This window comes from Haliotis asinina, chromosome 2, assembly GCF_037392515.1.
Source record: "Haliotis asinina isolate JCU_RB_2024 chromosome 2, JCU_Hal_asi_v2, whole genome shotgun sequence".
Classification (NCBI taxonomy): domain Eukaryota; kingdom Metazoa; phylum Mollusca; class Gastropoda; order Lepetellida; family Haliotidae; genus Haliotis; species Haliotis asinina.
In genome coordinates, this window is record NC_090281.1 from 44,047,173 (window position 1) to 44,191,351 (window position 144,179).

Below are 144,179 nucleotides of genomic sequence, written 5' to 3' on the forward strand. Positions count from 1 at the left end.
AGTAAGAAATCGACTTTACGTGGAAATGTTGATTTTTGATGAGATTTCGTAACACCACCGCAACGCTTCTGAAATGAGCTTCCAGTTGAAAATGTGCAGCAAAGTGTAAGCACTGTACATGTCTGGCTAAAAAACAATGCTGATTACTTTCGGAAATCGGCATTCGTTTTGAGAGGTCTCAAGGTCAAAACACCTCTTGACGGTGCGACACCGAATATCGCCATTGAAAGAAAGCACGCTCGAGATCACTAATGTTCTGTTGTCAGGCCTAGGCCTTTGAATGTTAGTCTGAGCACGATGTCACGGCTTGCGGTTCATTACAACCAAACAGACATAACAAATGACAGTCCCGGTACAGGCAGACCTCGACTTGCCACTGTCCCCAGAAGACCAAGATCGCTACATCCGGTACATCCGGGTACTACATTTGCGTGATCGTACTGCCACGAGCGAGAGCACAGCAGCCAGACTTCCGAAGATAACCTGCCAAACGGTATGGTTCAGGTTGAGAGGGGTTGGACTGAGAGACAGGAGACGGATGCTACGTCGTCACCATGACGCTCTACGTTTCTGTTAGCTAAAGTTACCCACTTGGTTGAAGACAGTTAGACAGTATATTCTGTACTTCATGTACTAAAGCCCGTTTGTGGACGAGTCATACATGTTTGGAAATACAACATTTTCGCAGCATCGCAACAGATGTTTCTTTCTTCCTTTTTTTCCTTTTTTAAAGCATGTTATGGACATTTGCGATAGATTTGGTTGTATGAACACCCCTAACCCCACCCGAAATTTATAGGGCCATAGTATTTATAGCATTCCAAACTTCAATACGTTGAGCTCGTATATCCTATGCATTTTTAAGATGGATAAGATAATTGAACAATAAATTTCTAATCTAAAAAGAATACATGTTTCTAAGTTCTGACAGTTTATTTCAAGTAACCTTGAGCATAAAACAACTTTGCGAAAAACAACTTTGACCGTTTTGGTGCGTTTTTAAAATAACGCTTACAACTTGTAGCCCGACTTGGTTACTTTATGATCTGGAGTACTTTAAATCCTCGACCTTTGTCCACAAATAACTTGTGTTGTTTTCATCTTGTCAGGATAAATTCTTCGAACCGGAAAACTCATATAATGGACCGTGGTTTGCATAACTACACGAAAGTAACGTTCCCTGCAGTCGAACATACATGTGCTATCATTTGCGAACTGTTCTAAAGGTATTCTTTATCATCCATTCTATTCCTTTGGTATAATTGTAATTCCATATACAGTGAAAGCTGTCTAAACCGGCAAGTCTAAATGTACAAGTCACGAATGGGACTGAGATTTTATGCCGGTGTCGACAACTTGCCGGTTTGGTGAAATGCCGGTTATTACAGCTTCCACTGTGTGCTTGCAATTTTTCAGCAAAGCATGAACAGTTGACGAGAACCTCTCTAAATACATTTTAGGAAAGACGTTCGACCCAAACTCATTTTCTAGCAAACAAGATTCAGTTCCACTGTAAAAGCTTCTTACCTTTTTGCGACCAATTATTCCAAAGTTAAAATATGCAGTGCCTTATCAACATATTCCTGTCGACGGTTTCAGTTACATTTTTGAAGTCGGTATGAATCATCACACCTGGTATCAAGTAGCTCTCTGTGTATTCAATCATCGTCATAAATATGTCATTTCGCTGGTATATTATCCCAGAATGTAGTCTTTTCATCATCATTCCAGAATAAGGAACGAACGAACGAAAGAAGGAACAGACGATAAACAAACGGACTGACAGCTAGGTGTGTGTGCGCACGAGCGTTTTTCAGCCAACAATTCAAGAGGCGATGGAGGATGATAAAAATCGATATTGTTCAGATGACGTACTGTTATCGATCGGTGCTGGTTTATTTCTATCGACCCATTGCCCAAAGATTCTGATGACACAGCCCATATTCTTCATTTGACAATCTGTATGGAACCATTCGATCTCATATGCTGTAGTTGGGATTCTTCACGATATAAACTTAAGAAGTGTCACAACTACTTTTAAAAGTAACATTAGGGTACCGTATATAATCAAGCTACAAAACGGCTTTAGTCTTTTGTCTTTAGTTTATCAACATGCAATGTTCACATATTCATTCATCCAGTCGCCACAAGAGTCACATGGCATGTACACTCACGGGGCGTGTAATATAAGTCTTGTCACCACAGCCATACTTGCTGCTTCCTTGTCTCCCATTTGCAACATGAACGACTTCCCTAACATGCCAGTAGGCAGGAGTGATGGAGAGATCGAATGTCATTTTATGCCACAACTTTCCAGCAGGCCTTGAGGTCCCTATCCATCAACGTTTATCAAGCATATGGATCCACATCATACTAATAGCAAGATATATAGTTGTACTGGTAGTATATCCTTGAATGACGTTAAAATACACAAAATGTATGTTCACAATATTAAGAGAAACTTAATACAAGGGGTGACTATTGAGGGGAAAAAACTATTGCGATAGACATAGTGTATTGCAGCTGGTTGTTGCGACTAACCATTGCAATGATATTGCAATAGACCATTGCAATGATATTGCGATAGACATAGGGTATTGCAACTGGCTCTTGCGACTAACCATTGCAATGCTATTGCAATAGACCATTGCAATGATATTGCGATAGACATAGTGTATTGCAGCTGGCTCTTGCGACTAACCATTGCAATGCTATTGCATTAGACAATTGCAACGCTATTCGTAAGACATAGTGTTTTGCAGCTGGTTCTTGCGACTATCCATTGCAATGCTATTGCAATAGTTTTTATCTCCTTCAATAGCCTCATTTGAAGTCATTTCCCAAATGAATGTATTGTTATATGAATTAAAAACAAGCTACCTTTAAGTGGTTCAGTCGCTCTAAATAACTGGCAAGAAACATGAAACCCAGCTGCATTTCTGGGCGCAAAACTCCCATTTTTGCGCTGCGTATTTATCAACGCAAGTCAATTACTGAATTCTGTCGATAGTCACACATACTATCCATGCATCGATAGTTTTTCGTTTTTAATATCGATTCATATGCTATCTGTGACTCAACGATTGCATTCCCTCGATAGTTCGATGCATCTTTACAGTCCTGCTTAATACCTTCTGCTTTTACAATCCGTGTTCTTTTGAAATTGAGATTCACAAGTGACCTACACATCGGAGAAGGCATTTTGCCCTAATTTCATATTTAATGGAAAAAATGCCCGAGGTATTCCTCAAGCAATGAATCAAGATGATAAGTCCTCATTGAATACAGAAAATGGATCATTGACTTGGCAATAGTCTGTCGAATAGTGTCTAGTCCAAACAATTATTTGAACCAATGTAGACGTTTTAATCCGAACATAGGTGTCTGTCTTTGGGGATGAAGTTCCACTGCCGCATTACCCCTCTAAACACTGTTCAAGATACCAAACATATTTTATGAAACGCGCTGTATTTCTATGTAAGTATATTGTAAATCTTCCTTAAGAAATGGTCTTGGTGGATCTGGAACCCGTGAAGATACAGGTTAGAAATGGTATTCAGCAACACATGCATGTCGTAAGAGACGACTAACGGGATCAAGTGGTCAGGTTTATTGCCTTGGTTGACACATAACTGTACCCCAGTTGATGCTCAAAATGTAAATCACTGACTTGTCGAGACCCTTCATATAGTTGAAATACTGCTGAGTATGGCCTTAAACAATGAACGTCATGTTGCGCAGATTGATGCTCATGATGTCAGTCATTAGATTATCTAGTCAAAACTGTATCTACTGATTTCAATTTGTCGGAATATTTTTAGTGATGGTGATTGATTGAGTTTGGTTTTACGCCGCTTTGCTCGAGACACCGATGACAATGGTACGGCTATCGGAAAAAAAACAGCACCCATGTGTGTATGGTAGACAAGCGTTCAAACAGGCTGAAACCAAGTCGTCCCGGCAATATAAGCCATACAGCTGTCGTTCCCATGAGATGAGATGTCAGAGGACCAGACTTGTACCATCAGAACTGCCCAGAAGAAACCTAAAATCGTATGTGACCAGTTTACGGTCTCAGTCGTGTCTGCTATTCTGTAGTCTTGACTGACAACTCAAGCAGGTATAACGAAATGTGTTTTTTTCAACTCCGTAGATTTATATCCCTCTGTCCCACCTTTACTGCATAGGCTCCCGAGCACAACGTTTAATAGTAGGTTTGACGTCACTTCTCGTGACTAGCAGTGAAGATAACGGTTTACCTGGAGCTGTTTAGCTGCAACATCAATGTCTTTACGAACATGTACTGAAATGATTTGATTTCAGAATATAACATATTTATCTATATAAGAAGCATTTGTTTGTTTTGGCTGAAGATTGAACGAGCGCTTCAATAATTCAATAAATGTTAATGCAATGTTAAGTTCTGCTCATCGAGTAATAATAAATGTTTTTTTTAATTAACGCGTGTAAATCTACTACTTACGTCACAGATTCCATTCAACTGCACCAGAATTTGGTTATTTTGGGGAAAAAATAATAAATTGAGCATTAACCTTGTACAGTTCCCCATACTCAAACCGTTGTGAAATGGCCGAAGGATATTTTCCATCAGGCTTCAAGATAACGACATCGGGATACACCTATGAGAAGATGTTTTCGTCTGGGGAAAGGGCAATGAAATAAACTTACATACGTTAATGGAAGCTTGCCAGATTGTAAGTCATGGAAGACAGTTTAATTGTTCGATATTTCATGCTTATATTTACACGGGTACGTTTGTTGGCTTCAATTAAGTCTGTTTACAAAAGTGTATCAAAAAATGGACAGACGTTTGACACAGGAACCATTCATTCTTGAAGATGGTTGTTTTCGAGTCTGTTCAAAGAGTATTATAAAGCTAGGTAGTATTCGGGACACCGCATTGCAGTTAGCATCAAGTATACACATGTTTATACAATTAGAATTCCAGTGCCTTGATTGTTAACAAACGGAGCTTGGAGCTGATAAATACCAGATTGGTCAGTGCCAAAATGCGGAAAACAAGATTAACAGTGAACAAAACCTAATTGCATGACTGCCTCGCTTCGGTGTCTATGTAGTTGTTAACTTGGTAACCTGCTCTGTCAGTGTTTTGGTACGGTTGTTTTTTAACGCCGCACCCATTAATATTCCCACTTTTGGCAGTCAGTTTTCAACCTGGTTGACGAGCTACAACAGTTGTCCAGTTTGGGCAGTTTATGACTCACACCAATCACCTCCTTGACACCTCGTTAATGAGTATTCATTGGTTTAAGCAACTCCTATGTAGACTGAAGAAGAGAAAAGAAATACAAAGAATTGTACAGGTGATGATTATTTTATTCACAATGCATTCTTCCTCTCCTCCTCGTATATCAATGACACTTCTTCCCGGGCTCACTTCCTCATGTTACTGGCAAAGTGTGCACCAACAGCACTGTGGTCAGGAGCGTGGGTGTGTTCCTTCCCTCGGCGGATGACTGTGCCATCAGTAGTTGTTGTCACTGTCCAAGACATTTCTCCTTTACAGCCTGGCACCTCCATGGAATTGTGCCATTTTTGTTCACTCTGGGATAGCGATAAGCGCCCCAAAACATGCTGTTACGAGAGTGTATTTTCTGTGATTTGTGTTGTTATGATAGTTACCATTGGGTCACAATGTTTAGAGTTTTCACAATGTTTAAAGTTTTCACAATGTTTAGAGTTTTCACAATGTTTAGAGTTTTCACAATGTTTAGAGTTTTCACAATGTTTAAAGTTTTCACAATGTTTAGAGTTTTCACAATGTTTAGAGTTTTGAGTGTATTATTGGCCACATTTCGTATCATAAATGTTCAAAAGGCTGCTATTTTTCGCTGCAGGTCTGATTGATAGCGCCCAGTTTACCTGCCCTTGGCAATCTATTGTCTACTTCCTGTACGCGAAAGTTCTGAGTGACTGACGATATGGTCACGGTTTGCTGGAATATTCTCGACTGTGTGTTGTATATATAAGGCTGGTTGTTGTATTACGGAAGATCACACACACACAGACTTACACTCGGAATTATTTTGGAATTCTACCTCTCTGACTTTATCTATTGTCTAATAAAACATCCTTTAGTTCTAGTATGTGAGATAAACTTCCCTCTTTCAACTATTCCAGAAATGAATCATCTAAATAAAACATCCTCCTTTTTGTAGCCTCTTTACTGTTACAAACATCCTACTTAATCCTAATTGTCCCAGTAGCAAAATAGTAACAACCTTACTGACGAGACCTATAGCTGAGCTTAATCGGCGCTACTCTAACCTACTAGCCTACTCTACAAACATCCTCAGTGCCTAATTGACCCTAATTAGAATCCAGTAGCAATTTAGTTACCACCTTACTGACGAGGCCTAATTGATCGTAACTGGTCACACCAGCAGTCCCAGTTTGGGCAATGAGGTACAACACCTGCATGGTCTAGTGAACAACGGACTGCCAAAAATGGGAAGTTACCGTATGGTGGGGGTCTGTATATAACTGAGTTTTGATCACCCAATCCACAAAATGACTAATGACCTATTGTGACCTACGAATGAAAGTGGTGTGAGTGAGTGAATTTAGTTTTACGTCGTACTCAGCAATATTCCAGCTATATGGCGGCGGTCTGTAAATAATCGAGTCTGGACCAGACAATCCAGTGATCATCAGCATGAGCATCGATCTACGCAACTGCGGTACGATGACATGTGTCAACAAAGTCAACGAGCTTATGCCGTTAATCACCTCTTACGACAATTTAAGCATGGGTTGCTGAAAAACAATTATACCCTGATCTTCACGGGTATTCTGTCAATGTGAATTAGTTGGTTATTTAAACAACGTGTGACTAGGTCCTAACTGGATCATAATGAGAATAAACTGTTTGTTTCGGTTTCTTGAATTCTTTAGTCATTAATTTCAGATGCGTTTTAAGGAATTTATGAAAATATTATGAAACTTGGGTTTAATTCATATTTACCACCAGTGATAATAATACTATCATAGGCGGATCCAAAGGCCTTTTGTCATGAAAGTTCATAATATGATCCATGAAAACGGGTAAAAGTGAAGTGTGACCCCTTTTCGCAAGTGTGTGCACCGCTATCGTCGAAAACACATACAAAATACCCGGATGGGGCAAGCGGCTACAGTGTCGCTGATGCGATTTTATCAACGCTATTTTTGTAGGAAACACATGATGTTTTTGTGTGAAATGGATGAATATATCTTTACCTCTCAAGGTTAGCAAATCAAACTTTAAATGATATTAAACATAAAAATAACGTTTTTGTCTTACATCGTCGAAAACCCCTAACACCGGGATACAGAATGTGATGAGAATACCGGTATGTGGTCTCTGACCGAGCGTACAGCAGTACGTATGTAAGAAGAAGTTTCTCAAATAATCACACGGATCATCTCCTACGGGTTTCACTTTTATGTTCAGGTCACTAAGCCTAATACAAAATGCTTTAAATTAAGAAATTAAGAATACTGACACCAAAGTCCAGCTATTTATTTCTGTTTCCCAAATATACGGTTCGCTTACTAAGTCAAAATCTCACAGTTCTTCTTAGGTGGTCAAAGAATTTGGCGGGAAAGTTGCCTGAATAAAATATGGAAACTATATTTTGCATTCTTTGAAGCTAGTCTAAGGGAAACAACTGTCATAGGGAACTCCCAATTAAGTTTACATATTCGTCTCACATAGTCCTCTGCGTAATCATACATTCCAAGGGAGGTAACCGCTGCAGGCGATTCTCAGCAGTGGTTGTTTAAAAAGTTGCTGTCTTCTTGGACAGCAAATGTATTGATTTGACATCAATTTTGGATAACAGGAAATACGTTTATATGCAATGTGCGGTAGAACCGCTTGGTAAGGAACCGCACGTGACTGTCACGTTTAGACAAGCGATTACCAATCAAATGCTACGGTATTAATATCAGTTCATATTGTTCAGCGTCGCCTAATTTCGTAACAAAACGTTACAATGTCTCGTGCACAGCGTATTACACTGTGAAATAAAAGTTGCATATGATTCTGGTACTCGCACAATGTTTAATTAATATTTAATAATGACGAGAGGGATTATAGAACACGGTCGTATTATGAAGCGGATTCTGTCCAAACCGGCATCTCACGACTTGTCTATCTGTTAATAAGCATGCCGTGATGATCATGCACGTTCCGCGAGTACCGCGAACATTTAAACCGGCATGTGCGTCCACGGCTAGACTAACGCTTAGTCTCTGACAAAATCTAATTATGACAGTGACAATCAAACACATTTAAACTGAAAAGTAGCCCCACAGAGACCAGAGATCCTGAACCAGTGGAAATCAAGACTTGCTTCTAATAGGGCTTTACCACAGAGGGGCTAAACAGTAGGAAAAAAGAGACTGTGAGACAGACTAGTCCTCAACATCTCATTATTTGCACAGTATTGTGAATGCTTTTTCAGCATTTGTCCATGTGAGTCAGCACTGTTTGCTGATTGAGCAGTTTTTGTTTCTATGACTGTGATACTGAACAAACGTCATGGATAACATCTTCTTTTATGTGATGTTTCGCTGCAGATTCTTGTAGTGTTGTACAAGCGCTACTAGAATACCAGCTTAACAGCAGTACCAGAATCTGTTTTGAACTGTTGCGTACACGAAATATAAGTAGTTTTCCATAAAATCTGTTCAGTACTGTACTTTCCATCTTCTGATGTGCCACTCAGTGAAGATATCCTTCACTATGGTTGTACATTTTTTCAGCAATATTCCAGTAAAATATTTCATGTATTGTATACATAGGAATGAAAGGTTTGAACTGTTTTATTATTCCACCATGTCTGAATGAGTATAGCTGAGAAACCTTGTTCTTCTTGATGTAAGACTGATACATTTCTGCACTGAAAATTTTCCCCGAACTATTTCATGTGTGATACCAGTTAAGGCAAAGTTGACTCTCTGAAGGTAAGTAAAAATGATTCAGATGTTTACAAATGAAAACATGTGAGTTTCTGTTTTCAGTGCTCTTGCGCCAGATGACATTGTGAGTAGATGCACCTATCGGCACCGGTCTTCAGGGCAGCGAGAGAAGCCAGTCTGGCGTGACCCCCCAGGAGGCCAGAAGTACTATCCCTCACACAACATCGCCCCAGCCTCACACACGTAAAGGCCCTTTCAGTTATTCACATCAACATTTACTGATGGTTGGAATTTCTGAGGCTTTCATGATACTTATTATCATGGGATAAATTGTTGACTACTTTATTGTATGACACCTTTGACAAATGTGATCTTGGTTGTATTAAGCTGATGTGTGAGAGAACAGCAACTCATTCATTCACTCACTAGACTTCATGGCCCAGTAGCATTGCATCAACAACAACACTAGCTTTCAAATTCACGGGGTATTTCAAGTAATTTGAGCATCAAATACATAGGTTTCTGCATCAAATATGCAGGTTTACTGCGTCATGGCAAATACAATATGGTGCAAACAATGTGGGAGGTATGGCAACAAGCTTGTTCAAGGGGTGCTTGGCATATGCTTCCAAAAGTGCTTGCAACAACTACCTTTCCTATCTTGTCCTATGTCGTGGTGACATCACCTTAAACCTGACAGCTTGTACATCACCTCTTGCTGTAGAGAGTTAAAGGAAACAAGCTTTCTTTTCAACAGTAAGTGCTGCTATATTTCAGACCAGTCTTGCTGTCCAGTAGACACTATGGGAAAGAGCTGGAGGGTGTGTCCGAGCGTGTGATCCAGCCAATGAAATGGGGACTGACTCCATCTTGGCATAAAGGGGATCCTTACAAAGTTGAGTATGAGACAAACAACTGTCGGGCTGAAGGCATGCTGACCAAACGGACGTATAAAGTACCACTGGAGAAGGGCCGCAGATGTGTCATTCTGGCTGAAGGGTAGGTGATGGGAGTACTCTGTCAGAAGGGTGGGTTGCACCTGTTATGCTTATCTGAAATGAATACCCAGATTTGAAAAAAACTGTCACTACCCACATGAAATTGGAAATGCCCACTTTCTTTCAAAAGTATTGGTATCATACCCACATGGCCAAAGGTTTTTCTGGACCTCTGGTGGGAGATGTGTTATTCTGCCACAAAGAAGGGATATGTGTTTTTGTGTCAGAGTGAGTGAGTTAATATTTAATGTCACATCAGCAATATCTCCGTCATATCGTGACAAGTGTCAGAAGGGTGGAAGATGTGTTATTGTGTCAGAAAGATAGGTGTGTTATTGTGGCAGAAGTATGGGAGATGTGTTATTGTGTCAGAAGGGTGGGAGATGTGTAATTGTGGCAGAAAGATGGGAGATGTGTTACAGTGTCAGACGGATGGAAGATGTGTTATTATGTCAGAAGGATGGGAGATGTGTTATTGTGTCAGACAGATGGGAGATCTGTTACTGTGTCAGAAGGGTGGGAGATATGTTCTTGTGTCAGACGGATGGTAGATGGATTATTGTGTCAGAAGGATGGGAGATGTGTTATTGTGTCAGAAGGATGATAGATGGATTATTGTGTCAGAAGGATGGTAGATGTGTTCTTGTGTCAGACGGGTGGGAGATGTGTTATTGTGTCAGAAGGGTGGGAGATGGGCTATTGTGTCAGGAGGGTGGGAGATGTGTTATTGTGTCAGAAAGATGGGAGATGTGTTATTGTGGAAGTTTTGTATTATGTTTACAGAAATGTGTTGTTCAATAAAACAGAAATTAATTTTCAGATTTTTTGAGTGGAAAAGAAGTGAAAAGGTGAAGCAGCCATATTACATCTACTTTCCTAGGTCTGGTGGTGAAGGAGAGGTGAAAGGTCAGATATTGCTTGAACCATGAAGTGTTTCGATTAAAAATATCCATAATTTAAATAGTAATTGGCACATGCTCAAACTTATAGACTTGGTCAATTGTGTGTCAACATACCCTGAATGTAGGGGTTGTGCTCATGATATTAACCGCTGCTTTGATGGATGGCTATGTGAAACAGCTGGAGCATTGCAGACAAAGGCCCATCCAACTAACTAACCATTTCCTATTGTCGTAATGATGACATGACTATTCAACACTTTCAGATGTGTTTTCTTCTGCAGAGGAGAAGCCAGATATCAAATCTGAAGTAAAATTGGAATCTGTATTGGTGAAGACTGAGGTGAAGTCAGAACCAGGAGAGACAAAACTGTTGGAACAGATCAAACAAGAAGATGGTGTTACACAGGTGAAAACAGAGGTGAAGTCCGAGGTGAAGGTTGAGAAAGACTTGAAGACAGACCCGGAGGAGGGCAATTTCAAGTCGGTGGTGAACTCTGAGAGCAATAACAATGGAGGTAAACCTTGCCACAGTCTACTGTTTCATAGTAGACTTAACACTTGGAAAATGTTTCAACCATCTACACTTAAAATTCCCAATGCTCATAGTAATTGTGCTCATAGTAATTCCAAATCATATTTTGAGTGACTTTAGCCTTTTGTAGCTGGCAATTTTTGTCCAGACAACAGTTAGTAAATCACTTATACCATAACAGGGTTGTGTAGTGGTTAAAACATTCACTTGTTACACTGAAGACTTGAGTTCAGTTCTTTATATGGGTACAATGTGGGAAGCCCATTTCTGGTGTCCTCTTCCAGGATATTGCTGGAATATTGCGAAAAGCAGTGTAAATCTCAGCTCACTCAGTAATACACCCGTGAAGGTCTACCCGGGGTAGAATAGGCCTTCAGCAACCCATGCTTGCCATAAAAGATGACTATGCTTGTCGTAAGAGGTGACTTAACAAAATCGGGTGGTCAGGCTTGCTGACTTAGTTGACACATGTCATCAGTTCCCAGTTGTTTAGATCGATGCATATGCTGTTGATGAGTGGATTGCCTGGTCCAGACTGGACTATTTACTGATCGTGTGATATAGCTGGAGAGTGGCATAAAACTCAACTCACTCACTCACTCGCTCACTCAGTAATGCCTTAATGATAGTGGGCATTGTCATCTCAGATCACTTACATTGCCACAAGTCAGCATACACGCAGGAAGATACTTTCATGCCTATTTGAGCATCATTATGAGTGTAAATGAAAGAGTTTAACGTAATTCCTTACCCTCTAGTAGTAGCAAGTACTAAGACCATGCAGTCTTCAAACCATGTACAGAAATCCAGTTTAGTCCTGGCCAATAAATTTGTTTTCCAGAATCAAGGGAAGACAAATTGCTGACGATGGCTGGGGTGTTCGATGTGTGGAAACCCCCAGATGTAAGTATCTGTTGGAGAGTTAACAAACAACCTAGTGGCAGTGAAGAATAGGGGGTTTGTCTTTTTGAGGTTTGTAAATGTTTTCTCAATTCCAAGTTAAAAGGCATTAGCTAATTCACTTGAACTGTGATTTCATACACAGTAAGAGAAGCCATTGTTAATTATTTGAGAAAATATCTTGACATGATGACATGTCTACCGTGTGAGCTTTTAAACAATTGACTGAATAGGTCATAACTGATATCACTGGTGACCTGGTCAGTGATCAAACGCAGAATGCAGTCTTTCATTGTGATCATTTGACTGTTTGTGTGATACGTCTTCACTATTAGTAAAAAAGGCAGTGTTTGACTGTTTCCACTTACAGTCAGCGTTTGACTGTGGCATACATTCAGTTATTGTTCGACTGTTCCAGAGACAGTGAATGTTTGACTGTTCCCACATACAGTCAGTGTTTGACATTTGCCACATTCTGTCAGTGTTTGACTGTTCCACATACAGTCAGTTACCACATACTGTCAGTGTTTGACTGTTCCCACATACTGGCATTGTTTGACTGTTTCTTTATAGTTAGCGTTTGACTGTTCCACATAAGGTCAGTATTTTACTGTTCCTACATACTGTCAGTGTTTGACTGTTCCCACATAGTGTGAATGTTTGACTGTTTCAGGGAGGGGAGCCACTCTACTCCTACAGTGTCATCACAGTGGATGCGTCGCCCGCTATGGCCTGGATTCATCACCGCATGCCAGTAGGTTGTGTATCTATGTTGGGATGTGTCCGAGAAGGTTGAGATTTCTTTAACAATTATTATCTTCATCATTATAAAATGTGTGAAAATTGAATTTCTTGAAACATTACGAAACCCAAACTCTGAAATGGCATTGGGTAATCATGTTTTTTGTCGGGCAATTTCATGTAATTATTTATTGTTCAACATTATGGTTCTTAATGCTCAGTCTTCTGTCTGTTTTTTTTTTTTAAGCTGTTACCGGTGACATGCTAGTCACCAAGATCATTTAAGATGAGTTTTGTTCCTCATCACAAGTTTATTTATGAACTGGGATTATCTTGTGGAAAAAGCCCCTGATCGTGCTCACAATGACCATGGCACTATTCCTGATTTTTTGTGACACATACAGGCTATTCTACAGACAGATGAAGACATTGAAGCATGGCTGGATTCTGACAACGTCCCACTGCATAAAGTGAGTCTCACTTTGTGAGTGACTGAATGTTGGTTTAAGGTTTATGGTTTACCACATGCAGTGGAAGCCTTCAAATCCGGCGTCCCACCAATCTAACATGCTTTCACGATTTGCACTAGAATCTGGTCTTTGCAGAAGCTAGTTAATTTATGATCATTTAGATGTTCTCTAATCTGACATAAGCCTACTCTGTACTTCGGCGCAATAGTGAGTGAATGAGTGAGTGAATTTAGTTTTGCGCCACACTTAGCAGTATTCCAGCCATATGGCGCCGGTCTGTAAATAATTGAGTCTGGACCAGACAATCCAGTGACCAACAACATGAGCATTGATCTGCGCAATTGGGAACCGATGACATGTGCCAACCAAGTAAGCTTGCCTTTTATGGCAACCATGGGCTGCTGAAGGCTTATTCTACACCAGGAACTTCAGGGGTCCTTGCACAATAACGACAGCCCTGTTACAGAAGTTAACGCTCACGGATAACCATCAGCTATATTGGCTCTGCTGTTGATTGGCTGAATATATATTAACTACACAGTGGATTACAGTTAAGTATGGTGGTAAAGCATAAGTAGGTGTGGTAAATTGGTGAGCGACACATGTCTCTTGGCAAACTAAATTAATTGGTGTCTTCCAATTTGTCAGTCACTCTCTGTGTCACGATGGCTTTGAAGTTTAGGGGAACATGTATTAACAACACAGTGGATTACGGTTAAATACGGTGGAGTGTGGTTAAGGATGATACCTGAGTGGGTGAGGTAAATTTTGCTAAAAAGAAGCTAAACCGGCATGGGCACTATAATTTGCCTGTCCCAGTGCCGGTTTAGAGGGCTTCCACCGTAATGAGTGCTTTACTTTTCCCACATACTCTTTTCATCCTCTCACCATTCGTTTGCTAATTGATTGATTGATTGATTCATTTTTCCTTGTCCTGACTCATGCTTAATTGCTTATCTCCACTTCCCTGGTGAAGGTAGTGGAATACCTGAAATCCCTTGAAGTTCCCTTCTGAAAGAACTGGATGTAAAATACACTCACCCACCAGAAGCCTCCCTTTTCCTGGCAAAACGGTTAAATGACTCATCATGCTTGTCACTCTCTCTCCTCATCACCCGATGAGGTCGGCTGGAGGCACCAGGGGTCCTGGATACTGCGATAAGTTTTGAATTATTTTGGTCCTTTAACTAAATTTATGTTGTATGCGGTATCTGGCTTATGTATAGTATTCCCAGAAATTATTGAGAATCATGTTGCGTCATGTAACTCATTACGTTTATTAACTTCTGGCGTTTTACTTACATAAACATGTTGAAACATCATCCTTTTACAGTCTCGGTCTTGTTTTAGTATTTTGTTGGACCTCCTCGCTCAGCAATGCATGCCTGAATACGCCCAGGCACACTACCCATCAAAGTTTGTAGGTAATCGTGTGACAGGGTATCCCAATATTGGACCACCTCTGCCTTCATATCTTCAGTATTTCTCAGTCCCTTTTGGTTTATTCTGTCCTTCATGACTCTCCACACATTCTCAATTGGGTTTAGGTCTGGGCTGTAACTGGGCCAGTCTAAAACTTGAACATTTTCGCCCGACAACCACTGTTTTGTGTAGCGCGCAGTGTGTTTTGGGTCATTATCATGCTGGAAAATCCAATCATCTTCATACAATGTTTGTGCTGTCGGAAGAAGGTGACCATTTAGAATGTCAACGTATCTTTCTTTTGTCAAGTTTCCCGTGAAAACACACAATGGCGTCACTCCGCGAGCCGATATGCCACCCCACTTGTGAAACTTCAGGCTATGTTTTGGTCGCTGGTAGATAGGTTTGACAGTATCTTTGGTCCAAATTTTCACACAATTAGGGAAAAGCCAAACAGAACTTTCATCCGAAAAGAAAACATTATCCAATCTTGATTTTCATGAGCCCGACACCAGTTTAAACGTTTTTCCTTTTGTGCATCTTTCATCAACAGCGAGGGAATTCCACGTTTTTTAACCCAATTAAGTCTCTGTAATTCCTGCCTAACTGTTTCATTGCATACCTGAGGGCTTCCTCTGCTAATCATTTCATTCTGATGTTCTCAACACTTTTCAATTTGCCCCTACTCACAATCTGCCCAAGTCTTCGGCGATCCACAACACTGAATTTCCTAGGCCGACCTGCCCCTGCTTTGTGCTCTATCCCGGTTCCTGTTTGAATATTCTTCAAAGTTCTGTATACTGTAGACAGAGGAATACCATGTCTACAAGCTAACACTTTAGCATCAGCCTAACCCCTTTCAAAGTCATCTAGAATGAGCTTTCTTTTCTCTTTTGCTGTAAATTTTGCCATGTCAACACAGGAAGCCGTCTACTCAGACAAGGGAGATAACTCTTGATGTGATGAGCTGCCTTCTAAGCCTTCAAGAGTTGTCTCCCTTATTTAGTACGCTTAGTGCATAGTGAAAGCCCTTTTTCCAATCTTATCATCATTAGAAAAAAAACAAAGATTTTCTCAATAATTTCTGGGAACACTGTATATGCATCATCATTTGTTAAATTTGTGATACTTTTGTGTTTATACAGCATGTAATTTCGTCAACTGAGACTTGCAGTGTAGATTACGGTTGTCAGCGGTTGACCTGCTCTTAGTTTGACCAGCTTTTGGGCCCATCTGTTCTTCCACTATTTGATTCAGAGTTTATTTTTTATATTCATTCTGTTCACAGACGTGTGAGGGACAGGCAATGTCTGCTTTCATTAGCCATGTCTAAATTGGATGATTTAGCCTCGGGTAAACTTTTATCATAAACTGCTGAAATTCATCATTCTAGTGACAAGTTAGGCATGTCGCTGGGGCTATGTCTTGGTTCCAGCGAATCGTCCCCTAGACCACAGAAGAGAACTTCCACAGAGATGGGATCGTCGCAGCCTAAGAAGTCTAGATCATTGTCATGAAAGACGAAGTCGTCTTCAATGAAGTCGTCACAGAATCAACATACTTGGACGAAGAATTCCTTTGGCGACGAGATCGTCCCTCTGCAGGAACAACGTATCAACAATGAGCCGCCGCTGATTCTACACAACGAGCAGAATGTCAGCCAGCAAAGACAACTTTCGTCTTCATCTAGATCAACCCTGACTACATCGTCACTGTCACCCTTACGAGGGTTCAGAAGATTGTAGTCTTTGTTCCTCTTCAAAAAGATGCTCCATCAAGCTCATGTGCATGGTGAACTGTTGCATGAAGACACCTGCGTCGAACGGCGTAGTTGTGTGCAGTGAAGGCTGACTTGTGGAGTTGTCTGATGCGATGCCCGAGGCTGCTGACAAAGTCTGTATAGTCTGATGACTCTCACCCCTGTAAGATCATCAGTAGTGCCCGCAACAGATCTTATAAGATAGACGACAAGCGTCATGCTCAGCTGGACACCACTACGAGATGCACCTTCTTTGGATTAGCTCTATCTAGGGCCATCAACGAGACTCTCATCTCCAAGTTCAGCAACCCTGCCAATGAGGAAGAGAGAATGGTCCTGTTACACAGAAGAAGGATCAGCAATTTATGTCTGAACACCTCACCTCAACTACTGCGGGTTTGAATCTACTACATCATCAAGGTCTTCTGTCCGCCTCTTCATGGAGTGAGAATTTTACAAGGCCCTTATATCAAGCCTCTTGGTCAGCGCCTACAATTTTTGATGGGAAAATTGAAGAATTAGCAAGGTCTTGACATTGGTGCTCAAGCAGACAAATCAACGCTACACTAACAAGTCCACAGAGCAAGAGATAAGAAGTTTACTACTTGCGGAGACAAATCTTCTTTTCGTCACCCCTATGAAGGAAATAGGTGCTCTCAGACATCAGGCCGTTCGTTCAAGGACGGAAGAGGAGGTAAACACTGACGATCAGGTTCGGAACAACTAGAGTCTTCCACCCTCAGACGTTCCCATACAACCATCTCAACTGGGTGGATGTCTTGAACTCTGCTGGAAGAATTGAGGAATTCTCAATGACGATTACGTATGAAGGTTCTTCGAGACGGCTGCAAGAGTACCAGCTCCCATTGCTTATGCAAAGGATCATCTAGACAAGCTGACCGATGCCCTAACACTGCTGTTACACAAGGGAGCAGTAGAAGTAATACAGCCAGAGAGTCTAATGCGCGGCTTTTACTCCCCAATTTGTTCTGCTCCCAAAGAAGAGTTCCAAAGAAAAATTTCAGCTCATATACATGAAGAAATTCAACAAGAAGTTTCTACGGAAACCAGAGCACTTCAAAATGATACATCTTCCACAACTAAGGCTCCTCGTCTGACCAGTGGATTATCTCACCAGCATTGATCTACAGGATGCATATCTACACATCCCGATACATTGAGAATCCAGGAAATATCTGCGCTTCCTTTTCAACAGTCAGCACTACCAATGGACTGTTCTACCATTTGGAATATCTTTGGCCCCATGGCTGTTTACTCAGGTAACCAAACCCATCATCAATTATCTACACTTGAGAGGGCTACGCAGCGCTTTTTACGGCATACAAGCTCGTCAAGAGAAAAGTCAACTTTGACTGCAGTTAGACTTCACCATCAGGCTACTAACACAACTGGGATGGCTAGTGAATCACCAGAAGTGGGAATTTGAACCTCAACAAGATCTAAAGTTCCTCGGGGTTCGTTTCATCACCACATTGAATCAGATTGTCGTCCCGGAGGACCGGTGGGTCAAGATTCAAGACAAGATAAAACAAGCACTACTCTCTCCATTGACACTACGTCAGTGGCAGTGTCTCCAAGGTCTTCTTACGTGAGCTCAGGACATGACCAGAAGAGGAAGACTGCATCTACGCCTGCTACAAATCTTCTTGAATCTTCATCTCAACAACAGAGGTCAGATTCCGCTCCCAGACAATCTGAAGCCATTTCTACTCCTAGGACCTCATGATACTAAAGAGCAATCATTATGTCCAGTCAGAGTGTTGAAGATATATCTCACACATACCATGTCTAGAAGACAAAGTTTCAAGTGCCTATTTATCCCTATATCTACTGAGACACCTACTTAAGTATCCCGCGACACTGTCTTACTGTGGATCAGAGCTGTTATACTGAGGGCCTATAAAGCAGCAGGACTGGAACCTCCGCGAGCCTGCAACCCACATGAAGTCAGAGCCTTGGCCTGTACACTAGCGCTACATGGGCATTGCTCGCTATCAACTGTAATGGAGGGCTGCTTTTGGAAATCAAACACAGTGTTTGCCAATCCTTATCTACGAGACATAACCACGGAGGACGTCACTGGCATTCATCAGTTTGGGCCTCCTGTTGTTGCACAGCAACTAACGGTTCCTCAAAGGCACTGAGTTTACACACCCATTTATCACGTGACTTGTGGAGACCAGACGCTCTGTGGAGTATGCAGTTGAGAGTCCATGTGCACGCCTTGAACAGGCTAGCATGAGTGATTAGGACCATGTACTCGTAATGAAGATACTTGTACATGAAGAAAGGTCACAACTAGTCTTGATTTTAGCATCTTGACAATTACTTGCATTAGCTTCTAGCAGGACGCTAGTGAATCTAGATATCATCATGTTCCAGTCAACAAAGCCAGGAAATCACAGATGATTATTGGAAGAGCAGGACTGAATAATCTCCGTTACAAGTTCCCGTTATGGAGAGAAATATTGGACATAATTGGACGACAGTCAGCAGAATCCAATGTGGCCTGAACCACTGCTGTTTTTGTCGGATTCTGTAAGCAATTAAGCATGAGTCAGGAGAACGAAAAATATGTAATTTTCTGAATAAAATTGATTTTGTATACTTATCCTGACTCATGATGAAAGCCCTCCAGCCACTTCAGGCAAGCTGAATTCCAAAATTCTCGTATGGCATGGCAAGTCATGTGACCGTTTTGGCAGGAAAAGGGAGGCTTCTTTCAGAAGGAACATCAAGGGATTTTAGGTGTTCCACTACCTTCGCTGGGAGATAAGCAATCAAGCAGGAATCAGGATGAGTGTAAAATACCAATTTTATTCAGAAAATGACATTTTGAATTTTGTGGGACAGGAACCTAATTCAACATGGCCACCACTTTTGCAGACATGTTGGTCACCTCGTTATGGGCTTGTATAGTTTTCAAGATGCCTGTGTCAGTGTTGTGATGAAAAATGTTCCATGTTTGCAGGCAATGGAGATGATTCATCCGATTGAGGGTGTTACCATGCATGCAGTGTCACCAGTGGTGAACAACTCACGGAACAAAACCCCTGACTGTGTCAAACCTTACGATCCAAAGTAAGTCAGTCGTGTTCTGTACACATGACTTCTTCTAACATGATGTTAGCCAGTCAGTGAGAGATCATGGTGTATTCTCCATCATTTGAGGTCCTGAGAAACTAAACTCCGAAAGCATTTAGTTGATTGTGTGTTGTATTGAGGTAGCATGGGACATTACCCAGAGCAGTCACTGGTTATTTTGGTCCAAACTGGAATATTTATTGGTAACTCAGGGCTTTTTTTCTAGACCAGTTTAGTTTGGACCTAGTGTGGAGCAAATGTCAGCAAATATTGAATTTCACTGTTAACATGGTAAAAAAAAATGGAAGGTTAAAAAATGGAACAATGATTGTGAATTAAAACAACAAGCAAACAAACACTAATGTAACCTTAAGACATTATGTTGATTCCAATAATGCTGGTTCAAGTAATGCTGGTTCCAGTAATTCTGTTGTTTGACATTTCAGAAAACCAAAGATTACGGCTGCCAGCAGTTTCATGATGAACTGGCTGGGAAAGTCTAAACGGTCAGACTCGGACACAGATAAGACATCGCCTGCAAAGAAACTGAAGCAAGAGGCTTAATCATAAGTCATTTGCCAGACAGACCATTTACTGGCTGTTTTTACCAAAATAATGGCCCAAATCTTTTGTGGGAGTAGTAAATAAAGTCAAAAGAATTTCAACCTCCAAATTGATGAAGGAAACAAAATAATTGCTCTCGATGGGAACTGTTCATAGAGCTGTGAGTTGATGGCCTGTTGTTTCCAGATAAACTATATGTCTGCTGGCTTTGGAGGCCAGCTGATAAACCCATTCCAAGCTGATTGGAGTCCATCTCACATATCATGAACTGTTAGTGAACTTAAACCAGTTATTGATGCCAGTCCTACATTTACTGGGTGGTTTAGGCTTGGCCCTGTGATGCTAGTGCCACGTAGAGTTGTGTCCCTTATCTGTCTTGGTCTTCCATTGTTGGAGGCCTGGGTGCTGATTGGGTGCTGAAAGAGAGCTCCTCTGACAAGTGTTAAATGTTTTGACATGTTTTGTTCACCTCTCTGACCAGTTTATACAAAATACATGATCTAGACTACCAGTAGTCAGACTTCAGTTGTCATTGAAGCCACAGTAGTTGAGTGCTGAGACTCTGTGCTGGCAATTCAGTGCCTGTCTGACTCTGACAGTGTATTAGAGAATGCATTGTCCCATATCCCATACGTTGTTACATTTGTCCGCTTTCTTGATTGCATAGTGTGTTCAAAGGTGCCGCTTGCAGACAAGCGATAATAGTGGCATTACGGTTCAACACTCTTTCATTGCCTTTTGAGAGTTCGTAGTCCAGTATTTTAATGTGTTAACTTAGATGTAAAGATCAGGGCCTAGATTTTCGAGGCTCTCTTAGTGGTACAATAGTCAGAAGTTTGTGTAAATGTGTTGCACTAATGACTGCTTTAGTGCTGAGAGAGCTTCGAAAATGTTGGCCCTGAGTTACACTATTTTGTTCCCTCTGTTAGTTGATTTTGTGAGATGTGTTACATTACAGCTTGAGACGGACAAGAGGAGGACCTCACCTCAATGATCTATAACTGTTACAAACACCTTACTTCAGTTACTAGGATTCTGCATATATTCTTCATGTGTTGCCACAAGTGTTCCTTTATGTATTACTTCCAGTTGCATGCATTTATTGTCTTGCCATTTTATTGGGGCTTGTGTATCAATGTGAACAATTTACATACAGTTTGTATGTATCAATATGTCTTCCAAAGGGTTGACATTTTATATGTAGCATTTGTCAAGCATTTATTTTTAATTTGCCATCAAGATGATGTGTAATTATCAAGAATGTTGTTGAAGAGTCTGAAGTAAAGAGTTTATCAAGAAGACTGTTACTTGTGTTCTGTTTGATGGTATTGTCAGACCTTTGTTCTGGACATGGTCCTATTGTAATATTGATACAAGTTCTGATGATATGTTGTGTGGAAGATATGATGCATACTGTCCTGTCTTCGCTTTCTGTAGATACCAGTGAAGATACGCTTACCCAGATCAGTATCCCATGGTTGTCAAAAGAGATGACTAACAGGATCGGATTGCTGACATGACACTGTATCCCAATTGTGTACATTGATGCTCATGCAGTTGATCACTGGATTGTCTAGTTCAAACTCACTTGTTAACATACTGATGCCATATAGAAGGAGTATTGCTGTCTGCAGTGCAAAACTATATTCATTTAACTCACTTTTCATGGAAGAGGCATGCTATATGCTAAAGGGAATATTGAACATAATATCTCTAATTGTTCAAGACCTTAGAATATGAAAGAAATAGAATTGCGAAAATCTTTAGGAACATTCTCCAACGCAAAAGGTCTAGTTTAAAGTGTGGAGTGAAATGTGGACAGTTGTATTTCAGCTAATTGATATTAGCTTGGATTATACAATCTAGTGACTGATATTGTGAGCAGATATACTGACAGCACCCTGAAAGGATCAGTGAGGAGAGAAAGAGAAAAGGATTCAGATTTATTCATGTCAAGAAAGTAATTAAATGATAATCATCTTTGTGGACATCAGTGCTTGGTCAGTTTGACATTCAGGACTCGATTTAGTGCTTTGTTACTTGTACAGATAAAACCCAATATTACAAAGTGCTACCTAGTTATTAGTCTAACTTGCACCAGGTACATGTCAGTGTGTGAGTGGGTATACTTCTGAATAATACGTCTAAACAAATGCATCTACATATTACAATAAGAGCAGTGCAACTGGAATGTGACTGGTGCAGCTAGGTTTTTCATCTTTGCAATAAAGTCAATATCGTTTAAATCCAGCCCTGCCATCTAAGATCCTCATTAAAGGAGATATTTACAGGAATGATTGCCACTTAGATCAGTGTATGAAATAGCATCTGCTTGGTGGTCTGCTGCTTGCTTGTTACATGGCAGGCTTACAACTTTATTTCATAGCCAGCCTTGCCCTAATACATTTTCCAAGGGTATGTGTTTGACCATGTCATTGACTATGGGAAATATGTCGATAATAATTTACAACTGTGGTAACTAGATGATGTCGGTATAGTTCATGATCAATCAAACTTCCACAGATCAACCCACACACTTATCTAACATTAAATGTGACTGGTCTAGAGAATGTTTTCAGCCAATAAATAAAGTTCTTTTCTGCCTTTCTAATTCAGATGGCAGTGACAATGAATCAATATTGACCACCATGTTATGGTTTTATTAAATTTGCTTTTGTTCATGTTTCGCTTTATCTCACTACAAGTAATATGGAAATTGAGATATGGTGTTAAAAGAAAGTAATTAGTGAATTACTTCTAGTGAGGTAAACCGAAACATGAACAAAAGCAAATTTAGTAAAACCATGATACAGGGCTGGTTACATGTTAACAGGGCAGACAACATTTTTTAGTTATCAGCCCTGTGGGTTTCCTGTCTGTAGGAGTTTTATACACTGCTGTGATGGTCTATGTTATAGCATGTGAGTTATGATTGTCAGAGCAACATGATTGCTTTGTAAAATGGGGCCCAACTTAAATGTGTACTACAACATTGTGGTCGATATAATGAGTTGCTGACAGTGGCATAAAACTAAACTAAAATGATATCATGAGCAACACATGCTGTTGGGTGTGATATGCGCAACACATTATGCTGTTGGGTGTGATATGAGCAACACATTATGCTGTTGGGTGTGATATGAGCAACACATGCTGTTGGGTGTGATATCATGCAGTCAACCAGGCTGATCCATGAAACTGCTGGGCCTATTTTTATGCAGAATCTTAGTTTTGTGATCAGGCATCTACTTGAAAGATACAAATATGGAGACAAACTGACATAAAATTTATTTCTTAATGTGCGGTTGATATCATCTTTTCTGTTTGAGGATGAGATCTTTCAGAGATTCAAACATTCCTTCTGATAAACACTGTCTGATTGTCTTGAAAAACTGGAAGTAGTGATGAAAGTTGTGTCTGAAAGGAAAAACCATAACACAAATATGAAATGGTTGGAACGAAACTAAATCGAACTGAAACTAAATTACTGTCAGACCCCTGCAAATCCATCATTATATGCTGGGTCAAGTTTGAGTTTACCATTCAGATTACCATTCTGTTTTTGCAAAGTTGAAATGGAACAAAAATCTTGATGTCTACAGGTGAAATGGCTCTAACGAAAACAGTTCTGCTATGACAGAAATTGATGAAATTCTCTGATGGGCGAAAAAATTAATGAAAGTGTTGAGTATGATGGCTTGTAACACTCACATCATGAGCAACACTCCAGCCAGAAGCTCTGAGGTGTTGAGCAGATGGTTGATGTAGGATCTGGTGAACTTTTGGCAAGTGTAGCACGGACAGCCCTTTAGTAGCGGGGAGAAGTCGTCACGATAACTAAAACAATGCATATACACCATTCTGAGTTGTTCTTTAAAATAATTTCTGTTAAATTTAGCAAGGTGAGGACAGCCTCTTGTGATATTTCTGGAACAAGAAACATTGGCCAAGATAGAAAGCTTGGCCTAAAGATAAACATTGGAAAGTCAATTTGCAGCTGACAATACTTAGACACAAATTGTGTTGCACATTGTACAAAGCTCCAAACTCACAATGATTGAACCTGAAACAAATGAACCCATTGTCTGAGAAATATGGTATATTCCTGGTACCTGCCACAAGCTTCCAGCTGACTCCATAATCAAGCAGTTAGTGTGTGAACCCATCTTGACCATTATTTCCTGAAGGGCTGACATCTAGACTCTTTGAATGCATTACAAACATTGAAATACCTAAAGGTAAAGGAAATCATCAACCATGATATCCTTGCACCTGCAAAACATTACCATGACAAGATTTCAAGTGATCTTACACTTTGTCTTTCAAGGAGATCTCATATCCAGTGCTTGTGACTGTGTCCCCAGCAGACTCTGGATGAACTGGTTGGTGGTGGTCGTACTGGAATATCAAGGCTCCCCCTCTCTCAGTCACTGTGTAGGGGTAGCTGTCAGACAGAGAGCAGATCACATACACTTCTCACAACAATAGGGAGAGTGCCCATTATTAGATGGTGTATTTGGTATGATTTGATCATTGCTGCTAGTGGGTTCGTAATGCATATGGTTAGGGATACTGAGAGAAGTGTATCCATCAATTGTCACTTCATGAGAGATAGCGGTGAATGGGGTAGTCTAGAGGTTAAAGCATTCACTTGTATGCCAGTGGTCCAGTCCGTCATCATGTAAACTAGTGACTGATACCACGAGTATAACTACTGCTGTCTGGGCTTGATTATAGTCAACCAAAGTCATTGACAGTAAACAAACATTCCTCGTACTTGTTCCTTAGAACAAGCATTTGCCAACAAGGACTCCACCCACAGTGAATCTGTGTTACTACAGGACCAAGATAATCAGGGCAATGCAACTGTCACTGCTTCTGTGGTGAAGTGGTTAGAGCATCTGCTTGCAGAAGGAAGGCTGCTGGTTCAATCCCTGCCTGTGTCATACCAAAAAACGTTAATATATGGTACTAGTTGGTCCTTAACTGGTGTTCAGAATCAATGGGTATAACAAGGACTGGTCGATTTGGAGTATAATGTGTCTGAATAGGGCATTCATGCTTACCTGCAACATGCTATCAGCGAGCCAGCTCTATAAAACCAGCTTATGTCTGGGCTACTACAAGCAGCCACACATGTACTCACATGTATGTGCAATATGAGTGAAATATTCTCAAGTATGATGTTAAATCCCATCCCACCTTACATGGCAACTGTCCTCATTTCTGGAGACTCTGGCCATGTAAGGAGTTTTCAAGCACATGCACACACTTTGGTGACCAAAACTATTATGTCATATTTTGTTGTGTGTCTCTTGGAATGTAACTTACCAGCTATCAAAAACATCAATGCCAAGTTGTACTGCATGAAGAACTTCATCTGGCGGCCATATTGACTGCATGAGCCTTGGTTTGTCATCAGGGAGGTGGTTCTGTCAAGGGAGGTAACTAATGTCTTACTACTACACAAATACAAAATCTAGTTTTCCTCATCACTACTGATGTTTTACACCAAAATGTTTCTAGGATAACGGATACACCCTGTCTAGTTGCCATAATTGTCAAATACAATGACAACTAGTTAATCTAGACACCTTCATTGTAAACAACATGATTGATTATCTTGACACTGGTGTGACATTTGGTGAAGAAATAGTGAACAGTCTTTGAGTGGTGCTCCAAAATCAAAATATTAATACCAGTGTTTTCTGCAATATTTCTTCAATCTCAGACATCTTGAACGTTTCAGACGAAGGGCCAAGACTGTGAAAACCTTCAATAACAAAACCTGTGGAGACAAGGACAACAGTTGTAATAACAGTTACAAACGTCAGAAACATCAACTCAACATGTAATCTTCTCCAAACATGGAAGCAGTTCCTTTCTGTTTCCATGAACTTTGAACTCCCAGACAATCAGCTTCTGTTCAACTGACCTGCAACTGACCTGGCCGCTGTCTCCTTTGCTGACCGTTCTCTCTCGGCTACATTCCAGCCTCCCTCCACAGCCCCAAACACTTCTGTGTTCTTCAGCCTCTGCAAACACACCCGAGTAGCAACAATTTACATGATGTTCATCGATGTGCACTGGTAATCCTGAATCATGCTTGTCTGTATTTGCAATCCTTCTTCATGTTCTGGGTATACACCGTTTTAACAACCATTAACAACCAGACTTAAGTTTTGAGAAATTGGGGCCTGCAGTCTTTCTTCATGTTCTGGGTATACACCGTTATACAAGTTTCAAGAAATCGGGGTCTGCTGTGACTATCATGATTGCACATACCTCAGTTTTGGACTGTTGTTCTAATATTTGATCCAGGAAGGCTAATGTTCTGTCTACAGATTTCACTGCCCGTTTCCTTGATGACTCAGCATTTGTGTCATGATCACTGAGGGCCTGGCACCAGTCTGGCTGGACCGCTGACTGTACCTTCATATACAGGTCCACGTCAATCTGTAACATACATCACTTAGTACAACAGTCTCAACCTGGATAGGGTGGTGTAGACATAATACTGACATACATTGTATTTCACACAGGGAAACTGCTTAATCAATAACTGCAATAAGACCAAAAGTTTCACTGTTACAATGTCTACAAAATGAGTGGTATGATGACTTCTACAGATTTTAAACTATACTACTCAAATTAGCTTAATCTTAAACAACACCTGATTCAAGGCCTAAGTGAAATACTGTTCAAATCAGTGTAAAACCTAACTCAGTCACTGACTCACTTTATGTACATAGTAACGTATATCTGGTGAAATGTACTTGAGATAAAACTGACGGATGTTCACTCTAACCATATATAGTTGCCAACATTTGGAAATTTTAACTATAAATTGTATATTTATATACTTATCCTATCTCACGATTTGCACTTCTCTCTCTTGCTTCGACGCTGAGTGGAACGAATTAGAACTTTCCTGTAGGCCTCTCTTGTCCATATGCCCGTGTTCCCCAGGCTGCTCTCCTCACAGGATGGGTCCCTTAGCCCATGCAGAGCATGCAGCATGCTCCCCTATCTACCCACGTGACTACCTCAGAGAGATCATTCTTTCTTGGAGCCCACGTCTAAATCTGTGTAGTGGGGAGGCTGGGTGGGCACACAATGCGTGAGTATATCAATATACCATTTATAGTTAAAATTTCCAAATTTTTAAACTTATCCTATCTCACGATTTGCACTTATCCCACGGTTGGACTGCGGGTAGCAGATTACACTATGTCTCAAAGCACTGACAGTATTACTGTATAGGCTAATGACAACCGTAGGTAGCAATGAACAAGAGAGGTCGCATCCAACTACCAAAGAACCTATACTAGTGGTAGGTTCTCCTGAACCCCTTGGCTTACTAGGCGCCATCACTCTCAAGGAGTGGGTACTCCTGAGCAATGTGGTGTTCGGCCACAACCCTCGCATATGCTAGGAGACGCAACTAGGCAAGTCATCTCACTTCGTCGCAATTTATCAGAGTACCCCCGTAAATAAAGTCTTAAGACTAGTAATCGGGCCTGTACCTGCTTCGAGACAGCCCCCCAGACCCCATCACTAAGAGGGGAAAAGGAAACTGAATCGGAAAGCTCACAAGTTTAACGTTCAGTACCAAAACAACACCACATGGCTTCCACTACTTACCACAGTAAGACCAGAAAGGTGTGCTAAGGAACTTAGGAGCTATGAACGCTACGAAATCCGTAAAGGAAATTGGGAAGGACTCACTACACTGACGTGATTGCTCCGAGGAGTACAGGTCAGCAAGCGAGATTGTTGAACTCTTCTACATCGCAAAAACAGGATCTAGCCACTGTAGATCCGTCTAGACACTAATAGCAATCACCCAATAAATTGAGTAAAGAGTTCAATTCCAAGAAGAATCCAGAACAAAACTCAGAAACAAAGGTCAAAATTTTATTCAGTATGTACACGAGAAAGAAAGCATAATCGCACTCTTCCCCATCTGTGTTGATGGGCCGATGACAGCTGCTGGGCCAAGACAAGGGGTCCGACCTGGTGAAGACCTCGGACATCAGTGACCGACAAATCCCTCTGATAATGCGAAGAAAACACTGTATCAGAGTGCCAAAATCAACCATCCATGATGGACGTCAAGGAACAGTTGCTGTGTAGAGCCATCGTAGACGCTAACGCACGGGTCTCATGAGGATTGGATGCTGCTGGGGGTGGCAGTCCAGCAAAAGCATACGCCCTCAGTATAGTAGCACACATCCAAAAAGATACAGTTGTCCGTGAGACCTCAGCCTTGGATGTAGATGACAGTGGGATGAATAGTCTCTTACGAAGACGACGGCGATCTTGGGAGGCAGCTAAGAAGATCCGTAGAGCTCTGACAGGGCAGAGAGATGAATCTTCCACATCATGAGGCCCAAAAATCGTTGACAAAGGAGGAATAGTAAAACGCCTATCTGGTTGTCCTGGTAACTGTTTTTTGCGACAAAGTCCCAACGCAATCCCAGAAATACTCTGCCATGCCGTTATCATTCAAATTGCACACGATTCACATCAAGTGCATGCAACACTGAAATACAAGCCGCAGTAGCCAATGCTACTGAAAAGAAAGTTTTGAACGTTATCTGTTCAAACTCCTTATCATGTAGTGGTTCATAGTCAGTGGACACTAAATGACGGAGGACAACTGACAAATCCCATGCAGGAGGTCTGAACTTCCTGGACTGGTCAGCAAGCCTGAACGAGTGAAGCAGAGACTGGAGCTCGGGAGTAGTAGACACCTTTGTTCCAGTAGTTGCAGCAAGAACCGAATTAATGGCAACCAAATAGGTTGACAATGTAGTACCTTTAAGCTTCCTCGTAGTTCGTAAATGCTGTAGAAATTCTGCAACGACTTGAAGTGATGCAGTGGTGGGAGAAATAATTCCCCTAATACCACAATAATGTTCAAATTTCTTCCATTTATTGTCATACAATGATCGGGTTGAAATCCTGTGTGCAGAAGTTATAGCTGCAGCTACTCTGTGAGAGTAACCCTTGGCTCTCAGAGATTTCTGTAAATGCGCCATACGTTTAGATCCTGGGTCTATGGTACACGTTTGAATGAGGATGACGAAGTAAGTTGTTGCGGGCGGGTAGCGTTACTGGATTCGGTTCTGCTAATTGCTTTAGATCAACGAGCCAACTTCTTGCTGGCCAAAACTGTGCACCCAAGACCAGACGAATCTTGCTGGTTGTAAGTAACTTCTGAACAACTTTGGGAAGTAGAGCCGGGGGAGGAAACGAGTAGGCGTTCAGTACCTCCCAAGATATTGCTATCGCATCGTGGTCCCACGCCTCAGGATCCGGAATAGGTGATACGAACTTTGGAAGCTGATGGTTGTACCGAGTGGCGAATAGATCTACTTCTGGTTGAGATATTGGTTAGATCATTGACTGAAATATCAGAGGCAGTAACATCCACTCTGTTGGTGACAGCCGTTTGGGACGAGACAAGGCATCGGCTATGACATTCCTCACTCCGGGAATGTGTCAGGCTCTTGCCACAATGTAAAGAGAATCGATTAGGTGCTAAAACCGAAACGTCCACCGAAGCAGAGCTGCTGACCCTGTCGAGCCTTGATGGTTGATGTATCATACCACTGTTGAATTGTCCGATTGAATCAGTAGATGGAACGACTGGAGTTCTGCTGCCCAATGGAGAATGGCTAGAATGACTGCACTGAATTCCAACTCGCTGATGTGAAGGGTCTTTTCTGCGGATGACCACTGCCCAGCCACTCGATGATGGAGAAAGTGGGCACCCCAACCCTCGAGGGATGCGTTGACAAACAGGTGAAGAGTTGGTGTGAATGGCACCATAGAGACTCCGGCGCAAACATTCTGTTCATTGAGCCACCAACGAAGAACTGGCCGAAGCTGCTCTGGAAGACGAATCATCTCCCTGGGGTTGTCGTTCCGGATGTATGAGCACAAAAACATTTCGAGAGGGTGAAGTTGTAGTTGGCCCCTGTAAGTCAGTGCTTGTGCCGACGTTAACAACCCTGGTAACTCTTGCCATTGGCGGAGGGTTCTGAGTGAATTCAATGCTAGGGGTAGTATGCGCCGAATCTTGTCCCATCTGTCCTGAGGTACAAATAACATGCCCTGATGCGTGTCGAATATCGCCCCTATGAATTGTAATCTCCGAGTCGGTATTAATTCCGACTTCTCGCAATTCAGGGGCCACCCTAGTTGCGTTAGCAACTTGATGGTGAACTACCTGTGGAGATGAAGGACAACTGGATCCTGCTGAGCTTGAACACAGTCATCGATGTAGCTCTCCATAGTGATTCCCCGACAATGCAGGTAGCTTGTTATCAGTTTGGTTACCCGAGTAAAAAGCCATGGGGCCGTAGATATTCCAAATGGTAGTATCCACTGGTAATGACGTGCTTGGAACGTGAACTGAAGATGTATTGGTATGTGAAAATAGGAATCTTGCAGCTCGAGGGAAATCAGATAGTCCCCTTTCTTCAAAATGGTGCATAGCAGGTTGACTGACATCCCCCGAAAGTGGGGTGGTGACAGAAACCGGGCATTGAACTGTTTCATGTTGAATATCAAACAAAGTTTGTTTGAATTGTTTTTTTGCACCAGAAATATCGGGAAGTAGAACCCTGGAGTAACAAGATGTAACGAGATGTTCTACAGCATGCTTGCCCAGAAGTGTCTCTGTGGTGGCCTGAAGAAGCAAATTTTGATCCGGAGGATAAGTGCGTTGAAGAGGAGTGACTGTGAGAGGGGGATTCCCGGCAAGCGGCATCTGATATCAGTGAGTGAGAATCGCCGAAATATATGGATCTCTGAGAATCTCCCAGTTGGGTGCAAACTTTCCTAATCTTCTGCCCACCGGTGAGTCAAAGATCGGGACGATTGGGGACGGTAGGACCAAGTCGGGCAGCAATCTCTGTGAGTCACTGCTTAGAGGTGCCACTTAAAGTGTCGGGACCTGTCTTGGTGGGATGACAAGAGGCGCCACGTCGGGAAGGTTTTCTACTCCTGTTCCATGTTTGGGTAAAGGGTCTGTCACGAGAGCAGTCATTCAAATCTTGGTTGGTTGGAGAGAAACGAGGCGTTCTGCGCTGTTTCAATGAACTTTGCAGCTGATATTTCTGCATTTTCAGTAATTCATCAGAGACCTGAAAATGAGTGTCCTGATGCACCTTGTTTGAAACTTCTCCAATGCTACCACCAAAAAGCATATCTGAGGAAAAAGGCTGTCTAAACAATTCAGCCTTGAAGCGTTCATCCCAAGATGAAATGTTGAGGGGGCCTCTACTGCACACTGCAAGTATGTACCTGAAAAAATGGGATAATTGGTCTAGAATGACCTGAAACTGGTCTAAGACCAATGCCATGCATCCCCTGATATAAGCATCTTGGTCAGTATATGCGTGGTCAACAGCTACAGCAACGGCATCCACTGCTGAAATAGCACAATTGATATAGGGTAGTGTGCGACAAATAGTCATATCCATATGTGCCAATTCCCTATCTTCCACAAAGAAAGGTGAAGCAGCGCGTTTGCCACATAGGGTAGGAATATCCTCGTCAACTGATGGAGACAAAGCCAACCTAGAAAACCCATGGCCGTGAGCAATGGATGGCATAAACTTGGGTGAAGACAAACCATCCTTCACGCGTTTCAATTTCTTAAACGCATCATCTTATGAACGTTTCATTTGCAGAATGCACGGTCGTGGTGGCAAGGTAATGGTCGATAGGTCTCTATTCTTCAGAGCATAAGAAACATTAAGGTCATCCGGAGATCTGCTCACTGACAGTTGAAGCTTTTCAACAATCCAGGCAAGTTCATGTGAAGGTTCTACTAAATCAAAACTACCCTCTGGGGTAGAAATATCCGAATTATTTGGAGAGCGGGATGAGGGTTGATGAGATACACCAGTGGAAGACAGGTTACCAGTTGATGCAACTGGAACTGAACTTGACGTAGTTGAAGGTTGACATTGATTCCAAGCTACTGTAATAGCCCGAAGCAGTGTATTTAAATCTGGCTTTTGAGAGGAATCCTGATTAGGATTCCATGATTCAGGTAGAATTGTCGCCCCCATAATATGATACGAATCAGTTTGACGTGAAGGAGAGCGACGGTCCCTGGAACTATACCGGCGTCTTGATGGGGAGCGAACTGGTGAAATCAAACAAACCATAGCATGTTGACTAGTCGGGGAGAGAGAAAGATGGGATCATCTAACTCGATCTGGCGATTTGGATCGATTAGTAGAGCCTGACCTACCATCCCGATGGGATGATCTTGAGCGAGCAGGTGAATCAGTTTGGCAACGTGAATCCAAACAGGAGGAAGTGCCGATACCACCATTAGAAACAATACGTGTTTTGGTACGATCAGTAGAAACAGACTGACGGCCAACGCCACTCTGCTGGGGTGAACATGACCGCTCAGGCGATCTACGAGATGGATTCGAGACAGACCTGTCAGGCGATCTAGACCGATTAGGACTTGAACGTTCCGATGAAACAGATCAATGAATCGAACGTGATCGCCTTGAATGACTTGGAGAAATGGAATTATTTGGTAATGCAGGTGATGCAGATCGGTGAACCAAAGCCTCAGAGAGCGGGGATTTCAAACGACGAGGGGTGAGGGTAGGACGATCAAGGCATGGTTTCTGGGTAGGAGTGGGGCCTTGGTCAACAGATGCATTCCTAGCTCTATCTGCAATCCTACGAGCACAAACCCGCTTATAAGCCTTGAAATCTTCAGTTGATAAACCTGCACACTTCTCACAACGTTTCTCTAAAGTCGAAAAAATAGTTTTACACAAAACTTACGCTTCTTGTTTGGAGGATATGTTTTCCTCATAATACAAAACAACTCAAACTCTATACAAGAACTATGATACGTCCACTCTGTCGTGCGACAAGAAGAAGAATGATCTCTCTGAGGTAGTCACGTGGGTAGATAGGGGAGCATGCTGCATGCTCTGCATGGGCTAAGGGACCCGTCCTGTAAGGAGAGCAGCCTGGGGAACACGGGCATATGGACAAGAGAGGCCTACAGGAAAGTTCTAATTTGTTCCACTCAGTGTCGAAGCAAGAGAGAGAAGTGCAAATCGTGAGATAGGATAAGTTTAAAAATGTAGTATTTCAATGCAAAACATGCCAGCAGAGTGATCTCCCTTAGCTCAAGAGTAATGGCTGCCATGGCTAACCACACTGTTCAAATTTAAAGGAGCTTTTCGAGAGTAGTTACTGTTCTATTACATGTCCTAAGAGTAAGGCTATTACACATGTACCTTCATCTTGCCACCTTTCGTCCACACTGCGCTTCCACTCTTCTCATTGTAGCCAGACGGAATCTCCACGTTTGTGTCATGCAGAGATGTGTACACCAGAAACTCCTTACAAAAAACAACAATATATCACAAAGGCATAAATGCTCCACCAGATCGATCTGAATAGAATGTTTCAAAAGATATTATATAACATTTGTGACGTCATTCCATTTTCAGGAAAGGAGCAATGTCCTTGGGGGCCCTGGCTTCATTATTTTTAAAGAATGGAGAATTACCAGGACATTGCTCTGTACATATTCAGTGGTTTACTTCCTCTCGGGAAACAGCACACAAGCTACAAATACAATCGGCCATAATAATACCTGATCATTCCTCTTGAGAATAAAACTACATGTTATATTAATAATAATAATGAGAAGATATGTAACATGCCTTCTCTAGGCTAGATATCCTGCTCAAAGTGCACAATCTGATCATCATTACCCCATGCATCATGGTTTGTTCAGGTAGTGTAATGCACACTCAAATACCTGACATCACAAACTTGATGAAAAGAATCACTTCACCACAATGGTACCTGCATAGCTGCAAATCTTGCCATCCCCTGACCATATTCCTTAAGTGCTTCATGGTGTTCAGCTCTGGAACAAGAATGAGAAATATATTCTGGTCTCCATCTACATGATCAATATTTCACACATTATTAATGTTTGTTTGTTGCTGAATGCCGCACTTAACAATCTTCCTGCTAAATGGTGGCTGTCTGTATATAAACAAATCTGGACCAGACAATCCAGTGATCAGCGTCAGCATCATTCTATGCATCTGGGATATGATGATGCTCTCAACCAATTCAGCAAGTCTGACTATCCAATCACTTTAGTTGCCTCTTACAAGAAGTATGGATTGTTGAAGACCAATTCTTACTCACATCTTCACATTTAACTGAGAGTAATTGATTGCAGTAGTGTTCTTGTTTAATTTCTAGCCCAGATGGGGCTGGGGTTGGGTTAAATAAGACAAACTTGTCAGGGATAACAAACTGGTAGAATTTTGGATATGTGATACTTGGATCCATAACTGCTTTGATTTCATTATCTCAAGTCCACCTTAATGAACCTTTCACTGCCTACCACAGATAACTGCGGGAAAGGTGTTTCCAAATAGTAGGAATAATATGTTGGGGGGTGATATATATAATGTATTGTCTGATAATTTGTCTCTACTCTCTACTATGCAACCCTGGATGCTCTGTTAACTGGGGAAGCACATAACAGGGAGCTTGTCATCCTATAGATGACAACCTTGCCTTATCAGCTTCCTGATGAGCTTAAAGTTAAACTCACGCATATGAGGTGTCTGATGGAAGATCAGATGGTCCATGGTTTATTGCTGTTAAAAGAATGGAAGCACTTACACCATGCTGACAGCCATGTTAGCGACTGGAGGGAGGTCTTGTATCTTGTGTAGCAGATCTCGGGTCAGATGAGGGGCACTGCCTGTGGGTTAATAAGTATCACACAAATGTACCTGACTCATCATGCTCACAAAATAATTCCTTTTTTTAAATATGCTGTTTCACTACAATGCCTGTAAGACTTTCACTACATTGATTTTCATGGTTTGACTACATTAACTGTAAGTGTTTCACAACATTCACTGGAAGTGTTTCACTATATTCACTGCTAGAGCTACACTACATTCACAGTCATGGTTTCACCATGTTCACATAAATGGTACAACTGAGATCATTATTTGTGGTGGGCTGTTGATCCATTGCTCACTATCTATCATGAACTATATGTACCTCCTCTCGTGTACAGCATGCACATGGGTGTTTCCACTGTCTTCGTGCATCTTCCGATATTCTCAATCATACCCAGACGGCAGTTCCCACTTGTAACACTTTTCACAACAAACTTCATTATATTTTTCTTCATACATCAAACTCCTTCTGAAAAAACAAACAAAACAAAAATGGAAATGATTGTGATGAATTAAAAGTAGTTAATCCATGTAATTACAAATGATTAGAGGTTAGGACATTGTTTTCGTGAATCTTGAGGTGTTTTCAATCTGGTTCCTTCTCTTCTTCTTGAAAGCATATTTTTATCTGCATGTGGATTAATGATGACACTGTCAAAACATTGTTATCCATTTACCATGTTTGCTGATCAAGAAATAAAATTAAAATAACTAACAAAGCTCGGACTCAGAGAAACCAAATATGCGATGAAGTTATACTTTTCAGGTATACGCGGTTTATCGAATTCAAATCCAATTAACAAACACTTACTTAAACATAGAACTGATAGCCTGATAATGTGAACAAACATTTACAGTTCGTTGTAAACATACACGTGAAGTCAATCCGGAAGTGTAAGGGAGCAGTCAGTGTATCATAGTATTTTATGAAATTATAAAAGATTTACTTCGCAATTGAATGTGACTACATATCCCTCATTATATTGGTATGGATATTTATCAATATTTCATGCGAAAAAGATTATGTTTTCTCACACATGTGACAATTTGTTGTGAGTATTCCTTCAATGAATGTTCACCGTATGCTCCCTAAAATATATTTACCTTCTTTGAAGAGTGGTTCCTGTGTCAGCGAGAAGCGAGGTCGGACATAGAAAACTATGGTTAATTTACATTTTCCAGCAACTCTGACCGAAGAAGAGGAGCAGCTTAAACTCAAATATGCTAAGCTCAAGAAAAAAGTAAGCAGAAAACGTTGCCTTGGTGGTAAAGCTTGCACATTTCCAACTCATTCTCTGTTCTTGGTTTTGCTCACTTAACCTCCAGTTATCATGTTTTGGGGGTTTTCACAAAAGGACATATATGTTCCTCTGACACAGCAACTGCGTTTTGTGCAGGAACATATATATATATATATGTTCAAATGGCAACCATGGGGTTAAGTTACTGACATTCATCCAGCTGACATGTTGGATCACTTCAATATATGGACATACAGAGCGTTTTTACAGTAAAATGGCTTGTGTACCAACATGTTTTGGGGTTAAGACACCCAACATCTAGATGACAATGTTTTATTTTTTTGTACTCTGTCTCTTGCAGAAGAAGACCTTGCAGCAGATGAAAACAGCCAAACCAGAACCGCAGGTTGTGAAAGAAAAGGAAGCAGCCAAAAGACGTAAGTGTGGTTTAAATGTTACCGTCATATTCGTTTATACTACTTCACGGAAAAAGTATGGAATTTGAACTGTCATTAACATGGTTTTTAAGTAGAGAGTATTAAATGTGTATCATGTGTATTCTCTTGTAACAATACAGAAAAGACAATGTATGTTGTGTATTGTATCATTGTGAATTGTTTTGAAAACTCAGTATAAGTGCCCTGTGTGTTGAGAAACAATCCTGGAGGACACTTTCTCTTGAGTGAGTGAGGATGATTTTACTGAGCTTTTAACAACATTTCAGGAGTCATGTCATATCATGGTGGGTGACACCAGAAATGGACTTCACACTTTGTGCCATTGTGAGAAATCGAAACTTGGATCTTCGGCGTGATGAGCGAATGCCTAAACCACATGGCTACCCCACAGCTCCACACTTATTCTTGGAGTTAACTTTTGATGATTGCCGAGTGTGTGTCAAACATGTTACTGATTGAGCTACTCATATTAGCTTTAAGATGCATTTTAGGCTATGGGGTTTTCCTTGTCTTAATTTGGTGATGTAGCACATTATGATTTACAATATATATATTCTTTACAGCGATGGAGTCAGCAGGTGATGCTATGATTCAAGCTAAGAAACTTGTCCAGAAAGGGGTTGGTACTTTCACAATTTTAATTTAAGTACTGATATGGAATATGTAATATAGAGGAAAATGTTTCACATACAAGTGTTTAACAAATATTAGTGACAGAAGTGTGATAAATATTGACTGTGATCATGTTCCTGATACATATTTCTGTATAATTTCAGTTGATAAAAATAGAATCTGATACCAGAGAGAAAACAGGCTTCAAGAGGTCAAAATACTTAGAGAAGAAACTGAAGGTAAACCTTTTTTCACTTTGTTAATACATGGCTTTAGAGCAATGATAGAGCGTGAGAAGTATTCTTAATTCTTCAAAGAACACTTCTTATGGTTTTTAAGAAATTTCATTATTCAAGCATCAAAACATCAGATAACTATCAGATACAGATATGTTATTGTGTTGTCTTTGCAGGATCCAGAGAAGGCTCCATCTTCATCTGTCAGTTTCCAACCTTTCTCAGCAGCGGCACAGCACTCTGAGGATGATGAAAAACCAGAGGTAACTTCAGAGCTGTTGTTAAAGTCACTCTAAAATCAACTTTCCTGGATCAGTCTGATGTGAGACAGCCATGATTGAGAAACAGGGACCATTCTCAAATACCAAATCCAAAAGTATGAGTTTAGCTTTACACCACACACAGCAGTATTCCAACTCTATAGTGTGGACCAGACAATCCAGTGATCAACATCATGAGCATTGTTCTCCACAGTTTGGATACTATGACATGTGTCAACTAAGTCAGTGAGAATGACCATCCGAACCCGTTTGTCGCCTCTTATGACAAGCATGGGGTACTGAGGATCAATTCTAATCTGTTTTCTCCACAGGTACACACGAGAGAGCAGCCTGTTACAGCTGTTTTCAGAAAATGATGATGGCACCAACATATACAATGAAGACTAACTGTGACATGTCTATGACTCATCTATAAAACTGTTTCCTTTTCCAGACATCAACAAGCCGACCTAAAGTGAAAGGGTTGTATGAGAGTTTTGTCAGTACTGGAAACAGTAAGTATTGACGTTATTGAATTGAGGCTGTAAAATTGTAGGTTATCTTTGATGGCTGATATCACAAGAAATACAAGATTGACAGGCTTGCTAGGGTTTAGTTCATACTGTGAAGCAGTAATTTTGCGTTAATTCCAATTACAGTCACAGTCACAATGTGTTTCAAACTTGTCAGCCAGTTGGTTTTCTTTGTGGTTTTTCAAAAGCACTTGGTGGTTCAAGGGAGGTAACTCTTTTCAATTCTGTTTATACTTTTGCATGCCACTACTAATAAACAAGTCTCTTCATAAACTAGCAAAATCATGAGAACTATCCAACAACATACCATCCTGATACTTGTAGGATATGAGAGGGATCGAGAGCGTGACCCTGAGCGTGAGCGGCGGGATTCGCGGGATGACCGTCGTGACGAAAGGCGAGACAGGGAGCCTCCCAAGAAGGGGAGGACAATCTACATCCATGGCCATGGCATCAGTGAAGAATTGTTGAGAAAAGCCGGTTCGAACTTTGGAAATGTTGTAAATATCTCCATGGAAACGGACAGGAAGTATGTGCAAAGCTGCATCATTAGATATCATCTTAGTCATAAATTAAAACTTGTTTTCTCAAATGTTTAGTGTTGTCAGATCAAATTCTATTTTTAATGGCATATTTAAACAATGATTTGTTTTGCTCTGTCACGTTTGTCAATGTTACGTAGCCATGAATCATAACCTTCTGTTTAACTGAAGGTCGCTAAAAGTAAAACATGTTGCCAGTTTGTAATAGATGACTGACTTGAATTGGTGGTCCAATCTAGTGACATAGTTGACTGTATGTCATATTTCCTGTTCATTATTCTGCCTAGTCAGTATTAAGTTATTTACTCACTGGTTGGAATATTCATGACTGTTACGTTAAATGAAAAACAAACACAGAAGCAGTCTGTCCTACACATTAGCACAGACTTGAGTATATTTGATATCTGGTTTATGTATTTCCATGGTGATGGAATACCATTTAGGTGAGGTGAACTGGGATTAATGTTATACACAAAACTTGCACATATAACATGGCACACATAAGGTTTATGTGTATATGTGTGCGTGCCTGCCTGTCTGCGTGCGTGCGTGCGTGCGTGCGTGCATTAATATATATATTAAGTTTCTGTATGTTACTTCCCTTAGATCAAGTTTGATGACTTCTGAAGACTTTTATCATGAGACTTCTGTTTTGACAGTTGTGGGTTTGTGACGTTTGAGAAGATGGAATCTGCTGACCAGGCCATTGCTGAGGTAGGCATAAGACTTATCAGGTCCTGACTCAGTTATTCATAGCCCACTCTCATCATATGCTGAAATATTGCTGAGTGCAGTCTTAAACCACACATGTCTACTTCATGAATATATATTCTTGAATATATTTCCATAATGTTTAATGAAATTCATATATGTCAAAGACCTTAGCAACATCAGCTTTCTTTCACAAAGTCTAACTTGCAAAAGAAACTCTCTCACTCACTCACTCACTCACCCACTCACTCACTCACTCACTCACTCACTCACTCACTCACTCACTCACTCACTCACTCACTCACTCACTCACTCTCTTATTTTCTGTTGCATATTTATCAAAAGGCAACAATCAACATATGTACAATGCCATGAATTTACCCACATGGCGACCTATGGGATTGTGGAACCATATGTAAGCTGATAAATGTGATGTCAATTAAATAGTGGTCACTGGTCAGCTCACTCACTCACGCCCGCACTCACTCACTCACTCACTCACTCACTCACTCACATGTGTGAAGACAAATTTGGACATATTTCAGATGAATGGCAGTATGATAGACAATGTGCAGCTGAAAGTGTCCTTGGCAAGACGGCAGCCAACATTTGAGAATGTCACCGACCAGTCAGGCCCAAACTGGTCAGCAATAGGTGAGTTCACAGAGAAGAGCTTACTTAGGCTAACTAAAATGAATTATGTACATTTCATACTCTGAAAATATAACTGGGAAGGGGGAGACATTTCATTTGATTTCAAGAATTTTAAATAAAAATGAGTGTGCATTAACACTGTTAATGTCTGTGATTAACATCAATCAAGGAGGTTCGGTATTTTTCAGTGTTTTTCATCAAGACAAGAAAGAATTAGCACCAAAAAAAAGCAGTGATAGCTACCCATGAAGATAGGGGTTAGAGTTAGTCTTCAGCATGCTTGTAAGAGGTGACTAAGAGGATTGGGTGGACAGGCTCACTGATTTGGTTGACACATGTCATCATATCCTAATTGTGCATATCTATGTTCTTGGTGTTGATCACTGGATTGTCTGCTCCAGGCTTGATTATTGGCAGCCTGCCACCATATAGCTGGAATATTGCTGAGTGCAGTGTTAAACAACAAAACACAAAACCAGGTTTGAGTTCATCTGTGGGTAAAGAGCTCAGAGAGAGACCAGATTTGAGTTCATCTGTGTTTAGTGACTCAGAGGCCACATCAAAAGGCAGTTGCTGCATAGTGAGGTTGATCTGAATGAAAATGTAATAGTTCATCTTGTCTATGCAGCATCATTTCATGTTATCATCACATGCAAACACAATGCGTGGGAAGCACATGTGCAACGTGGGAGCCTCCTACTTGTGCATGGGGTGTCATTATGAATCTTGACATTTTTCAGGCAGGTCAATAAATCACTGTAGACCCTTTTTTTTCGATAATTTTCTTGCATCTGTGCATGGTCAGGGTTTTCAGGGTCAAATCACACACTACTGACTGAAAATTGTAAACCTGAAATTTTCATGTCATACTGCAGTGACGTACCAAGGGACATGACAGAACAACTAGCTTTGCTTTGAATGAAATCCATGTGGTGATGCATTCTCAAAACATCCATTATTATTGTATCAACATGGATTCAATCCCATATATTTCTCAATTTCAACAATCGTACATTTAAAGTACAGTTCCCCAACTTGTTTTGAAGAGTACATTTAGATTCAAGATTTATGTTTAATTTTCTACACCCACAGGGTCAAACTTTGTTGGGTATAATTCATACTTATCTCAAAGTAAAAGCTCTTTCAGCTAAACACTGTTATGCTGAACTATCATGTGTTGAACTGAGGTTCTCTTGAAGTAACAAGCCTTCATATTCCATATTAAATCATCATTTTTGTCAAACCTCAGATAACATAATTTAACTTACATCACACATAAATTTCAAGATTTATGTTTAATTTTCTACACCCACAGGGTCAAACTTTGTTGGGTATAATTCATAGTTATCTCAAAGTAAAAGCTCTTTCAGCTAAACACTGTTATGCTGAACTATCATGTGTTGAACTGAGGTTATCTTGAAGTAACAAGCCTTCATATTCCATATTAAATCATCATTTTTGTCAAACCTCAGATAACATAATTTAACTTACATCACACATAAATTTCATTTTCTGATTGGCTAAGCAATCTTCCAATATTTTCAGTGTACCTCACTTACAAGCAAGGTGTATTGCAGTGTACAATGCCAGTGGCAACTCATTCGGTGCTTCACCATAGTACTTCTTTATCTTGATAATATTATATCAGACATGATGCACAGAAACAACCGATGTTTTGCAAATGCAAATGGATGGAAGGGAGATAACTCTAAGTTTGTTTTTCCTGTATCATCTGCAAAATCTAGTGATGTCTGTGAAAAGATATGCCTTGTGTTCCAATACATAAATATTGGCAAAACATTCAAATGTAGTCCCTGTGATTATCTAGAGGGGGAATTACACTAAGACATTTTACTAAGACAATATCTGCAGGAAAAAAATCAAGTGCAAAATTTGAATCATTTGATTCACACAGGTTGACTCAAGTGTACGATCTGATACCCATGCTTCAAACAGTTCAAAATTAACATTGAGGTGTTTGATTAGATAAATACTTTGTTCACTGGTCCCTCGGGGCCCATGGGTTAATTTACCCTCAATACCCTACTGGCTGAGGGAACATAAACAAACATCAAGGGTACATCAACCCATGCCCCCCTCGAGACCAATGAACAACTTATAATGTAGCTGTGAACTCTGCCACCACAATGGTGTGTGACAGTTTTTGTAACTTTGTGAACTTGAATATTATTGAATTAATCGACAAGTTAGGCAGAATCTTGAAACAAAAGCTTTAAAATGTGTATAATTGTTTATAACTTACCAATGTTTCAGCTGCAAACAATTCTCAGAAGGGATCTGGTCACAAAGACAAACGGAACATGGTTGTGTACAGTGAAGATGATATATTCTGATTCCCTGAGAGTCATGGAAGCTCTCCTTAAAAAAACTGAAGAAACAAAGGCGTTTTCATCGAGTGAAAACAACTCACCAAGTACTGACCTAGATTCAGTGAGCAGCTCCCTATACACCATGATGCTACACCTGTTGTGGGCCTCCTAGACGGAAGTGGTGATTGGATGGACATGCTCTGTTAGTTGGTTGATTCTGTAGCATGCTCTGGGGACGGGGAAATGGTTATGCTATCAACCACTGGTTGTACTGGTGAAGTCTCATTCTTTACATGTTACAGTGGTAAAACTGAAATATACTGTATTGGGACTGTGAAAAACAAACAATCATGCAAGCGGACAAAATAACATTGGACACTGTTATTGCCCAATGATCATTGTTGTTTGTGAATGTTGTTTTCTATCAGGAATAAGTGTTAGAACGAGTCCTATGCTTTTCATGAAAGGCACCAAACTGGATTTGGTGGGAATTGGTTCAGTGAATGCCACAGAATGGTGATGTTGCTCATATCAGTCACCTGTTTGTCTGGTCCCTGATTTTGTACATAATTCAGCATTAAACAACATTTAATTCTGCTGAAAGATGTCAGTTTGTGAAAGTCATATTCACTGTCTTATTGGTGCTGAGTGAGTGAGTGAGTGAGTGAGTGAGTGAGTGAGTGAGTGAGTGAAAGTTTATCATCACCTCCACAGTATTTCAACCATATAGTGACAAACAAGAAATGTTTTGCACAAATACAAGATGCAAGTTGTTAAAGGTCCAATCATCAAAGGACTTAAAGTACCTAGAGGCGGTGTTTAAAACTAGCAGGTAAATATATAACTATTTCACCTTTGAAGACAATACAATTTATTCATCAAGCAAGGGAAACTTCACGCACACACTCACACACGAACACACACGTGGGTATCCCATTAGGCATCCCTCTAAACAGTTAGACCGATGTTATTTCGACATATGCTATTGGTAATGTGTGTACATTTTAGGGATCCAGAGTAACAGCCAATTTTCGACAGTACTTGTACTTTACAAAAATAATAACGTATTTTTCATAATCAGTTTCGTATGGAAATCTTTCAAATATGTGACACAATAGCAATTTAGCGCTGACAGGAAAATTTCGACCAGCTAAATGTGATAGGTTGAGTGAGTTATGTCTTAAGCCGCTTTCGGCAATTTTCCAGCAATATCACGGCTGGGGACACCAGAATGGGCTTCACACACAACTAAAGATGACATGTAACAAATGTGCAAAATGCAACGGCAAACGTTGTTTATTAACAGAAGCCCACGTAAAATGAGTGGTTTTTATTTTCCCCCGCCCCCCTCCCCCGCATGTAATGTCCGTCCTTCCGTAATCATTTTGTTTCCGGAGCATAACTCAGAAACCGTTCAATATTTTTAGACCATACTTGATAGATATAATAATCTCAACCTATAGTTGTGTTTTTTTGCTATTTACAGGTTTTTGTGATTTATTATTTTCTCGGTTTCCATGGAAACGTTTCGGACATAGTCTCAAAAGTGAGAGGTGTGTTTCGTTTCCAGAGCACATCTCAAAAACTTTGTAATATGTGTCAGCAAATGTCTTTTACAGGTTTTTGTGGTTTACTATTTGCTCATGGAAATGTTTCGGACTTCGTCTCAAAATAGAGGGATGGGCTTTATTTCCGGAGCACAACTCAAACACCATTCAATATTTTTCTGCAAAACTTGGTAGATATATCAATCGTAACCTAAAGTGGTGCCTTTCGCTACGTACAGGCTTTGGGGATTTCTTACTTTCTTGGTTTCCATGGAAACGTTTCGGACTCAGAAGTGAGAGGTGTGTTTCGTTTCCGGAGCAGAACTCAGAAACTTCTTAATATCTTTCAGTAAAACTTGGTAGATATATGTGGCACACCCCAAAGTGGTGCCTTTTGGTATTTACAGGTGTTTGTGAATTGTTATTATCTCGGTTTCCTTGGAAACGTTTTTGACTTAGTCACAAAATGGAGGGATGGGCTTCGTTTTCGGAGCAGAACTCAAAAACTGTTCAATATTTTTCTGCAAATCTTGGCAGATATTTGAGGCTCACTACAAAGTCATGCCTTTTGCTATTTATAAAATTTTGGCATATTTATTTTTCCTGGTTTCCGTGGAAACAATTTAGTCTCAAAATGGACGGATGGGCTTCGGTTCTAAAAAGACATGAAGTAACTGTCAGATGATTTGTCCTTTCAAATATGTGGGTGACGAGGGGATATGTCATCTTCTGATGACTCTTGTTTATAAGAGAATTACATCCTGCGTTCGTATATGAACGTAGATGTACGAGAGAACTTCGAAATAAAAGAACAAGTACAATTACTATTTTTTATCACTTATTTCTTTCTTTTTTTTGGTACAAACAAGTCATGTTTTTGCAGTCATATATTATATTTTGCTCGTCAATGTGAATATTGGAAGTTAATGTATTGTGATACATAGTAAATACATACGGCAGAGGCATACAGTACAATATAGTATTACGTCATTATGAACCAATTTTAAAAGGACTAGTTTGGACATCGGAAAATACTTTACTATAAAACAAACAGATAAAAAGGGACATTTTGGGGCGGATTGGTGTTTTCGGATGAATGTCCACATTAGGAAAACGAGATACCAAGGCAACGTATAGGTGTTGAAAAATATTATTATATATGGTACCAACATAAACGGTTTATTGTGTTTCACATGGGAATAAACACGCCGTGAAACTGCCACTTTTTATCGACTGTGTCGGATCATTACGATTCGTGCCGGAATGAGCCGAACGTTCTAACGATAGCAAGTGAGTGAAAATGTGATTCAAAATAGAATAAATATTGTGTAATACACATAGGAAAAACTCCTCTAACTGACAAGGTTTATGAGCTATGTCGGATCTTACCGATTAGTGCTGGAATGAGCCGAACGCTTCCAAAAATGCTGGTTGTTGAATTAGACACAACATTCCCCTTGGCAAGGCGATATTTTGACAGTGTGTCATGAGGTTTGTTTCTCAACACCCGACGTGCAATCTACACGTCCTGTCACGAGAGCGATATTTGACCTTTAAGGATATTAATATTATGAGACGTTTTTACTTTTTAATACCTTTATCCTTCATACACATTAAAATCGACAGCTTTTCTTAGATGTGTTTATCCAACATAGTTAAAAGGATTTGGGGATATTTTTTCACACATCCATTAAAAAGTGAATGTTTAAACAACAAATGCAACATAAAGCCCAAATGTTTACTTCTCAAGACTTTAGGCGTTACAGTCCAGGAAAACATTCCTTGAATCATAATTTAAAAAATCTCAGCTAGTTTATGATGGCTTGTAGACGAAAGGGACTGTATGTTGATATATCTGATACCTTACGTCGCAAATTGCGCTGAATCGAATTGAAACCTTCCTTGATCATATTGTGTGTTCGCGTTTTCGTCCACCCATGAACTAATTACAAAACGTTCAGCTATACAAATTAGAGTGGTTGAATGAGCATTGTTTCGCGCCGCGTTAACATTATTCCAACCATAGAGTGAAGCACTTATGAATTCCGGGTCAGAATTGATGTTTGGGAACCCATGCTTGTCGTAAGGGGCGACTAACGGGATCCTGTGGTCAGGCTCGAGGCTTCGGTTGACATATGTCCCATTTGCGCAGATCGATGCTCATGTTGTTGATCACTGAATTGTCCAGACACGATTACTTACATATCGCCGCCAAAAGCTGGAATATTGTTGGGTGCGGCGTAAAACAACACATGAAACCAAGCAGGCCAGGACAGCACAATCACATACTGAGCCATGTTCAGGGAAAAACAACACACAAAAAAACCCTGTTAAGTTGAATTCCATAATCGGCATGAAGAGGAAAAAGGTAAAATCTCGGTCTGCCCACCGTAATACTAGTTAGATAAAAAGTTCATGGCCGCCACTTATGATCGAATGTACCACATTACCTTACAAACACTGAATCATACAAGGTGCAACGACAAAATAATTATTGTACTATACCAAAGTTATGGTTTTCGTTTACATGTATGGCAATGACAAAGAAATAGTTTGCCTCTTTGGACATTGCATTAAAAAAGTAATGAATTTTGAGTTTTACTTTTAGCTTACCTCAAGACCAGTTTCTCACTTATATATATATTCTACATGTATCCAAAGCAATATTTTACCAATATTCACCCAAACCCCACTGCATATGTAACTTGTGATTGTAAAATGTCGGATATCGGTAAATAATCGAATATGGACCACACAAAAAGGTGACTGAGGTCTTGAGCGAATCCCCACGCCGTCGGAGTATGGTGGCCTACTGTCGACCAGAACGTGGAACCTCACCGCCCAATCCACCAACACTCGGGGGAGCTAACTGATTCCAACCTGACCGCGACGACCTTGAGGATGTTCGCTATATAAATCGAGGATGAAGAGAGATGATCCGGAATTAAAAAAAACACATGTTGATATGTATCTTGTCTTTTCAGTTACAGACTGGCGGCTAGAATGGCTTCCAGCAATTTGCATTGGACAAGTGTAAATCATTTGATTCCCACACGTTAGACTGCAGATGGTCCCAAACTGGAGATGATTTTGTATTCTATATTTACAAGGCGTCTGTCAGCCAAGGACTGTCGTTTAGGTGATGACTGTATATGGAGAGAGAACAAGAACATTGCACATGTTAATCTAGATGGTACAGGAAGAGTATACATGTCCTCCAGATGGCACACGAACACAATTCATGTCCCCTAGATGGCACAAGAACATTGTACATTTCCTCCAGATGGTATAGGAACACCATACATGTTCTCCAGATGGTATAAGAACACTATCCATGTCCTCCAGATGGTATAAGAACACTATCCATGTCCTCCAGATGGTATAAGAACACTATACATGTCCTCCAGATGGTATAAGAACACTTTACATGTTCTCCAGATGGTATAAGAACACTAAATATGTTCTCCAGATGGGACAAGAACACTATACATGTCCTCCAGATGGTATAAGAACACCATACATGTTCTCCAGATGGGACAAGAACACTATACATGTTCTTCAGGTGGTACAAGAACACTGCATGCACATGTTCCATCAGATGGTACAACAATACTATGAATATGTCCTCAAGATGGTGCAAGAACAGTAGGTATGTTCTTTCAAACAATAAAATAGCTGTTGGCAATATCTGTCAACTGACTTGGGTTTCAATTTTGTTATATATTTCATTTTGTAGAACACTGCTACTGTATATATATTGTATACATAACTTTCTTCCAAGCGTATAGTATGTTCTGTTTAATACTGCACGCTGTAACACGATACGGGATTGGGCCTTAGGCGCCAAACTTTACATAGATCACGCGCGCCGATTCAGAATTAAATGCGAGATTCAATTGTCGAACGTCTTCCGTTTATCCGTGAACCTATTGCTTCGTGGGCCGATTTTATTCTTATCAGCACAACGTAAAAAATGCATGTCACTGCTGCGTGTTTCCTCAGATGAAAACTGTCTTGTAAAAATGATTCCACTGCTGACAGGTATAGCGTACCCGTTGATGTTCACACTAAAAAAAGTTTCTAAACTTGGAAGCAAAAGATTTACATTCTTAAATGATTAATCCGTTTGAACGATCGAGCAGGCCAGTCACGATTTTGCCGGTTTGATTAATTTCTGATGACCTTCAATGTTTTATGTGTAGGGATGTCCAGTGCGCCAGAAGACCCATCGCCGTCGATAACAATGCGTGCTTGCATGCTTGTCTCATTTCGTTGAGACAAAGCCTGTTGATATATCTTTGGTGTTCGGGTCGCGGCAGTTGTGAGTGAGTGAGCTCCGTTTCACGCCGCTTTTAGCAAAAACTCCAGGAATCCATGTGAGGAATCGAACCTTCTCCACGCTTTAACCACTAGGCTACTCCAGGCGTGAAAGTGGATGGGAGGGTGAAAATATAAAGGTGGGATTTTGTTGAGTGGGCTTGGAGGAATTAATAAACTCCGTATGCTTTGACACTATCGCAGATTTCCTATAACAGTGTGCAGTAACCGACAGCACTGACCCGGGTTACGGATGACAGGCGGTCAGACAAATTGTTGATAGGGAGAAATTAAACTAGGATTTGGTGTATATAGGAGAGGACAGTCTTTAATGCACGCTGGTATCAGTGTCTGTTCTTGGTGCTGACAAGGTTGACTGTGATGCTAACTAATGGGGGTGAATCTGGATTCGACCCCACGACAATATGGTTCAGGCACGCCTAGCACAGCGCAGATACGATAATAGAAATAACAGACAATGAAAAGATATCCTATCGACAGCCTACTGATAAACGGACTACAAAGATCTAAAAGCGATTTCATCCATGTCATACTTGGTTTGATGCGTCAAGGCTATCTCTGTTAAAATATGCTGATTGTATGTTCGGGGCGTTTTCGTGAATCAGAATAATGTTTAATATTAATATTGATCGGATTCGACAAACTGTTGCCCTGGCAACTGAATATTTTACACGTACATTAACCAACGTATTTTTAAACACGCTGTACACAGTGTATGTGTCATGTATCCTGTCAAGTATATTTGCATTAACCTTTGCTGATCGTTAAGCGGCGAGTTATTGGATCAGCTAGTCATGCGCCGTAATTGTGCTAAGTTAGTGTCATTGTATCGGACGGTTTTCAGTATTGATCACTAGATTGCCTGGTCGCGACTCGATTATTTGAAGGCAGTCGTCGTATAAAAGGAATATTTCTGCGTGAAACATTAAGGAGAAAACAGAAATGATAAAAACAACTTGGTCGCCAACAACTTGTGACAGTTTGACAGACGTCACGTATGAAAGGTTGACAGTTATAAGAAAGGTAAATTCTTTATGGATGACATCATTTTTATTACATTATGATGCGACGTTTCGATTCTTATACGGGTATCAAGCAAGAGTGAAGTTCTATACTGCCTGTATGTTTGTTTCAACCTTTGTGTATTCACAACTACAAGCACCCAATAAATGGCGAATAACATCGACCATGTGCCCTACTAGGACTTCCATGCATCAGTGAAGATTGTTAGTGTGTTTTACTGAACGACATAATGTTCAATATATTTAACCATGGAGTGGTGCAGTGTTAAAATTCCTCTGTAACAAAGGAATTTGGACAAGGATTATATTATCATATTGATTATAATATCACCTAGGATTTATAAATAATAATGATCTAGAATCTAAGATATACTGCATTCACATTCTGAGCCGATTATGCAAAACGTTTTAATAGATCCGTAAAGGTTTCAACTTACTAAATATTTATATTCGGGCCCTGACTGTGTATATGATGACTTCAACAAACTGCGTAAGCGAGTGTGTTGATGCAAATGTAGCCCTGTCAAACTAGACATGTGGCTTTGATCGGACAACGCACGCTTAACGACTCAAGGCGTTAGGATACCTACTTGTCCGACACTTGCTAATTAGCTCACATTGAGAAACCATCAGTGCTGTTACATCGGTATATCACAACGTTCATGGTGTCAGTGGCAAGAGTTGATTAGGTTAACTCGCATCATGAACACCAAGCCTCGGTGTCACGTTGCATTAACGTAAATATAACCTCTGACCTTTTGCGGAAATGGGTGTATCCCGTATTTTGATTGGCTCCTATTCCGCCTCATTCCCACGTGTGTTCTCGGACGGGGATAACAAAGCACACATAGAACACCGGTGTTTCAAAGACAGTCACGGAACATAGTCAAATACATAGTGGGCAGAAGACGAAATCCCATGTCTGGATTTAAGCTGGGTATAGTGCGCCTCGGCAGAGCGGCAGGAAAGGTAGGAAAAGCCCATTTTTGTCAGAATACTGCAGAACACAGTGCTTCAGTATATTGATTTCGTACGACCACCAGCGAGCAAATAGCCATTGATTGAACGAAAGTCAGAATAGAGGGATGGATACGCAAACAAAGACTGACAGATGGACGGTCGAACGCAGCTACATATAGCTACAAATATGTGCCCGTTACATGCTGTAAAGGCCAAACCGACATTTTTCACGATTTCTCATCCCGCTGAAAACAAGCGAGCCGGTGTAGCCGTCTTTCCTGACCCAGTTCATTAGATTCTGGCTCGTCTAAAGTAATACGACAGGGAAATATTCAATTTATTATGAAATCGGCCTCATAGTCTTCCTGTTAGTAGATATCTTGTAACCATTCTCGTTTTATACCACGAATATCTCCCGTCATATATGCCATACTACCACAGGATCAGGGCGCACGAAATATGTCATTTGTTCGCAATGTTGATACTGCAGCCCGTCGAACATGGATAGAACGATACTGTAAACAAAAGCTTGCTACACGCACAGTCGGGCGACAGTGGGGACAAAGTAAAGTCAATCAGCTATTTCTGCTTTGACCGAATCAGTCGACTTTATCATTTCCACATCCTTTATTTCAAAATATATTGGAATAATTCTTATTTTTAAGGGGCTGTAAGGTTTTCGTAGAAATGATTATTGATTAATTCTATTTTAGATATCTTTTACATTGGTTCATATTTCACCCAACATTTTTTTCAGAAATTTACCTAAGGATGTCATAATTTCTTGATTCTGTATTGTTTTAAAACAAACCATTAATGCTTTATGGAGTAAGGAAGGCTTGAATATTTTCTTATGAACAGGTAGTAAGGATGTCAAAAATTTTGGTTTCATTCAAAGTTAACATCAAATGGGTGATTGAGAAAAGTATATGTCTTGTAAATAGTTCAGCAACAAGAGACGGAGAAAAACGCTACAACTACATCATTAAAGTATGTCACTTTGAATGTTAGGTCACCACGACATTGTGGTTGTGTCGCGTATACAGCAATGTTTCAAGAAAAATGGTTTCCTAAAATAATCTTCCTGTTGAGCAGTTATTCAGTACAGATTCTGGGATGTGTTTACCTAAGTGTGGCATAAGTCAGCAATATGTCAACCACTAATTAATTAATTAATTATTTAATTAATTAGTAGGTGTAGTTACACAAGCTTACTGTTGGAGTCCCACACCTTGGTTAATGATGATTTATACAGAACCTAATCAACAACACTCACTCTGCCCAGGTAAGTATCATATACAGGAAAAACACTTTCCATATTAATTAGCGATATGTTGCTATAGAATAGATCTGATTATCAGAGTGTCACATTCAATCAACAGATAGCAATCCAAGCCATGAAATCAACATGAAATAGACAACACTTTGTTGTAGTGTTTCTTCACAGAGGAAGTTGAGGAGCACAGCAAGATTGAAATTGAATACATATTTGTGGTGTTTTTCCTCATGAGTTGTTCAGGTGTGTCAAGTAGTGGCCTATTTAGTTTGTTTCCTTGTTAGGTTGTAATCAGCTGTTTTTTCATTGTCAGTCAAACTGAAACTCTATACAGCATACTGAAACGTTTGCTGGTTTCAGATACAGGACATTTTATTTAAATGTATTTGTGTTACTTCTTTATTTATTCATTATAATTTGTCATCGATTGGTAACAAAGGAGATTACTGAAATTGTTAAATAACATTTTTAACGAAAGTTTTTTTGTGATCAGTAAGATTAAACCTATTCGTCATTACTTGCGGGTAGCAATCATCTATATATTATAGTCAACTCAATATTACTTTAAGACAAGAGATATTTGCTAGTATCTGTAATGTTAAAATTTGAATAATCCTATGTTTCAAGCCCAAATTCATATTAATATACCACTATAATATCAGTTATGTGCGATTGTTCAGCTGCAACACTGAGGCCAAGGAAATTGATTTTTTAGTAGACATCATATTATTTGCTGAATTATTCATACAGTAACCTTGACAAATGTCATAATATATGGTTTGAATCTATCAAAATGCAATAAATATATTCCAGATATACATCCTGTTTTTGACAAGTACACTCAAACATGGCTTCCTGTTGTGGGATGTTTGTTGTCTCTGTAAGAATAGTTTGGATAAAGAATTGATAGATGTTACATCCATTTTGGTGGTGTGACATAAAATATGCATTTTCTCGACTTGCCACTGATTAGCAGGCAGAAAGCGGCAGTCAGTCTGGCCATAGTTTGTTGGAGTTTATGTTGGTCTATATAATGGTCTGCTTAACATCTCTTAGACGTGGAGCACAAGTTTACATATTGTAGGGGCCAGGCTTTTGCAGAGGGACAAAGAGGACAAAGCTCCTATATTGAATAGAACACTTAGGTACATGGAGTGTGGGATGCTTCATGCTTTGTAGAACCCGTCTTTGATTAGAGAGGTGGTGGGGTAGTTTAGTGCTTAAAATATTCACTTGTCACGCTGAAGACCAGGGTTCAATTCCCTGCATGGGTACAATATGTGAAGCCCATTTCTGGTTTCCCCCACAGTGATATTGCTGGAATATTGCTAAACACAGCATAAAACTCTTCAGGGTTTTATACAACATATAAATGTGCATCCAGAATGCACAAATGTAGAGAATGGCAGCAGAAAAACAATTCACTGCATCCAGGTAGATGCATAATATTATTCCTTGTACCCACATCACAATATTGACTTTGGTCATGTTTGGTTGTGTCTCTTACCAGTCTTAGAGGAGTTTCTTTCTTCATGTCATCCATCAGTGATTCATTGCAGACACTAAAGAACCTGATCAAAGTGTACATTTCTCTACACCATTACTCCTCACAACCCTCATGTTGTCTGCAAGGACCTTTGAAACTAATAATTGGGTGTTCCGGAGACCCCATGTTTGGGAGTTGAGGTAAAACACTGCTTCTTTGATGAGAGACTTAGGAACGAAAATCTGACAAATGCTTCAAATTTGGTTTGTAGTTCTTACTGGAACCAAAATATGAAGTATCATATCTACATGAATCAGAGTAGTCTCAGTCATTGCTACATCCATTTTCCTTGTTTCCAGTGCAACTTGCTCTTGGTTGTATTCTTGTCTTTTCTTAATTCTAAGAAAAAAGTAAATACTGTAAAAACCCTGGATGTTTGTTGGTGATACACTAAAAATATTTTGATGAATATCAGGTTTGTCTAAGATGCTTGGATAAAGCTCTGTAGACTCTAGTTTAAAGATTTTATATCTTGATTGTGGCTGGCAAATAAGATCAATGGTTTTACTTTCATCCTGTTGCAAGAAGGAGGTGGAGCAGTAGTCAGGGATGTGGTTGTTGTTTTGATTAAGGTCTTTTGTTCCTGAGGCGAGTTGGAATCCTGTGATTGTAAATTTCAACCCCAAATTTTGCCCTGGTTTGTGAAAATATCAAGCTTGACCTTGCTGGTGAAAAGTAGTAAATAGCAGAGATTTCAATAACTTTAACCCTTCCCCCCACTACAAAATTCTCACTCACTCACTCACTCACTCACTCACTCACTCACTCACTCACTCACTCACTCACTCACTCACTCACTCACTCACTCACTCACTCACTCTTTTATTTTCTGTTGCATATTTATCAAATGGCAACGATTCAATCAACATGTATACAATGCTATGAATTCATCCACATGGCGACCTATGGGATTTTGCATTGTGGAACCATATGTAAGCTGATAAATGTGATGTGAGTTAAATACTGGTCAGTGAATTGAACTGAAATTATGTACATGGAGCAGAGATGATTTTAAGTTTCCCTGTCAAATTTTACAAAGATCCATCCTAAACTCACTTTTTGGAAATTATTTATGCTACACTGAAATAGTCAATGACAGTTGCTCCGAGTGTCTGAGTACTTTTTGTACAGGTCTGTAGCAACATGTGGCTGAAGGTCTCTTTGTATTGGCAACACATCAGTGTTTTTATAGTACTGGTCATTGTTGACCGAGGCTGGTCAAATGGTTGCAGCCATTGTCACACTTGTGTGACCTTTGACATCTGTTCTAATGTCAAGAAACAGCTGTTTTCCTACCAACACTAGGAAAACCTGGACAATCCTTTTTCTTTTGTCTTTTTTATATTTGACCAACCTGAGCCATAAACCACAGTCACAAAATTAACATGATTTGAATATTTTAATTGACCAACAGGTCAGCCTTTGATGAATTAGAAAATTCATCCAGCAACTGCAAAAATATTGCATAATTAAATTAATGCTTTGTCACATGTGTCTTAATTCTGGTTCTTTCATATTTCTTTAGTTTCTCTCTCATGATATTTGAGGGATGGTGAGGTAGCCTAGTGGTTAAAGCATTGGCTTGCCACACAAAATTATTGGGTTCAATTCCCTAGTTTGTAAAGCTCATTTCTGGTGTTCCCTGCCATGATATTGCGGTATAAAACCCAACTCACTCACGCACGATTGAAATGTGAAATGAAATGAGTGATTTTTGGCACAGTCATATTTTGGAGTGAGTGAGTTAATATGACATTTGGCAATATTCCTGATAGATGACATCATGATGAAAGACGTCAGAAATGGGCCTCGCATCTTGAACCCATGTGAACTGAACCTGGGTCTTTTGCAAGGTGGATAAGATTCATAAGGAGCAATGATTTCTTTGGCAGAGTTGCATCCCTTGAGTATGCAAGGAGTATGTGGGTTCGAATTCCAGTTAGTCATGAATATGTTCCTATGTTTGACAGCTGTGTGATAGCGCCTGTGGATTTTACCAAAGTGGTTGATGTCTTGGACATGCCTCATTGAAAACTTTCACTCGCTCAGTCATGCACACAAACATGCTTGCTCAGCATCATCCACCCACTCACTCACCCACTGCTTGCCCATACTCTTGATAACCTTTTGAAAGGAAAACAGCTTTTTGCAAGTAAACAGCCTTTCAGTTTATGGCAAGAGAAAAAATATGATTGACCTACAAAACTGGAAGTTTATTTGAACCAACCCAGCTACTTCATTTGCAAAAAGTAACCAAATCTCTTCATCAAAACTTCCAATTAAACTATGTGTCCCAAAATGTGTTTTCAGTTTGCAGACATGATTAAGTTATTATTTGTTAGGTAAACAAAAAACAAATGTATTTTGGGGTCATTTTGAATGAGTAAAAGCTGTATCATTTATTTGATTGAAAAGAGGATGAGACCGTGAGTCTCTCTATAAACTAACATTTAGCCTTGGAACATTTATAATTTTGATAGAAACAAGCAACTCCCCTATAATTGAAAAAGGACTTTAATGAGATTGAATTAAAAACTGGACTTGCAACTGTAGCATCAAAGTAAGGGCAAGGCTGGATAGAAAATTATATTATTAAAGGACTGGTAGACATTGATCATTACAAAAGACAAATTGAATTTATTGGTAGTTATGAGAGCATTCACTGTAGAACTAAATTGTGATGTATTCATCTGAGGCAAGCCATCTTACCTCCTTATCTTGTACACTGCTCATGGTGTGCTTGGGTTTGTAGACATTGAAACTATGAAGGATGTTTGTTCTGTGTTCGTGGTGTGGATGCACACTGACTTCAGGTATCAGGTTCTAGCCTTGGGGATAGACCTAGTACAACAGTGGGGTGGTTGGAGTGCCTGTATTGTCGATGTGCCAGAAGTTCAAGGAAAAATATTTTTTTATGTTTTGTAAACAATCGAACATCCATAGTTTCTTCAGAACTTGACAGTATTTTGATTGCCAGTTCTTTTTGCTGTGTTTTATTTTATCTAAAAGTGCATTTTGATATATAATTTTTATACCTATATGAATTCTGTTAGGACAAACTCACAAAGTGACTCTGATTATGACCGGTTGTTCAAGAGCAGACGTCGGTTTCATCATCAGTGACAGACTTATGTTGGTATACTTTTTCAGGTTTTATGTGACTCAAACATGGTTAAAAGAAGCGTTCTAAAAACAATTTTTATCCCAAGACCAGGATTAATTGTATAATTGTTATGAAGTTATCCAATGTATACAAAAATGTACACTTTTATACTATTGTCCTAAAATGCTAAGAATGTAGGTTTTGATATTCAAACTATATACTCCGTAGATCCCTCCAGATGCAAAGAAGTACATGTACGGCTGTTTCAGTCTATCAAATTTAATTCAACTTTAGGATCAAATTAAAAAATGAAATAATTGTTCAATTGTGATAGCTATTATGATAAAAGTTTAGACTGTTATTTCTGCTTTCCTTCACTCACTGGCTAAGCTTTAGCCAGAAGGATGCAAGTCTGTTGATGTCAACTTCTATATTATGAAGAGAGAACTTTTCATGGATTATTATCGTATTGTTGCCTCGTAGTAAAGACGTTGACATGCTTAAATTTTTACCTATTATGTGTTCTCATCTACATGCTGTTCAAAGACTCTGACTAAACTGTTTTACAGTTCGTGAACCATATAATTTTTCATTTTGCCTAGCATTTCAATTCAGAAGCTCAAAATACAGTAAGACTAGCAGGGATGGCTAGGCTGTACAGAAAATAATATGTTAATAGACTGAGAGACAGACTATCGACCACCTTGAACTCTCATGTCCATGCATGGCATCCCAAACTTAGGGGTGAGGTTCTGCTGGGTATGTAGACCCAGATAACCCCTGACTTTAACACCAACAGTGCTTAAAAATGGTCCATTTGTTCACTATTCCATGATTTGTTTCTGCAGCTAACTAAAGATTGGATGATATGGTAGGGCTTCCCTTTTGCCTCAACTCTGTTGGGTGTGGCAGCTATAGTCTTGCCATAAATACAGGCGATAACCTGATCCACTTGCTTAACCCGAGGCAGCTGTTTATGTTGCTCATTGAGCAACAGCAGTACCACGTAAGGTGACCTTTACTGTTCAAGATGAGATGTCAGGGAATGGTAGTACCTTTGGGGAAGATATAGTAGTGTTGTTGTTTATAGGCGATTGGAAGAATAAGGCTATTGAGTTTGAATATTTTTCTTTTGAAATATTGTAGTGTAATAATAGATTACTCGAAACACACTCTCCTTAGACACTGACTTCAAGTAACTGTTGGTTTTGTGATATTGTATATGTGGAGCATTGCAGATTTATAGATAGATGTGGATTTTAGGATGGGTGGGGTGGGGATTTGTGAGATTCACAGACTGACATATTTGCAGATATACAGACATACATATTTGCATATTCACAGACGGACATATTTGCTGATTCACAGATGGACATATTTGCAGATATACAGACAAACATATTTGCAGATTTACAGAGATATCTGCACATTAATAGACAGACATATTTGCAGAATCACAGACAGACATATTTGCAGGTTCACAGCTGACATTTTTGCATATTCACAGACGAACAATTTGCAGATTTACTGACATATTTGCAGATTTACAGACAGTCAATAATGCAGATTCACAGACCTGTGGTATTTAATTCAAGGAATCCCCGTAGATTTTAGCATTATGTTAATGGCAAGAGCCCACTGACTAGCAAGCCTAATTTCCACAACTGTTCAAACGAACACCCACAAATTCACCTACAGGCCCATCCTAACGGAGATACATGTAAGTCTGCCACCTTATGTGTCAGTTGACACATGTGCATGAAGACACCATTCCAGAAAAGGATGTTAAAACTTTAGCAGACGGACAGCCCCTGATCAGTCCTGCCTGGTGGTGTTCAGCATGTTGCCAGTTCCTGAAATGGTGTGGTGGTGATATGATCTCGCACTACCATCCAAAGTGACGGTGTAGTTCTGAACTCAGACAGGTACATTGAACGACAGGTGGGCAGTGTTTAGCCATGCTATCGGAGAATGAGTTATACACTCAAGGAGTGCTCCTTTAAACATTTGCCCAAGTTTGCTATTTGTAGAGTTTTGCTTATTTCTCTAGAGAGGTTGATATGGGTTATATATCGCTGAACATCTGCAGTCCGTACCATGTAGCCATCAATTGGATGTCGTTTCATTACCTTACTTAACAAAATAAATGTCCCGGCGTCTATTCAAGTTGGCTTGTAAGTGATCTCTGCAGGGATCCACCTTCAGCCATGCTTGTCACAGTCGACAGCAGCAGAAACCTTTTTGGTTTTAATTAAATTTTGAATTCTGCAGATGTAACTGAAGAGGACTTAGAAGTTGAAAGTTTGCAAATTGATTGAAGCAGAGTTGGAATGAACATAATTAACTCACTGCCTTTTGAAATGTTAGGTATTCTTTGTGTAATGAAATAACTGCTTATGGCTCCTAGATAATGAAGCAGTTTAAGTTCTGTTGGCTGTTCAATATGTCGGTATATGTCTTTCCAGCAGATGAGAAGCATATTGTCTCAACATCCCTTGTCATTGTGTACATGTTCCAAATAATTGTTGCCATGGTAACACAATACCTTAGTTTGACATAATTGAATATGTTGACATATGGGGGGGTGCATAATTATGTTCATAAATACAATTTGAGATTTTCTTTCACATGCACACATGCTGACTTGCACATGCACACATGAGCATGAACATTGCGCTGTGAGTAGAATTTATCTTGGACATGATGTGATGTGAAATTCTCATTTCCTGCAGTGTGTAAATTACATGATTAATGATCCACTCTATGCACAATGTGACATATAACATGAAACCATGTTCAAGTTGACAGGATAGGTAAAAGGTTGCTTTTAAATTTTTAGTTTTTCAGCTGATTAGCCATTAAATTTTGAGTGATTGAGTTGGGTTTGGTATAATGCTGCCTACAGCAGTGATGCAGGTGGCATGTCAGTCACTCATTGTTGTTGTTTAACTCCTCAGCTATATGGACCAGACAATCCACTGACTGAGATTGCCACTTCTCCCCCCATAAAGCTTAAAGGGTGGTGAGGAGACATGGGGTAGCCAAATGATTAAAATATTTGCATGTCATTGCTGAGGGCCTGTTTGATTCCCCATGGGGGTACAACGTGTGAAGCCCATTTCAGGTGGGGAATATTGCTAAAAGCGGTGTAAAACTTAACACTAAAGAGCGGTGAATACCAGATCTGGCAACAATGTTTGAAACCAATCCCTTACACATTGCCTCTTCACCTCCCACATGTATTACTATTTCTTAGCCTTTTATCAGCTTATAAATGCAAAATGTTATTGGTTGAGAGCAAAATAGATGATAAGTTTGCTTATCAAGCCAAAGGCTTGAGCTTTAGGAAATTGTTTAATAGCCATTCTTTTAAACATGGGTTCCTTAGAGCAGCTCGCTGACATATTAAGTTTTCTTTGCATTCAAACTTCATCTCAAATTTTGTCAAGATCAGGTTTTCTTTTCATCCATTGCCAACATTTCTTTGCGTATTCTAACAAGCGCGTTTCACCTGTGCTCTCAGGTTTTATGAATTTTGTTTGTTCCAGCAAGTATATCTATTTTCACACTATACCCCACCCATTTAATCAGCCTGCTTCATAGCTGTGGTTTGCTTTGTCTTATCTGAATAATCGTCAGAATTCATCGATGTTCATATCTTTGGTAATGCATTTTCTGTTCACAGCAAGAGCAGCTGGGATAGCCCCATGGTGAAGGGTCTTCTGATTTGGGTACAATATGTGAAGCCCATTTCAAGTGCTTGAATATTGCGAAAAGCGTCATAAAACAATACTCATTTGCTCATGTTCAGCGAACGTTTGTTCTACATTTTGCTTTGGGAGGTAAAGGGGTAAAATTGTTTGGGTCAGTGTAAGAAATCAAGACTGTATTTCAGTTTAAACCGTTACATTTGCTTCAAAGCAAGGCCTTATCTCAAACCTTATCCCATGTAACTATAACATTGATAAACATGTGACAGTGCCTCCTTATACCATTGTGTCCAAGCAACCTGGAGATAACATAGGGTAACTGCAATGGCGCCTAGGGAGCCGAGAGCATTAATCAATGTGGCTTGTGCCACGCTACGATTCACATCACTCTCTGTAAATGAGACACTTTACATCCACATGCACTATTTCAAAAAGAAATTGAATCACTAGAAATAAAATATTGTTACAATTTCATCAAAACCAAAGTATTTTGCTAACATTTTTCACATATTATTTGCCATAATTAGTGTGTTCATTGTGTTCTTAAAAGATTTCTTGAAAGTCTAAAGCAAAATCTTACAGGTCAAGGTAACACTTTTCAGAAGAAATATATTTCAGCATTCATAAACTGAATCATTTTGACAATAGTTTCATGGAAGTTAAACAGCGTTGCATATTTCCATAAAAATTCTGCAATATGCAGAAATGTAGGGTATGCTTTCTAAATATATGGGTATGTAGGTGGGTTGTACACACACACCCTCTGTACCTCCTCTGGATCCACCCCTGGTTGAAGGTGAATATGGTCCTTAATTTTTAAGTTTAGAATTTAGAAACAGTAGCAGAGCTGATACATATTAAAATGTTTAACGTAATTAATAAACACAAAATATCCACCAGTGCTGACAATATTATATGCTGATGAAATTACATGTGTAAATAAGCTGATGCGCATCACTTGTCATGTTCATGAACACTGCATTGTTTCAGTGTCAGCGAGCTGCAGTTTAGACAGCTTGTCTGTTGTTGGTGTTGACAATTCAGGCCCATAATTAGGCGGGTCGGTTCTATTGATTTTAGCCTCTAATATGTGCATTATTCTGTGTTGACATGCACGCATGGTTGATACGTAGGCTATGAGAGGCACTGTTTGAAATAGCTGCCAACAAGATCTGACTTTTTAATTGGGCTACTAACATTTCTTTGGAGCTGACTAGTTGAAAATTCTGGTCATTACATATATAATTCATAGGAAACCCATACCTTGTTTTGCCTGTCCCCTGACTGCTCTACAAGTACATGGGTGGACGGATAAACGGACAGACAGAAAAATGTGTTTTGAGCAATATATGTGAAAGTCTAGGAATGAAAACAAATGATAGCGTTTGGTTTCATGTCAGGTTTGCCATTGTTTAGAGTAATAGCCTCTGAAAGGTAGTTCTAGATATATAGGCTGTGGACAAATAATATAAACAATATCATGAGGGAATTTTGGTGCTTGCTTAAAAATATTGTGGTGAATAACAGTCAGTGCCAAACAAACACTGCAGGGAGATTTGACCTGAACTCGTTTTAATGCAGTTACTTTATACTTCATTGAAGATCCATCAGAACCCCGGTCATGTTCACAATCTTTAAATTTAACACATACACAGATAGCATTCAAACGTTGTCCCAACTCTGAATGCTATCTGGCTATATAAAAATATTCAAACTTGCAATGTTTGCAAAAATGTGTCTCATAGATAAGAAACATATCACATCAACAAGTTTTAAAAAAAATATCATTGTCTGAAATTTCAGTTCCAGTTCGACTTTTCAAAATGTTTACGTATTGTTAGTCGCACTTTTGGTATGACAAATCTTGTACCCACCCATGCAGTTGGTAACACTGCAAAGGGCACTGGAATATTTTGAAGGGTTATATATTTCATCTTAAAAATGGTTATGAGAAACAAACATTTCCATTTAGCCATTCCATCAGGATTCTGCTTCAGTGCATGCCCCAGATGAATTAAATCACCGTTGGTTTGATGTTGGAAACCTTCAGACAACATATAAAATAAACAATAGCATGAAAATATTGTATCCACATAATCAGTGACTTGAAAAGATGCATTCCTAATAACTTCAAACATTCACTGTGTATTTGCTGCAAACAGTAAATTTGAATTTGACCTGAATGAATATTTATAAGCAATGTAACAAATGTGTATATACATGTTTGGTTGTGGTATATATTTGCACCATTTCAAATTGAATAATGTATTTATGAGGTACATTCAAACAGACTACACCATTTTAATGTATTTCTGCTTTAAGAAAGTTTAAGAAAGATCGTGCTTGGTATTGTTGGTTGAAGACTGTAACAAGCAGGTTGAGTGATATGATGAATTTCTTGGAGTGGTAAACATGAAGCTTTTATTTATTCAGGCTCCCAATCACATAACCCTTTATATGTGATCTTGTTACACCTGTTCTGGCCTGTGCAGTTTATCAGTGACAAATGCATGATTGGCTACTGTGTCTATCTAATCAGTTTCATGCTCTTAGCATTGGAAATATGTGACATGCCTGAGGTGAAACTCGTCTGTTGCATGTCAGTTGCAAATATACCACTCTGTCAGTGTAGAAATCTGTCTTTGTATTTGTCTTGGAGAGTTTGCTGTTTGGAGAGTTTACCTAAGAGTCTATCAGTACTAACAAATACTTATGTAAACAATACATCATTAATGTAAATAGAGGTTGAGAAAACTGTGAAATGCATAAACAATTTCTATGTTCTCTTATAAGAACATGTATGAGACTTACCCTTCTAAAACTCACTGTCACTAGTGTATGTTTTTTCTCATCTTTGTTTTGCATGTGTAAACAATGAAAGGGAAATTAGCATCATGATGCATGATTTGACACTTAATATCCATTCATCAATGTAAATTCTGAAAAGTTAAAATGCGTAAACTTTCTTTTAGATATTTTCTGCTCTCGACAACCAACACAGACTGGACATTGCATTGTTAAGTTGATCAATTTTGTACATTCTATCTGCTATTAACAAGAGAAATGGACATATGTCATAGTGTATAAGGGCCAGCTGTTGTGTGTGATAACAACGTGTATTATCACCAACTGCACCAGCTGCAAGCTCCAGTCTGAGCAGGTCATGTGACCTGCCTTTGTTACGCAAATACCTGTATAGATACAACCAAGTTCTGATTATATTAGCTTGTACAGTACAGTTCAGACAGAATATGATATGAATAACATCCAGTAGCTATTGTTAAATGAATATAAACATGGACGTTTACCGTTACAGCCACAGTGGTAATGAATGAAATAAGACAATGTGATGGCTATGGTGCCCAGGAGACTGTACTGTTCATGTTTGAACTTCAGCTGAAAAGAATTTACAGTTCTGTGAAATTTCAACAGTAGTGATTTTGTATGGGGAAAAGTTTCGTGATTTTACAAATGTTTGTATTTAGTTGCATGAGTTGAATGATCCCAAGGGAGTAGAGTTTGATAAAAGAATGTCAGAAAAAACACATTCAATGATAAAGGGAACATTTCAGCTGTTTGAGCATGTGCCAGTTGCGTAGCTGTGTGTGCTATATAAATATCCTGTGATAAAAATAATAGTAGTTACAGATAAAACAAATGACCTGGAGAGGCCTCTATCAATCACATAATTCTTTAAGCAATGCCATTCTCTTGTATAATTTTGTTCACTCGTAGTGTAAGTATTTCTAAGTTCTCTTATACACTAACTTTTGTATATTATCATATTGGTGAATGTTTTAACTCTCAGTGCAAAATTGAGTAATTTGGGTGACTGGTAATAGTTAACTATGAGAATAATAATATTGGATGATAATAGCCATGATGATGATAATAATCATATTAATCCTCTTGTAAAGTGCTGTATGAAGTTGGGATTGTTGACGATGATGATGTTGAGGATGATGATGACGGCGACAGTGATAACAATTCTTTTGCAGGGTGTGATGTAACTGCTGCATTATTGTTAGCTACCCTGTCAATGGATCAGAGTGCACTTGCTATTCATTCTCAACTTGCTAGGGAGTATACAACCCTGACTGGCTGTTGGGTGCTAGAATGTTACCAAGAACATATGTCTTCAGCTGCTTGGTGCCTGCTGCTTGGTGAACTGACAGATATTTTGAATACAGCTGTGGCCCAAAGGGACCCATATGTTCTGCATATGCTTTAGTGATGGCCTGGACCAAAGCTGGAGAAACTCTCTGGATCCATGGTGCCGATGACCACGGTCGCCCTAGAGACCAACATTACTAACCTGATTTGTATACAGGCTCTGGTACCAGACAAAGTTAACGTGATGGACAGAATAGCATTTTGATCAGGCTGAATCAATCATCCAGTCACACAGAACCTAACTTTTCTTTAATAGTGTTTAAAAGTGTTCTGTTCTACTGTTACTCTGAAGATCTTTGTTTATCCTTCATACTGACTGTACAAGACTGAAGACATTACCCTTATGATATGGCCCCAAGTCAGAGCTAATATAGAGTATACTTGAGTCCAAGGTGAAGGGCATATGTTGTAGATTAATATCCGAATGGTTTCATGAAACAATGGTTTGCCAGTACTTGTTTGTAAATGTGGCAGTACTAAGCCAAACTCTTGTCTTCGTACCTCACTTTGGTGTTTGATAATTTCCTTCTGCAGGATCAGGACTTCATGAGATTCTCTGACAAACAGACATTGTGTCCTCTGTTGTTGTTAACTGATCTGACTGTCTGAACAGACCAATGCCTGAGTTATATTGGCAGCTTTAACCTCAGTTGTTCAAGACGCAGGTGCATAGGTATGTAGACCCCCACCATGGTGTGGTGGTTTGAGCTTCTGCCTAGAGAGCTGAAGATCCTGGGTTCAATCCCCAACCCTGTCATACCAAAAGACATTAAAATATGGTACTTGTTGATCCCTGCCTGGCTTGGAGTCAGTATAATTTGTCTGAATGGGGCATTCATACTTGACTGCTACGTGGAATTTCAGTGAGCTGGCACTATAAAACCAGCTTAAGACTGGGCTAGTACAAGCAGCCACACATACATATCATCACATGAGTGAAATATTCTTAAGTGTGATGTTAAACCCCATTTCATCTAAAATCAGTAAAATTTTACCAACATTATGAAAGTTATTTACCAAACCTAAATATTACATTGTGTATAAGTTAGGTATTGAGAATGGAACCAAACTGTTTATATTGCAACTGCAGGATACAAAACGTAGGGCATTTAGAATTGTTTCAATTTTATAAAAATTATGTTTCATATTTTACACGACTAAATGATTGGGAATGAACTTTACGCCGTGTCAGTGCATTTAAGCTTGTGCATAACACAGGTTAATATGAGGATCTGCGGCATATGGAAATTGTTATATTAAGCGGTAATTGGTCTGTGATTTACAGCTATTTTTGCCTCTATTTTCACTGATAGTGCATCTCATATAGTTTGTGTCAGTCTCTTGCTTATCATGGTAAACAGAATTACTCATTCTACTCCACATTTGATAAAGATGGTCTTCATCTCTGGAAGATACACAAGTGTAGAATGAAATAGAGTAACATATCTGATTATTCCTATTAAAAAATTGAGTGGTGCAACTCATTTACCAAAATATTTGTCCCTTTGATTATAAATCTTTCACCCATATTTCTTTTAAATTGTGATACACTTTCAAGGTGAAGCTTCTCATCGTTTCTGCATGGATACCTTTTTTGTCAGAAAGAGTCTCAAGAAAATGTTTTTAGGTTTTTATGAACTAATTAAACTATTAAGTGTTGGTGCTTGACAGTAGTTAATCATGATTTCAAGTGTAATAAACTGAATTTTGCTCATTGGAGACATCTTGTTTATGAACAGATTTGAAATGTCTGAACAGTTTTCTACTTTTCTTTGTAGTTTTTAGGAGTTACTATTCAAAAGCATACTTTATATCTGACACAAAACCTTTGGTACTTAAAAACAAAGGAGTCAGTTTTGGTGTAAAATTATAATTTCAAGATCATTGTTACTTTCTAATGTCTTACAAAAAAACCAAAACAAAACAAAAACCCAGAAGGAATATAACATACAAATGTTACATTTCACACAAGAGATTGAGAGAAAATATATTTGCGCTGAGTTTCACTCCTTCGTTGCTAGGATACACTTGTACGTAGTTAAGATTACTTAGGTCTAGTCTAGACGGCAAGTGTTAACGTCATTTCTCAAGTCAACTGATATTGTAGCAAGTCCTGTCTGAACAAGGCAAAAATGTTCACTGTCAACTTTTTTCACTTTAGTAAGATTCATTTTGCAGCAAGATTAAAAAAAAGTAATTGTTCAAATTAATGGCCACAAATCAATAAGAAGTACCATTCTTTTCATTTTTTTCACAATTTTGGAGTCTTAGACTAGTGTGTTTTGCAGTGGGATTGATGGAACTGAAAGTCAAATACAGGTCTTGAACTTATTATTCGTGTTCAAGGGAAACTGTGGCCCCGAGAGTAAATCCTTGAATAAATGCTTGTAAGGAATAAACGCAGTGTACAAGGACCCTCTGCCTTATACTAAATGCCTGCATTAGATGTAAGCATTACTATGTTAACTGTCTACAGGACCTGCCAAGTTAAATAAATGCAAGGTGTTTATTCAAGGATTTATGGTACATGGTACACAGGGGGTCTGCCATGCCCTGGATTCCCGAGAGTTCATCACCAAAGGCTTTGTAAGAGGAAACTTTGTATGTGAAGTATATCATGATATACTCTGATTTGCTGTCATTACCATTCCAATACCATCACTTCTCCTGATTAACCTGTTAGTCTTCATGACCAGTGTACGAAATAGCCACTGACCCACTACCTCGTGGCTAGTAAAAATCTGGTCAGCCTAGTAAATTTCTACTGGCAAATGAATTTTAGTTATTTAACTTGTTTGGTTATAACACTTTTTTCAGTCAGGCAAAGGTATAGCCCAATAAAATTTTTATTAATGATGAAACTTGTTTCTACTTTCAAATTTTCAGGCAAGTAAATTATTTTGTGGCCAGCTAACTTCCAGACACAGATAGGCCTAGCAAGATTTGTAAACTATTTTCCACGTTGATTATGACACTAATACTGAAGACAAGGACAGTTCTGCATTATTAAACTGTGAGTGAAACAGCATTCATAGCAAAGATGTCCGAACAGCAATGACTGAACTCTTTAAGAAACATGGTTATAAAATAAAATCAAGCAAGGTCTGTTTTGGTCTGAGAAGGTTTATACCAGCAGTGAACCCATTTGGTAGAGTTTAAAGTGTATTCTTTGACTATTCCTGATTCCATTCTTGCGGATTTCCTTGATCCAGGTTTGGTTGCATGAAATATACATCCAAACGTATCTGTGATATAGGCCAGCAATTTTGCCTGGAGTCCTTGGTAAAATGTTGCGGACAAAAGGTCCCCTCTGTTGTGATTTTGCGTCATTCAACATACTTTGTGTATTATTTGCGTCTTCCGCATGAAACGAAGTCAGCATGGCTTTTTGTTTTCCTTGCCATTTTGTGGAAGTTTCTGGCACCGTTGTTCTGCGTTGTATGTTATTCAACATTTGTCCAAGGTATTTACAGTGAATAAGGTGATGCAATGCAGATGGCCACTATCAACACTGAACAAGGCAGACATGTGCTACATACCTGGCCACTTATCTTGTCTCATTATCTCAGGTACGCAAAGAATAGACAGGTGTTACCATGACAAGACAAAAGATCCTATCGGTCAGCAGATGGTGAGGTCAAGGGTCAGCTGCACTGACCATTGTCCAGTAGTTGCTGCAAGAGGGATTAAGTCAAATGGGGTGTGATGGTAAAGGGCTTAGCGTTATCACTTGTTGGGGGGACATTAGTAACATTTTACACCCTCCATGAGGACAATGAATGTTAATGGTAATAATGGTCTTTGATTTAAGAGTTAATCCAGTGTTAACTTGTTTAGAATTCTGAAATGTTTCAATTGATTGTTTGGGTGAGAAATTCAAAACAATGATTATAGAATACCCCACCTATGGATGATGACATCATCATCATCAGATAAACCTTACAATTCAGAGACTGTGTTTCTGTTTTGCTACATGCATTTATTCCTCTTTTTCTTTATGCAAAAGCATAATTTTGAACAAATAAACATCAACTCAGTCTTATTTACATTAGTGACAAGTATAAATTTCTATTAAAAAAACGAAAAGAAACCAAGATGCTTATGTGATGTGTGAACATCAAAAGATGACCCATTTCCGTCACATCTTTTGTGTGCTTATGTGTCATTTTTGAGGCTTAACATTTCAAGGGCATGGCGTAGACCTGCTCCTCACAGGTAACAGAAGTTATTCTGTTCTTCATTTCATGCCAAAAAATGTTGTGAATGATTGCACAACATACATAACTTCCTTTGTGGCAAAGAAATTTAACTAAATCAATACGATTTGATAAATATATACATTTCTCCTGCTTATAATTACTGAGGTGTAATTTGGGAATACATTGTCTCTGCGTGGGAGAAAAGATGATGATTCTCGAGTCACGTCTTGACGCACATTGTGAACACACACAGATAACATTTGTAACTTCCCAGCATGCAGTGCAACAGGATCAATATATTTCTACTAAGGATTCAGCCGGAGTGAGCCACGTTGTGAGGTGTTCCAAATACCAGGGCAGCCCCCCTTGAAGAACAGCTACAAATATATTCATCCTGAAAGGTCCACGCTGGTGATTATCATCGTTATGACCTTTGCAGGATAAACCAGAGTTAATTACGTTAGTTTTACTTTTTTTTTTATGACATCTTACAAATTTATGCTGTCATTTAGGGGAGACAAGAATATTAACTGCAAACTTTTATCAGGAACACTGAAGGTGCTGATTGGATGCTCTTATGATTTCTTCATCTGAATAAATGGAATTTACATAGTTTGGTGGGTGGTTGAAGTGGAAAGGTTATTTGGGATAGATTATGTACTGGTACTTTGTTGGGTGGTTGAAGTGGAAAGGTTGATTGGGAGAGATTATGTACTGGTACTTTGGTGGGTGGTTGAAGTGGAAAGGTCTTTTTGGGGAAAATATGTACTGGTACTGTGGTGGGTGGTTGAAATGGAAAGGTTTTTTGGGGAAAATATGTACTGGTACTTTGGTGGGTGGTGGAAGTGGAAAGGTTGATTGGGAGAGATTATGTACTGGTACTTTGGTGGGTGGTTGAAGTGGAAAGGTCTTTTTGGGGAAAATATGTACTGGTACTGTGGTGGGTGGTTGAAGTGGAAAGGTTTTTGGGAGAAAATATGTACTGGTACTTTGGTGGGTGGTGGAAGTGGAAAGGTTTTTTTTGGGAAAATATGTACTGGTACTTTGGTGGGTGGTTGAAGTGGAAAGGTTGATTGGGATGGATCATGTACTGGTACTTTGGCTGGAGACATGTCTGATGGGGTGGGTTTTTAGGAAGGGGAGGTTGAAAGATGATGTAGACAGCGGAGAGAGTGGGAATGCAGGATATGATAGTGTTAAAAGGCTTGGGTTGGAGGATTGGCTGTTTCAAGGGAAAGAAGTGAAAAACTGGATGGAAAGAGGAAAATGAGAAAGAAGTGAAGGAAGTGGATGAACAGTGAGAAGAGGCTAGGGTGTTGGGGATGTAGGGGTAGATGAAAAGGACAGTGATGCAAGGTGGGGAAAGATAGAGGCAGTTCGAGAGAATGGAAACTGGGGATGAGAGATAGGAGGATGATGAACATGAGGATGGGATAAATACTACATGTACTACATTGTAAACAAGTGTCAATCATGTGATGGTTGGATTTCTAACAGATTTGTAAAGGTTAATTGATTCTACCTCACTTTCTCAATTAGCAGCTGATTGGTAAATTTGAAAATCAAACATAAATTGTACGATTTTGTACCAGTTTGTGCCAAGTTTGATTTTGTCCATCAATGCTAACAGCACTAACTTGGCCACACACAGGAAACATGGCTGTTTTCAGGCCCTCATCTCTGGCATGCAGCGAGTAAAATTGTAATTACCCGATGTCAAGAACAATGAGGGCAATTAGCCTGGCGTTCTGCCGTAAACGAGAGTGATTCATCATATGAGGTTTGAGTTATCACACTGGTGGGCAGTCGACCACGAATTGTAACCTGGCTTGAGAACCGTGTTGATAATGCATATGTGGGAATAGACTCTGATGTAGAGCTCGATCAGAACTCCCACTCTGACAATCAGAATATGAAGATGCGAGGCTGGATCGATTTACCCAGTTGTGCTTCGGTCATGCTCCAGGAAATTATTGAAATATTTTTGTAAGATTGCCAGGGTTTTTTGGTGATATATATAAATATATCACTTCCTGTCATCAGCAAGTGAAGACATTGTGACAGTTCAATTCTCCAGTCATGATGACTAGTCAATACTATGACGTTTTTGGTCGAGGCCTATTTTGGACTCTAATCTAACTGAACCGTTGGAAGTCACAGGGTCTCTCTTTCTTTTAAAGGAGTGTTGGGGCAGCCTTGTAGTTAAAGCATTCGTTCGTTATGCCAAAGACCCGGGTTTGATCCCCACATGGGTTTAATGCGTGATGCCCATTTCTCATGATACTGCAGTAAAATTGCTAAAGGCATGGTGAAACTAATGTCATTCACTGTCTTTTAAAAAATAATATTGTTTCAGCTCAAATACTTTATTTTTATCTGCTGTTCACTTCTGGACAGAACTAATAAATTATAATGTTCTGCATTGTGCTTTTAGTTATAAGCTTTAGTTATTTCGGGGACTAATCATTAGGTTTGCCATAGATCTAATCTGACCTCTGGAGAATGACCCTAAAAATATGAATGAAAAGACAACCCTTGCAAATCAAAAAGCACTCTTTTTAGATAACAACCCTAACATTGTCACAATCTTCTGAATCTAGAAAATATTGGTCTGCTTTGTCTCATTATTAAATGCCATAATTAAAAGAGATATACCCAATACATATAATATAGGCATATATATCTCAACCTAACTTGTCATAACAGCAACTTCATGAAATACTGGTCAATATGTCATTGCTTGTTAACACAATCAATACATCTTCTGTAGAAGCCTTGACTATCAGCTACTGAGTTGTTGTACCCATTTTGATTAGATACTATGTGTACTGAGCTATGAACTATAAACTTATTGCAAAACATGTACCAATGAAAAGAAATAAAGTTATTAAAGAAGAAAACAAAAAGTGTTCTGTCTTGAGTGGGTAACAGTACCAACATTCATTCAGACCTGAAAAGACCTGACGAATCAATGCCCTGAATTACACAGTAATGGAGTCTTTTGGGAATCAAGGAATTAATCTTTAAGTCTGTACCTTGATTGATGAATAATACTGAAACACTGGTGGAATATTTTATTAGTGTATTTGTGTGAAAGAATAAAGTCATTCTGACAAGAAAATATTTAGAACACCTTTGGTTCTTGGTTTTGGGATTGCCATTTGCATTCCTTTAGTTGAGGTGGCTTTTTATGGGTCTTAAATTCATTGCATGAAGTTGACAATATAGTTGTATCCAATGAACAGACCAAAACTGCCTTATTAGGCTGAGACAGTATCACCTTTGTCTTGTATGGTTTTACATATTTTTATTTGGATTGTTTTGTTTCAGACAAAGTATGCCCTTCTTGACGAGCGAGACATATCCTTGGTTGAACAATTTGTATTTGAGGTAAGTTATACATCTCTCAGACTAACTGGAGTCATTTTTAAACATATTAAATATGACTGCTGAATTATTTCAGACACAAACATTCAACAATGTGATCCAGTCTTATTGGGTCAGTATTTTGAGCAAGTTCTTGTGAAATTGTAGATATATGTAATTCTTTGGTATTTGTTATCAAATGAATTAAATTGTTCCCGGTCCTTCTAATTGAAAAGCAAGGCACTGTTATTGTCACTGTGTTATCTCCCTTGATTGTTACTATATCTGCAAATGATGACTTAACCTCGAGCTCATGACTTTGAGGTTACTGCCCCCAAAAGGAGGAAGGACAATGCATAGTGATATCTGATTGTTAACAAAATGAAGTACGGTTTGAAAGTGACAAAATTTTCTTTCACTTTCAAACTGTGCTTCATTTTGTTTAAATTGTAATGTACTGTAATGGCTAACAGGCTGGAGGGTGTGAAGCCTCTTTCTGGCATCCCTTGCCAAGATGTTGATTGGCTTTTGTTGAAAGCTGCATAAAATCATACTCTCACCCACTCGTTCCCTCATTCCCTCACTCATAACAATTCATTCTCCCATGCTGCAATGCAGTCATTTCATGCATCATGTGTGTGAGCAAAAAGTAAAGAGTAATGTTGGTGGCAAACACATGGTTTTTCTTGTGGGGGTGACTGGGCACCTAGGGAGACTCTTCCTATAATACTCAAAATACAGTTCTACTAGTACCAGTGCTGGTAAATGTTTACCAAATTTTAGCCCAAACATAAACATGGCTACTTGCATTCAGCCCCAGAGATGACATTAACTGCTCTGGTGTGTTTCAGTTGTGGCTTTATATTCTTACCTCCTTTTAACATTATTTGTATAATGATCTCTCCTGTATCTTTTATATAAAACCTTCATGTATATGTTGAGATAAAGTTATTAAAAATGTTGAAATAATAACCCATATACCTCTTGGCTTGAAGTGTGTTTCACACCCCTGTAGATATCTTCTTTGACTGCCATTTAGTTGGTGTGATGAACAACAAGGGCAGTTCTATGGATTTACAACAACTTTAATATACATGTAGACATAGTGATTGTTTTAAACCAAAGTAGCCAGAAATTCCAAATAACAAATCTAAATGTAATTTTGTGGTCCTTTGTTACATATTGCTTGAAAGATGAAAAACTGCCCTAAGGAACTTTAAGTAAATTTTGTTATTTTCTTATTAAAAAAGTGGGACTCTTCCCTTATCAGATATTGAATGACAGTTAGGAGACATATTTGTTGCATGTCTGCCCAAATCTTGAAGGAAGTAGTCATGAAGAATGTATCAGTTGAATGCATCATTTCTACATTCCATGCCCAGTAGATCAGCTTCATACCAAGGGATAAATGTGACGCCCTTGGAAGTTGGCTGGCAGTTTTGCCTTGAGGTCGACAGCGGTGGTATTTAGCTTTCTCCCTGCAGTACAATTGCTACGGAAACTACGCCCCTTTGAATCTGGTTTAAGTGAATGTGAGCTTTCTTGTGAGAGAGTCTTCATTCAGTATATATGTCCCCACCCTTTGAGGTGTGTTGCCTACATACAGTCTTGCAGCATCCTAATGGATCATCTGATGTGTTGAAGGTGGTCTATGGTTGTTCCAGAAGATATCACAGACTCAACTCATTGCAGACAGTTTGATCATTATCCTATAGTTGAATCAACTTGGGGAGAACAGGATGAATGTTAGAGTGTCACCTTCCTGGACTGGTTGAGCTGTATCTTAAGTTGATCGGATGTAGACTAAGCAATCAGTATATCTGTACAGTCTGTCTGAATTAGGGCGGTTGGAGACTGATGAAGGAGTTTGGTTCTTTAGTTTTGGTTCAACTGTATCTGATTTTGATGATACTGATTATCAATATTATCATAAATACATATTGGTGGATGTGGAAATGTTTGTACTAACATTGTTCCAGATAACAAGGAAGTGTTGACATTTTAGCAAAAAGGAGCAGTTCATAAGCAATTATTTGATTAAAAAATAAATGGTTGTGGTGGTTGGAAAAAAAATGATGGGGTTGAAATTAGTGTGTCTTGAGATTGGATTGGGGTTCGCTGCGGCACATGTGTGAGATTGTGCAGACCATCGATTTTTTTTTTATTTTCACTTTTGTTGGAAGAGTCTCATCCTTCAAGATATAATTCATGATATAATTCATGATTTGAGAATCTCTAGTCCCTAGTGTGGGAGCTTGTTTCATCAGTATTCCTTGTTTCAAGGAATGTCACATTTTCTGTGATGGAATAAACAGGGGGCACTGCGGTTGTTATCTTGTTTCTGAGGGAGCCTTTCTTGTACTAAATTGTTGAGGCAATAAAATAAGAAGCAAGAAAACAGTTGACTTTAAAGTAATTAAGTTTGGCCTTGTCTGCATCTTTTCTTCATCAGATTTTAAACAGATTCTTGAAGTTTCTTTTATCCTGTGGCTGATAGCTGCCTTAATAAGATAAAAATTGTTCAATTTTCTTGTAGCACCAAATATCAGTGAAAAAGAATAGGTTCCAAGTTTCTAATACCGATGAGATGCTGCTGGTTTGGCAGTGCAGTCCAGAGGTTAGTGTTCTCACTTGTCATGCGTGGGTTTGAGTCCTCATTTTATTCTCACTCTCTTTCTCTCATTTATGTATCGGTTAATTTCGAAGATGAAAGTGGAGAAAATGTTTCCACAAAATTATTAATTAGCAACAAACACTTACCTCACTATTGTAAAGAAATAACAGAGTGTTTTTGACTTGTCAGCACACTGAGTATCCTAATGGTTAGATCAATGGTTAGATAATGGATCCATCATTTTTGTAGACATTCACAACAATCTGCCATCATGATGATAAGGGTTACTGATGCCAGCTCTAAATATTGGCCAATGCCATCAGTTTGTAAGTGCATGGTAGTACATCCTTTTTTTCAAAACAGTCATGGATTACATGATAACTGAATGACATTGGATTGCAAATGTCAACCATCCTAAAATTGTCAATTCATTTGGGTTATTTTCTAAATTCTTTTTTTATTTCTATTTTTTGTATTGTATACACACACTTAAAATTATGGGTTTAATAGTTCAACTTGCAGCCAAAATTTTCTGACATGAAACATAGTAATTCAAATAGTTCCTCAAATGTTTACTTAAAAATGTTGTCATTGACCGTAATTGATAGAGGATGAAGATGAATACGGAAACAGCCATTAGGGAAACGCAACCTGTAATAGGGAAAGACTTTCACTTGATATCTGTAAAACATTAGCAGACTTGACAAATAAGATGCGCCAAGCCTGATAGTCATCTGCAAGTTCCCCCTAAAAGTGAACTCTCACACTGAAAGCTCTTGTATGGAAGTGTTCCCTTGGTGATTGAGAGGCGCTGTGTGCAAGGGAAGTCTGGTATTGCCTACCTTGGTTCCCCTGTAGTGCCAGGAAGTTTGGCCAGGTGGCTGGGCATTGTTTCCTTACATTAGTCAGATTGTGATTTGACTGTTTAACAAACACCTATAGTCAGTTAAGTGTGGGTACAGGAGACACCCTGGCTATAAAAGCACTGCTATTTTTTGTTTCTCTATGGAAAATAGTTCTTTCACGAAGATGGATTTAGAAGTGAAAACCTACATTTGTGTAGTCTGTTTAAAGTGAAAGCGTACCAATGAATTTCACTTTAAACAAAAAAGTAAATCGATTAACGTGAAATTAAGATTGTGAATCCTCATAATTTTACCTTCCCAACTGAACATTTAAATCTCAGAAGTTTATATTTAGTTGAGCATAAAAGATGTTTAACAAACGATCATAGCATAAATTTGGTATTACTGGTTTGTATCACAAGGGCATGCACATCGAAAAAATCATTGAGAACAACTAGGGTTGGTCTAAGTTAACACTTATCACATCCCACACAAGCATTTTCTTCAATGTTTCAACTGCTGTGCTTACCCCCTTGTAATACATACCAGTGATATCGATTTGAAACTATGGTCGTCTGTTAAACAAGTTTTATTCTTAGTTGAATCAAATTCTGAGATTTAGATAATCAGTTGGCAAGGTAAAATTATGAGGATTATCATATTACCCCATATGATGTACATTAATCACAGATGTAATTAAAGTAGTTATTTACGTAAACTACATATTACCCCATATGATATACATTAATCACAGATGTAATTAAAGTAGTTATTTACGTAAACTACATATTACCCCATATGATATACATTAATCACAGATGTAATTAAAGTAGTTATTTACGTAAACTACATATTACCCCATATGATATACATTAATCACAGATGTAATTAAAGTAGTTATTTACGTAAACTACATATTACCCCATATGATATACATTAATCACAGATGTAATTAAAGTAGTTATTTACGTAAACTACATATTACCCCATATGATATACATTAATCACAGATGTAATTAAAGTAGTTATTTACGTAAACTACATATTACCCCATATGATATACATTAATCACAGATGTAATTAAAGTAGTTATTTTTAAGTAAACTACATATTACCCCATATGATATACATTAATCACAGATGTAATTAAAGTAGTTATTTACGTAAACTACATATTACCCCATATGATATACATTAATCACAGATGTAATTAAAGTAGTTATTTACGTAAACTACATATTACCCCATGTGATATACATTAATCACAGATGTAATTAAAGTAGTTATTTACGTAAACTATCATCAAACTGTGTGTCATTTGTTTTCCTGGTTACATTCATCTTTACGTAGTAGAGCAGACACGTCAAAAGAGCATCACGTCAGTTAGCCCTGTGGGAGGATTCTTAATTTAGGTCACCGACTTTATTGTTTGTTTTCTGCCTTTGATTAATTGGAATTATTCTGAGAAAGTATTAGCATCTTAGAAAAATAATACAGTTTGCACTACCACCATATATATAGTGTAATAAGGCACACTTTCACCCTGAACTATTATTGTTAAAGCAAGAGGTTGCAAGCATTCTTGTGCTTTAACTATAATAGTTCAGGGTGAAAGTGTGCTTTATTACGCTATATATGTGGTTGCAGTGTAAACTGTATTTCTCAAACAGAAGATGTCATATACTAGACAACTGGCAAGAAGACAATGTCACTCTAAAGATATACATCGCTGACTAGTTAATTATTCCATCAGCCATGTTAATCTGGTTTGCCTGTAAAAGATGCATAATTGGCCTTAAGACAAGATTATGAGGCCTTGTAGGGTTAGCCATTTACATACATGGTACAGCTTGACCAACTCGGGAAGGCTAGCGATTTTTTTCTAAGATTAAGCAAAGATATTGTAGTTCAGTCAAGGTTGTTCTGCCAGGGGGTTCGTAGAAGCAATAATGTCATAAATATTGCCAAGTCTTAGCATCTTGGTTGTAAACCCAACCAAGATTGGAAATTCAAATTGCAAATCCACAACTAATTTTCTTAGCAGTTCTGATAAGGATTGGACGTAGATGGAACGTGCACAGTTGGACCTGTTCAGGAAGTCCAAAATAATGGACTAATGGGTGCTTTGCTGGAATCATGTAGAATTGGAGTCCACAGGTTCTGGAATTAAATCACTTGTAGAAGATTTTTGGTTTGTGCCAAAGTTGAAATCTGATAAAATTCCATTAAAGCAATGCTGTATTGGATCTTGTTTAGACGTTGATTATTTTTGTTGCCATTTGATTACAAGTTACTTGATATGAAATGGGTGTGGAGGATAGCTTTTGGAAAATGTTGGTTTTTAGCAATTATGGCAGTTTGTCAATCTCATGTGGCTTATGAAAAACATAGAGGTTGTAGTTTTTAGGACTAGATGAAGTAGATGGATATTTTTCCAAACATGATCATGTTTCAGTGTAAAAGCTTATAAGGCGTTCACTTGTCGTGGTGTTGTCCCTCCATCTGACATTGATGGAATATTATCAAAAATGGCATAAACATTTTGTACCTACTTACTTAGGACTAGGGTTCATTTTGCAAGCTCAAAATATTGTTTTATACCTAATTCTGATGTGCATTTCTCTGTAGAGAGTTGCCTCCCTATTGTGATCCATATTTCACTCCCACATCTTCCATGTTTCTGATCCCTATGTCCAAAGAAAACAAATCCAAAAAAGCAAGAACACAAAAACACACAACAAAACACTCCAACAAACCCCTACCCATAGTGTTCAGTAGAGTGTACAGTTAAACCAAGGTCACCTCATTGAAAGAGAAGGCCATTTCAACATGGCATTAAACCCTACTCACTCACTAGCCCATTAACTGATGGCAGTGCACCTTTAATGAAGTTTAGCCACAGTATTGCTACAGTTGTACCAGTGCGGAAGGGTTGTGGTTGAGATTGATTAACAAAATCAGGCAACTGGTTTGTTTCACCAGGGATTCTAGCCTGATGAGGGACAGACGACATTTCATCATGGGGTAATTTGATGTAGCTTGCATGAAGGGAGGCATGCTCCAGAAATTTTGCTGGTCAGGTTTCGGAGGTGTTACTGGATGAAGTGAAAGTAGAACCCAACCAAGGAGGTAAAATATAGTCCTCCCAATATAGATTCTTAGAAAACTAGCAGCTAAACAGAATACAAATTTGTTGATTGATAAGTTCTGTTAGTGCTAGGAGTTGTGGATGGTACTTCAAGGACATGGTTTGCATGTATAAGTTGAACTTGACAGATCAGAATACAGATCTCCTGTTCATTATTTACTGTATGTTGTATTGTCCACAATAAGTATGTGCATGTCACTTGTAACAGATTTGACTCTTGTTAGTGTGATAGTTGGACTTAAATGTGGTTATTTAGATATAATAAGGAAATCATTCAGTGTATGTTAAATATCTAATTAGGAACTGTTGCTTTTTTTTCTACGCAATTTAATCTTTTCTGCAAAAGTTGTAGATATGTTTTTATGTTTTTTAGATGTAGGTTGATATTTCTATGTGAACCTACATTTTGAGAGAATGTGTTTTCGTTCTGTAGAACATTTGAGAGGATATTAGTTTCAAAACAATGGGGATCTTGTCACCATCGACTCTGTAGTTTTGTTGTAGTGTCGCAGAGAAATATCAATATTTATTGGTTGGAGTATCAGATTACAGATGTATGAAGTTGTATGGACGAATGCTGGGTTCAGAGATTAATAACATGCAGCTCAGGCAGTATTGATCCAAGCAGTCTCCCTTGACTGCTTTTGTGGATGGATAATTTTGAAACCTAACTGTTAAACGACATACTTGCATAGGGTTCTGGTAGTTTCTTATTTTCATATCATCATGAGATCTATTTCATGATGATGATAATGATGATGACGATGATGATGATGGCAACTTTGTTAGAAATGTTTATAAATTGTCATTAAAAATTTCAATCAACTGAATGTCTAGTTCCTGATCTCCCAGTGAAGGTTTGTAACTATTTTGGGTTAGAACTAATTGAGAGCATATTGGATTTGGGGAAGTTCATCAGTAATCAATAATTGGGAGGAAGAAAAGCTTTCTTTTTCTGCTTATTCGTAATGTAGGGGTGGTTTGGCATAGAAATATTTAATTCTACCAATTATTTGAGATTTTTATGGAAAAAGTCTTTTGGTAAATTTGAGTGGCATGACTTTCCTCAGTGGTTGATTTTATAGAAAAGAGACACAAACCCCCACTGCTGGTTAGAAAATTGATGAACAGGCCTGGTTCACTATCCAGCTCAATACTATGTAACATGTAAAGATGCATCACAGAAATGATTGAAAACCAGACAATTAAGCACACATCAATCAATATATCCTATTCTAACAGTGTCACAAGTACCAAACACTTTGTCCATATTTCTGATGTGTGCAGGAGGCATATACATGTTCCATGGGGGTGCATTTGTTGGTTTGCTGTGCCGGATGTATACAAAATTAGGTTGTACACACATAGAGACAGAGACACACACAGACACAGACAGACAGACAGACACACACAGACACACACACACACACACATGCACAGTCACACACACCGAGACACACTCACACACAGAAACACAGACATGCATGAATACTATTATGTGTCGGCTGAGTGAAATTATCTTGAACCTGTTTGGATGTGAAACCCATTTCCATTCGTCTCCAGCAGGGTGTAATTTACATGATGAATGATCCCCTTTCAACACAGCGTCACTGCTAATGTTCACCATGTTTGAGTTGGCAGGATAGGTAAAAGATAGCATTTCAATTTCCAGATATACATTTTTCATTGATTTGTACAGCCACATGTAACAGTGTCAAAAGCAAAATGATCCAAGGTTATAGAACCACAGACATAAATATATGTTTCTTCGCCTGATGTGAATTGACAGTTGGAATACATTATGTGTAATAGTTATAAGACACTTTGGTAAAATCTAACACTGCAGCTTGAAGTTTGTATCTTCAGAGAAAGTCAGTAGCAAAATAACAACATTGACAAAAAATATTTTGTACAACTTGTCCATAATGAAATCATTTTTCCAATATTTCCCACTCCAGGAAGATTTCATCGTAATTTTGCTGTTATGAGTCATGATCAGGGAAATATTGTATACTGGAAGCATTTAGCCGCCATTATTGCAGGTGCCTGGTGGAACGGACTGCTGGGTCCCAGGTGTGGCACATTGAGGGCGTGGTGTGGCTTGCACTGAGCTCACCCATGTGTTCAAGTGACCTTAACTGGGACATATCCCTGTTTCAATGTAGACTGTCTGATAACAAGCGAAACAAGATACCCCTACACGTTTTCCTTGTTGATTACAGAATGTACATTTATGTTTGCATTGAAAGGACTGTTTATTTTTGTCTATATATCACTTCTCTTTTAGAAAACCCCAACACTTTCATCTTGGGCCGTTTAGGGTATAGTGGTCTTGGGATGGAGCTGATATCATATAGATTCCACTACTTTTTTCAACAAGGGTATTTCTAGTCCAAAATAAAATAATTGTTTGAAGCATGAGCTCCCATTTCAATGTGGTAGTTTTTAAAATATCAGTGAAGAAATTTGGTTGACATTTCTGTATAATATGAGATATACATTTTATGCATTTAGGAAATTTGGATGTTTGGATGCATTTTAATATTAGCCAATTAAACCAAACATAACAATATTTTTCTCATGTTCATGTGTACTCACATGTGAGATTTCATGCTTGTCAGTCAAACACTTTGTTCTTGACTATAAGCTGGAAGTGGTCGCCATCTTGAAATCTTGAACATTGTTTTTGTTGGAACAAACATGCTTTTAATAATAATGAACTAACAGGAACTTATATGCTAGAGTGTATAAATAAACTTTCTTTATTTTCAGGCCAGAGTGGAAGTGGATCGCGATGGCAATGGAGCAAAGATCTATGCATATGCTTATGATATTGTTAAGGGTCGGAGTTCGGGACAGTATCTCCATGAATTATTATGGTAAGTAAGCAGGAAGTTTTGTCACTCGTAAACTTGGACTATAACAAAGAATCAAGGTAAAACTGATAAACTGAATTAGTGTATTTGCCATATTAAGCACCCCAAACCGTCTTTGGGACCATTCTCTACATTGTGTTTATAGACATTTATCGACATTCTAAGTCTGATATTTCACACAATGATCCATATTTTCTTGTACTTGTCGCAGATATTTACCAGATGGCCCAGACGTGTCCATGTTTAACATCTATGTTTATTGAAGACCATTATGACAATTTTAGCTTGTGTATGGCTTTATAAGCAGCTACCTCTGAAGATGTGGGTTAGAATGGGTTATCAGTAACCCATGTTTGTCGTAAGAGGCAACTAACACAATAATAATTGTGTAGTATGATACCCTTGCTGTTGATCACAGGATTCTCTGGTCCTGGTATAACGTAAAACAACAATCAGTCTATCAGTTTAATACGTCCACCCTCTTTATCAATTTTCTAAGCTCCTGAGGTGTTTATTGTGGTAAATAGGTCTAAAGAATGCCTTGTTAAATCTGCTTGACACACAAAAGGAACCATCAACTGATATCTTCATTTTTTTATGTATTGGTTTTAAAAATGTTAAGCTGTGCATATTTTTATCTGTGTTCCCTATCTCCCACCTAACTTGATGTGAAATAATGCAAACTTTTCCTATCCCAATTTTTCCAGCTGATACATGATGTGAACAAAAATCTGTTAACCTTGCATTCATGAAAAACCTAAGTCAGTTTGTGATTTATTCATCCATGTTTATGTAGAAAATGTTTTTAAAGCAAAGCAATTCAATAGACTTAAAACATAAACTTAAGATGTATTACCATCTGATCTAAATTTTAAAATTTCATAAATAAGTTACATAGTTAGTAAAAACATTTAGATTTTGTAGCATGTGTTTCTATTTATTCCGCCCACCCTCCCTTCAGCTGGTGCAGGCTGCAGATGCTTGTACATGTGAATCCTTAGCTGGTGTTTCTTGTCCATAAGTTGCAGATGTTCAGTTGATTGATGGCGTGTTTAGTACTTGAGGCAATACATTTTTGTTTTTAGATTCACAACATTGTTCTGATTTTTTTCATTTGTTAAAAGTCAAAACACATCAACCTCTTTTCTGATTTTCTAAGAAGATGATTATCTGTCTGTTTATATTTATATATTTTTGGGGTAAATTTTCAAATCTAAAATTTGACTTACATTTTCACTGTGGATTTTTTTTATCTGGTCTGAAGGTTTTGACCCTAAAAATTTATGTATTGTTGCTAAGTCACACAAATTGATTAAGGAGATGCTGAATATGATTTTCCTGTTTCAGGGAACGTCACAGGGGAGGTGTAGCGCATGGCTACAAAGTTGTACATAAAAATGGCGTGACTGTTGATAATCGCATGGAAAACCTCATTCTTGTGTCCTCCAAATGCTCAACCCCTTACTTAGAGGAACCTTCCAACAAGAACCGAGAACAGAGCTTGTACTGGATAGCAGTCCAACAACTACAAGGAGACCCCTTAGAAGTGAGAACAGACACCAGACATATTCAACCAAGCTGTTGTTACCTACATGTACACACTAGTGTAGTGACTTGTTTGAGAGACTATTAAATTTTCTTTCATTTAACGTGTGTCAGAATGGGCTTTACTTATTTTTATGTATTTTCATTTTAGTGCATATTTATCAAGATGTTCTTACAAATTTCTATGTTATACACAGTTGTTTACCTTGATCTGCTGGTTGATTTAATAATACTGACTTTCATGATGACTTTGCTTCAGCACTTCCCAGAGCCAGTCTACAACAGATATTACAACTCCAATGGGGAAATTGTGGAAAGTGAAGGTATGGCCAATCTCATTAACTGAGTGCCTGTAACAACTGTAATGGTTCTGTGTATGTGTGCGAGTACCTGTACCTACTGAAATCATTCTGTCTATGTGTGACCTATGACGACTGTAACCTTTCTGTGTATGTTCCAGAAGACAGTTGTGTGTACTACGAGTGCCACTACCTGCCCTGCACAAACATGGAAAAGGAGATCAGGGAATTCAGTATATGTGGCAGATGCCAGGAAGTCAGGTAACTGTTGCTCCATCACATCCAAATACTCTTCATCCATTCGTGTACCAACCTAAAAGCCATACACCTGATTATGCCTTTGTCCTTTGAACCGATAGACATGAACCTGGTTATTCCTTCATCCACTAACCAAATAGACATGAACCTGGTTATTCCTTCATCCACTAACCAAATAGACATGAACCTGGTTATTCCTTCATTCACTAACCAAATAGACATGAACCTGGTTATTCCTTCATCCACTAACCAAATAGACATGAACCTGTTTATTCCTTCATTCACTAACCAAATAGACATGAACCTGTTTATTCCTTCATCCACTAACCAAATAGACATGAACCTGGTTATTCCTTCATTCACTAACCAAATAGACATGAACGTGGTTATTCCTTCATCCACTAACCAAATAGACATGAACCTGTTTATTCCTTCATCCACTGACCAAATAGACATGAACCTGGTTATTCTTTCATCCACTGACCAAATAGACATGAACCTGGTTATTCCTTCATCCACTGACCAAATAGACATGAACCTGGTTATTCCTTCATCCACTGACCAAATAGACATGAACCTGGTTATTCCTTCATCCACTAACCAAATAGACATGAACCTGGTTATTCCTTCATCCACTAACCAAATAGACATGAACCTGGTTATTCCTTCATTCACTGACCAAATAGACATGAACCTGGTTATTCCTTCATCCACTGACCAAATAGACATGAACCTGTTTATTCCTTCATTCACTAACCAAATAGACATGAACCTGGTTATTCCTCCATCCACTAACCAAATAGACATGAACCTGGTTATTCCTCCATCCACTAACCATATAGACATGAACCTGGTTATTCCTTCATCCACTGACCAAATAGACATGAACGTGGTTATTCCTTCATTCACTAACCAAATAGACATGAACCTGTTTATTCCTCCATCCACTAACCAAATAGACATGAACCTGGTTATTCCTTCATTCACTAACCAAATAGACATGAACCAGTTTATCCCTTCATCCATTGCTGGAAGTGTATTGAAATGTTATAATCAAATGTATTGAGCTTTTCTCAATATTTCTTAATCTATTTAGGTATTTCCTTTATCTTCAGTATAAACTTTCAACAGTCTTAATATAAAACTGAGAGTATTGAACATTGTCATCACAGAAACAATGGAGTTCTTTGGTTTTAGAAAGGAATGTTTTAAACTGTAAACCTTAAATGAATGTAAATTTTACATATTTCTGTGTTGCATCAGTTGTTCATGGACAACAAAAATGTTTCTATTATTTTAATATTTTTTTGCTTGTTATTACAGGTATTGCGGAACCTACTGCCAGCAAAGAGACTGGCCTGTTCATAAACGATACTGTCGAGAACGACGACATTTATTCATATCGGAGCGACCTCCAGATCGATAGCTTTACCCCTCATGTCACAATTCCATCATCTTCGCTATATTCCATTGTCATTGTGTTTCTACGTCCCATTGTACATAAACAACAACTCACCTTTTTGGTGTTTTTATAATGTAGGAGAGTGATAGTGATTTGAGAGAAAGAAATTTTTACAAAGCTGTAAGAGTTATCTCCCCTGAACTGCAAAGTCATCCCTTACAACATACACCAAAATGCTGTGTGAACCTTTAGTGCAGCATTTAGAGTGTCTGGATATTCTGATGATTATTTAATTGTAGCTATTTTTTGTCAATGTGAAGGTTGACTGTTTGTTTAGACTGATGGAATATTTGTTGTTACAGAAAAAAGTGCATAATATCCATCACAGATGTCTGTCACTTGAAAGATTTTTAGCACTACACATTCCAAGCCGTGTCATCATGACTATGGTTAAATTGTTATAGTTTTCATTTTTGCTGTGAATGCTAGTATTTAGTTGTGAATGTAATGCTGTTGTTTCAGGCCTTTGTTTGTGAATCTCACCGACTTTTTTTAAACTAAGCAAAACCAGGATTCTATTGTGTTGATGTTTGTTGTTTATACATGTTGAAAAACCCAACAAAATCCTTGTAATAACCACAGCATTATTTTCATTTTCTTTTTTTTGTAATGTGATGCATGGAACTTAAAAGATATTACCATGGTTGCTGGTTAAGTTTAATTCTTTTTTTAATAGTTTTGTGCATTTTTGTTGAAAAATAGTTGATATTTTTGGCTTTGCTAGTTTTTCACATATGACATTCCTTTCAGTATAACCAAAGACGAGTTTTGAACATGTACAAGGTGTTTGAAGGGAGATAACTCTCAAGGCTTCAGTGTGCATAACATTTAATGACCTTGACCTGTCCGTTCCTTATACACTGAACAGACTGACTGAAATATAAATATGTATTTATCATGTATTAGATTTTTCTTGGAACAATGGGATAAACTGACTTGGAAAGGAAGGTGGTTCCCCATTTTTGTTGAGGTTTCATCACATTCAATTCATGATATTTGATCAGGGCAGGTATTTTCATGGGTGGATCCTGGAACTTTAAAAGTGGGGGCCCCATCTCTAGCCTGCATGTAGTGTTGCTTCCAATACAATACAACCCAGTGATGTCTATCTAGTCCAGGGAGATATTTTGTGATTTATTTGCCTGCTTCTTCTGATGTCACAAGTTTTTTTTGAACATTTTATGTTTTCATATTTTTTTCCAACCAGGTCTTCAGTCATGTCATTTGGCCTTCAGTCAAGAGTTATGTCCCTTGTAACAATAGTTTTGTCCCTTTGTTCCATTGAAAATACCTTTGATTGTGCAATATATTGCTTGATGCCATAGAACTTGCATAGTTGTGAAAATGATCACTTCAATCTAGTCTTTGTCTACATCTGATCATTGTTTTGCACCATTGTCTGAGAATGGGATATTCTGCTTAAAAGGATGGATGATACCATTTTGTTATGAAGGGAAGAAGGCCTTTGCTTTAAATTGTTTGGACTGTACCAAGTCTCAGTATCAATTGCACCAAAGGTAGGCTAAACAAGATCTCCTTTTCTCCTGGTATCTGTTTAGATATTACATTTATTGATGGTTTTTAGATAAAAAGCACAAGCTCCTTTATGAATGTTGTTAGACCTTATAAAATCAGGAAGTTAAATAGGGGGATGTAATTTTCACAACATATAAAATGGAGATAAGTGGAGACAAAAATATGAAAGTCGTCTGTAGATAATGAAAGTGTAATATGACTAGCCATCACTGCTGTATTGTTTTTTTTATCAGAATCATATAAAAATTGTTTTACAGTTTTTTAGAAGAAAGCTCAAACATTAAATTTATGTATAAAAATGACACTTTTTGACAAAAAATCTGCTAAACAAGAGACACATGTAGCCAGTTTTCATAAACTCTGAATTAAAATATACTAAAAACATAGAAATAAAGTTTGAAACAGTTAGGGCTTACTTCATCAGAAAGACAATCAGACTTTGATATTTATTTGTGTTTATGTGTCATTTTGACAAAAAACAGCACATACAAATCATTAGACGTCTGATGAAGAAGTTATCACTTTGTTGTGTCTCAATTCATGTTTATGAATCTCTGATTTATTATGATACATGCAGTATTTCAGAGATTACCACCTGCGAAATATTTTGTAATTCATTACCGTTAACTTTTGTTATTTTTCCAGTATTGAGTGCTAATTACACCAAGATTATTTATGTAGCAACTGTTAATCACAGCAATAAAGTATGTCTGAGTGTTTCTACGTCGGTACTTGTTCCTTGAAAGTATGTATGTAAGTAAGTAAGTCTGCCACTTCCTTAGAGTCGCTTATCTCCACATATTGCTGTGAAACCTGTTTACAGGAGCGATCAGATGCTACTATTGTGTGTTACTATAAATAGTTGGCAATCATGATATTAATGATCTTCAAGCCAGTTTCAGATCTTTTACTGACCCTGTAACACTTACTTACACATTTTTTGTCGTTTGCTGCCATTTGCTTACATTAACTGAATAGGTTAAATGTATTAGTGGCTAAAAAGCCTTGCTCTTACTTTCAAGTTTTGCAAGTACATATTGACTGGATCTGTCTTGTACCGTAATCAGTGTTACTTGCTCTTGGGAATTTGACATAAAGGTCATGGAGAACTGTTACTACAATGTTGCATCTACTGAAATTTCTTGTATATTTAATTTTTGGTCAGCATATCATCACATCATTTTCTCTGTATTAATTATCCTGCTCAAAGAGGCACAAATTTCTTGACAAGGTATTGAGCGATTTTCCCCATAACTGAGATTGAAAATTTTTTACATTTATATTTTCTGGCAGAATATTGTAGATTATTTACAGAGTGAAAGAATATGTAATACTGAGAATTTCATTATTATTGAAAAAGTTCTGATTCACTGACATTTGAACTAATTTCTGTCAGTTCTGCTTGTTGTCAGATGACAGGATTTAATGAGCGCATGCCAATTCTTTGTGTTCTGAGGAGCCATCCTATATGGTAGATACTGATGATCAACGAGCTGATTAAATTGGAAGATGAGAATATTAGGTATGGTTTTGTTATACAATACAGTATTAATTAATTAAATAAATAAGTTTGAGCCGGAACTACTTTCAGTGTACCTCCATGACAATATGGTTGTTGGAACAAACTTGTGAAGGTCACTGCAAAGTACAGGATGACCCCAAATGCTATCATTTCTAGCCATTGATTATGGTATGTGATTTTTCCAATAAATTGAAATAATGAGTCTCTGCTCATTCAACTATGGCCAGGCCTGTTGTTTTCTTGTTTTGGCAGAAATTGACCAAAATAACTTTCAAAGTTTTTGATTGGAAAAATACTAAATGTGTGAATTGTTTTATTTTATGGAGTGTATTTTCATGACATTGCCTGCCAACTGTCACAACATTTCTTTATGAGAGTATGACACAATGATATTTTTAAAATATTCCTCCTTGACATGTTGATAAAAATAATCTGTATTACAAGAATCATGACTGACCTGGCCTTGAGGTGGTATGCCATGATAGAGGAGGCCATATTGGAAGTGTGAATTTATGAGATCATTGAAATTTATATTTTATGTAAATCCCTCCATTGGATAATGATCTTTTTAACATATTGTTTATTGTTCATTCCCTTGACATTGATATATTCCAGTGTTAGAGCATTTCACAGGGTTTGCAAATATTTTAGAATCCACTGCCTAAGTTATGTTAAGACTACACAGCATGGAATCAGTAGATTCTTCTGTCAGTGTCATTCCAGTGTTTATCATCCAATTGTCATATCAAACTCGCTAACCACTTGCCGATGTTAGTGAAGGTTCATTAGCACCATTATGACCTTATTGTGGTGTTACTAGATGATGATGATGATGATGATGATGATGATGATGATGATTGTTAAGGCACAGAAGTTGCAGAGGTGACCCTCATGTACTGTACATTATGAGCAGCTCTGTTGATGCAATTGATTTATTACTAGTATTGAAAACAGCTGTTATATGATTCAGTCAGAGTCTATGGTCTTGAGAAGTCACCGGATCCAATAATGCATGTTTGTGATTTTGTTACAGTGGTGAAATTCAATTTGTTCACACTGCTGGAAGTTTCAAAGCAAATTCTTTAAAGTGTGTGTATTTAAAAAATTCTAATAAGTCCATACAAATAACATCAATACCATCCATATTTTTATAATTTCATAATTTGTATGACCATAATTTGCATTTCATTTGCATACTGCACCACTTAAACATTAATGCATGTGTTTTTCTAAGAAACTGGGTATGCATTTAACTGATTTGTATATTTAGAAACATGACGATGTTGACTTATAGTTTGTATGTAGTTACGTGATGTCAGACCCATGCATGATATGTCCGTGTAATTAGCACCTGTCAGTAATGTGTCTATTTCAGGGGGAAACAGTCAGTCAGCTGGCTTATTACCACTGTTTACCTTTAACCTTGTGATAGGCAGCAATAGCTGGACATTAGTTTAATGTCCTGTAGAGACAGCTGCAAGTATGACATTGAATATTGACTTTCATTGTTTAAAAAAATAATTTATATTTCTATTTAGTTACTATTCAGTCTGTTTAGAACAAAGGTATGTTATTTTGAATAGGCTGATTTTCACTTTACTGAACAAGAGATAAAACTGTTTTTCAATAAGTTTGCAATTAACACCTCAGCTCAGAATTTGTTATAGGAGGCTGTAAGCAATAAATTGGTCCTGCCTATGCACAGATGGTCATTTCAATGAAATGTTTATGCGAGGATAACAAGAGAAGAACATAATATAATGTCCTCCGATGGTCTGCAGCTTGATAGACTGTGTCTATTTCACGTGTTCTGAAATTGACATGTTATTGACGATGTATTCACCTCTACTCACATTCCTAACATAGCAGTTACGATTTATCTGTCTGCATTGACAGTTTGTTACTAACATTTGTTGTTTTCTAATTATTTCATTATCAAAGTATGGGCTTTGAACACATGGCATAACACTCACATGAGAGAAAATGTATATCAAATCTTGGGGTCTGCAACTTGGGTTGTCTGTGTAAAAACCCAAAGATTGCCATGGCAGTAACAAAGTATGGCTTCAGTCATTTCGCAAAAATACATGTTGTATTAGTCCACGCTGTCGTGTCTCGAAGCCTGATACATTCCAAATTGTCATGATCTGAAGAAAATAGGATTTTGATGATGTTCTCTGTATTTCGCAAGAAATTAAGAAACGGTAAAACACTGTGCAAGTGCATGAGAATATATACAGTGTAAGCTGTCAAACCTGGCATAAAATCTCAGTCCCATTCGTGACTTATACATTTATCATCAGCTCCACAATCCAGCAAATTTTCTAAACTGGATTATTTATTCAGTCCCAATGAGTGCCGGTTTAGACAGCTTGCACTGTATGCATGAGTAACAGATTTCCCCATAACTCAACCTTCTTGTGTGTGCACAACATGGGCATATTGAATTGTAAAATAATTATTTCGCCATCTGAATACATCTGAACCATAAAATCTTTTCTTATTTCTTGAATTCTGCATATATTTGTCTGAATAAGGACCATTCTCTGAGGTTGTAGTTTAATTGTTATATTTCATTGGAGTGTTATGCCGATGATGATACCAGCGGTAGCCATGTTGATAGTTGTCCATTCTATGTTTGTGTTGATTTTGGAGTAGTTTTACAGTATTTATTATTTATTTTCACTATGAATATATATTTACCTAATACAACATTTAGGTGTGCTGCTAGTCTACTCCTCTTGGTCGTGTGAAAGACCTAGATCGTGAGTGTAAGTTTGGTTTGGAAATAGCTAACAGTTTCATGTGTGCAAGGGACAATGATTCTGTACATGTTTTTTTCACATTTGTCAGTTTTGGTGCTGGAGAAAAACTCATCACTGAATAAGAGAATTCTTGAATTTGAGACAAGAACTTACAATTTTGTCCTGGATTTGTAGTTAAATTTTGATGAAACAGGCTCTGAGATTTTTAATTAATTGATAATAATGTGACTTTATTAAAACTAGGGAATCAAGACTTTCAGATTTTAAATAGTTTTCAGTCATTTGAATGATGATAGGTCCCGCAACATATTTAAACATTTAAACAGTTTAGGAAATTATGTGTCATGTTTCCTTAAAACATTTAAATAATTGAGTCTGGACCAGACAATCAAGTGAACAACAGCATGAGAATTGATCTTCATAATTGGGACACGATGACATGTGTCAACCAAGTCAACCTCTCAATTCCGTTAGTCATGTATGGCAAGCATGGGTTACTGAAGACTGGTTGTAACCTGGATCTTCACGGGATCAGGTACACGAGGACAGGCATGATCTATTACACTTAAAGCAGACTAGTAGACTTGAAAAAATAAATATACACAGTTATGATAACAATTCATGGCTATGAAAATCCCATAAAGTTATGTGAACCTTGTGATTGTAGAAGATTGTCGTTTAAAAAAATTAAAAGAGTACATTATAAATATTGTTGTATTAAAGGTGATGAGTTTTTCTCTTGTTTCTTCCAGTTTGAATACTAGGAACTAATCTGTTTTTAAGGCAGGGTACAGTTTTGTCATTTAACCAGTGTTTCTTATATGAAAGGAAATGATTCTATGTCTTTGCATATTCAAGATAGTGGTCATTCACAGATAAGAGCATGTCATGAACCAAATAGAATCTTGTGCAAAGAATCTTATGATAGAAAGTCAGTTTTCTGTCATTTATGACACAGATATGTTTGTCACCAAACAAACCCTTCCCTCTCCTCTTGCCATTTGTTTCCACTGTGAAATGTCATGTTTAGAAGGGTTTTTCTTCTAAATATTTGAAGCATCTGTCTAATTTTTTTTCCCAAGAAACAGTAACCTCTACTCTGAACCACCGAAAATGTCCTCTTTAAAAAGATCCATGAGGAAAGGTTTATAGAAAATGCTTTTGCATATAAATCCAACTAGCAATCTGCATGTAAAATTATACATATGCAGATTTTCAATGGCTGCAACTTAATTACAGTTGATTTTCATTTATGTTTTCATGGCCTTCCAATGAATACTAGCACTTGAACCTTGACAAGATCTATGTTCACATTTCATTTAAGAAATTCAAAAGTATCAAAGTTGCGCTTTGTTACTTTGAACATATTAAGACACTTTGTATATATACAGTGTTTTGTGGCTGTTTTGTAAAATGTCATGAAAACAGTTAAATTTATTTGCTTGGTAGATTATTTAAAAATACCACACTAAACTTCCTACATAACACCTTTCTGTACAGTGTTAAGGACCTCCATTGAGTGTGACATCTATGTCATCATTTGGTAGTTCACATGCTAGTATGCGAACACATTTAACCATACATCCTTGTGATATAAATTATAAACCATGACATGACCCCTTCTTATGCCAGTTTCATAGTGGAAAGGTTGTTTTATTTGAAGAGATCAGTTTTTATTTATTTGATGTTTGGTTTTAGGCTAAAATGGCCAGAAGGCTTTCAAATAAGTTGGAAAGTGAAAAACATGGTCTCTTGTGAAAGTTCAAATTTCTGTCGTCTGTGTTTTGTTGAAAGAAATCCACATTATAGTCTGGTATTAAGCTCCATGCAGTGATGTGACTGTTCCTCAGTTTCTCATGATGATGATGATGATGATGATGATACTGACTCTAGTGGCTCACATCATCATTATATATGTAATGCCAAATCATGTGTTGCATTAAGTTTTATGTATCCTCAGTACTTTGAGCTGAAACAATGAAGAAGATTAAATTAGCTTCGGTAGTAAGTTCAGTTTGGTTGAGTATATGTTCAGTTAATCAAATTCCAAACTGACACAAATACCATCACATATTATCAGTAATATTGCTGAAATTATTTCTACTTAAATCAGCAATGCCAATAATTTCACAGAAGATGTTACAATTTACCATTCTCAATTCTTTTACAGTACTAATGTCCAGTATTACTCAATACTAGTTCCAAATTTGGAGTAATGACAGAATAATTTTCTCTATTCACATGGTTAACTGCTTCGACATAAATCTTCCATGAATGTTAAATTTGTCTGTCACTTGTACTGGGGCTGAATGATGGGGAATGGACTGGATGGAGCAGCACACACTGTATTGGAGCTTGATCTAGAGTGTCATTAGCAACCAGTGATCTTATTTTGTTAACAGTTATTGTGAAATATCTGCCATTAATTTATCATCCCTTGTGGTGTAACTTATTTGTTCCAAAATAAAGAGAAAGCTGGAATCAAATGCATGTGTTTGTGTTTTTGTGGATACAGTTGAGGCCTGCCTGGCTAGACATCTAAGCTACTGTTGTTTGCAGTGTCGAGTTGTGTCCTTTGTGTGTGGTAGGATCATGTGACCAGATAATCTTAACAAGACATTTAATCCACTGCAAATTGCTATACAGAGTTATGTCCCCTATGAGTGCCAGAATCATAAGACCAGATTATGTCAGTGTGGGCATACTGCCATTATTCTCCTGTCAGTAAGTGGTTATAGTTGGTCAAGGCTCAGTCCACAGTGACATGGCACCTCAGTGGGCAGGCATGGTCCATTAGTCATACAGTCATTTCATGAAATTTCATTTAATATCTTAATGTACCAAAGTGGATCACAATTTCAGCATCACTTCTTGTCACTAGCTGTGAAAACTATTGTACAAAGAGAGAGTTGCACTTCAGCTTGGCTTTGAAGCATTTACACCTGTTTGTTTGACACTTGCTTTGTCCAGAGCAGCCACATCTCACAAACCTGTGTCACATATAGATGAAAGGAAATTTCATGAAATAACTGAAGTATGTTGATTGTTGTTATCCAAAATGTCGTGAAATGGCTGACACTGTTTGTCATTTCACAAAATGTTTAGTCATTTCACTAAATCAGTGATTTCTCAGCCAAACTGTATCTTAATAGGAGACAATCCACACAATAGCACCTGCATTTCTGCTTGTACACATGCACTTGCTGACAAGGACATGTTCATACACACAAGCACAACTTTCATGCCAACGCATTGTACTAGCCCATAACAAGAATCCATTTCTATCCTCCATAAGGTCACTTCAATGAACAGAGGAACCAGCATTGTTGGGACTGGCCCAAGTGCCAGTGAAGAGGGCATGCTGGTTTAACACACTTTTCCCATCCATTCACATGACTGCTCGAGCCATCTTGACACGGTGAGTAACAAATTGTGATAAGACAATTATTTTTATAATACAACTGACATTCACCAATATACCTCACATACTTAGGCCTAAACCTTATCTTTACTCCTTTTCATTAGGCAACATCAATTAGCTTAATGTCGATGGTAATGTTAATACTCGTTCAGCCAATCAACAGGAGAGCCAAGATGGCGGATGCCGGTTTAGAGAGTGTTAATCACTGTACAAACAGTCAGTCGGAAGGTTTTAGCTGTGCGGAAATAGGGAATAGACTGAGTAGGACTGATATGGAGTGCATGCAGGATTGGAGGGCTACCGGTTTAGAGGGCTTCCACTGTATATCTTAAGCGGTGGGGTCGCCTAGTGGTTAAAGCGTCTGCTTCTCACTCAGAAGACTTGGGTTCAAATCCCCACATGTGTGAAGCCCATTTCTGATGTCCTTCACGTCATGTAGCAGGAATATTGCTAACACCAGCGTAAAACCATACACGGTCAGTCGGTCATAGTACCTTTAATATTTCCCTGTTTTGTTCATCCTGAAGATAACACATCACGTCAGAAGTTACAGAATTTATGTAAGTTGTCCATAAAGTGTTTCAGTAAATAGATACACAAGTTGCGCTCGTTAACCCGATGCTGCTGTTGTGGCTGCTTGTTGCCTTACTTCGAGGATGTACAGGATAGTGAAGAGCTGAAACAGAGAGTCGGTGACGTGAGTGTCATGGCTACCGGAGAGAGAGAGAGAGAGAGAGAGAGAGAGAGAGAGAGAGAGAGAGAGAGAGAGAGAGAGAGAGAGAGAGAGAGAGAGAGAGAGAGAGAGAGAGAGAGAGAGAGAGAGAGAGAGAGAGAGAGAGAGAGAGAGAGAGAGAGAGAGAGAGAGATTCACAAAACACTCACCTCAGTGAAATATTTCTCGAATTCGTCCTTCTCGACCTTGCCATCATCTGCAACATTTGCACTTTTATATTTTCGACAACCTGAACACCTCGTGAAACATAATACAAACCTCGCCCTGCTAAGTTGTGTATGAACCAGTTTGCCGTTGTACAAAGCGATCATAGCGCTAAGATGATTATTAACTAACAGATCATAACTGGCTTAGCACTAAGGCCCCCTGTACACAGGACAGCGATAGCTGTGCCTTCTCTCTGCGTTCGTCGTGCCTCCTTGAGGTTCAGTGGCGTTCTGAAAATTGGTAGAAGACAGAGAGAAGGCAGAGCATTGGCCGTCCTGTCAGAGGTTGCTTCTACAACGGAATCCTGAACGTCAAATCTATGAAAATCTGAGGTTTCTCTCAAACTGGTAACACATTTGATGATATAATTCCTCCTTTTGACTTGTGTCGTTGAAACCACCCAAGATAGCACTCATAGTTGGCCCAACGTTGGCAGACGTTGGTCCAACATTGGCAAACGTTGGGCCAGTGTTGGGCCAGACAATCTGTGCCAGACAAACCATTGGTCGATATAGTGAGCAAGGTTGCACGCCGCCGGGGCACGGTGACACACAATCAACGTAATCCTCGAGCCTCTCTAATATCGTTACAACTCAGTAGTGTGAATCGATAAGACGTCGAATAACACCTATGAAAACTACGATCCATCAAGGAAGATCAATATCAAATTGTGGCGCCTTCTAAAAACATATCCATCAATAACCCTTGATGAAATTAGATTACAACGAAGACATCATAGCTATCACTGCAACTTTTACGTACCATTTTGGTCAATCTTCCTGAAGTATAGGTCAAGGTCAGAGTCCGTAACTTCACCGTTTCTGTCCATATCGAGTTCCAAGAAAAGACCCTTGGCGATGACAGCGAGTGACGTCTGGCTTCCGGCGAATTTGGATACAAACTCTTTCTGAGACACTTTCTTATCGCCTGTAGTATAAAGATCATTCTCTTTAGATTCGGTAACATGGTTGATAGGGATAACGTTTATCGTTACTTTATTGTTATACACCGCAGCTCTATGTCGACAGTCTGAAAGTAACCGAGTCCATCAAATGGACAGTACTGTGCAGAGGCGTGGCTACCATGGACCATTGGTTTTGTACATGACATGCAGTGTGCGAGTCACTTGGTAGAGGTGGTGGTGGTTGGGGATGGGCCTCAAGGGGGAAAGGGGGTTAGTCAAATTGTAAATGCTTATACAGTAAATTAATCGTCAGCCCTAGTCATAAACTGACTGTACCTCAGACACGACTGTTGCTCGCGGCTTTGCAACCTATCGGGTTTTTACATGAAACTGGGTTGTACGCGCCTGTTCTGATACAATGACAGCAGTCAGCCAAGTGATTGGGAGGTACAACCCAATCATCTCAGTGTTGTCAACAGGCAATGTGGACCGTCTATTTTCAATAGTGGATGCATTAACTTTATATTACATTGAAAACACTGGACCTCCAGGAGCGGTGGAGAGCCTTGTGGTTCATGTCTTCACTCTTCACCCCGAAGACCCGTGTTCGATTTCCCACACGGGTACAGTACACTCTGGTGTCCAGATATTGCTGGAACATTGCTAACAGCGATGTAAAACCATACTCATTCACTCACTTTTGTAACAATGCCTGTAAACCCTGAGCGAAGAACAGGTTCATGACATAGTTGAGGAACTCAGCTCTGCAGTGCGCCGTAGATACATGGGAAACCACGGCTGTCAGTTACACGGTTGACGATTTATGTTGTCTAATATATAAAACCCACGCAAAGTTAATATACTGAGGGAAACAAATAAGGGAACACCACTTCATGACACAGTGTTTATTTATTCTAGGATTTCTCCCACATGTCAAAGTTGATGATGAAAACTGGAAAATATCAAAGGAACACTTGAATTTCCCAGTGTTTCTCTCAGTATTATGTCTGGTGTTGAGACTAAAAATGAAGGATAATAAGATGGTGTAGATTAAGCTTACCGTCGGCATCGTAGTCGGTGAAGATTGAGAGCATGTCTGCCTTGTCGAATTGCCCATCCTTATTTGTGTCAGCAGTAAGGAAGAGCGCTCCAACTTGAGCTTTGACGGTGGCCTTGAACTTGGCAACGGCGTCGCTAGTAGCATCGCTGGAAACAAAAAAAATATTCCAATTTCTCACATGGGTGCAATGTGTGATGGCAATTTCTGGTGTTACCATTACTGGAGTTTTGCTAAAAGCGATGTAAAATCGTACTCCTTGACAATTATATTCTTTTCATATGACCAGTTAATCAAAAACCCATTTGACGATACATATCTCAGCCCTGAAGCAGGATGACGGTATGTTCCAAATGTAAGGTTATACACAAATTTTAAAAATCAGCCGTGACCGTGATGTGATTTCATCTTCATGCAAAGGTAAAATTCATTTTACATCAAATCGAGCGTTATTATGATTTCACGGATGAAGGTAGCTCAAAATGTCAACACTCACTCAGCTGCGAAAGCAGCGGCCACAACAGCACACAGGACAATAAGTACTTTCATGACGAACCTGAAAAGGGATACATGTTAAGTACTTAAGTAGACAGTAACCATTAGTATTCATCGTGCATGCTGTTGGCGACGTCAACTACCCGAGATAATGGGTTATGTGGGCTAATAGTTTTGAATAAGTCTTTTTTTTAGCCTTTTAGCGATTATAACTATTTTAGAAGCGTTGGAAGAAATAATCGCCCAAACCTCACAAATCAAAATGCACCTGCAAGTAAAAGGAACAGCATGCGGTATCGATCGCTATAAACAAACATATTTAATTCTTTATTCGTTTTGCTGTGGTGTGGAAAAGAGGAAACTATAACGCCACGACTCCGTGTCTTTGGATGGTTTCCAGCAGACCATTTCCGCCCAGGATGCGGACGTCCAGGAGTTACCACCCATACCCAGGGCCGTTACATCCGGGCTGCTCACTTGCTTCATCGTCGTGTCACAGCCGTGGAAACTGCATAACGCATCCCTCACATCCCGCTGTGTAAAGTGGGGAGTCGACCAAGATGACCAGTTGTCTTCATGTTTTGAGAGACCCTATCGGTGCAATCACTTGCTGTGGTGTGGTGCCGTCCGGAACTGGAACCTTAGAAGCTGGAGGCGAAGTTGGTTCATTGATGAATCGAATTTCCTCTTCATAAGCGAGATGGAAGACAGCGTCTTTACCATTGGAGAAATGAACGTTTTGCCCCTAACTGCATTCGACAGGTCGACAGATTCGGTGAGTACAGTGTCATTGTGTGGGGTGGGATGTCTGATTTAAAATTTGACATCATCAGCATCAACGAAGTTCTTGCACGTCACATGCTTCCGCCTATGGGCCGACACAGGGAGTTGTTCCAGCGTGACTAGGCTACGTAACATACAGCACGTCACGGTACGCTACCTTGTCTTGGCATGACCATTCCGCTCACCAGATCTACACCCGATAGAGCACCTATGGGATGGACTAGATCGACGCGTACATAAACGTCAAAACGCACCCACACATTTCCACAACTGGAAATTGCTTGAAGAGTGGATAGGGGCGACTTTGTCGACTTACAACGCATTGACTTTGACGTCATCTTGTGGACTCAGCAATATAGGCTGCTGTGATGGTGGCGAACCCTTTGTCTTTACACGTGTGGATTTTTACCTAATTACCATTAAAATTACATTAAATAATTGCTCTTTAACGCCTTTGTAGCTTCTGCGTTTCTTATTTTTTTAATTTTCATTTTTGAAGAATGTATCTAATATATTGGCATCAAGTAACCGTGACAATAAGGATCTTTGCCCCTCAAAGACAGGAGTAATTGATATTGGTACGTGTCAACTCCTATGTTGACAGCGGTATCTACATACAGTAGAATACAATGTTGAACGAACAAATATCATTAAGCATTAAAAGCAATTTAACAATTGTATAATACAGTTAATAAGGTTTACTGATCAATACAGACGACAGCATTGGAGGTTTTAAGAGCAGTTCACAGTATTCTGGCAATGCGACATCAACTGGCAGTACAATTGTAACGAGAGTTCAAAATATAACAGCAGTACAATTATAATGGTAGTACAAAATACAAAAGGACTGGAACAAGCTGTCATCGGTATCAAACTTCCAAAATAGGCTTAGATTGGGTAAAACAATGACCAGTTTTCTCAACCAGATGAGAGAACCATGCGCTTTCCCTCTCCTGCAGTTCAGCCAGGATGCCTCTGTGGGATGCTGGATTAATATGCAGTTTTTCAAGAAGATTTCAAAATCATCCAAATATAGTACCTTTCACACCACCACTCACATTAGATAGTACTACACTCCCGACAACTTATTACTGCTAGACCATTGTAACCAACTTACCAGGAATGATGTAATACAATTGTGTTTGACAACCAGTTACGCGGGAAATCAATAACAAAATTTCCTGAACATTTAACGGTGCATACACATTCAAAGAGGGTTGTCTCACCTGGGAATGTGGTTAACAGACTGGGAAGAACAGGTGATTTCGCAGGTGCTATATAGATAATCTAAGTGCACGTGGCAAGAAGATGACGCCATAAAAAGTATATGCTGATAAGACCTGTCATGAGTGGCGTACAGAGACATCAGTGATGACTCACGTCTGCACGTCTGATAGTCATAACCGGACACGTCCATCCTGACATCCTCGGCAGAGACGTCGGTTACAGCTCACCTACGTGTAAACGTCTGATACTGTAGGTTTGGAACTCCTCTGCAGAGACGTCGGTTACAGCTCACCCATGTGTAAACGTCTGATGCTGTAGGTTAGAACTCCTCGGCACAGAGGTGGGTTACAGTTCAACCACGGGTAAACGTGATTTACGTTTATAACTCCTCGGAAGTGACGTCCATAGAAATCGTAAGAACTTTTGTCGTAAGACATCTACTCATAAGTACCTATACGGTTCTAACTATACCTATGCTGTTTCCACTCTATCATAAGTACCTATACTGTTTCCACTCTATCATAAGTACCTATACGGTTTCAACTATACCATAAGTACCTATACTGTTTCCACTCTATCGTAAGTACTTATACTGTTTTTACTCTATCATAAGTACCTACACAGTTCCAACTATACTATAAGTAACTATACTGTTTACATTCTATCATAAGTATCTCATATACGCCCATAGGAACTGCACACAATCTCACAACCCCCTTCACACACACACACACACACACACACACACACACACACACACACACACACACGTGGCTTCAACATGGCTTCGATCAAAGACGTGTATTCATGAATTTTCTTGATCCAGTAATTCAGTACCAATTGTTCCATGTAATCAAACGGTATTGCAGGCAATTATCTTCGTTTTCACTAGTAGTGGAAGAGGTTAAATTTCTTCATCTTCTATCGAATCGCCAGTACACCAGTACACACACAGCCTATTAGGAACACAGATCCCCCCAAATCAACTAGAATCTGTACTTTATTGAGAAAAAGCATTATACTATTTGCTACAGTGTAACCAGTGTATGAATGAGGGAAGTTTGAAAAGAATCGGTTAAAATTCGTTTTCTTCATTTTCTTCATTCTGAACTTTTTTCCTTTGGTCAAGGTGAGAAGACAGAGACGCGTCAGATGAAGGAGTTGAGGGATAAATTGTTGCAGTTGTCATACCCAGGAATAATTCGGAATGTGCACGTTAAATAGGGCAGGAGACATTTAGTGCTAAATATTCACTAAAATCCACGGATGTTGAGAAAAATCACACGTAGTTTTTAAAAAAATCACTAAAATTCATGAATATTGAGATCAGCCACATTTACTTTTGAAAAATGATTGAAATGCATTGATATGAAGAACCGATGCATCTAGTGTTGACAAAATCTCTAGAATTCATTGACATTAAGAATAGCCACATTTATAATTGACAAGTCGCTAGAATTCATGGATATTGAGAACAGTCACATTTAGTGTTAAACATGAATTGAAATTTATGGTTTACTGATATTAAGAACAGCCACATTTAGTGCGGACAGTATCAGTAAATTTCATGGATACTGAAAACAGTCATATTTAAAGTTGACAAAACCACTAAAATTCAGTGATATTGATAACAGCCACATGTAGTGTTGACAAAATCACCAAAATCCATAGATATCAAGAATAGCCTCATTTACTGATGAAATACATTCAACCATATGAAAGTAGGACCTGCCACCTGTAGTGTGGGAATACGATCAAATGCATCGACCTAAGAAAAGCCACATTTGATATATACTCAGCTGTATATTCATAGCGAGACAATGCGACATCGCAACATTTGAAATGAAGAGTGTTTTCTTGATCTGATTCTGTTCCCTGACAACAAAGTTGGGACCTCTTGGGAACCTCTTTAGCAATGCTCCAGCAGCGTCATAGCGGGGAACGTAAGATACAGGCATTACGTACTGTACCCATACAGAGAATCAAAACCGGGTCTTTTGCGTGACAGCAGACGAACACTTTAACCCCAGGCTACGCCGCCCAATGGTTTTCTGATTGATAACGTTTTTCTTTGATGAATATAGCATGAAGGAATACTCTCGAAATTAGAAATGAGTCTGTCACACATTGTTTAATTCAGACATAGCTGATTTCGTAAACGTCTGATGATACTACTGGTGTTTTTTTTCTATTCAATCATCTTTATCATTGCCAAACTGAAATATACGCTGTATCATATTATTATCGTCACAGCCAGGAATAATGATCATATATCAGAGGGCGGTAGACTACTGGATTTATCAGAGCTGAGATAATCTAAACTGTCAAACCATTCATGATTTGCGTTGAATTCACTTATCAATCTATTCTTTGGAGTGGAAAAACAAACCAAGAGATTTGGCGACAGGTAGGTGTTTATTTTGATCCTTGACGAGACTATAGACACTAGATGACGACCTTTTTACAGAGTAGCGACTCCACCAGCTGCTGCCTGGGCTTTAGCCTGGATGATGAACAGGATGGTGAACAGCTGAAATGCAAAACATGTACGTGGAAAACTCTATTGGAGTGAGTGAGTGAGTTTAGTTTTTACCTGCAAAATGGGCCCATTGTTATGAGCATCCAAATGAACATCGATCTAAGCAATCGGGTACCGATGACATGTGTCAAACAATTCGCCTCTTACGACAAGCGTGGGTTGTTGAAGATCAATTCTAACCCGGATCTTCTCGGGTCATCACTGACTGAAACTGGTGAAGTCCAGGAAAATGTTCTAGCTGTGGACGTTTCACTTCTAAATGCTGTTTAAAGATTGCAATTATAGCGTTAGCGGTTTTCGGTTATAAGACACGAATCGTTAGGAAAAAAGTCAAACGTGACACACATAGATAATTTGACAAGTTTCTTTGGACAGCATAAATGGCCATGTTTCTCGTTCACTCTGTTTTCATTTGTGACCAGCCAGTGTTCTTTCGAATTATCGCCTTGCTGGCTCAGTGGTGGTGTGGGGCTGCCTTCCGTATGGCTGCTTACTGGATCTTATCACAGCACCTGCGACACTTAATGGTCAACGTCATCAACAGGAACATTGGTTGTCGCCGTCGTATCGTAATAAACACCCCCTTGCCCAATATTCATGGATGGCAACGTTAGGCCTAACAGTCTACGTCCTCGACGATTTGCAGAACAACGCCATGACCTCCCAAGAAGCACGGATATGAACCATTCAAAGTCTCAAGGAACTGACGTGGGCAGTTCATGAGGAACTACTTTATACATGCATTCAAAAGTAGGGAATAAATAGTGACGTTTTATATACCGTGTTCTCATAGCTCATACCAGATTCTCGACTTACCTGAGTGAAATATTGATCAAACTCATGTTTACTGACTTGGCCATCGTCTGAAAAAGTCGATAGCAGGTGGTTTATGATAATATTATTCTAGGAAAATGCACGTAGTTAGGTGCAATAACAATAACACAGTGTAGTGCAACATTAGGCACTCTAGTATGATACTGTGCACTGTAGATACCGTACAGAAATGGTCCATAATATTCTTAAAAGAAGACGAAAGAAAGAATTTGTGCGAGAGGTATGGCGTACAAAATATTCATATGTTAATAATTTTTTTCCTTCCCCTTAAATCCGTTTACCTTTGCATTCAACGCATTGATTGTGAAGACGCCTTTGAAAAGAAACTATTTTGCGATCATCTCAGTCGACCTTGTGCTTACGAACATATACTGAACAATAAAAGAAACGCAATGTTAGAAAAAAAACCTGAAATGTCATAAAAATGAATGTTCGTGTTTATGTTTTCCTGTTAAAACACAAGAGTTGCGTTTCTTTTGCTGTTTAGTTAAGTTGAAATCGTCTTCGTACCATTCTGGTCGATCTTCTTGAAGTAAAGGTTGAGATCGGAGGAGGTGATGGCTTTGTTTTTGTCCATGTCAAGCTCAAGGAAGAGTCCTTTCCCGATGGCAGAGAGGCTAGCCTGGGTCCCCGAGAAGCGGGACGTGAATTCTTTTTCAGTCACGGACTTGTCGTCTACGGAATGAGAAAAAGTTTTACTGTTGTTGCAGCTTGAAGAGCTGCCGCAGCGCAGACACTAGGGTTAATACGATATGGTAATAGCTGAGGCAAGTGCCTTAACTGTGACACGATAATAAAGTCAAATGACGGACACTATGATAACATCAAATGATGAACACTAGGATAACATCAAATGATGGACATTGAAATAACTTCAAATCATGGGCACTATAACAATGTCAAATGGCGGACAGAATAGTAATAGCATCAAAATATGGACACTATGATAACGTCAAATGATGGACACCATGATAACATCAAATGATGGACAGAATAGTAATAACGTCAAATGATGGACGTGATTATAATGTCTGTTAACGAGCAATATAATAACGTATAACGACAAGCACTAATAATATCATCTACCTGCAAGTACTTTTTCAACATCCAGAAAACATATTAAAATAATGTACTATAACAGTGTCTGATGATGAATACAATGATGATCTCTAACGATGGGTACAGTTCAAGACTGGTAACGTAATAACATGTCATGACGGGTACAGTAATATCACTTAAATGGGTACTTTGATAGCATTTAATGACAGTAATAACACTTCAGTGACGGGTTCTTTAATAATATCTCATCTCATTTAATGACATTAGAGCAATAACATTTCATGACGGGTACAGTGATAGCGTACAACTAGATTTGTAATAACTCCTTACGGTTAGCGTCGTATTCAGTGAAGATGGAGGTCATGTCAGCTTGGTCAAATTTTCCATCCTTGTTAGTATCAGAGGTTTTGAAGAGGAGGTCCACCTGGGCTTTGACGGTGGCCTGGAACTTCGCTACGGCAGCGTCAGTACTGGCATCACTAGTGTACGCAAGGTGAAGGTCATTTTCAAATGTGCTAGTACATAAAACGCGTTGCAACCAAGGCATAAATTATTTTCGAAATCTGTCGAATGCCTTCACAATTTATCTTGGTAGTAAGTTAATGGTCAAAAAAGATCTTTTATGAAAATATTAACGGAAATTTGTCGATGTAACCAGGGAAATGTAACACATTTACATGGAGTATAAAATACCATGAAAGTAACGCACACGGAGAACCCTGTTAATCCGGACGAAGATTTAATAGTGTCTATTTGGATAAACTGATAATCGGGTCCCGCCAACGAGGTGTGCATGGTGAAAATAACCACAAGTTCTCACCCGGCGACGAGGACAGCAGCAGTCAGCGTGGACAAGACGATCAGTACCTTCATGGTTGACTGAAAATGGAATTCATAAGTAGAAATTCACCGTCGAGCTGCTGATACACATGCTCTGGATAAATGAACCACGTAACAGGATCGGGTAGTAAGGCGAGAATACTTGGTCGGTGTATACTAGGCACATAAAGAAACTGCGTACAAGGATTGAAAATCTGAATTTATCAAACCTGTGTAGCATGTCAAAACATTAATTACAGAACAGGCTCGTTTCCTTATTACTTGGTTCTGTCCTATTGTGCAGCTTAATGCGATAACCAGTCCAGTATTTTAGACTATGTCATTTAACTGGATGCATAAATATTAAGTCTGTTAAGTCTACTACGTTGTACGTATATTGCAACACTAAGCTCCTTCTAATCCTAGTAAATACGTCGTACAACGAGCTCTGATAAACAGAAACCTGGAAATCGTGGAAATATCAAAACGAGGCTCTGCCGCTAGAAAAGTTTAGCGGTCTCTGACGGAACTAATATTACATCAACCTTTTTGTTCGTTACAGAACTACGCTCAATAAGACACATAACAGGTTTAACCAGTGAGCCAGATGCATTGTAAATCGTTGACTGGGGCAATCTGTGATTCCATAGTTAAGGTATGCTGCCTCAACCTCGACATAAAGTAGAGAATGACGGTGCAATTAAAGTTTAAAATTGAAATTCATTTGTAAACACCATTTTCTTATGAAACAAGGATTTGGAATTCAGTTTAACCAGAGTTGTTTGTGGTGTCAATTTACACTTTCACACGAGAAAATTCGGATCATCTGAAAAGTAGATCATTGTCTGAATAGGTTAATGAGACTTATGTTTCGGTATGCACATAAGAATTTAAACTCAAAGATCAGTGACATGTATTCAAAATGCATGCACGTGCCACGTTCCGTGACGTCAGTGGTTTCGTCCTTGAGACGTGCAGTGCGTTGTTGCTTGTGCGATCCAGGGAAAGAGAAAAAGAGCAAATGAATGCCACACAATACGTCACTTTGGAACCCCCTGCAAACCCCTCAAACCCCTTAAACAGCTGATGAACGCATAGCATGCCAAGACTAACGTCTGCACGTCATGAGGCCACTGGGGTGGTCCGTCGGGGAATGTCTCAACGACAAGTGGCTGCACCGGAACACCATTTCCGCACTGGTGAGACGCTAGAGCATGTTTTAGACGAGATGGATCGACGTCTGTGGCGCCTTCCTCATCCGTCAGATAACGTCCTTGAAATTGCAACAGAACTTGAGAGAATCTGGCGTGACATCCCAGAAGACTTCCTTGCACGTTTGATAGGTTCTATGTGTCGTCGACGCACTGCTGTTCTCAATGCCGATGGTGAACATATCAGTTATTGAACTTGTAACATGGTCTTTTGACCCCTGTCCCACTTGTGGACTCGTGACGTCATTGTGATTGACGTTTCAACTGAAATTCTCCCAACTTGTTATGTTCTCATGATCCCTCGATTAAAGTCTATACGTACCTTTGACATTGTTATCGTACTTATCAACTGGGATAATATTTTGACGATGCACAGTTTCTTTATGTGGCTAGTACATATCATCTCGTCTTCCAACTGTATACATCGATGTTGGTGTTAATCACTGGATTGTCTGGTTCATACTCAGTCATATAGCTTGAATATTGCTGAGCCAGGAGTTAAATAAAACAAACCAAACAAACAAGAAATAGTTAAGTAACAAGCAACAAAAGTTTATAAAAGATGCTACGAGGAAATAAGTTACCATCTATAAAGCTACTTTATGCTCAAGTGAGCTTCCTATTCTATGCCGAGACATCTGCCCAACACTTTTCGGAAACATGTTTGGGTTTTCAGGTTGGCGAATGCATGATCATAGGGCACCCCAACCCCCTCAGTGGCTAACACTTACAATCCACAGACTAAAAAGTTGTAAACGCGTACTTTTAAGGTCCATTCCCGACATTTGTGCGATGCATGAAGTCCTGGGTTCGTGTCCCCTGTCATGATTTGGCTGGATTATTGTGAAAAGCGGCATAAAACCATACTCACTCACTCATCGTTGGGCCCGAGAGTATTTTCAGTCAGATACTTGCAGTCAGTACTGAGCAGTACATACATACTAACATTTGTATAGGGCCGAAATCCAGTTCAGCTGCTCACAAGCGCTTTGGTTTTCCGTCGGCCACTGGATGTCAGTGTCAACGGCGCGTCGTACTTTTAGTCTCAACCTTCTGGAAGGTATACAACCCTTGCTGCCAGTAGGACCGCCGAGTTCAAGTGTCTTTCTCGTCCTAATGAGGAACCCATTCTCAGCTAGGGGGACAGGGACACACAGCCACAGTACTTTGTCACTGCATGTTGCTGTACCCGCAACTAGGTGTTTGCATGTCTTCATGTGACCACCATTTGATCATTTACTCAACGAATTCTTGAGGCTTTGTTAAGTGCACAGGGCTGTGTACTATACGCTAGGTACACTGTAAGTTGACTCCAAGGTTTTTACATCCGGTCCCGGATGGGCTCGATCCCGACACCACAACCTCGGTAGATCGCTAGTCTGGCGCCAAGCCAACTCTTCCAGCACTCAACATTACTACCCCAGAGATGTTGCTGTCATCTGAACTTAAACACAACATATGGAACACAGTAACAGAATGGCAAGAAAATGACCATCTACAATTAAGATTGTCTGTCAATATGTGATTTAAACGTCCTCCATCGACATGATATTGACCCAAAAGAGTGGTTAAATGGGGGTATAACAAACGTCTGATCATTATCCGACATATGCTTTGTATGGATATCATTAAATCTCATTGAAAAAGAGGTTTATGTAGGGTGATTTAAATAACATGAATTGTGTTATTCTGATAATTACAATTTGTCAGTAAAGTACACTTCATAGATTGAAAGTGGGCGATATAGGCGATCAGCCACCGGGGCTTCAACATAGAGGTGTAGATACAAACCGGTACCTGTTTCATTGTATGACGTCTAGCTGCATGAGTGAAATCTGAGTATAATAGCCCTAGGGTGCGTTGCAAGCAACCAGTCGTTTGAAGCGATGTACAGCGATTTGCCTCACAACGGAGTGCAAACCAAAATGGCGGCTTAGGAAAATTTGAATTCGAAGACAGAACAAAATTGTTCGGCTGCCAAATTGTCAAAAAACAGCTTTCATCCCAGAAACCTCAGTTTATTCCACAGGTTCAATGTAGTCATCAAGAATCATAAATTCATCACTCGTCATCGAGACTCCTAATACGTTCTTTATTAGCGCCAGACGAGCAAATTGTAATTGCTCCGCCATTTTTTGGGAAGAGTGATAAACGCTTCGAGTTGTTGCAAGCCCGAAATAAGCGATTCATTTGCTTACTCTATGCAATTTTCGGCTTGGGACGCACCCCTATTGTATGGGGATGGTTGTGACTGACTTATAAGAGCAACATCTGGCTACGGGTTAAGCAGTCTACAACACTGACCAGCACTTGGTCATTTAAGTCATTTTTCGCAACATACACACCTTCTGGAAATAATTAACATCTGTAATACATTTTACTTCTACTGATAAATTCTTTTACTTTTCAAAGCCAGAACAGAAGAGCTGGAAAAAAGTGACCTCACCTTTGAGTCGGTACAGAGAAAGTGGGAAGACCAACGGAATGCCCAGGTGTTAGTGAATAGATAAATGTGCTATGAGATGTAGCTCACCTGGTCTAGCTTATCAGTATAATTCTAAACTAATTCCTGACTGTTTGAACTGAAGTGGCAGTGCACTCTGTGGTTCCAGGTGAAGGTTATCTCTTCCTGGCGATATATGACGAAATAGTGGAACACACCTTAACACCGGATAAACCAGGCGCGACGGGTTCAAAGTAAGGAGTGTACATCTTACACAGCGTGTCTCCATATTCAAAGGAGCCGTCATAGTTTAATCTTAAGGCGGCCCAATTACCAAGTCCTTTAAAAAAGTAATTCACGCAGTAAACGGGAGTTTAGTGAGTATAAAACTGAACCATGTTTAGTTTTACGCCAGCTGTATGGGGGTTGTCTGTACAAAACAAGACAATCCAGTGGACCAGACAATCCAGTGATCAATATCTTGAGCATCGGTCTATGGTATTGGGATAAGGTGACATGTGTCAACCAAGTCACGTATAGTGTACGTGTGTTGATTTATGGTTAAACTACACGTTTCGAAATATGCAGCGAACTGTATCAACGATTGGACGATTATTCAACATCCCCTTTTTTCTTTTCGGTTTCATTGATATTAACGTTTTCGGCATGTGTACTAGTGTTGGTGTGTGGTTCTGTGCCCAGTGCCCAGGTCACAATCAGGTGAAGTTAAGTAACATTAGGCACGGAGAAGCCTTGGATGGGTGACAGTATTTGGCAGATTGAGAGTTTCTAGGACTTCAGTCCTGCCCTATAACAGGGCAAGTGAGTTTATTCATAAATTGCTTTTCTTCAACCAGCAGTGAATGGGTACCCGGTGGGATAAGTTATATGACATTTTAGTGCCTCAGCTTGGGTTATCAGGGGTAATAATGTGCTGGCCCCATGATCACACACCACAAGTACGTGGCAACAGGTGCTTTATATATGACTTATTTTGTATTCATTATCATTTTACGTTCAATAGCGATTTATGTTTGAAGTTTAATATATATCACTATCTCAGTGATTCCACTGCATGTGATCTCGGTGTCGGGGAAGAGCTGAAGCTGGGTGATCTTACACGTCCATCATATTGTAGTAGAACCAACGAACGCAGGTATGCTTTTAGTCCAAAGGAGTAAAACCAGTTAAGACGCTATTTAGGGCGGCAATGTTGGCCTGGCCAACCACGCGAATCTCGGTTAGTAGTGATTATTGTATCTTTTATCTGCCATATAAGCCTACCTGACATGTACCGGTGTGATTCTCATCGTGCAAAGATTTCAAATAACTGTCATTTACCACTGAAAATATCCTTGAAGCTCACCGTTAATGATGTTAAGTGAAACATTTTCTTAAGATCATGGGCGTGTAGTAAGTTTAGCAATATTCCAGCCATATCGCGGCGGGAGACACAATAAATGGGCCTCACACACTGTACCCATGTGGGGAATCGAACCCAGGTCTTCAGCGTGACGAGTGAACGATTTATCCATTGGACTACCCCGCCGCCCTGAGATCATGGACGTCAACGCCGTTATAATGAGGGAATTACCACATCATCCCCACGCAGGTCGAATCAGCAGTTATGATGGAGAAGTAAGTGAGTATAGTTTCAGGACATTTTAGTCCAGCAATATCACAGCCAAGGCACCAAAAATGGTTCCATTCATAGCACCCACGTTGAGTGAGTGAATGAGTGAGTGAGTTTTGTTTTAAACCGCCTTTAGCAATATTCCAGCAATATCACGGCGGTGGACACCAGCAATCGATTTCACTCATTTTACCTCTATGAGAAACCCAGTCTTCAGCGTGACAAGCGAACGCCTTTAATTAGACGTCTACTCCACCATCTCTCGTAAGCGTCGAGGATCACCTTGCGTTGTCTTGTCGTCTCAGCTTGACACGCCACTGTCTAGAGTTAAAAGCACTACATCACACCACGCTTCTCTAACATAAATAATGTATACCTCCCAATAATACGAACTATAACCCCTTGGGAAGATACATATAATTCGTGCCACCCATAATTATGTATTCATATTACAATATTAAATTAAAAATTTCGAATGAATTAATTATAGCGCTGCATCAAATCGACTCTCGAGCCCTCTAACAGCCGAACATTAAACACTGAAAATTGCGTGAGGCAGTTTTCGATGTCCTGAACAATTGTTTACACTCCATGCATGGCAAATTTTCTCTGTTTAGAAGTTGTTCGCTTCGAAATTTCAGTAATCGATTGTGAGTGCATATGCGCTAACATATATAAATTAGGCAAAATATTGTTGAAGATGTATGACAGTGACTTTAAAAACGGATATTATATAATTTGTAATATTAAAATAAATATTTCAAAATCCTGTGTATTTTTTATGTACTTAGGCAAGAGGTGACCAAACACGACAACTTCGTCGTTCGGGTTCGAAGCTAATTCCATACGAACTTGTATGTTTATGGTCAAAAGATGTTTATGGTTATAGTATATGTTCATATTGTGTCAGTACGTATATCTGAGAGAACAAACAAACAAACGTACTTATTTATGGGCATGTGTTTGTCCGGAACCATTATTCATTTTAAGGGAAACTTACATTATACAAATCAACACTAAATCTGACAGGTCATCTTTCTTGTTATCACTGTGAACCGGTTATGAAAGATAACACCCAAGGATAACACCTTACCCGGAGATAGTGTCCCATATTGCTGTTACAGGGACGGCATATGTCTGTCCAACGTCGTAAACTGTACCACTGCACGACGAACGCAAACTCTCAAACAAAGATGAGGCCACCACTCAGTCTGTATATTTGTGTGGTTGCAGTATTCAGAGCGACCCATGGACTGGACAACGGCTTGGCACTAACACCACCCATGGGCTTCTTGTCGTGGGAGAGATTCGGGTGTAACGTGGATTGTCAGCGGGACCCTGATAACTGTATCAGGTGAGTTACGTTAGAGTCAGTGAGTGTGTGAGTTATTAGTAATCCTCCAGCAAGGGGCTCCATTCATAGGACCCACGTTGAGTGTGTAAGTGAGTTTAGTTTGACGCCGCTTTTAGCAATATTCGTGCCATATCACGGCTTGGGACACAAGAAATCGACTTCACTCACTGTATGTGGGGAATCGAACAACAATAAAACTGTAACAGAACACCTATGTGTATGAACAAATAGGATGTCACGGATTTTCCCCTGTGGTGTCTCTTTATTTATTCGCGGGCGGTGGGGTAGCCTATTGGTTAAGGCGTTGGTCGTCGCCCCGAAGACTCCTGTCCCGGAATGGGACAGTGTGTGAAGGGGGGCGGGCGGTGGGGTAGCCTATTGGTTAAGGTGTTGGTCGTCGCCCCGAAAACACTGTCCCATTTCTGGTGTCCCCCAGCGTGATAAAGGCGGCGTAAAACTATACCCACTCACTCACTTTATTTATTGATCACCTTGCAGTGAAAGACTATACCGAAGTATCGCCGATGTCATGGTTTCAGACGGATACCGTGACCTTGGATACGTCTACGTCAACATCGACGACTGCTGGTCAGCCAAGTCACGTGACCAACAGGGCAACCTCCAACCAGACCCCGACCGCTTCCCAAGTGGAATGCTGAATTTGTCGTCTTACGTGAGGCTCATTTCCATTTGAATGATCTTACACTAAAACCAGAATTAATATGTCTCAGTTATGTCCACCTAGTACGTTCTCCCTGACGTAGGTGGAGTGATGGTCCTGGGTTATCTCTGGTCCTGGGTGTTTGTCTTAGGGTATCTTTGGTCCTGGGAGTTGGTTTGGGGTTATCTCTGGTCTTGGGTGTTCGTCATGGATGCTGGTCTTGGCCTATCTTTGTTCCTGGGTTATCTTTGGTCCTGGGTGTTGGTCCTGGGTTATATGTGATCTTCGGTGCTGGTCCTGGGTTATATGTGGTCCTGGGTGCTGGTGTTGGGTTATCTCTGTTCCTGGGTTATCTCTGGTCCTGGGTTGTCTCTGGTCCTGTGTGTTGATCTTGCGTTATGTCGGGTCCTTGGTTATCTCTTGTCCTGGGCTTTGGTCTTCGATGTTGCTCCTGTATGTTGGTCCTGGGTGTTGGTCTTGGGTGTTGGTTCTGGGTGTTAATCCAGAGAGTTGCTCTTACGTTATTACTGGTTCTGGGTGATGGTCTTGGATCATCTCTGGCCCCGGGTGTTGTTCTGGGTTATCTCTGGCCCCGGGTGTTGTCCTGGCTTATCTCTGGTCCTTGGAGTTGACCCAGGATTTTGGTCCTTCGTTATGTCTGATTCGTGGTGTTACCAAGCAAAATCATTTGGCACCGGATTCAAATTGATCGATGCGCTTGTCAGGAAAATATCTATCAGGAGGAATTAAATAAAATGACCCAAGTCTGAAGCACTGCGTCAGCATCTTATTTCCCACTATGTGCCCTGTTATATAAGCTGCTCTCGGGTTGGAGGAAATCACTGCTGATAGAGATTTTGAAAACGTGATGATTTAAAACAAGCCATGTTGCACCAGCGAGAGAGGACAACGACGTCGGTGAAAAAAATCAAAATTATTTAGCTAATCTATGTGTTTGTGAACTATATTTTCTGTCTAGCCGTAAAAATATAGAAACTCAAAATAAGAGGAATAGTAGCGTTATTCTTAACCTTGAATATGAAGTGTGCCGATACGGCCAAGGGAAGTAACTCTCTTTTGTGCTGACCGTGGAATCATCGCTTGGTAATTTGTGAATCTTAAATGACGCTTAGTCTATTTCGTGTCAGATGCATTCACGAGGATTGAAACTCGGCATCTACGGAGACGTTGGAACCGAAACATGTGGTGGTTATCCTGGCAGTCAAAACTTCTTGCAACAAGACGCACAAACCTTCGCCGACTGGGGAATAGATCTTCTCAAGTTTGATGGTTGTCACAGCAGCCGCGAGAACCTGGCCAAATGTAAGTCACTCACTCACGCACTCTCTCACACACTCACTCACTCAACATACGCGCGTGTGTCTAATATGTAAAGACGGGTTGAAGTTAAGAGTTCAAAATCCACAAGAGCGTAAAACATGAAACGTTTCAATATTGATTTACACCGTCTATCGTCATTTCAACTGCTTCTTTTGTTCAGATTACCCAGAAATGAGCAGACAGTTGAACCGAACTGGTCGGTCTATACTTTATTCTTGCTCATGGGCGAGTTACGACATCCTTAACACGCAGGTATGACCGAAATGTGCTATTTTCAGATATTCCTGAGATAAAACCAATCTTGTGGCAATGTTGTCTATACCGACAGGGTAATACTGCGTTTGAAACTGTTCGCCACGTGTAATAATCTAAAAACACACAGTTGTACATACATGGTGATTTGTATTTTCGGGTAACCTCATGGTTAAAACCTTCGCCATTCACGCTATTCGATTGGGGTTCGATTCCCCAGTGCGTGAAGCATTGTCCTCATCGTGATATTGCTGGAATATTGCTAAAAGCGGCTTAAGCCTAAACTCACTCACTTATTGCTTCACCCAGCGCATGTATGAGTCCAACAAGAAATACTGCAACACTTGGAGGAACTTCTTCGACATTCAAGACAGCTGGCGGAGTGTACTAGAAGTTATTTTCTATTATGGGATAGATCTGGGGAACTTCTCTGGAGTAGCTGGACCCGGTGGCTTCAATGATCCGGACCAGGTGAGCTATCTGAAGCAAGGTGCATCCCTAATGCGAAGCTGCTTGATCCAAGGATTATGTGACCATAACGAGCATATCTAACACATGTTACATGTTATTACGCTTTCTCAGTTAAATACAGATTCTGGTACTTTTCTTGTGTTGAGCCCCATCCGCGATTGGAACCCACACCTTCAAAGATGGTACTCAACAAAAAGAGAGTTCTTCGAAAATGACATACTATTGCCTTTCAGCTTGTCATAGGGGACTTCAGTCTGAGCTATGACCAGGAGAAGGTTCAGTTCGGTATGTGGGCGATGTTTGCCGCCCCACTCTATATCTCCGCTGACCTGAGGACCATGAGACCAGAGGCCAAGGCCATTCTACAAAACAGGAACGTAATCGCCATCAACCAGGACCCACGGGGACAACAAGCGAGCTTCCAGATAAAGGCACGTATGCTGGTTTTGTCTGTGTTTGAAGTTATGGTCTGCGGTATTTCATGTACGGCTACCATTAGAGCGTCGAGGACCAAAGCCATCAAAAGTTGTATAAGAGGCATTTATCATAGTAGTGACTAGAACTATAGCCCTACGCCTAGTGCCGCTACGTTACTACAATCACCGTTAAACGACGTCAAACACATAACTATATATATGGTAACCCTTTGAAACCTTCGAATTGAGGTTATTTCTCATGTGAAAACTGACACTTCTTGAGTAACAAACAAAATGACTCCTCATATAAATTGAATTATCTGAGTCAGTTATCTTTCTCTCTCCAGATTGAGAATATTCAAGTTTGGACCAAGGCATTGTCATTTCCGGGAAGTTATGCGATTGCGTTTCTCAATCCGGAATCAGGAGGTACTCCCACGTCTGTGACCTTGACCTTGTCCCAGATCAAACTGACCAATCAAAATGGTTATAACATAAGTGATGTATTTGACGACACCCCGATTGGAACATACAAGATTGCAGATAAATTTAGTATATCGGTTAATCCAGAGGGAATTGTTCTTCTCAAGATAGTTCCATTGTAACATGTTTTCCAAAATAAACTTTGATTTGACCTGCTGGGTGTAGAACGTAAAAGATGTTTTATTTCACGAAACACTTGCGATTGTTGATGAAAAATGAAAACATAACAGTCAGCCTTCATGTACGTGACATTTTATCAGGAAAACATATGGAAATGGGTTCTACAATATAGTTTTTTCCAGAAACCACTTACATAAACACACGTTTAGCAACCAATATCTCTGTTGTTGACTTCTTATTTAAAAAAAATGTATGCATTGAGGCGCATTAGTGCTACGGTCTAAAAGGGAGTATCATGTACATGGAAGCTGCATGCATACATGTAAATTATACTTTATACCTTAGAAGATGACTGAATGATCTACCCGAAAGGTGCATACATCCATGCAAATTATACATCATACCTTAGAAAATGACTGTTGCATAGCTCCATGTCAATTATACTTCCATCTTAAAGTTTGATCTACGTGGAATGAATGAATGAATGAATGAATGAATCCCTGATGTTACTCAGAGCAATCACATAATATATCATATTAATATTTACATGAATGTGAATACGAGTCCTAGTGACACAAGCTATGTAAATAACTATTCATTATCACATATATGGACACAAATGACAGCTATTGGTGCACAGAAGAAAGAGGATGGTCTTATTCATTCTTAAGATGAGGTACATGTTTACAAAATGATAACGACATCCTTTCCCAAGTGGTCTGGTTAACAATTCCAGGTACTGTTTGAGCCGAACCCCAAAATAGTGCAAGCATCTCATTTTCATCCAACTATTCAATTTGAACATAACTGTAAACATTCAGTTTGTCAATGAGGGTGGAGAAGAACTCAGCTATATAGTACTCACAGAGTAACAGTAACTATCTGTCATAATCAAAGGGATGTCTGACACATTTGGAACATTTTCGAGATGTAGTGGATGCAATATCATACAAGATGAGGATACGTTAGTGCTAATTACCATAGTAATGCAATGCAACTTACGTTTTAAATGAGTGTCCTGCATCTGACCAGATCTTCTCTCAGTAACAATCTGCGCTTCCACCTGATTTCCTCATACAAGGATATTACTTCACATACCATTCTTCTCCATTCAGTTTGGCAGGGGAAATGTTCCAGCACTGATAAAGATAGAAATGACATTATTAAGGCAGTATTTACAAGCAGCTGATCATTGTATCCCATATGTTGGTGCTAGTTTTGGTATTAGGAACATTGCCTAACGCAGTACTATAAACGATGGGGGTACGAGATATTAAAAGGCCGCTGTAAAGTTTTGTTTCTTAAATAAAGCTTTAGTTAGCTCTAACCTCTTCCCCCTCTTCGGTTTTCGCAGTGAAGACTGGTGGGCTTGTTGTATCCTTGTTCTGTATATTTGTTTTCTCATCTTCAGTGAATGTAGTCCTTTTACAAGACTTGGATCGAATCTCTTGTTTCATTCTGTGATACATTGCGAGTTCAGAGAATACTGAGCAAAACTCATTCACTAGAATTTTTCTGTGAGTGCATGCATAGTGCATAGTGTATATGTACATGCACGTTTTCCTGTACATCTACATGCACGCCTTCTTGTACATCTACATCCACGTCTTCCTGTACATCTACATGCACGTCTTCTTGTACATCTACATCCACGTCTTCTTGTACATCTACATGCACGTCTCCCTGTACATCTACACGCACGTCTTCCTGTACATCTACACGCACGTCTTCCTGTACATCTACATGCACGTCTTCCTGTACATCTACACGCACGTCTTCCTGTACATCTACACGCACGTCTTCCTGTACATCTACATGCACGTCTTCCTGTACATCTATATGCACGTCTTCCTGTACATCTACATGCACGTCTTCTTGTACATCTACATGCACGTCTTCCTGTACATCTACATGCACGTCTTCTTGTACATCTACATCCACGTCTTCCTGTACATCTACATGCACGTCTTCTTGTACATCTACATGCACGTCTTCCTGTACATCTACACGCACGTCTTCTTGTACATCTACATGCACGTCTTCCTGTACATCTATATGCACGTCTTCCTGTACATCTACATGCACGTCTTCTTGTACATCTACATGCACGTCTTCCTGTACATCTACATGCACGTCTTCTTGTACATCTACATCCACGTCTTCCTGTACATCTACACGCACGTCTTCCTGTACATCTACACGCACGTCTTCCTGTACATCTACATGCACGTCTTCCTGTACATCTATATGCACGTCTTCCTGTACATCTACATGCACGTCTTCCTGTACATCTACATGCACGTCTTCCTGTACATCTACACGCACGTCTTCCTGTACATCTACATGCACGTCTTCCTGTACATCTACACGCACGTCTTCCTGTACATCTACATGCACGTCTTCCTGTACATCTACATGCACGTCTTCCTGTACATCTATATGCACGTCTTCCTGTACATCTACACGCACGTCTTCCTGTACATCTACATGCACGTCTTCCTGTACATCTACACGCACGTCTTCCTGTACATCTACATGCACGTCTTCCTGTACATCTATATGCACGTCTTCCTGTACATCTACATCCACGTCTTCCTGTACATCTACATGCACGTCTTCCTGTACATCTACACGCACGTCTTCCTGTACATCTACACGCACGTCTTCTTGTACATCTACATGCACGTCTTCCTGTACATCTACATGCACGTCTTCCTGTACATCTACATGCACGTCTTCCTGTACATCTACATGCACGTCTTCCTGTACATCTACACGCACGTCTTCCTGTACATCTACATGCACGTCTTCCTGTACATCTATATGCACGTCTTCCTGTACATCTACATCCACGTCTTCCTGTACATCTACATCCACGTCTTCCTGTACATCTACACGCACGTCTTCCTGTACATCTACACGCACGTCTTCCTGTACATCTACATGCACGTCTTCCTGTACATCTATATGCACGTCTTCCTGTACATCTACATGCACGTCTTCCTGTACATCTACATGCACGTCTTCCTGTACATCTACACGCACGTCTTCCTGTACATCTACATGCACGTCTTCCTGTACATCTACACGCACGTCTTCCTGTACATCTACATGCACGTCTTCCTGTACATCTACATGCACGTCTTCCTGTACATCTATATGCACGTCTTCCTGTACATCTACACGCACGTCTTCCTGTACATCTACATGCACGTCTTCCTGTACATCTACACGCACGTCTTCCTGTACATCTACATGCACGTCTTCCTGTACATCTATATGCACGTCTTCCTGTACATCTACACGCACGTCTTCCTGTACATCTACATGCACGTCTTCCTGTACATCTACACGCACGTCTTCCTGTACATCTACACGCACGTCTTCCTGTACATCTACATGCACGTCTTCCTGTACATCTATATGCACGTCTTCCTGTACATCTACATGCACGTCTTCTTGTACATCTACATGCACGTCTTCCTGTACATCTACACGCACGTCTTCCTGTACATCTACATGCACGTCTTCCTGTACATCTACACGCACGTCTTCCTGTACATCTACATGCACGTCTTCCTGTACATCTATATGCACGTCTTCCTGTACATCTACATCCACGTCTTCCTGTACATCTACATGCACGTCTTCCTGTACATCTACATGCACGTCTTCCTGTACATCTACATGCACGTCTTCTTGTACATCTACATGCACGTCTTCTTGTACATCTACATCCACGTCTTCCTGTACATCTACATGCACGTCTTCTTGTACATCTATATGCACGTCTTCCTGTACATCTATATGCACGTCTTCCTGTACATCTATATGCACGTCTTCTTGTACATCTACATCCACGTCTTCCTGTACATCTATATGCACGTCTTCTTGTACATCTACATGCACGTCTTCCTGTACATCTACATGCACGTCTTCCTGTACATCTATATGCACGTCTTTCTGTACATCTATATGCACGTCTTCTTGTACATCTATATGCACGTCTTCCTGTACATCTATATGCACGTCTTCTTGTACATCTACATCCACGTCTTCCTGTACATCTATATGCACGTCTTCTTGTACATCTACATGCACGTCTTCCTGTACATCTACATGCACGTCTTCCTGTACATCTACATCCACGTCTTCCTGTACATCTATATGCACGTCTTCTTGTACATCTACATGCACGTCTTCCTGTACATCTACATGCACGTCTTCTTGTACATCTATATGCACGTCTTCTTGTACATCTACATCCACGTCTTCCTGTACATCTACATGCACGTCTTCTTGTACATCTACATGCACGTCTTCCTGTACATCTATATGCACGTCTTCCTGTACATCTATATGCACGTCTTCTTGTACATCTACATCCACGTCTTCCTGTACATCTACATGCACGTCTTCCTGTACATCTACATGCACGTCTTCTTGTACATCTATATGCACGTCTTCCTGTACATCTACATCCACGTCTTCCTGTACATCTATATGCACGTCTTCTTGTACATCTACATCCACGTCTTCCTGTACATCTACATGCACGTCTTCCTGTACATCTATATGCACGTCTTTCTGTACATCTACATGCACGTCTTCTTGTACATCTACATGCACGTCTTTCTGTACATCTACATGCACGTCTTCCTGTACATCTATATGCACGTCTTTCTGTACATCTATATGCACGTCTTTCTGTACATCTACATGCACGTCTTCCTGTACATCTACACGCACGTCTTCCTGTACATCTACATGCACGTCTTCTTGTACATCTACATGCACGTCTTCCTGTACATCTACATGCACGTCTTCTTGTACATCTATATGCACGTCTTTCTGTACATCTATATGCACGTCTTCTTGTACATCTACATCCACGTCTTCCTGTACATCTACATGCACGTCTTCCTGTACATCTATATGCACGTCTTTCTGTACATCTACATGCACGTCTTCTTGTACATCTACATGCACGTCTTTCTGTACATCTACATGCACGTCTTCCTGTACATCTATATGCACGTCTTTCTGTACATCTACATGCACGTCTTCTTGTACATCTACATGCACGTCTTTCTGTACATCTACATGCACGTCTTCTTGTACATCTACATGCACGTCTTCCTGTACATCTACATGCACGTCTTCCTGTACATCTACATCCACGTCTTCCTGTACATCTACATGCACGTCTTCTTGTACATCTATATGCACGTCTTCCTGTACATCTACATGCACGTCTTCCTGTACATCTACATGCACGTCTTCCTGTACATCTATATGCACGTCATTCTGTACATCTACATGCACGTCTTCTTGTACATCTACATGCACGTCTTTCTGTACATCTACATGCACGTCTTCCTGTACATCTACATGCACGTCTTCCTGTACATCTACATGCACGTCTTCCTGTACATCTACATGCACGTCTTTCTGTACATCTACACGCACGTCTTCTTGTACATCTACATGCACGTCTTCCTGTACATCTACATGCACGTCTTCCTGTACATCTATATGCACGTCTTCCTGTACATCTACATGCACGTCTTCCTGTACATCTACATGCACGTCTTCCTGTACATCTACATGCACGTCTTCCTGTACATCTACATGCACGTCTTTCTGTACATCTACACGCACGTCTTCTTGTACATCTACATGCACGTCTTCCTGTACATCTACATGCACGTCTTCCTGTACATCTACATGCACGTCTTCCTGTACATCTACATGCACGTCTTCCTGTACATCTACATGCACGTCTTCCTGTACATCTACATGCACGTCTTCCTGTACATCTACATGCACGTCTTCTTGTACATCTACATGCACGTCTTCCTGTACATCTACATGCACGTCTTCCTGTACATCTACATGCACGTCTTCCTGTACATCTACATGCACGTCTTCTTGTACATCTACATGCACGTCTTCCTGTACATCTACATGCACGTCTTCCTGTACATCTACATGCACGTCTTCTTGTACATCTATATGCACGTCTTCCTGTACATCTACATGCACGTCTTCCTGTACATCTACATCCACGTCTTCTTGTACATCTACATGCACGTCTTCTTGTACATCTACATCCACGTCTTCCTGTACATCTACATGCACGTCTTCTTGTACATCTATATGCACGTCTTCCTGTACATCTATATGCACGTCTTCCTGTACATCTATATGCACGTCTTCTTGTACATCTACATCCACGTCTTCCTGTACATCTATATGCACGTCTTCTTGTACATCTACATCCACGTCTTCCTGTACATCTATATGCACGTCTTCTTGTACATCTACATCCACGTCTTCCTGTACATCTACATGCACGTCTTCTTGTACATCTATATGCACGTCTTCCTGTACATCTATATGCACGTCTTCCTGTACATCTATATGCACGTCTTCTTGTACATCTACATCCACGTCTTCCTGTACATCTATATGCACGTCTTCCTGTACATCTATATGCACGTCTTCCTGTACATCTATATGCACGTCTTCCTGTACATCTACATGCACGTCTTCTTGTACATCTACATGCACGTCTTCTTGTACATCTACATGCACGTCTTCCTGTACATCTACATGCACGTCTTCTTGTACATCTACATGCACGTCTTCTTGTACATCTACATCCACGTCTTCCTGTACATCTACATGCACGTCTTCTTGTACATCTATATGCACGTCTTCCTGTACATCTATATGCACGTCTTCCTGTACATCTATATGCACGTCTTCTTGTACATCTACATCCACGTCTTCCTGTACATCTATATGCACGTCTTCTTGTACATCTACATCCACGTCTTCCTGTACATCTATATGCACGTCTTCTTGTACATCTACATCCACGTCTTCCTGTACATCTATATGCACGTCTTCTTGTACATCTACATCCACGTCTTCCTGTACATCTACATGCACGTCTTCTTGTACATCTATATGCACGTCTTCCTGTACATCTATATGCACGTCTTCCTGTACATCTATATGCACGTCTTCTTGTACATCTACATCCACGTCTTCCTGTACATCTATATGCACGTCTTCCTGTACATCTATATGCACGTCTTCCTGTACATCTATATGCACGTCTTCCTGTACATCTATATGCACGTCTTCCTGTACATCTACATGCACGTCTTCTTGTACATCTACATGCACGTCTTCTTGTACATCTACATGCACGTCTTCCTGTACATCTACATGCACGTCTTCTTGTACATCTACATGCACGTCTTCTTGTACATCTACATCCACGTCTTCCTGTACATCTACATGCACGTCTTCTTGTACATCTATATGCACGTCTTCCTGTACATCTATATGCACGTCTTCCTGTACATCTATATGCACGTCTTCTTGTACATCTACATCCACGTCTTCCTGTACATCTATATGCACGTCTTCTTGTACATCTACATCCACGTCTTCCTGTACATCTATATGCACGTCTTCTTGTACATCTACATCCACGTCTTCCTGTACATCTACATGCACGTCTTCTTGTACATCTATATGCACGTCTTCCTGTACATCTATATGCACGTCTTCCTGTACATCTATATGCACGTCTTCTTGTACATCTACATCCACGTCTTCCTGTACATCTATATGCACGTCTTCCTGTACATCTATATGCACGTCTTCCTGTACATCTATATGCACGTCTTCCTGTACATCTATATGCACGTCTTCCTGTACATCTACATGCACGTCTTCTTGTACATCTACATGCACGTCTTCTTGTACATCTACATCCACGTCTTCCTGTACATCTACACGCACGTCTTCCTGTACATCTACACGCACGTCTTCCTGTACATCTACATGCACGTCTTCCTGTACATCTATATGCACGTCTTCCTGTACATCTACATGCACGTCTTCTTGTACATCTACATGCACGTCTTCCTGTACATCTACATGCACGTCTTCCTGTACATCTACACGCACGTCTTCCTGTACATCTACATCCACGTCTTCCTGTACATCTACATGCACGTCTTCCTGTACATCTACACGCACGTCTTCTTGTACATCTACATCCACGTCTTCCTGTACATCTACATGCACGTCTTCTTGTACATCTACATGCACGTCTTCCTGTACATCTACACGCACGTCTTCTTGTACATCTACATGCACGTCTTCCTGTACATCTATATGCACGTCTTCCTGTACATCTACATGCACGTCTTCTTGTACATCTACATGCACGTCTTCCTGTACATCTACATGCACGCCTTCTTGTACATCTACATCCACGTCTTCCTGTACATCTACATGCACGTCTTCTTGTACATCTACATGCACGTCTTTCTGTACATCTACATGCACGTCTTCTTGTACATCTACATGCACGTCTTCCTGTACATCTACACGCACGTCTTCCTGTACATCTACACGCACGTCTTCCTGTACATCTACATGCACGTCTTCCTGTACATCTACACGCACGTCTTCCTGTACATCTACACGCACGTCTTCCTGTACATCTACATGCACGTCTTCCTGTACATCTATATGCACGTCTTCCTGTACATCTACACGCACGTCTTCCTGTACATCTACATGCACGTCTTCCTGTACATCTACATGCACGTCTTCCTGTACATCTACATGCACGTCTTCCTGTACATCTACATGCACGTCTTCCTGTACATCTACACGCACGTCTTCCTGTACATCTACATGCACGTCTTCCTGTACATCTATATGCACGTCTTCCTGTACATCTACACGCACGTCTTCCTGTACATCTACACGCACGTCTTCCTGTACATCTACATGCACGTCTTCCTGTACATCTATATGCACGTCTTCCTGTACATCTACACGCACGTCTTCTTGTACATCTACATCCACGTCTTCCTGTACATCTACATGCACGTCTTCTTGTACATCTACATGCACGTCTTCCTGTACATCTACATGCACGTCTTCTTGTACATCTACATGCACGTCTTCCTGTACATCTACATGCACGTCTTCTTGTACATCTACATCCACGTCTTCCTGTACATCTACATGCACGTCTTCTTGTACATCTACATCCACGTCTTCCTGTACATCTATATGCACGTCTTCCTGTACATCTACATGCACGTCTTCCTGTACATGTACATCCACGTCTTCCTGTACATCTACATGCACGTCTTCTTGTACATCTACATGCACGTCTACTTGTACATCTACATGCACGTCTTCTTGTACATCTAGATGCACGTCTACTTGTACATCTACATGCACGTCTTCTTGTACATCTACATGCACGTCTTCTTGTACATCTACATGCACGTCTTCCTGTACATCTACATGCACGTCTACTTGTACATCTACATGCACGTCTTCTTGTACATCTACATGCACGTCTTCCTGTACATCTACATCCACGTCTTCCTGTACATCTACATGCACGTCTTCCTGTACATCTACATGCACGTCTACTTGTACATCTACATGCACGTCTTCCTGTACATCTACATGCACGTCTTCCTGTACATCTACATGCACGTCTTCCTGTACATCTACATGCACGTCTTCCTGTACATCTACATGCACGTCTTCCTGTACATCTACATGCACGTCTTCTTGTACATCTACATGCACATCTTCCTGTACATCTACATGCACGTCTACTTGTACATCTACATGCACGTCTTCCTGTACATCTACATGCACGTCTTCCTGTACATCTACATCCACGTCTTCCTGTACATCTACATGCACGTCTTCCTGTACATCTACATGCACGTCTACTTGTACATCTACATGCACGTCTTCCTGTACATCTACATCCACGTCTTCCTGTACATCTACATGCACGTCTTCCTGTACATCTACATGCACGTCTACTTGTACATCTACATGCACGTCTTCCTGTACATCTACATCCACGTCTTCCTGTACATCTACATGCACGTCTACTTGTACATCTACATGCACGTCTTCTTGTACATCTACATGCACGTCTTCCTGTACATCTACATGCACGTCTTCTTGTACATCTACATGCACGTCTTCCTGTACATCTACATGCACGTCTACTTGTACATCTACATCCACGTCTTCCTGTACATCTACATGCACGTCTACTTGTACATCTACATGCACGTCTACTTGTACATCTACATGCACGTCTACTTGTACATCTACATGCACGTCTTCCTGTACATCTACATGCACGTCTACTTGTACATCTACATGCACGTCTTCCTGTACATCTACATGCACGTCTTCCTGTACATCTACATGCACGTCTTCTTGTACATCTACATGCACGTCTTCCTGTACATCTACATGCACGTCTTCCTGTACATCTACATGCACGTCTACTTGTACATCTACATGCACGTCTTCCTGTACATCTACATGCACGTCTTCCTGTACATCTACATGCACGTCTACTTGTACATCTACATGCACGTCTTCCTGTACATCTACATGCACGTCTACTTGTACATCTACATGCACGTCTACTTGTACATCTACATGCACGTCTACTTGTACATCTACATGCACGTCTTCTTGTACATCTACATGCACGTCTACTTGTACATCTACATGCACGTCTACTTGTACATCTACATGCACGTCTACTTGTACATCTACATGCACGTCTTCCTGTACATCTACATGCACGTCTTCCTGTACATCTACATGCACGTCTTCCTGTACATCTACATGCACGTCTACTTGTACATCTACATCCACGTCTTCCTGTACATCTACATCCACGTCTTCCTGTACATCTACATGCACGTCTTCCTGTACATCTACATGCACGTCTACTTGTACATCTACATGCACGTCTTCCTGTACATCTACATCCACGTCTTCCTGTACATCTACATGCACGTCTTCCTGTACATCTACATGCACGTCTACTTGTACATCTACATCCACGTCTTCCTGTACATCTACATGCACGTCTACTTGTACATCTACATGCACGTCTTCCTGTACATCTACATGCACGTCTACTTGTACATCTACATCCACGTCTTCCTGTACATCTACATCCACGTCTTCCTGTACATCTACATGCACGTCTTCCTGTACATCTACATGCACGTCTACTTGTACATCTACATCCACGTCTTCCTGTACATCTACATGCACGTCTACTTGTACATCTACATGCACGTCTACTTGTACATCTACATGCACGTCTTCCTGTACATCTACATGCACGTCTACTTGTACATCTACATGCACGTCTACTTGTACATCTACATCCACGTCTTCCTGTACATCTACATGCACGTCTACTTGTACATCTACATGCACGTCTACTTGTACATCTACATCCACGTCTTCCTGTACATCTACATGCACGTCTTCCTGTACATCTACATGCACGTCTTCCTGTACATCTACATGCACGTCTTCCTGTACATCTACATGCACGTCTACTTGTACATCTACATGCACGTCTTCCTGTACATCTACATGCACGTCTTCTTGTACATCTACATGCACGTCTTCCTGTACATCTACATGCACGTCTTCCTGTACATCTACATGCACGTCTTCCTGTACATCTACATGCACGTCTTCCTGTACATCTACATGCACGTCTTCCTGTACATCTACATGCACGTCTTCCTGTACATCTACATGCACGTCTTCTTGTACATCTACATGCACGTCTTCCTGTACATCTACATGCACGTCTTCCTGTACATCTACATGCACGTCTTCCTGTACATCTACATGCACGTCTTCCTGTACATCTACATGCACGTCTTCCTGTACATCTACATGCACGTCTTCTTGTACATCTACATGCACGTCTTCCTGTACATCTACATGCACGTCTACTTGTACATCTACATCCACGTCTACTTGTACATCTACATGCACGTCTTCCTGTACATCTACATGCACGTCTACTTGTACATCTACATGCACGTCTTCCTGTACATCTACATGCACGTCTACTTGTACATCTACATCCACGTCTACTTGTACATCTACATGCACGTCTTCCTGTACATCTACATGCACGTCTTCCTGTACATCTACATGCACGTCTACTTGTACATCTACATCCACGTCTACTTGTACATCTACATGCACGTCTTCCTGTACATCTACATGCACGTCTACTTGTACATCTACATGCACGTCTTCCTGTACATCTACATGCACGTCTTCCTGTACATCTACATGCACGTCTTCCTGTACATCTACATGCACGTCTACTTGTACATCTACATGCACGTCTTCCTGTACATCTACATGCACGTCTTCCTGTACATCTACATCCACGTCTTCCTGTACATCTACATGCACGTCTTCCTGTACATCTACACGCACGTCTTCCTGTACATTTACATGCACGTCTTCCTGTACATCTACATGCACGTCTTCCTGTACATCTACACGCACGTCTTCCTGTACATTTACATACACGTCTTCCTGTACATCTATATGCACGTCTTCCTGTACATCTACATGCACGTCTTCCTATACATCTACCCTACACTTCGTGAATGTAAATTACATAGTATTTTCAAGCTATGTCATAGATTTGTTAAATGCTACTTGGACAATGAAAGCATGAAAGAAGCATGACCACAGTACTACTAACATGCGCATGCACCTTGACCTTGTGATAATACGCATGCGTAGCGGCAGCGTCTAAAACGTAAGATCGCGAGAAAATGATATATCTTATTCTAGTGTTCCCGCGATTTCGCGTTTTTGTGGTCTTATTTCCAAAATAAACAAACTATGATAATATAGTTTTGAATTTCTGTGAGAAGTTTTGGAAGATATAAGAACGTATATGTGGAACCTATTTAGAATGTAGTATTCACTGGTTCCAACTGTATACCTTGGTAAAACATTTGTAGAACTATGTCCATTTTACTCCAGGTTCATGATTTTTATGAAAATCCATTATTCCTACCCACAAAGGAAACAGTGATGGAATGTTATATCGGAGGGCCGTTTTGCTGCAAGTTAGCAGCACGTTGTTTATGAATATCTAACATAATGTGTTCAAAGCAACACCAGCAACAGATAAAGGGCAGGCCCACGGTCAACTTCACGCAATACAAGTCAAATCAATAATGCTTGTGATTGCGTGTCAGGTTGCGAAGCTAAATGCATACATTATGTATGCTTAATTCCCCAACAGGTGACTCCCTCTTACACCCCCATCCTTTCCTGCAACCCCCTTCCCCGGTCTTCGATGTCGAAGCATAAATGCCTTGTAATTCAAATTCTGATCGTCATTTTTTCAGATTTCCCCCACACACTCAAGTACTGTTGTGCCGAAGTGGAAAGGTTCTAAGTAGATACTTCATGAGCAGTAGTCTAATCGAGAGATCGTGAGCAGTAGTCTAATCGAGAGATCGTGAGCAGTAGTCTAATCGAGAGATCGTGAGCAGTAGTCTAATCGAGAGATCGTGAGCAGTAGTCTAATCTTGGTTGTGTAACACAAACAAGTAAATAATCTACTCGTTACATAAAAACATGTTGATTGTAAGAAGAAGCCTCTATCACAGAGAAAGCTTAATGTCTGGTTTATTGACACCTATATGTATGGCTGCCTGTCTGCTAAAGACAATATGCAATACACAGCTTCAATCATTGACCACATGCAATTTAAACTTAACACCTATCAGGCTATACGCCATAAACAAAATAAATTGATTGATGGACTCATGCATCCGAGTCCTGTCTCAGCCACCTTATGCAATTAAGCAGGTGTGATACTCGTACATATGACATGTTTTTATGTCTGTGGGTTGCAAAGAAACTACATCCGTTTTTCTCGGATGACTGGATCTCACGGAAACTGGTGCAAACGCTTGTCAGTTTCAAGTCCTGCTTTGTACTTGGACGAATTACAGTTTCCAGTCGTTCACCATCTCTACTGAGATGATGTTTGATTGGATCGAACGCAAATTCAGAGATGGGTTTACAAAACCCAACATCTCTACATACATTCTTTATGGATAACAACATAGTGTATATGATTTTGTTTGACAACGGTATATCAATCCACAGTGAAACGACGCATCATATACAATATAAAAAGTTGTTATCCATGAAGAATCTTACTTTCTTGTGACTCGCCATACTTCTAAAATGCCCATCAAACACATCATCTTTCTGAACACACTATGGGCCCCACCTTATGAGCCCTCGGCGTATCAGCAAACAGAAGCAGACAATCGGTAGCCGTCGTTACACTTGAGTGCACATCCACCACCTATGACTGGGTTTGGTCTCTCGCGGGCTTCGTTACGAGGGACGAAAGTCCAAGTACAACCAGGGATACTCTACAATACTCTATATAGGCTCCCTGGTACAACATATTGCACTTCTAAATCGCCATTGTATGCTTGCAATTTTATTATTTTCTTACAAACAGCAGAACTGATATAATGGAATATATGTTACTAATACTTATAGTGGTGGAATATTTGACATTTCATTTTATATTTTAATATGTTTTGGGTTTTTTTTATCTCGTGATCAATAGTGGTAACGCCAAATACTAGTAAGTTCTTATCCACCTTGTGCCTGTAAAAACACAGAATGGCCTTCGTTCGACTTTGTGCATTGTCAGGTTATTCACATGGCATAGGAACCATATTTGAGGTGTGGCGAGTCACACTGCTTCCATTTCCCTCGCTACTCAGCTACATCTTTATTGGATAAAAAAAAAACATTTTGAAATTGTTTCTGAGGAGTTGTAGGCTGGTGTGACATCTTGCAGTGTCATCATCGCGATGATGCGCCGAGGAGTGGGTTGTTTAGGTGGTGAAAGTTGTAATGTGCTGAATTTGGTTTATGACGCGTGAACAAGGAATTTAGCATATCATAACATTGAAATAAATTTGATGTTCGCTTGATAGTGCTCCATGGTCAATACTGCACTGTTGATGGAAATGGTATTCTTTAATGCGGAATTTGTTTCACGTTTATAATACTCCCGTCTTTCATGCAAATTAAATTATCCCAAAACAAATAGACAGTGTCAAGCTTACACTAGATGTTTATTACAGATTATAACAAGAGGAAGATTAAATTTCATACAAAAACATTCCATTTACAAATTTACGGAAAATATGTTACACATTATTATCAAATATACAATCAAAAACAATGGGGTAGCATTGTAGTTGTGCATTCTTTAATACTTGTTCATATTTTGCTTTCTTATGGCTGGGGAGGTCTGCCTGTTGCATCCCTTCGACTCGATTTCTGACGAAAACAGTCAATATGATTATACTTGCATTAAGTGAATGGTAAACCAATGTGAAAATAGAATCAATGGTTATTCTCATAATCTCATAGCAGGTATTATTGATGCTTGTGTATTTAGTGCATTAGAACACAGGTGTTGTATGGTACAACCTTTTTTCTCCTTTGAAAGATCACACGGATTAATACTGTGGGGTGATTGTTACTGTATCTCCCAGCCTTGAACAAAGCCTCAACACATAACAAGGCCTAATCCCTTGTTCATTGATGAGCAAGTCATGTCAGTAAGGGTTCATTAATTAACAAGGCCTAATTGATGGTAAGCCAAGTTATGTAGTGCATCCTCTTAAAAAATGTTCATCTAATTCTTGATTCCCGAAAGCTACTTAAATTGGTTTTTATGTTTACTTACTGTAGTTTTTCTGGAACTTCTTCTCATGATATCATTGTGTTTGTTTTGGTTGTTTTTCTTTCTTGAGACGGTTTCCTTTTTTGTCTGCAAACATCTTGTCATAGCCACTGCAACAAACAAAATACAATACCCTTACAGAAACTTTATGTTTCAATAAAACTGACGTATATTATAGAGTGATTACAGAATTATAGCAAGAAGTCGTCACCAAACACATATACCCCATTCAAACGGTTGAACAAAATCGCAAATGAACATCACATTTTGTTACATAATTTTACTGTTTGGAGCTCAAGAAATGAGCATTCTTATTTATATGACAGTGGGTTGTGATCGTTTTTTGTTGTGCACTGATGCATATAGGACAGAGCATTAAGCAGAACTGCAATACCTTGAAACTCAGCGTGCGGAATAACAGAGAGAGCTGCCTTAGCGTCCTTATTCTGTCCTGTTTCCAACCTAAAAAAATACAATTCTAAATTTATTGTCAGCACAATGAAGATAAATTCATGTCGAGGTTATTGTAGAAACACCTGAAGTTTTACTTGTTGAATGGTTTAATGCATTGAAACTCTTGCAGTTACTGTATTTAAATCATATTAAAGTATATTCTTACGTCTGTTGTGGATTTAGGGTCATTCCCTCTACAGACTCAGCATTGCGTAGAGCCAGCCTCACAGGTGTCTGTGAAAGTAAATTCACGAGGAAAATGCAATTAGCATTTTGAAAAACCTAACAAAATGACTAGCAGGTATTACAACTAAAATCTTAAATAAAGTCGAATTACTGCTAATACAACATCGTATGAGAATATCTTGTCTGAAAACGTTACAAACATTTACAAAGGAATAAACAATCAATTTAGTTTTTAAAATATATTTGTGTTAACTTTGATTTTGAAATGCCTTAGCGATTTTGAAAGGGATATATCTATTAAAGTCACTATTCCATCCATATAATGACGTGTGATATGGGAACCCAAAATACGTATATGCATGAATACTGGGATTAGTCTGTATTGCTCCGTCATTGTTGTCTTTGATGAAACCTATCTCTTAAAACATAAAACAGAACATTTTACATCTATAAGAATATGTCCAAAATCAGTCTTATACTGATTATACATTATGATTGAAATTACATGTAACAGGTAATCCTTCAGTTCAACCACAAAAAACAGCTGGTGTTACCTGGGGAATATATTCCACCCCCATAGCCTGATTAAGTCCCAGGAAGGATATTTATGACATGTAATAAACCTTTCATCAGCCAATTAGACGGGCTGTTGTTCTCATATCGTGATTCAATATACTAAACACTTACTGAATGGCAGGGATACTCTACGACTCTGTATATTGAGCTCCCTGCTAAATGATATGGTAGTCTTGAGTGTAAGATTTCTCAACAACCATGCTGCTGAAGGAACACATGGCATCATCAGGGTTGCCTTACTGATTTTACAAATAATATACTTGCATCATCTGCAATATACTCACCTGAGCTGAATGTGCCCTCTGAAGAAATATCGCTGACAGACATTCTGAACGGCTTTGTAGGTGTAAGGTCTCAAATTCACGATAGCAAAAATGTCCGTATGTTGGTGTGCAATGATCAACTGCATTTTCCCATCGGGTGTTCATATATGTATTTAGATCTCAAAAGGTCATCAAATTACTTTGAGTTACTCTTCCTCTCTGTAACTTCTCCAACCAAGGTATACAATGGACAGTGCACGTGTACACAACGGTTTGTGAAACATGTAAATAAAGGTATGTCACTTTAATATGAATTTTACCAATTGACCATGTTGTTGAAATAGACTATTGTTCATCAAGACTAAGCGTTATCAAAACACTAACTCAAATCGGCCAAATAACCCCACTAGTGGTATCCTCTTTGGACTGAAGTTGTTTATTTTAAGAGTAAGAGAATTATAAGGCATGCTCAACTGGGTTTGGTCGTTTAATTAATCCCACACAGCCATCACCAGCAGAGGGAATGATTTACACATCTAATTTTCGTGCTTAATTATTGTGTTTGTTTTTTATTGGTAAAAAATGACATGGGATTGTGAACAGCTTTACAGTTTATATCGACACCGGAACCATACAACATACAATACAAAATTTAAGTGCAGCATGTGTTGTCACATATGTATATAAATTTGAATAACAAACATGGGTAAAGCTTGAAGACAATCTTATATGGAAATAGTGAATTATCTGATCTTAATAATCTGTTCATTTTCAGATCTGCCTACCTCTTCGTCACTGCTTCTTTTAGATTTGATACTATATATGATTGAAGAATTAACCTCGTGGTTTGTCATATGATAATCTTGTATTAGAACTTTGGTTTATTTACCTTTGTAAAGTGCATTCCACACATACAAACTAATTGTATCAATATAGAGCATTTACGAGAATGTTATTGGTAAGATAATTATTTTTGGTGTCTTGATGGTAAAATTGTGGATGCTCACCGAAGTAACCATAGACTGAAGACAAAAAAACATCTTCCAGCAGAAAGGAAGACCATAACAGAGTATGGAAAAGTTTTTCCCATCTTGTTGCTTCAGTTGTGTATGAAGTGAACTATCACTGTTGACACTGATGATGTATGATTGTGTGGCACTTTAAGAATTTCGTATATTCACGAAAGTCACCAAATGCAAAGCAGATTGTACAGTTATGTAAATTATGTTTTATGTGTGAATAATAAATTACAAATTTATGTACACCGAACATAAACAAACAAATGATAGACCGACACGCACCATTTAAATATTCTGTAACATAATTCTTGTAAATGATTGTATAAATCTTGTTACACAATGATTTTTATGAATTCATTTGACTACTTGCTCCAATCCACACGTACTGACATCACAACCAATTATCTATTGACATGTTTATGAGATTTCTTGAATACGCCAATTGCATAACACCGTTAATGAGCACCAACATAAAAGGTCTAGTGACAGGTGTTATTTAGAGAATGCATATAGTTCCCATGGAGTAGAGTGGTAAAATCATCGGAATGAGCTTGGGATGATGACCTCGAACAAAAGCAAGACATCTGTTTCACAGACACAAGTATTTGGATATGGATCAATGCTGGCCGTACACATACACTTTCATGTTTTCACGCACCAGACGCAGTTGCATTGATATAAAGCACAAATGGACTACACAAAATATGGCTTATTCCTTCAGTTTTCATGAATAAATATGTCACATGCAAGATCCATTATGCATATCAACAGTAAGAACTCTAACAGAACAAAAGAAATAATAACTTAGTAAGTTTAAAGAGTCATGGGGATTCTTCAAATGGCAAAATTGAAAGAAGTAGCGGTAAAATACTTCCTAAATTTCCAAACATTTACAAGTCTTGAAAACATCACCTTTACAATCGTTGTAAATAATTGTAAATATGACATTTAAATTTTGTAAATTTTTGTAAATCAACATTTACACCACAACATCCACCAATGAATCCTGCACCGCCACCGGCATACATGAGGACACAACAACATCCAGCAATGCATGGGGCACCATCACCGGCATACATGAGTACAGTACAACATCCACCAAAGCATGTAGCACCAGCACACTCATACATGAGACATACCCATCACATCCACCAATGCATGGCGCACTGCCACCAGAATAGATGAGGACACCACAACATCCACCAATGCATGGCACACTGCCACCGACATACATGAGTACATCACAACATCCACCAATGCATGGTTCACTGCCACCGGCATACATGAGACACCACCATCACATCCACTAATTCATGAGGCACCACCACCCTCATACATGAGACAGCAAAATCATATCCACCAATGCATGGCACACCGCTACCGGCATACATGAGTACACCACACCATCCACCGATCCATGGGGCACCACCACATTCATACATGAGTACACAACAACATCCACCAATGCATGGTGCACCGACACCAGTATACATGAGCACACCACAACATCCACCAATGCATGGTCCACCGCCACTGCCAAACATGAGTACACCACAACATCCACCAATGCATGGGGCACCGCCAAAGGTATACATGAGCACACCACAACATCCACCAATGCATGGTCCACCACCACCGGCATACATGAGCACACCACAACACCCACCAATGCATGGTCCACCACCACAGGCATACATGATACACCACCATCACATCCACCAAAGTATGGGACACCGCCACCGACATACATGAGTACACCACAACATCCACTAATGCATGGCGCAGCGCCACCGGCATACATCAGTACACCACAACATCCACCAATGCACTGGGCACCACCATCGGTATATATGAACACACCAGAACATCCACCAATGCATGGGGCACCGCCACCGGCATACATGAGTACACGACACCATCCACCAATCCATGGGGCACCACCACATTCATACATGAGTACATAACAACATCCACCAATGCATGGTGCACCGACACCAGTATACATGAGCACACCACAACATCCACCAATGCATGGCACACCACCACTGGCATACATGAGACACCACCATCACATCCACCAAAGTATGGGACACCGCCACCGACATACATGAGTACACCACAACATCCACTAATGCATGGCGCACCACCACACGCATACGTGAGTACACCAAAACATCCACCAATTCACAAGAATGACTGCATAGAAAATAAAAGTCACCGAAACCGTTATGTTGAAAGAAAACGTGTTTAAAGTCTGAATGAAATCACATCTGATCTGAACGCCCCGTGGTACAACTTGTCGTGTATTTGAAAGGCATTAAATCTATCGCTTCTCCAGTAACTCTTAATTTGCTTTCCAGAAACCGCTGACACAAATTGCATAGTGTTATTTCCAAAACAGCCCCCGTCAATTTCCCATACTTAGGTTCGGCTCGTGTTAAAGACGTCATTCATCCTGCCTTGCCTAATCCAATCTGTTTTTTTAGCCATCGATTCCATTCCGTTAAACCAGTCTAACTTACTGAATGGTATAACAATGGTTCCTCCTTACACGTGTCTGAAATCACATTTAGTATCAATCTTGGGATAATGCAAACACGACTCAGTGAAGAATGGCCACCCCTACCTATCGATGAACGTTTGGATGATTCAGGTGATGTATTATACCATTATATGAAGTGATGTATTATACCATTATATGAAGTGATGTATTATACCATTGTATGAGTGCCCATGTCAGATTGAGATTCATAATTTACCTTTACAGACAATCAGTGGTGCCTACAAAGACGAAAGTTGGCACAGGTTGTTGACGAAACATTGATTATAATGTAGAATGTACAGAAAGTACCTTATTATTTAACATCATTTCATTTCTGAGACAAGAAGCTTTATACAAATATTCACCTAAATTACACAACTGTTTTACATTTCTAGCACTTACAAGTTGAATGCGTTTATGCATTGTACTAATATGGTTTTATATGTTAGTAATATGGCATCTGTAGTAATATGGTTTTATGTACAGTTTTCTGTAATTAATAAAATAGCAACATACTAATATAAAATGCAACTCGTCTTCAATGTCGTCTTCACAGAAAAACATAGTTTCCTTCTGTTATTTCAACATGCTGTTTCTATAGTTGAATTACCAGAGCTACGTCGGAATTTAGATATATATTTCCCGAAGATGTGCGGGATAGCTTTACATAGGTAATACAACAGAGTGCAAACATCAATAATATTTATATAAATTACACATTCTGATCAATTGGATAAATAACAACAATCTCTTGAGATGCTTGATCGAAACTTCGTATGTAAGAAGGTAGGTATGCAGGACATACTTCATCTCTATGTCATAATTCATTGATACCAATGTTAGATTAAATATTGTTCCCCTGATACGCCCAGCTATTAACACGACGGTTCTTTACTTCTCACAAAAGACATTCATAATAATTTCGAAGGATAAGATCATTTGTGTGAAGCAACTTGCACCAATACTTTATCATGCTAAATTGTCTCTGATATATGCGAGGGAGACGACCCAATTCTGCATAAGCCATAGAATTACATGTATAGTTTTTTTAACTTCAGTGGAGTAATTCAACAACGAATCTAACTGCTTTTGTGAACCATCAACTGATTCAGAAATTAGGACACGTCGTCTGCATACAGTAACAGAAAAATACTTAGGGATTTACATTTATAAGAAATTCAGTTATCTTCATAAAAGGGAGTCTCAAAATCACTGAGATAAAATGAAAATAGAATTGGAGACAAAACATGGCCTTGCATTAAATCCGAATTATTCTTAAAGGATTCACTAAAATAGCCGCCAACGCTAACAAACGATCTAACGTTCAGATACCAAGAATATATAACAGACATTAATTTTCCATTTACATCTAACTTTGACAACTTACCACACCTTACACCTGTCTACAGAGTGCAATACACCCTGAAAGTTGACGTAAGCACGATACAATACGCTTATTATTGTTAAGGCTGTTGCTAATTAATGTGAAACTATGTTTACGACACAAATTGGAATGTTGGTATTTCCCGAACGGAAGCGAGGGATATACAGATATTTAGGCAGGAGTGTGCCTATCTATTACCAAACTCAACTTTCAAACATGGGCTGGTTACCCACAATGGCCTCATTTAGAACGCAACGTTATAGAGGAGACGTGGCGTCCTTGCATTGCTCACGACATCACCTCACCATGACAAAGTAATATTTTCCCCTAGGTCATCGTATGAAAAATATGAACCCCGATATTTTCGACCTCGTAGTTAATATGGCTCATGGGCCAATCTGGTAGAAATGTTAATATTAATTCCTCTGCTGGAGTAGATCATCCGGGTATCCTTGGTGCTGTAAGTTGGAGACCCACTTGCTTTTAGCATTGTCCTTGTGATACTCCGTGGTGGGTGGGTGGCTCAGATGATGAACCATATTACACTAACCATGGCTTACAGCTATGAAATTCCGCCCCAAATCCCAAAATGTCCACTTGAAATTGACCCTATTGATACTGATCACAGACCCTCTGCATCGATTGAGTATTGGCCGCTTTTCCTTGTGATCGGGACTCCTGACAAGACACCGTAAAAGGTGAACCCCTTTGCTGTATCCAAGGGTATTGAAGTAGTACAGGAGGAGGCAGCTGAAAAATCTGATGTCGTAGCCTCCCCAGTACTGAGTTTGTTTGACACTATCTTCAGTTAGTATGATGTTTTTGGCTCATGGAAAGGCCTTTAATACTCAGGTTTTCACAGGCCATTCTATGTAGTGGAGGTCTGTGAGCATTTTCATGACATTTGGTTTGCTGGCTGACAACATCTCAAAGTTAATCATGGATAGTTTTACTAATATCAATCTGATCACTGTCATTGTGACTTTTGTGTATTGCTAAAGGGTGTATATTTTTTTGACATATATTTGCTTTTGAAAATAGTCAAAATGATTGCCATTTTGAATTGTCTTCTCGGCAGTTACATTTACATAAAAATTAACACCGAATGTGTCCATTTACGGCCAATGTCGATACTTTTTATGTTTTTTGACATTTGTATCTTCTAGAGTGGTGACTCGGGCACAAAACAGGTGATTTTGTATGGTCATGTCGTGATATTATAATGTTTTACAGCTTACTCTTTGAGACGAGATTTTGTTTCCTGTTTACTTCTAGAGTGACAACATGTTACATGGAATAACTTGATATTACCCAGAATTCAAAAATGGCTGCCAAGATGGCCACCATTGTAGTTTTAGTGGCTATACAGAGCAGAGAACTAACAAACAATTCATTTGGTGTCACATGTTTAACACAGTTTAGAAAAAAAACAAACTTCAATGTTATGGTTAATAAAAGCTATACATTCCTAAACTATTTGATGAAATAGCAGTATCCAAAGTATTAGAAAACTATGCTTCACGATCGATAACTGCCTCAAGCTCTCGTAGTAGCTATTCAAATGGTCTGTTAATCACTTTTGATACATTCAGAAGCTTACAGTTTGTTCAGTTTATCTGCTTTGATGTAGATCTCTCTCTGATGGCATACTGACTTTATTGCATTTACTCTGTGTCAGTTCAACCAATCCATGGGGAGCAGCATCTCTCGACATCAGAACACCAGAATAGGGATACGCTGACCATCACAAATGCTCCAACCATGGTCAACTGGTTAAGGAATATGATTGGCAAACATGCACTTGGTTGTTCACTTGCGCAACGTAATATTCTAGACTGTTGGATGTTGGTGGGAGCTTTTCATTTAATGTCTTGTCTCATCTACAGACACCACTGGATTGTTTAGTACATACATTGAACTAAAGGTCAGTGCGATGTGATCTAGTAATGTTGATAGGCTTTTGTATTGTAAGTTCTGGTATGTAGACATTAGAATACCCCCCGTGTATTGATCTATTGTTTTAATGTTGGACTTGTTTCTTGATGTGTTTCTGTGTTGGCGGTGTTTAGCAGTGCATGGCAGTATATGACTAAAAACAAGCACTTCTACAAGGCGATAAAGTCGTGCACATCCGATGTCCATGGACAAAAACAATTCTTCTCGAGTTCACAAGTTTCACAAACAAACCAGCAAAACAAACAAGTACAATTGGACCAGCTGTGCGGATTATGTTTTATTAATGTCATCATTCCCAACATGGAACAGTACCAAATCCTCGAACATAAACACCAACATTGTTGTCGAAGAATGTGTGTCTAAATTGATCTTGATCAAATTTGAGATTTGAACAAGGTCAAAGGTAACTGAAGCCCGACACGTAAAACCAGAGATAAAAAACATTTTTGAGAAAAAAAACTCTGGAACCGTGTTCCCTCAACGTATGCAACGCTACCTATTCTACTGGAGGGTTTACAGTAGTAGACACGCAGAGTACATTGTCACAAAATATCCGAACAGTAAAACATCCACATGCTGCTCCAGAAGAATCCTTGATCCACTTCTGTCCAGGGAATATCTTCTTGGCAGTCGTCCTGCCTCTGGGGGACTTCAGGGTCCATTTCCGCCCCCAGGACGATGCCATCCACGCTCCTGATAATAAAGGTAAACATATTTACATCATTGTACTGTGTGCATAAATACAAAATATATGATTCCACGAGAACACATCTCAAACACGAAAATCAAGTTGTGACTTGGCAGTAGACGTCATTGTACACAAGGAGGCACTTTATGTTTTCTTTAAAAGATCGTTTGGAAGAACACAGTGGCTTCTGCTAATAAAGGTAAACAGTATTCTGTATCATAATTTATACTTCCAGCACATATTAAGACTGCATGAGTGTCGTTTTCACACTGCTTTTACCAGCATACCAGCTATATCACGGGGAGAAACAACAAATATCGGCTCCACACAACATTCAGATATGGGAAATCGAAATAGGTTGTTTGGAGCGTCATGAGCGAACGCTTTAACCATTCGGTTATTCAACAATCCCCTTACATTTAAATGCAAAGCAAATATGTCGGGACGTAAAAAACAAAATTTCATCTACGTTTTAAACTGAAATAGTGAATGCTTTACCAGCAGGTGGCCAGTACACTGACTTTCAAAGTGACCATCCGGGACTTGCTTTGTCTCGAACTACCTATTGAAGGACGGAATGGTGGGTTAACACTAAGTTATACTATCTATAGATAGCATCGTACAGGGCATGCACGAAGGGGGCCCTATCTACACTAACCCCTAAACTACCAGTCAAGTGCAGTCAGCATTGGGTCTACTGGGGGTGCTGAAAAGACTGGGGCCACAGAGTGTGCCAACCCTAAACTAGCTGGGTTGCTATAACAACCATCCTGACTGTACAGTCAGGCCCTAGCACCGAACCTACTCCATGTACGCTCGGCAGGGGGCTACGCGGAGAGCAGACGCACAATGGAGCCACCATGAGACAAAAGCTCATCCCATCGGACCCTTGGAAAGTCAGTGTACTAAAGTCCAGGTGGAAGGGTTTAGAGTGACACAACACCAAATCCAGAGTGTGCCAGGGTTCCTGCGTCTGAAAGAAATGAGTCACGCATAAGCATCAGTAATCACATTTCTCTCGGATGTAGATTGGATTAACAACAGCGAGTAAGTGTGGTTTTCTGCCGCTTTGGGCAATTTTCCAGCGTTTAGTAGGCGTGGGGAATAGTATTTACGTGAGGACTCGAACAATGGTACTGAACATGTCGTGCCAACACTTGAACAACTAGGCTCCACTACCACTCCGTTTACATGCAGAAACCAGTATCAACCTTTCCCATCTATACCTAAATGGCTGTGACTATGCTTGTCGTAAGAGGCGACTAACGGGATCGGGTGGTCAGACTCGCTGACTTCTTGGTTGAAACATGTCATCGGTTCCCATTTGCGCAGATCGATGCTCGTGTTGTTGATCACTGGATTGTCTTGTCCAGACTCGATTATTTACAGACCGTCACCTTATAGCTGAATATTGCTGAGTGCGGCGTAAAACTAAACTCACTCACTCCTAAATGGCTGTATACTATGAGAGAATTAGTGTGCACTATATATGAAACAAATATTTTCTTCCAAATAGAGTTGAAAACACCTACCTGTCTGGTCCTCTGTCACCCTTCCGAAGAATCCATGGTTCACGTCGATCCATGGAATATCTTCTTGGCAGTCGTCCTGCCTCTGGGGGACTTCAGGGTCCATTTCCGCCCCCAGGACGATGGCATCCCTGTTCATAACAGTACAGAGAATATAGTTTACATCGCTGGCACTTACTGTGTGCATAAATGCAACTTATATGCCTAAACGTAAAATCTCAAACATGAAACTCAAGTTGTAATTTTGCAGTAGACGTCATAATAAACAAGGATGCATTGCATGTTATGGTTTATTCAAAAGATTGTTTGAAAGGAACAGTTGCATGCGTAAGCAACGGTTCTACTTAAAAAGGCAAAGAACACTTTACATAATTTATGCTTCTCACACAGATTATGACTGCATGAGTGTACTTTTTACACCGCTTTCAGCAATATACTAGCTATATCACGGTGAGAAACAACAAATATCGCCTCCACACATCATTCAGATATGGGAAATCGAAATCGGGTTGTTTGGAGCGTCATGAACGAACGCTTTAACCATTCGGTTATTCGACAATCCCCTTACATTTAAATGCAAAGCAAATATGTCGGGACGTGAAAAACAAAATTTCATCTACGTTTTAAACTGAAATAGTGAATGCTTTACCAGCAGGTGGCCAGGACACTGACTTTCAAAGTGACCATCCGGGACTTGCTTTGTCTCGAACTACCTATTGAAGGACGGAATGGTGGGTTAACACTAAGTTATACTATCTATAGATAGCATCGTACAGGGCATGCACGAAGGGGGCCCTATCTACACTAACCCCTAAACTACCAGTCAAGTGCAGTCAGCATTGGGTCTACTGGGGGTGCTGAAAAGACTGGGGCCACAGAGTGTGCCAACCCTAAACTAGCTGGGTTGCTATAACAACCATCCTGACTGTACAGTCAGGCCCTAGCACCGAACCTACTCCATGTACGCTCGGCAGGGGGCTACGCGGAGAGCAGACGCACAATGGAGCCACCATGAGACAAAAGCTCATCCCATCGGACCCTCGGAAAGCCAGTGTACTAAAGTCCAGGTGGAAGGGTTTAGAGTGACACAACACCAAATCCAGAGTGTGCCAGGGTTCCTGCGTCTGAAAGAAATGAGTCACGCATAAGCATCAGTAATCACATTTCTCTCGGATGTAGATTGGATTAACAACAGCGAGTAAGTGTGGTTTTCTGCCGCTTTGGGCAATTTTCCAGCGTTTAGTAGGCGTGGGGAATAGTATTTACGTGAGGACTCGAACAATGGTACTGAACATGACGTGCCAACACTTGAACAACTAGGCTCCACTACCACTCCGTTTACATGCAGAAACCAGTATCAACCTTTCCCATCTATACCTAAATGGCTGTGACTATGCTTGTCGTAAGAGGCGACTAACGGGATCGGGTGGTCAGACTCGCTGACTTCTTGGTTGAAACATGTCATCGGTTCCCATTTGCGCAGATCGATGCTCGTGTTGTTGATCACTGGATTGTCTTGTCCAGACTCGATTATTTACAGACCGTCACCTTATAGCTGAATATTGCTGAGTGCGGCGTAAAACTAAACTCACTCACTCCTAAATGGCTGTATACTATGAGAGAATTAGTGTGCACTATATATGAAACAAATATTTTCTTCCAAATAGAGTTGAAAACACCTGCCTGTCTGGTCCTCTGTCACCCTTCCGAAGAATCCATGGTTCACGTCGATCCATGGAATATCTTCTTGGCAGTCGTCCTGCCTCTGGGGGACTTCAGGGTCCATTTCCGCCCCCAGGACGATGGCATCCACGTTCCTAATAGTAACGATAACGAATAGGTTAATGTTTCATATCACTGATACTTACTACATAGATAATAAATATTAAAAGCATATGCATTTTGGTCAGGAAAACGCTGTAACCTGAAACACAAGTTGTAACTTGCTCATGACGTCAATGTCAACAAGAATATAATGTATGTTGTCTTCAACAGATAGTTTGGAGAACTTGCCTTCCTGGTAGTCTGGCGGCTTTGTGGTCGTTGTCCTGCCGCCAGAAGAGACCTTGATCCACTTCTGTCCACGGAATATCTTCTTGGCAGTCGTCCTGCCTCTGGGGGACTTCAGGGTCCATTTCCGCCCCCAGGACGATGGCATCCCTGTTCATAACAGTACAGAGAATATAGTTTACATCGCTGGCACTTACTGTGTGCATAAATGCAACTTATATGCCTAAACGTAAAATCTCAAACATGAAACTCAAGTTGTAATTTTGCAGTAGACGTCATAATAAACAAGGATGCATTGCATGTTATGGTTTATTCAAAAGATTGTTTGAAAGGAACAGTTGCATGCGTAAGCAACGGTTCTACTTAAAAAGGCAAAGAACACTTTACATAATTTATGCTTCTCACACAGATTATGACTGCATGAGTGTACTTTTTACACCGCTTTCAGCAATATACTAGCTATATCACGGTGAGAAACAACAAATAGATGCTTCACACATCATTCAGATATGAGAAATCGAAATCGGGTTGTTTGGAGCGTCATGAGCAAACGCTTTAACCATTCGGTTATTCGACGACCCCCTTACATTTAAATGCAAAGCAAATATGTCGGGACGTGAAAAACAAAATTTCA

The 144,179-nt window shown here is 39.6% G+C and overlaps 7 protein-coding genes across 10 annotated transcripts; 4 read left to right on the forward strand and 3 right to left on the reverse strand.

The window, feature by feature from the left end:
- The first annotated feature begins 7,693 nt into the window (after window positions 1-7,693).
- Window positions 7,694-21,638, forward strand: LOC137272551 (abasic site processing protein HMCES-like). The gene is made up of 10 exons (XM_067804937.1): window positions 7,694-7,903; window positions 9,049-9,189; window positions 9,724-9,945; window positions 10,765-10,850; window positions 11,128-11,361; window positions 12,220-12,281; window positions 12,952-13,032; window positions 13,424-13,489; window positions 19,663-19,772; window positions 20,222-21,638. Exons 1-10 carry the CDS (start codon window positions 7,884-7,886, stop codon window positions 20,337-20,339), a joined length of 1,140 nt encoding a protein of 379 aa, XP_067661038.1. The 5' UTR covers window positions 7,694-7,883; the 3' UTR covers window positions 20,340-21,638.
- Window positions 21,639-23,602: 1,964 nt separating this feature from the next.
- Window positions 23,603-36,027, reverse strand: LOC137273761 (queuine tRNA-ribosyltransferase accessory subunit 2-like). Its single transcript, XM_067806603.1, has 12 exons — window positions 35,931-36,027; window positions 35,442-35,588; window positions 35,052-35,133; window positions 34,212-34,275; window positions 33,635-33,739; window positions 26,625-26,795; window positions 26,275-26,374; window positions 26,039-26,127; window positions 25,671-25,771; window positions 24,652-24,783; window positions 24,051-24,176; window positions 23,603-23,756 (listed from the first exon to the last, which is right to left on the reverse strand). The coding sequence occupies exons 2-12, from the start codon at window positions 35,572-35,574 to the stop codon at window positions 23,651-23,653; spliced, it is 1,209 nt and encodes a 402-aa protein (XP_067662704.1). The 5' UTR covers window positions 35,575-35,588; window positions 35,931-36,027; the 3' UTR covers window positions 23,603-23,650.
- Window positions 36,028-36,221: 194 nt separating this feature from the next.
- LOC137273762 (negative elongation factor E-like) lies at window positions 36,222-43,299 on the forward strand. The gene is made up of 10 exons (XM_067806604.1): window positions 36,222-36,360; window positions 36,722-36,797; window positions 37,382-37,437; window positions 37,595-37,669; window positions 37,843-37,929; window positions 38,381-38,441; window positions 38,784-38,988; window positions 39,661-39,715; window positions 40,258-40,366; window positions 42,641-43,299. The coding sequence occupies exons 1-10, from the start codon at window positions 36,280-36,282 to the stop codon at window positions 42,718-42,720; spliced, it is 885 nt and encodes a 294-aa protein (XP_067662705.1). The 5' UTR covers window positions 36,222-36,279; the 3' UTR covers window positions 42,721-43,299.
- Window positions 43,300-50,418: 7,119 nt separating this feature from the next.
- LOC137272552 (zinc finger MYND domain-containing protein 19-like) lies at window positions 50,419-86,890 on the forward strand. 2 transcript variants are annotated; one of them, XM_067804938.1, is made up of 7 exons: window positions 50,419-50,572; window positions 71,901-71,960; window positions 81,316-81,422; window positions 82,767-82,965; window positions 83,224-83,287; window positions 83,425-83,524; window positions 84,845-86,890. In XM_067804938.1, exons 1-7 carry the CDS (start codon window positions 50,522-50,524, stop codon window positions 84,945-84,947), a joined length of 684 nt encoding a protein of 227 aa, XP_067661039.1. In that variant the 5' UTR covers window positions 50,419-50,521; the 3' UTR covers window positions 84,948-86,890. The 2 variants fall into 2 exon arrangements, with proteins under 2 accessions (XP_067661039.1, XP_067661040.1); XM_067804939.1 differs by having other exon boundaries at window positions 83,428-83,524.
- Window positions 86,891-94,707: 7,817 nt separating this feature from the next.
- On the reverse strand, window positions 94,708-99,986 carry LOC137273764 (uncharacterized). Of its 2 annotated transcripts, none has more exons than XM_067806605.1 (6): window positions 99,633-99,986; window positions 97,625-97,684; window positions 97,132-97,277; window positions 95,930-96,094; window positions 95,110-95,156; window positions 94,708-94,903 (listed from the first exon to the last, which is right to left on the reverse strand). In XM_067806605.1, exons 1-6 carry the CDS (start codon window positions 99,821-99,823, stop codon window positions 94,838-94,840), a joined length of 675 nt encoding a protein of 224 aa, XP_067662706.1. In that variant the 5' UTR covers window positions 99,824-99,986; the 3' UTR covers window positions 94,708-94,837. The 2 variants fall into 2 exon arrangements, with proteins under 2 accessions (XP_067662706.1, XP_067662707.1); XM_067806606.1 differs by having other exon boundaries at window positions 99,524-99,648.
- Window positions 99,987-102,029: 2,043 nt separating this feature from the next.
- LOC137273765 (uncharacterized) lies at window positions 102,030-108,570 on the reverse strand. Of its 2 annotated transcripts, none has more exons than XM_067806608.1 (6): window positions 108,542-108,570; window positions 104,886-104,944; window positions 104,396-104,544; window positions 103,517-103,681; window positions 102,989-103,035; window positions 102,030-102,163 (listed from the first exon to the last, which is right to left on the reverse strand). In XM_067806608.1, exons 2-6 carry the CDS (start codon window positions 104,936-104,938, stop codon window positions 102,095-102,097), a joined length of 483 nt encoding a protein of 160 aa, XP_067662709.1. In that variant the 5' UTR covers window positions 104,939-104,944; window positions 108,542-108,570; the 3' UTR covers window positions 102,030-102,094. The 2 variants fall into 2 exon arrangements, with proteins under 2 accessions (XP_067662709.1, XP_067662708.1); XM_067806607.1 differs by lacking the exon at window positions 108,542-108,570 and adding an exon at window positions 107,893-107,989.
- A 2,708-nt stretch (window positions 108,571-111,278) lies between these two features.
- Window positions 111,279-115,313, forward strand: LOC137272553 (alpha-N-acetylgalactosaminidase-like). Its single transcript, XM_067804940.1, has 7 exons — window positions 111,279-111,525; window positions 112,024-112,198; window positions 113,335-113,509; window positions 113,688-113,779; window positions 114,089-114,250; window positions 114,484-114,681; window positions 115,014-115,313. Exons 1-7 carry the CDS (start codon window positions 111,305-111,307, stop codon window positions 115,269-115,271), a joined length of 1,281 nt encoding a protein of 426 aa, XP_067661041.1. The 5' UTR covers window positions 111,279-111,304; the 3' UTR covers window positions 115,272-115,313.
- Window positions 115,314-144,179: the final 28,866 nt, after the last annotated feature.

Bases quoted from the DNA above. Each gene is read 5' to 3' on its own strand.
- LOC137272551 (XM_067804937.1), top strand. From the start codon at position 7,884: ATGTGCGGTAGAACCGCTTG. The intron at 9,190-9,723 runs GTAAAGGCCCTT...GCTATATTTCAG, and splicing joins ATCGCCCCAGCCTCACACAC to ACCAGTCTTGCTGTCCAGTA. The intron at 13,033-13,423 runs GTAGGTTGTGTA...TGACACATACAG, and splicing joins GGATTCATCACCGCATGCCA to GCTATTCTACAGACAGATGA.
- LOC137273761 (XM_067806603.1), bottom strand. From the start codon at position 35,574: ATGAAGAAAAATATAATGAAGTTTGTTGTGAAAAGTGTTACAAGTGGG. The intron at 34,276-35,051 runs GTAAGTGCTTCC...TTCTTGTTCCAG, and splicing joins AACATGGCTGTCAGCATGGT to AGCTGAACACCATGAAGCAC. The intron at 26,796-33,634 runs GTACATGTGTAA...TGTATGTTACAG, and splicing joins CGAAAGGTGGCAAGATGAAG to ATTGACGTGGACCTGTATAT.
- LOC137273762 (XM_067806604.1), top strand. From the start codon at position 36,280: ATGGTTAATTTACATTTTCCAGCAACTCTGACCGAAGAAGAGGAGCAG. The intron at 37,438-37,594 runs GTTGGTACTTTC...GTATAATTTCAG, and splicing joins AGAAACTTGTCCAGAAAGGG to TTGATAAAAATAGAATCTGA. The intron at 38,989-39,660 runs GTATGTGCAAAG...CTGTTTTGACAG, and splicing joins TCCATGGAAACGGACAGGAA to TTGTGGGTTTGTGACGTTTG.
- LOC137272552 (XM_067804938.1), top strand. From the start codon at position 50,522: ATGTCTGGATTTAAGCTGGGTATAGTGCGCCTCGGCAGAGCGGCAGGA. The intron at 50,573-71,900 runs GTAGGAAAAGCC...GTTTTGTTTCAG, and splicing joins TCGGCAGAGCGGCAGGAAAG to ACAAAGTATGCCCTTCTTGA. The intron at 71,961-81,315 runs GTAAGTTATACA...CTTTATTTTCAG, and splicing joins TTGAACAATTTGTATTTGAG to GCCAGAGTGGAAGTGGATCG.
- LOC137273764 (XM_067806605.1), bottom strand. From the start codon at position 99,823: ATGGACGTGTCCGGTTATGACTATCAGACGTGCAGACGTGAGTCATCA. The intron at 96,095-97,131 runs GTAAGCTTAATC...TTTATACTACAG, and splicing joins CACCGACTACGATGCCGACG to GCGATAAGAAAGTGTCTCAG. The intron at 95,157-95,929 runs GTACGTAAAAGT...CAAATGTTGCAG, and splicing joins CAGGAAGATTGACCAAAATG to ATGATGGCAAGGTCGAGAAG.
- LOC137273765 (XM_067806607.1), bottom strand. The intron at 103,036-103,516 runs GTACGAAGACGA...CGACTTTTTCAG, and splicing joins CAAGAAGATCGACCAGAATG to ACGATGGCCAAGTCAGTAAA. The intron at 102,164-102,988 runs GTAAGTCGAGAA...TTTGCATTTCAG, and splicing joins TTGATCAATATTTCACTCAG to CTGTTCACCATCCTGTTCAT.
- LOC137272553 (XM_067804940.1), top strand. From the start codon at position 111,305: ATGTCTGTCCAACGTCGTAAACTGTACCACTGCACGACGAACGCAAAC. The intron at 113,780-114,088 runs GTATGACCGAAA...TGCTTCACCCAG, and splicing joins ACGACATCCTTAACACGCAG to CGCATGTATGAGTCCAACAA. The intron at 114,682-115,013 runs GCACGTATGCTG...TTCTCTCTCCAG, and splicing joins AAGCGAGCTTCCAGATAAAG to ATTGAGAATATTCAAGTTTG.